At 47.0% G+C, this 121,870-nt stretch overlaps 36 protein-coding genes across 36 annotated transcripts; 23 read left to right on the forward strand and 13 right to left on the reverse strand.

Moving 5' to 3' along the window:
• Positions 1 to 1,791: 1,791 nt before the first annotated feature.
• Positions 1,792 to 3,564, reverse strand: GLAREA_04631 (PLP-dependent transferase; the record flags this gene model as incomplete). Its single annotated transcript, XM_008087008.1, has 3 exons — positions 1,792 to 2,668; positions 2,719 to 3,461; positions 3,520 to 3,564. The coding sequence occupies 3 exons, from the start codon at positions 3,562 to 3,564 to the stop codon at positions 1,792 to 1,794; spliced, it is 1,665 nt and encodes a 554-aa protein (XP_008085199.1).
• A 2,088-nt stretch (positions 3,565 to 5,652) lies between these two features.
• On the forward strand, positions 5,653 to 9,555 carry GLAREA_04632 (Acetyl-CoA synthetase-like protein; the record flags this gene model as incomplete). The annotated part of the gene is made up of 1 exon (XM_008087009.1): positions 5,653 to 9,555. One exon carries the CDS (start codon positions 5,653 to 5,655, stop codon positions 9,553 to 9,555), a length of 3,903 nt encoding a protein of 1,300 aa, XP_008085200.1.
• Positions 9,556 to 9,633: 78 nt separating this feature from the next.
• Positions 9,634 to 11,339, reverse strand: GLAREA_04633 (FAD-binding protein; the record flags this gene model as incomplete). Its single annotated transcript, XM_008087010.1, has 3 exons — positions 9,634 to 10,110; positions 10,163 to 10,694; positions 10,747 to 11,339. 3 exons carry the CDS (start codon positions 11,337 to 11,339, stop codon positions 9,634 to 9,636), a joined length of 1,602 nt encoding a protein of 533 aa, XP_008085201.1.
• A 1,015-nt stretch (positions 11,340 to 12,354) lies between these two features.
• On the forward strand, positions 12,355 to 12,854 carry GLAREA_04634 (MFS general substrate transporter; the record flags this gene model as incomplete). Its single annotated transcript, XM_008087011.1, has 2 exons — positions 12,355 to 12,702; positions 12,756 to 12,854. 2 exons carry the CDS (start codon positions 12,355 to 12,357, stop codon positions 12,852 to 12,854), a joined length of 447 nt encoding a protein of 148 aa, XP_008085202.1.
• A 53-nt stretch (positions 12,855 to 12,907) lies between these two features.
• Positions 12,908 to 13,690, forward strand: GLAREA_04635 (MFS general substrate transporter; the record flags this gene model as incomplete). The annotated part of the gene is made up of 1 exon (XM_008087012.1): positions 12,908 to 13,690. The coding sequence occupies one exon, from the start codon at positions 12,908 to 12,910 to the stop codon at positions 13,688 to 13,690; it is 783 nt and encodes a 260-aa protein (XP_008085203.1).
• A 262-nt stretch (positions 13,691 to 13,952) lies between these two features.
• On the reverse strand, positions 13,953 to 14,531 carry GLAREA_04636 (NAD(P)-binding Rossmann-fold containing protein; the record flags this gene model as incomplete). The annotated part of the gene is made up of 1 exon (XM_008087013.1): positions 13,953 to 14,531. The coding sequence occupies one exon, from the start codon at positions 14,529 to 14,531 to the stop codon at positions 13,953 to 13,955; it is 579 nt and encodes a 192-aa protein (XP_008085204.1).
• A 106-nt stretch (positions 14,532 to 14,637) lies between these two features.
• Positions 14,638 to 14,955, forward strand: GLAREA_04637 (uncharacterized protein; the record flags this gene model as incomplete). Its single annotated transcript, XM_008087014.1, has 1 exon — positions 14,638 to 14,955. One exon carries the CDS (start codon positions 14,638 to 14,640, stop codon positions 14,953 to 14,955), a length of 318 nt encoding a protein of 105 aa, XP_008085205.1.
• Positions 14,956 to 16,974: 2,019 nt separating this feature from the next.
• Positions 16,975 to 19,378, forward strand: GLAREA_04638 (uncharacterized protein; the record flags this gene model as incomplete). The annotated part of the gene is made up of 2 exons (XM_008087015.1): positions 16,975 to 17,700; positions 17,840 to 19,378. The coding sequence occupies 2 exons, from the start codon at positions 16,975 to 16,977 to the stop codon at positions 19,376 to 19,378; spliced, it is 2,265 nt and encodes a 754-aa protein (XP_008085206.1).
• A 581-nt stretch (positions 19,379 to 19,959) lies between these two features.
• On the forward strand, positions 19,960 to 22,527 carry GLAREA_04639 (C-terminal (heme d1) of cytochrome cd1-nitrite reductase; the record flags this gene model as incomplete). The annotated part of the gene is made up of 2 exons (XM_008087016.1): positions 19,960 to 19,978; positions 20,102 to 22,527. 2 exons carry the CDS (start codon positions 19,960 to 19,962, stop codon positions 22,525 to 22,527), a joined length of 2,445 nt encoding a protein of 814 aa, XP_008085207.1.
• An 877-nt stretch (positions 22,528 to 23,404) lies between these two features.
• On the forward strand, positions 23,405 to 25,003 carry GLAREA_04640 (uncharacterized protein; the record flags this gene model as incomplete). The annotated part of the gene is made up of 1 exon (XM_008087017.1): positions 23,405 to 25,003. The coding sequence occupies one exon, from the start codon at positions 23,405 to 23,407 to the stop codon at positions 25,001 to 25,003; it is 1,599 nt and encodes a 532-aa protein (XP_008085208.1).
• A 5,057-nt stretch (positions 25,004 to 30,060) lies between these two features.
• Positions 30,061 to 31,220, forward strand: GLAREA_04641 (Multidrug resistance efflux transporter EmrE; the record flags this gene model as incomplete). The annotated part of the gene is made up of 2 exons (XM_008087018.1): positions 30,061 to 30,487; positions 30,544 to 31,220. 2 exons carry the CDS (start codon positions 30,061 to 30,063, stop codon positions 31,218 to 31,220), a joined length of 1,104 nt encoding a protein of 367 aa, XP_008085209.1.
• Positions 31,221 to 32,824: 1,604 nt separating this feature from the next.
• Positions 32,825 to 37,004, forward strand: GLAREA_04642 (S-adenosyl-L-methionine-dependent methyltransferase; the record flags this gene model as incomplete). Its single annotated transcript, XM_008087019.1, has 2 exons — positions 32,825 to 32,843; positions 32,905 to 37,004. 2 exons carry the CDS (start codon positions 32,825 to 32,827, stop codon positions 37,002 to 37,004), a joined length of 4,119 nt encoding a protein of 1,372 aa, XP_008085210.1.
• Positions 37,005 to 38,447: 1,443 nt separating this feature from the next.
• On the forward strand, positions 38,448 to 39,069 carry GLAREA_04643 (uncharacterized protein; the record flags this gene model as incomplete). The annotated part of the gene is made up of 2 exons (XM_008087020.1): positions 38,448 to 38,808; positions 38,882 to 39,069. The coding sequence occupies 2 exons, from the start codon at positions 38,448 to 38,450 to the stop codon at positions 39,067 to 39,069; spliced, it is 549 nt and encodes a 182-aa protein (XP_008085211.1).
• Positions 39,070 to 39,504: 435 nt separating this feature from the next.
• Positions 39,505 to 41,154, reverse strand: GLAREA_04644 (uncharacterized protein; the record flags this gene model as incomplete). The annotated part of the gene is made up of 1 exon (XM_008087021.1): positions 39,505 to 41,154. One exon carries the CDS (start codon positions 41,152 to 41,154, stop codon positions 39,505 to 39,507), a length of 1,650 nt encoding a protein of 549 aa, XP_008085212.1.
• Positions 41,155 to 41,525: 371 nt separating this feature from the next.
• Positions 41,526 to 43,138, forward strand: GLAREA_04645 (WD40 repeat-like protein; the record flags this gene model as incomplete). The annotated part of the gene is made up of 2 exons (XM_008087022.1): positions 41,526 to 42,051; positions 42,102 to 43,138. 2 exons carry the CDS (start codon positions 41,526 to 41,528, stop codon positions 43,136 to 43,138), a joined length of 1,563 nt encoding a protein of 520 aa, XP_008085213.1.
• Positions 43,139 to 44,054: 916 nt separating this feature from the next.
• GLAREA_04646 (UDP-Glycosyltransferase/glycogen phosphorylase) lies at positions 44,055 to 48,545 on the forward strand (the record flags this gene model as incomplete). The annotated part of the gene is made up of 5 exons (XM_008087023.1): positions 44,055 to 44,742; positions 44,789 to 44,886; positions 44,934 to 45,377; positions 45,429 to 48,206; positions 48,255 to 48,545. 5 exons carry the CDS (start codon positions 44,055 to 44,057, stop codon positions 48,543 to 48,545), a joined length of 4,299 nt encoding a protein of 1,432 aa, XP_008085214.1.
• Positions 48,546 to 50,055: 1,510 nt separating this feature from the next.
• GLAREA_04647 (HAD-like protein) lies at positions 50,056 to 52,826 on the forward strand (the record flags this gene model as incomplete). The annotated part of the gene is made up of 4 exons (XM_008087024.1): positions 50,056 to 51,659; positions 51,723 to 51,791; positions 51,887 to 52,097; positions 52,149 to 52,826. 4 exons carry the CDS (start codon positions 50,056 to 50,058, stop codon positions 52,824 to 52,826), a joined length of 2,562 nt encoding a protein of 853 aa, XP_008085215.1.
• Positions 52,827 to 53,939: 1,113 nt separating this feature from the next.
• GLAREA_04648 (uncharacterized protein) lies at positions 53,940 to 54,832 on the forward strand (the record flags this gene model as incomplete). The annotated part of the gene is made up of 4 exons (XM_008087025.1): positions 53,940 to 53,990; positions 54,309 to 54,415; positions 54,479 to 54,631; positions 54,784 to 54,832. The coding sequence occupies 4 exons, from the start codon at positions 53,940 to 53,942 to the stop codon at positions 54,830 to 54,832; spliced, it is 360 nt and encodes a 119-aa protein (XP_008085216.1).
• A 385-nt stretch (positions 54,833 to 55,217) lies between these two features.
• On the reverse strand, positions 55,218 to 56,096 carry GLAREA_04649 (NAD(P)-binding Rossmann-fold containing protein; the record flags this gene model as incomplete). Its single annotated transcript, XM_008087026.1, has 4 exons — positions 55,218 to 55,553; positions 55,607 to 55,797; positions 55,849 to 55,989; positions 56,042 to 56,096. 4 exons carry the CDS (start codon positions 56,094 to 56,096, stop codon positions 55,218 to 55,220), a joined length of 723 nt encoding a protein of 240 aa, XP_008085217.1.
• A 588-nt stretch (positions 56,097 to 56,684) lies between these two features.
• Positions 56,685 to 57,808, reverse strand: GLAREA_04650 (GroES-like protein; the record flags this gene model as incomplete). The annotated part of the gene is made up of 2 exons (XM_008087027.1): positions 56,685 to 57,617; positions 57,668 to 57,808. The coding sequence occupies 2 exons, from the start codon at positions 57,806 to 57,808 to the stop codon at positions 56,685 to 56,687; spliced, it is 1,074 nt and encodes a 357-aa protein (XP_008085218.1).
• Positions 57,809 to 58,416: 608 nt separating this feature from the next.
• GLAREA_04651 (NAD(P)-binding Rossmann-fold containing protein) lies at positions 58,417 to 59,596 on the reverse strand (the record flags this gene model as incomplete). The annotated part of the gene is made up of 3 exons (XM_008087028.1): positions 58,417 to 59,258; positions 59,307 to 59,512; positions 59,577 to 59,596. The coding sequence occupies 3 exons, from the start codon at positions 59,594 to 59,596 to the stop codon at positions 58,417 to 58,419; spliced, it is 1,068 nt and encodes a 355-aa protein (XP_008085219.1).
• An 894-nt stretch (positions 59,597 to 60,490) lies between these two features.
• On the forward strand, positions 60,491 to 62,225 carry GLAREA_04652 (uncharacterized protein; the record flags this gene model as incomplete). Its single annotated transcript, XM_008087029.1, has 2 exons — positions 60,491 to 60,546; positions 60,602 to 62,225. The coding sequence occupies 2 exons, from the start codon at positions 60,491 to 60,493 to the stop codon at positions 62,223 to 62,225; spliced, it is 1,680 nt and encodes a 559-aa protein (XP_008085220.1).
• A 518-nt stretch (positions 62,226 to 62,743) lies between these two features.
• Positions 62,744 to 64,369, forward strand: GLAREA_04653 (uncharacterized protein; the record flags this gene model as incomplete). Its single annotated transcript, XM_008087030.1, has 1 exon — positions 62,744 to 64,369. One exon carries the CDS (start codon positions 62,744 to 62,746, stop codon positions 64,367 to 64,369), a length of 1,626 nt encoding a protein of 541 aa, XP_008085221.1.
• A 5,394-nt stretch (positions 64,370 to 69,763) lies between these two features.
• Positions 69,764 to 71,863, forward strand: GLAREA_04654 (Zn2/Cys6 DNA-binding protein; the record flags this gene model as incomplete). The annotated part of the gene is made up of 2 exons (XM_008087031.1): positions 69,764 to 70,427; positions 70,479 to 71,863. The coding sequence occupies 2 exons, from the start codon at positions 69,764 to 69,766 to the stop codon at positions 71,861 to 71,863; spliced, it is 2,049 nt and encodes a 682-aa protein (XP_008085222.1).
• Positions 71,864 to 81,086: 9,223 nt separating this feature from the next.
• On the forward strand, positions 81,087 to 85,172 carry GLAREA_04655 (P-loop containing nucleoside triphosphate hydrolase; the record flags this gene model as incomplete). The annotated part of the gene is made up of 1 exon (XM_008087032.1): positions 81,087 to 85,172. One exon carries the CDS (start codon positions 81,087 to 81,089, stop codon positions 85,170 to 85,172), a length of 4,086 nt encoding a protein of 1,361 aa, XP_008085223.1.
• Positions 85,173 to 85,684: 512 nt separating this feature from the next.
• Positions 85,685 to 87,409, reverse strand: GLAREA_04656 (MFS general substrate transporter; the record flags this gene model as incomplete). Its single annotated transcript, XM_008087033.1, has 1 exon — positions 85,685 to 87,409. One exon carries the CDS (start codon positions 87,407 to 87,409, stop codon positions 85,685 to 85,687), a length of 1,725 nt encoding a protein of 574 aa, XP_008085224.1.
• Positions 87,410 to 87,664: 255 nt separating this feature from the next.
• Positions 87,665 to 88,039, reverse strand: GLAREA_04657 (uncharacterized protein; the record flags this gene model as incomplete). Its single annotated transcript, XM_008087034.1, has 1 exon — positions 87,665 to 88,039. One exon carries the CDS (start codon positions 88,037 to 88,039, stop codon positions 87,665 to 87,667), a length of 375 nt encoding a protein of 124 aa, XP_008085225.1.
• A 45-nt stretch (positions 88,040 to 88,084) lies between these two features.
• On the forward strand, positions 88,085 to 89,241 carry GLAREA_04658 (t-snare protein; the record flags this gene model as incomplete). The annotated part of the gene is made up of 3 exons (XM_008087035.1): positions 88,085 to 88,204; positions 88,256 to 88,944; positions 89,001 to 89,241. 3 exons carry the CDS (start codon positions 88,085 to 88,087, stop codon positions 89,239 to 89,241), a joined length of 1,050 nt encoding a protein of 349 aa, XP_008085226.1.
• Positions 89,242 to 89,951: 710 nt separating this feature from the next.
• GLAREA_04659 (PLP-dependent transferase) lies at positions 89,952 to 91,265 on the forward strand (the record flags this gene model as incomplete). Its single annotated transcript, XM_008087036.1, has 2 exons — positions 89,952 to 90,131; positions 90,192 to 91,265. 2 exons carry the CDS (start codon positions 89,952 to 89,954, stop codon positions 91,263 to 91,265), a joined length of 1,254 nt encoding a protein of 417 aa, XP_008085227.1.
• Positions 91,266 to 92,230: 965 nt separating this feature from the next.
• Positions 92,231 to 97,688, reverse strand: GLAREA_04660 (P-loop containing nucleoside triphosphate hydrolase; the record flags this gene model as incomplete). Its single annotated transcript, XM_008087037.1, has 3 exons — positions 92,231 to 93,614; positions 93,665 to 97,324; positions 97,378 to 97,688. 3 exons carry the CDS (start codon positions 97,686 to 97,688, stop codon positions 92,231 to 92,233), a joined length of 5,355 nt encoding a protein of 1,784 aa, XP_008085228.1.
• A 2,649-nt stretch (positions 97,689 to 100,337) lies between these two features.
• GLAREA_04661 (P-loop containing nucleoside triphosphate hydrolase) lies at positions 100,338 to 106,094 on the forward strand (the record flags this gene model as incomplete). The annotated part of the gene is made up of 3 exons (XM_008087038.1): positions 100,338 to 100,636; positions 100,694 to 106,008; positions 106,063 to 106,094. 3 exons carry the CDS (start codon positions 100,338 to 100,340, stop codon positions 106,092 to 106,094), a joined length of 5,646 nt encoding a protein of 1,881 aa, XP_008085229.1.
• A 933-nt stretch (positions 106,095 to 107,027) lies between these two features.
• On the reverse strand, positions 107,028 to 111,838 carry GLAREA_04662 (thiamine diphosphate-binding fold (THDP-binding); the record flags this gene model as incomplete). The annotated part of the gene is made up of 4 exons (XM_008087039.1): positions 107,028 to 107,057; positions 107,110 to 111,507; positions 111,561 to 111,709; positions 111,799 to 111,838. 4 exons carry the CDS (start codon positions 111,836 to 111,838, stop codon positions 107,028 to 107,030), a joined length of 4,617 nt encoding a protein of 1,538 aa, XP_008085230.1.
• Positions 111,839 to 112,946: 1,108 nt separating this feature from the next.
• Positions 112,947 to 114,018, reverse strand: GLAREA_04663 (uncharacterized protein; the record flags this gene model as incomplete). Its single annotated transcript, XM_008087040.1, has 2 exons — positions 112,947 to 113,891; positions 113,965 to 114,018. The coding sequence occupies 2 exons, from the start codon at positions 114,016 to 114,018 to the stop codon at positions 112,947 to 112,949; spliced, it is 999 nt and encodes a 332-aa protein (XP_008085231.1).
• Positions 114,019 to 115,108: 1,090 nt separating this feature from the next.
• On the reverse strand, positions 115,109 to 115,999 carry GLAREA_04664 (P-loop containing nucleoside triphosphate hydrolase; the record flags this gene model as incomplete). Its single annotated transcript, XM_008087041.1, has 6 exons — positions 115,109 to 115,164; positions 115,217 to 115,502; positions 115,562 to 115,672; positions 115,720 to 115,808; positions 115,865 to 115,890; positions 115,947 to 115,999. The coding sequence occupies 6 exons, from the start codon at positions 115,997 to 115,999 to the stop codon at positions 115,109 to 115,111; spliced, it is 621 nt and encodes a 206-aa protein (XP_008085232.1).
• Positions 116,000 to 116,472: 473 nt separating this feature from the next.
• Positions 116,473 to 117,852, forward strand: GLAREA_04665 (uncharacterized protein; the record flags this gene model as incomplete). Its single annotated transcript, XM_008087042.1, has 2 exons — positions 116,473 to 116,624; positions 116,679 to 117,852. 2 exons carry the CDS (start codon positions 116,473 to 116,475, stop codon positions 117,850 to 117,852), a joined length of 1,326 nt encoding a protein of 441 aa, XP_008085233.1.
• A 2,770-nt stretch (positions 117,853 to 120,622) lies between these two features.
• GLAREA_04666 (Fucose-specific lectin) lies at positions 120,623 to 121,591 on the forward strand (the record flags this gene model as incomplete). Its single annotated transcript, XM_008087043.1, has 1 exon — positions 120,623 to 121,591. One exon carries the CDS (start codon positions 120,623 to 120,625, stop codon positions 121,589 to 121,591), a length of 969 nt encoding a protein of 322 aa, XP_008085234.1.
• Between the last annotated feature and the right edge of the window lie 279 nt (positions 121,592 to 121,870).

The raw sequence follows: 121,870 nt of genomic DNA on the forward strand, positions 1-121,870 counted from the left end.
ATAAAGGAAGTCTTTTAATAATATAATATTATTATACTAGAAAGAGAAAGTTTTTCTATAAGTTTTAATAGTTTAATATAATCTATAGTCAATAGTTATTATTTAAATATATAAATATATAAATATATTAATAAATAAAGTAATTAAATAAACTTTAACTAGTCTAGTAAGATATTAAAACTTTATAAATAATCTCTAAAAAGTCTAGTTACTAGACTATTTTAGTTTATAGAATTCTTATCTAGCTTAGACTCTTTTATTAGTAATCTAAAAGTATAAATTAAGAAGATCCATTATTTATTAAATAGTAATAAATAGATTAATTAAGTCTTTTATTAAATAGAGAGCTAAGTAGCTCTAGATAAAATAAGTAGTTTTATTAAAGATATAAGAGACTATAATCTTTTTATCTATAAAGTAGTTAATATTCTTTTCTAGCTTTATATTAAGAAGTACTATCTAGAACTTATAACTAGAGTTTAATTTATTATTAAGAATTAGTAGATTAGAGATCTTAAAAGAAATATAACTAAAATTAGTTAGAAAATTATTAGAAATATAAGATAATTAGTAGTAGTATATATAGTAACTTTCTCTTTTAAATCTATATTATAAAGATTTATTTTTATAGTTTAAGTTATTAGATTTATTTAGATCTTTAGAGTTAGTATTATTTAAATCTTTATTTTATTTTACTACTTTTTTAGCTATTTTAGTTTTTATAACTTTTCTCTATTAAGTCTATTATTAAAACTTAGTAAGAGTTAAAAAGCTTTAACTAAAGTCTAAAAGAAATAAAGTAGTTACTTTTACTAATTATAATAGTATAAAAACCTAAAGTCTATATAGCTTCTATTAAGCTTATATAAGATCTATTTTTATAGAGATTTATTTTACTTATAGCTATTATAGTTCTCTATAAATACTTTCTATTTTTCCTTTATTTATATAGACTAGCTACTTATTTTTAAGGTTTATAGAATTATAATAAATCTAGTAAAGATAGAGACTTTAACTTCTTAGACTTTAGTATTAACTATATTAATAATCTTCTTAAGAGAGTTTATATTATTAAAGAACTTTACTATTCTTTTAATAAATTTAGTAGTAGTTTATTTAAATATCTTCTATCTATCTATAGTCTATAGAGATAAACTATATCTAAAAGATTAATTCTAAAGATTTTATTATTTTAAAGAATTTAAATTATTTAATAAAAGATAGTATCTTTTAAGTTCTTACTAAAATAGAGTTATAAACTTAGAATAATATTATAATATTATAGAAAAGTAGTATATATACTAAGGTTTCTTAAAGAATATAATAAGTTTAATAAAGAAGAAAGTAGAAGTCGACTTAGACTCTAATATTTAAGTATATATAAGCGCTACTAAAAAGGTAGACTTAGAGTTAAGGCTTTAGTAAGGCTTAATAAGTATTAAACGTAAGTATAGGCGTAGCTAGTATTATATCTCTAGAGTTAACCTCTAATAAATAATATAAAATAAAATAAGTAAATAAGTTATATATTATATTTACTAAGATTCTAAGTTAAAAAGAGAAGATATAGCTACTCTAAGAAGACTAAGATAATAAAGTAAGTTATATATATAGAATAAATTAATATTCTACTATTAGACTTAGTAGCGCTAGCTCTATAATAAGTCTAATATCTTTCTCTTAATAAAGTACTTAATTTTCTATCTACTATATAGATAGTATTATAAACTAGCCTAGTATATAGTTTATTATTAGTAATACTAACTAGACGGCGGCGGCTCCTACTACTAATTAGACAAAGTAGTTCTCAGCGGCGGCAAGGGCGTTGCTGAAAATCCCAAATAGTACCTCGAGATCCTCAGCGCCGACGCTGATACGGACCAGGTGCTCCCAGACGCCAAACTGCGCTGCCCAGTCCAACTCGCCGTAATGCGCGAGCACTGTATATGGGCAAGCGAGGGTGAAATTAGTACCAAAACTCGGGCCTTTCGCTGTCTCGAGGGCGTCGTGGAAGGCGATAGCGACAGCAGGTTGAGAGAAGCGTACCGACACTAGAAAGCCGTATCCAGCACCAGGTCGCTTGAATTTGTCATATAGAGATTGTGTAGGGCCACCCCAAGGGTAGAGAACTTCTGTTACAAGCCGGTGGCGGCGTAGGAGCTCAGCGACACTCTGAGCATTACGACTTGCTGTGGCTACGCGCTCCTCAAATTTGGAGCTATTGGCGTGCATAACTAGCAAGTCGTGCGGAAAGTAGGTATCTTCATGATACGCCGTGAGTGCCGCACGCAAGACACCGTGGTGGCGCGACCAAGGGCTTACAACAGCACTCCCACCCATGACGTTGCCGGCGCCACTGTACATCTTCGTCAAGCTAGTACAGACAACATCGCACCAGGGAGCTATCAAAAGATTGATAGGGGTTCCGATAGTGTCATCGACAACGAGAACGAAGTCGTATTGAACCGATAGCGCATGTAAGCGCTCGAGATCGACAATTGTAAGTAGCGGGTTAGTGGGAAACTCGGTATAGAGAGCGTCGATGGCCCGTCCTTCTTTTAACTCATACTCGAGTGCATCCATGTCCTTAGATGAACCATAGCCGTAGTGGGTACTATTGAAACCCAGGATGTTGCTGAGCACTTTCAAGGTATCAGTGTATAAAAAGCTATAGCGTTAGCGCCGTTCTCTTTCGGCGTTTACTGGTCTTGAACTCACCCAAATATCGCAACCCGATAGCCTGTTTTCCTTTCAAATCGACTGGCGCAAAGTATACTCAAACATGTGGCCGTCTGCGTAATGGCCGCCATACCGCCCTGGAACAGGAACACATCTCCTCTGGTTGCTTTGACCTCTTGAGTCGAATAAAGAGTTGCAATGTGCTCTCGCATAGCTTCTGCCGCTTCTATCGCCTCTTCTACTGGCAATATTTTGCCTGATCTGTTGATTCTAACGTCATGGTTATGCCAAAGAAACGAGGCTTTTTTGAGCCAAAAGGCAGAAAAACGACTAGAAATGCCGTAACCTGTATGCAGCCAGAACTTCCAAGCACGGCGAGAGAGGCGACTAGGATACGTCACGGAAAAAACATGCTCTTCAGGGGGGTCATGCCATGTTGCCGCCTGAACTCCACTGATGTCCTCAAGTTCGCCATCCAAGGTAATGTGGGCAACGCGAACACGCATTTTGCCGCGATTCTCCACCTCAGAAGCTTGTAGGTATTTTTGACATGCCTTGGCCATTCTATCGCTTGGGAATAGCTTAATGGCTTCTTCTGGGACGAGAGCGAGTGTGTGACAAGGAAGTGATGTTGCCCAGCTAAGCAGCCTCTCCTCCAACCTCGAGACAGCCTTGTGAAGGCTGAAACGGGGATATCCCGATTTGAGGGCCTCCAAAACCTCAGAATCCTGGCAGCTAAAGCCTATCGAGTGATTCCATTCAGGAAGCGAAACGCAGATTGCCTTGTAAGAACTGGTTAGTGCTGGTGGTCGTGTCTATGTTCAGTGATTAGGGCTATACATGCTCATCGCCGATAGGTATCGGCTCTCCAAATGCAATGGCCATATTTAATATGAGTAATAAAGCCGATGATTTGAGTAAAGGTGTTTTTCCAGCGTTGGCAACAAAAGAGGTTATCTGAGATAATGAGGAGGGGATGGGAGTTTTCGATGGCGGGTAGAGGGCCTTTTTTTCTACGGAGGCGTGTGTGTTTATGTACTACCATCCAGCGTGCATGCATTTTGTTGTTTTTGGGGACTCGGTGAGGGAAGAGGAGGGCAAAGGTATGGAATAACTGAGCTCCATTTCTCTACAGCAGCCAGCCTCCGGGTTAAACTCGACTCATCTCATACGAAACCAACGTTGAATCCTTACGCCAACCCAGGCAATCCATGGCTACTCTGCACCATTCAGAGTCTCGCGCTAGCTGGTCTTGGGTGCAGTTAATCATAACCCAAAGAAGCACATTCGATTGGAATTATCGATGAACAAAAAAGAACCTTGGAGATGTAGTTGAAGTTTCGAAGTGCGAGGTCGTGTTCAAGCCTTCGGGTCCCAAGTGGTGCAGATCACAAGAATAGGTAGTGTCTACGCTTCTTCCCGGTTGCTCGCCCCCGAAATATCCGAGACCCTCAATTGGCCACCGGGAGGGAAGTCTTTACTTCACCACAAAAACCCAAGTGGACGGAGTTAAGCTAGCAATTGACCAATTAACGATCATGAGTTTAATAGGAACGTTTCACTCTTTCACCGTTTCCATGCCCCTAACGTAGGTCTTACATCTCGTTGTTCTCGTCTATCGGCTGTAAAACCGATTGCTACACCGACAAATCGCAAGTGCATCCCCTTACACGACATATTGCATAGTCGTACCTGACACAATGTGTACATATAGACCATGATATACCAATATCTACGCATCATTGATTAATGTATTTATTATTATTATTATTATCAACGATATCTGCGCTGGGTTCTAGCCGTTCCATTTACGGACTGACTTACGGAGGGTAGGCTTGCCAGCTAGCACGAGATTTGTAGTCTGTATGTAGGCACCAGGTAATTGCGCTATTAAAGGCCGTAAAAGGGTCGGCAATATGTAGGGTAGAAGGGTTTCTGGGGAAGTGTTTCACTATATGGCCGGCTCGGGTGGGATATAAGCAAACAGGAGAGTCTATCTACCACGAAATTTTATAACAGTTAACATATTATTACACAGTATGCAGGTAGGTAGGGAGTTGTATTTGTTATATTGTCTTCTACAGGTAAACTGCAAATATACTTCGACAGGATCCGGTTGCACGGAAGCGCATATGTTGCATGACGTGACATGTTTGGTGAAAATTGCAAATTACGTGGCTAGCTGACAAGCTAAGAGTGACCAGCTGAACATCCGAAACCATTTTTCACCGGCGTCTCACATAATTAATGCTACTGTGGCATTATGGCATATACGGTAGCATGTTACATCTTATGAGAATTTGTGTGTAGGTGCAGCGGAGGCACGTGATGGTGCACGGTTATAATACTTTGTAGATCACCCGCAGAGTTTCGTCCTAGTTCCCTTCATCACCCAGCACTCTTTATCAAGAATCACGATTTCTATTCAATTCAATTCAGGCTTCGCTTAGGTTTCAATCTATTACTCCCAGTTCTACTTCTCGTCCTACCCCTTCCCACCACCGTAAGAATGGTCGACATACGAGCCACGTCAGTGGTCAACTTTCCCCAGGCTCAAGATCAAGCTACTCGAAACCAGGCAGAGCTACATAGCATATATGTAACTACCCTGTACGACTTATTATATACAGGGTAACAAGCAACATTGAACGGCATGCCGTTTCACAACTCTGTAGCGCTATAGAGCAGAAGCAGTGACCTGAAGAGATGATTTCTTGCAAGACTTGTCCGACATAGCCTGTGTAAAAGATGCAGCACAACATGGCAGCTACTCAAGGAAAAATAGGCGTAGCTGAATACTATACTAAGAAACTTCCGATACTCTGCGTAACAACCGGAAACAAGAAAACTATATCAGCAACCAGCAACATATGTACAGAAGAAGATTGCCAGTCCAAGTATCTAAAAGACTAGGACTACCCATTACACGCCACTTCGTCGTCTGTGAAGCAGCCAGTGGTGGATGAAGCTGTCATGTATCCCCACGAGCATTCCTTCGATAAATCGGAATCAACCATCATCTATGCATCATGGGCCATGACCGTTGGTCGCATAACAAATTCCGAAAATGTCATACTTAACGTTGTCACTGCCGATAAGAGAATATCTGGAGAAGAAGGCTGCCCCGCCGCTTACATTACATCTAACCCGATGGTTATCAAGCTCTCAAACAGCCAGACGGCTTTATCATACCGCGAAACCGTTCAACAACAAATCGCAGATTTGAGATTTCCGGGGCAGGCCGGTCAAGACTCGAATGAAAAAACAATCCTTGATGGCGAAAACACGTCCCTGCCGCAGACAATGCTTCTTGTTGGAGCTAAAGATCAGATATTTACCCAACACTTGGTCGAAACGCTGCGGGAGAATATCCAATTCTCTGAGGTTGCCCAGCATGTTATTACTCTTGATCTACAAGTAGGCTTAAGCAAATTTACAACCATAGTCTGGCTCGATTTGAAAGCCATAGCAAGTTGGGCCGCCCAGGGGATGCAGGCGCGTCTCGAACATGTCCTCTGTCAACTTGCAGGTGCAGGCACTCAGACGACGTTGCTGGACATTGATATAGTCAGTCCACATGACCTGCAAAGCATATGGTCGTGGAACAAGGCTGTTCCTGCGTCAGTCCAGAGATGTGTCCACGAAATGATTGCAGAAAGGTCACAAATCCAGCCCGAGGCGCCGGCTGTGTGTGCTTGGGATGGCGACTTAACTTATTTGGAACTAGACCAACGTGCGACAAGCTTGGCAGCCCAGCTCATCAATCTCGGCATTCATGCTGATACGCTGGTTCCTCTGTGTTTCGAAAAGTCCAAATGGGTGACGGTTGCCATGCTAGGCGTCCTCAAGGCAGGTGGAGGCATTGTGTTGCTTGATCCGGGTCTTCCAGAACAACGACTTCGGCATATGGTTGAACAAGTAGACTCGGGCATCTTGCTTTCATCTGTGACCAATAAAAAGTTGAGCTCGCGGCTGTCTAAGAGGGTTGTCGAGGTTGGCCCAGGTTTACCAAAACCCGCCGAGTCTGTCCCAACAGCCTGCGCAAACCCACAACCACCCTCAACTGCGATGTTTGCTGTGTTCACGTCTGGCAGCACAGGTAACCCCAAGGGAGTCGTTTTGACACACGAGAATTTTTGCTCCAGCGTGGGCTATCAGCTGGACCTTCTCAAGTTCTTACCTGAATCCAGGGTCTTTGACTTCGCCTCGTATGCATTCGATATTGCAATCCATAATGCATTTGCCACCTTTGTTGCAGGTGGGTGCCTGTGCATTCCATCTGAGAAAGACCGACGGGATAATTTGGCCAGGGTCATGATTGACATGCGGGCTACAATTGTTGATCTAACACCGACCGTTGCTGGCCTTCTGGATCCACAGATGCTGCCCGACTTGAAGACAATAATATTTGCTGGCGAGGCAGCTACAGTTGAAAGCTGTGAACGATGGTGGGGAAAGGTCCATGTCATCAATGCTTATGGGCCTGCCGAATGCCATATATGTGTCGTTAATAACACGGCATCCTGCCCAGACGAGGCTACTCGGATAGGGAAAGGAGCTGGAGCTGTGACCTGGGTTGTTGACCCAGAGAACGATGGTCGTCTTTTAGTGCCTGGGTGCACTGGCGAACTATTGATTGAAGGACCAATTGTTGGCCGTGGCTATCTAAAAGACGAGCAGAAAACTGCAGCGTCATTCATTTGCGACCCGGTATGGCAACTTCGTGGCTCTTCAGTCCACCAAGGGCGGCGGGGGCGCCTTTACAAGACAGGTGATCTGGTACGTTATCATGAAGACGGGAGTATATCGTACGTTGGCCGGAAGGATACACAAGTCAAGATCCGCGGACAGCGTGTCGAGCTAGGGGAGGTTGAAAGTTGCCTCCAGGAGTGTATGGGCGGCATGAACCAGGTTGTGGCAGAGGTTATTCAGCTGGAGGCAGATAGGTCGCTGCCGTTATTGGCAGCATTCATCTGCAGGAATGATCGAGACACCACCATCAGCCAGTCAGAATCCATACCTGCCAAAATTGTTCCTATGGCTGCGTTCTTAGAAGACAGATTGTCAAAGCGTCTTCCAAACTACATGATGCCAGCTGTTTTGGTTTCTGTGGAGGGCCTGCCTATGACAGCTACGGGGAAGATAAACCGCAGAGTTTTGCGCGAGATTGGACGATCAGTCCTGTCAAACAGCCCAGAACTCTCGTCGAACTCGATGGCAAGAACTTCAGCGGAATCAAGTAGCGAGGAAGAGATACTACAGACTGAACAGCCAGCTTATGCCCTCGCGCAAAAGATAGCCTCCATTCTCCCCGAGTGTTACCGCAATGTGGTTGAGGTAGTCAACGGAGCATCGAGGCTCGACAAAGCTTTCCATAACGTGATTCTGGCCTCCTTTGGTCTCGATTCAATAAATATTATGTCCCTCATGTACTTCATCTCAGAAAGGTTCGGCGCCAAGATCAGCATGCAGCAACTCATGAACGAGAAGACAAGTATTCGCAGCTTGGCAAGGTCTGTAGGGAACATGCAGGAAACTGTTTCACAGAGGCCCAAGAACTCGTTGCATGCTGCTTCCGTCGACACTATAGCGGAAATAAACCGGCATGACTCTCGAATCTCTCAACACCAGGTAAAAATCAAAATAGCTGCCATGGTAGAAGGCGACCCAACAAAGGGCATAACCGGATCTACGGTATTTCTCACTGGCGCCAGTGGCTACATGGGCACGCAAATTCTTCGGCAGCTCCTCGAGCACAGGCAGGTAGATCGTGTCATTTGCCTAGTACGCGGCAAAGCACCAGCCTTAGCCAGAGCGCGTGTAATAGATGCGGCAAAGAAATCTCTCTGGTGGACAGAGCTTCATGACAAACAGCTTGACGTCTGGGTAGGTGATCTGTCGTTGCCTCGCTTGGGACTCGACTCAACCAATTGGGATCTCCTCACAGACGGCAAGTCAGTCGATGTTATTATACACAACGGCGTGGCGGTGCACTGGGCGAAGAGTTACCATGCGTTGGAGGCCACCAACGTGTGTTCGACTGTCGATCTGCTTGTCCTCGCATTGTCATCCCCTTCGATGAGGTTCGTCTATGTGTCTAACCGACGCACAGCCGACTCGGAAGACCAGACAGAAGAGGACGTAGCCCGTAGTCTCGTTCATGTCGACTCAATCGCGTATAGCCAGACCAAGTTTGTTTCTGAGGCGTTGATTAAGCGGGCAGCGGGCCGCGATGCGTGTGCATCAAGACGTCTTGCCGTTGTGAGCCCTGGATATGTTGTAGGTACTCCTACTGAAGGCATTGGAAATGCTGATGACTACGTCTGGCGGCTCGTAGCAGCGTGTATCAGAGTTGGTGCGTACAATGCGGACGAGGCGAGTACGTGGCTACCAGTAGCTGACGCGACGACTGCAGCGGCCACCATCATCAAGTCCGCGTTGCAGGTCAGCTCTGAAGCAGGATCTAAGACGGTGAGACCAATCATGGATGGTATAACATGGGGTGGGATTTGGAGTATAGTTAGCGGGATGGGACACCCGCTCCGAGCCATGAGCGCTCGTGAGTGGCTCGGTGTAGTTCGCGCTGACATTCAACAAGAAGGGGAGCGACATCCCCTATGGCCATTGGCGCACATACTCGACCGTCAGAAGGTCCAGGCAGAAGGAAAAGTCAAGGAGGTATGGTGTCGAACTAGCGATACCCCTTTAGGGTTGAAGATTGCTCTTAGGAGAACCGCCGAGTCTTTGGGCAGGGCGGGATTTCTGCATCTACCTAGTAAAGGAATGGCAGGAGAGGCAATGGGGAGTGCTAACAACACCAAAGGCAGTGCTACATTCTTCCGGCGAGCCGACTTTTCCGAGCAAGCTATTGGGTAAACGAGAGTACTATTTATTAGATATAGGGCTTGTTTAGAATACGAGAGAGTCGATGAGGCTATTCTATGTAACTACGAACTATGGTAAAGGACGAATGCTTGAAGGGTCCCAAAACACCTGGTTTGGATCCAGCTTCGTTTTAATACTCTGTAATCGAAGTAGGTTGCGTCCCCAATACAGCTTCTGGGCAGTATCTACATCTATTTGCGTGTCCACGTAGTTAGCGTACATCCCCCACTTTCCATCATCCAATGAATCTGTGACGCTCTTCCTGAACTGCTGAAGGACAGCGAAGCCATCTTCTGGATATTGGCCGTGTGTCTCAATATCAGAGAACTGATAGAGGAGAAGCTTATCGCGATGGACGTATGCTGTTGCTGATGGATCAATATCAGCAATGGCTGATGCACCACCACCGTGAAATGCGACGGTAAAATCCCACGAATGGCGTGCCGAGGTATCGTTGATATTAGCAAAGATGGCAGACATAAATGTCTTGATGTGATTTTTCGTAATAGCAGTGGCCATGAGACTAGTCCCATAGAATGTTTTATGCTGCAAACTCATTACTTCCACTTATTTGCCCTGTTGGGGGTTCATAGCATACCGAGTTATATGAATACGTTTGCTTGAGGTTTTCACCGTTAGCAAAATGCTCGTGTGCCTTAATCCATCCCATTGTGCTTGCATGTGATACTTTTGCTTTGATACGTGCGAGGAAGGGCTGAATTGCCTTATCGAGGCCATTGCGGTCTCCGAAATAAACCCCCTGAATGCTTTGACTAGCTCCGTCCATGAAAAGCCATTGATTAAGCTCTCTTGGAGCTGAAATGGCAAAGTCTTGGAGGGCTTCGAATCCCTCGACCGCTTGTGCCTCGTTCCAGAATAGATCAATTGTAAATGGAGTGACATGGTTAGGTGCTTCGAAAGTACTAAACTCGAACTCAGCAACGATACCGAAAGACGACCCGGCGCCACGAACTGCCCAGAACAGGTCTGTATTCTCGGTCGCTGAACAATGGGCGCTGGAACCGTCAGCGAGAACAACCGTTGCACCAATTAACCAATCAAGCGTAAGGCCATGAAGTCGTGAGGCAATCCCATAGCCACCACGTAAAACATGCCCTGCAAGGCCAACTCTACTTTGATTAGCTGTGCAACGTTATTGCAGTAGAAAAAGAGAACACTAACCCGGGACATGAGCCATGAGAAATCGCCCGACGCCCTTGATTGTATAGTTCCACCACAACATTCCCTAACCGAGCACCAGGTTCGATTCTTGCAGTACCGTCTCTGTGAAGGGTAATCCTATCCATCCGGTCCAGTTCAATCACCAGATGCCCATCCTCACCCCCCAAGCCATAAGAACCGAAACTGTGGCCGCCGCTCTTGGCGCTGACTCGCAAACCGCTTCTGATGCCACAAGACACTGCAGCTTTGATCTGGTCAGCGGATTGCGGTATTGCTATCGCGACGGGCGTGTAGTTCAAGCGGACATTCCAAGGAATGACTTTGTGATTCCACCCCTCAGAGCTCTCGACTACGAATGGAACATTCTTGGAGACAAAGCAAGCGGCTAGAGAGTCTCGACTGGGGAGATGTACTCTGGCGAGATAAAAAAGCAGACAAGAGGCATAAAATGAAATTAATGATAAGCCTTTGAAGAGTATTGTTCGTCGTAGTATCGGCCTTGGAATCTTCGTATCGCTGGGTAGTGGTAGTAGACAATAGCTCGCGGTATACTGAGGACACTTGTTGATCTGGCAGGGGAAAGTTATTCCCATCTCGATTATTGTTTCCTGGCCAATTAGTCATCAATAGCCGAGATTATAGTAGTTCTAATATAAGAGATAGGTCGTAAAGTCTTAGCTACAGCTTTCAAACGATAATACTTGACGAAAAATAAAACAATTAAACGAGACAGACTACTGACAGAGAACGGAGAGAACCACTCTTTAGGGGTGCCACTAAATGTTACATCTCGGAAAACATACCGTATCACCTTAGCTGTGTTTTGGATTGTCACACTATAGTTATCGTAAAGTAGCACAGCCAACGTGTAACTACTTATAGACTACTTATTTGGTGTATCCAGAAATCTCAACCACCTACCTCACTAGTGTATAGTTAGCTCGGATGAGACAAGATGGGATGTCGCAGCTTTAATGCAATTATTTTGTGGTTCTCGAGCAGAAATATGGTAGTGTGTACTCAATGCACAGACTTGTTACATCTGTGTCTCACCCGAACTGGCCATTTACTGTAGTGGATCCTGGACACTGGATGAAAAACGTAATGTAGGTATCTTTTTCCTTGCTCTCACCAGCAGAGTACCTATGTCCTATCACATCCGGAACACAAGTTGCATAACACAGGGCCACAGCCCTCGATCGGCAGCCCTTGCGATATCAAGCAGAAGGACAAACCACGAAAGCACTTCATATTTATTACTTGCTGTGTACCACTTCATTCATAGTACAATCCGGTCCTAATTAAGCCGATTTGGTGTGTACCACGCATGTAGAAGCTGGTAGAGTTTCATGAATCATGATCGACATGCATGTCCAGAAATCATGTACAAAGCGTGGAAGGGGTAAGCACGAAGCCTGCTGTGCGTAGTTGCAATAATCTGTCCATTTACATTGCTCTCATTCGCATCTTGCTTAAGTGAGAATCGACTCGGATCTTGTCAAGATGGTAGATGCTATGCCGTAGGGGTTTCGTTGGCGGTCGAAGCCATCATTTGTTGTAACGACGGTAGCGATCGGCCTCTTCACAGACCTTTTTCTTTACGGCATTATGGTACCAATATTACCATTCCTACTACAAGATCGCCTTTCTATTCCAGACAACCACATTCAAGCATATACCTCTAGTTTGCTTGTGGCGTATGCAGCGCCGTCCCTTATATTTGCCATTCCGATTGGATGGATTACGGATAAGATTGGCACTCGACAACGACCTTTTCTTGCCGGGCTATTATTACAGTTGTTCGCTACAACCGCACTGGCATTTGGACAGAGTATTTCTGTCTTGATCATTGCAAGATTAGTTCAAGGGATAGCTGCCCCAGTCGTTTGGACGACAGGCCTTGCTATGGTTCAGGATACAACCTCGCCCCGAAAGATTGGCCAGGTGCTCGGTCTAGTAGGCATCTCCCTGCCCTCGAAACATTGACAGAATTTAGCTAACATGTTCAGATTTTTGCCGTCATTTCTGTTGGCGAAGTCACTGCCCCGGTTGTAGGAGGAGTACTATACGAAAAGTTGGGATCACTGGAGTTTTCGGAGTTGCAATAGGAATTCTAGGAGTTGACGTTATTTTGCGGATTCTCGTTCTCGACAAGAAGACAATGGCGGCTTACAAGGTGGCCTGTGCTGGTGAGTCGAGGAGAGCAGTTTGTGACGAAGCAGATGCTCGTGAAGATGAAGCTCTGCTGCCTTCTATTGACAACGAGGGTTACAAGATCCATGGAGAAGTTGGCAGTCTGGCGCGAAGAGTGCCATTGCTTTACTGCTTTTGCGAACCAAGGTTTACAGTGGCATTCGTGCTGACTTTAGTTCAAGCCTCGTTTAGAGGGATCTTTGACGCTACTGTGCCAATCGAAGCACAGTCTCTGTTCCAATTCTCATCTCAAAAGGTCGGACTCCTTTTCATAGCACTCTTTGTGCCACACCTCACACTTAGCCATGCGGTGGGTAAGTCGGTAGACAAGTATGGGACAAGGACTGTGGCAACCGTCGGATTTGCCTTCTTAGTCCCGTGTCTCGCTCTCCTGGGTCTGCCTTCACGGAAATTGTTTGTTGGAGATGCTAACATCGCCTTGTTCTGCATTATTCTGGCATTAAATGGTATTGGGTTGTCAATGGTCAGTACGCCGGCTTTTGTGGAAGCAGTTCATATCACGAAAAGGTACGAGGCGTCTAATCCCGGATTATTTGGAGAACATGGACCCTACGCTCAACTATATGGATTCAATTGCCTTTTCTTCTTTGGAGGGCTAACAATTGGTCCCACTGTAGGGGCAATTCTATGGGGCACGATTGGCTATGGACTCATGGGTGTTGTGTTCTCAGTCATTTCTGGGATCACAGCCGTATTAGCTTTTTCAATCATTGGGGACTGGAAATGGTGAAGGTGGTGGATTTAAGGAAACTATTGTAATCCAGCTGCAAACTTACAATTATGACTTTGGAGTCGCACCACGCACGCCGATCATGTATCAAAAGAAAAGGGTGCCATTCATAAATGAACAAGTGCCGTTGATACTACGCATATAGAGTGCTGTTTTAAAACACCGGAGACAATTTTCCTCGAAGTGTCGCCGCCTCCTTGTTATCGACCACGGTTCAACGGAAGAAATGGTCATGGAATGATTGGTACTATCGAAACGGAAACTATGTAGCATCGGCCTTTGCCCTGTTCTTGGCTACCACGGCAGCCACCACGTCGTCAAGATTCTCGTCCTTCAGTCCAAGCAACTCCATCGCAAACCCTTCCCGTTGCGTCCAGTCTGCATCCGTGGTTCCCAGCACAAAGACAATCCCAAAACTAGCCTTGTGATAGTCTGTCGCTAGCAGCTTGCTGTTTTCCTCGAGGTACGCTTTGGAGTCAATGTGTTCCGTACGCCACTGGGTGCCTGTCGCGCGCTCCAATGCTGCGAGTATCTCGAGCTGCGTCGGGCAGAAGCTCTGCACGTAGATGGCACGGTTGCGTGTCTCGTTGGGCCGTTGTAATACCCGCACCACCGCCTCGGCCACACGAGGCAGCGTCGACGTGGACGCCCTAATGCTGCCTCCGTCGAGAAGCTGCGCTACATGCGTGTCAAGGTTGAAATGCAGAAGCCCGTCCTCGAGCCCGTAGTCGAAGAAGTGCCCGTTGACAATCGATGTCCACGTGAACGGGTTGTCTTCGCTGATGGCCTTGTCGGCGAGTTCTTCCAGCTTTCTTCGTAGTCGGATCTTTTTGCCGTACATGGGGAAAATAGTGCAGCGCCTGCGGGCTTGAGGATTCACAGCTCCCGAAGTCGGCCGGAATGTAGCGACGGACACCGGCCACGAAGGCGGCCTCGACCAGGCGCAGATGGTGAGTGACGTCGTGGATCTGGAACGCGGTGATGACGGCGTCATGGCCCTCGCAGGCCGCGACGAGCTCCTCTCGAGACATGGCCGGCGAGACCACGACGTCCCTCACGGCCGCGCCCGCCGGAGACAAAGCATCCATGGAGCGACGCAGCAGGGAGACCTCGAAGCATGCAGCGTGGAGGAGGGCTTGGAGGATGAATCTACCAAGGGTGCCGTTTGCTCCGACCAGGAGGACTTTCGTGATGGGAGCCGATTGCGTCGACGCCATAGTGAGATGGGTGTAGATATAGAGTCTAGAGGCAAGATCCAAGTATGAGCCGAGAGACAATGGAATGTATAGACCTCGGGAGTCTAAGATCCAAGTATTGAACCGAGAGACACAGAATATGGAATTGTACGGACAAGGGAATCGTTGAGCAGGCCGCAACAGATTTATACAGCCAGAGTCTGCGGGTACAAACTTTTCTCAGTCTTCCTTTGTTTTGTACGATCGTCGTTTTGGTCGCATTGGTGTATTTTCCCCTTCGTACGGCACCGCCCTTGCTAATCAGGTGTATTTATAGGGCAAATCCAAACTCACACTCGTACTTTCTGTACAGAACGTCTGGCTGCCCCGGTGTCGCTTCTCCAACCCACTCACGCTCTGCTGCGAGTGATGAGACAACACATGGCTGGCTTCGCGCATACGGTCGTGTAATAAACAGTCTGAGGTGTATGAGGTGTATGAGGACGTAATTTCGTCTTCGTACGAGGACGCAGGATGCCCCGGCAGTCGGATTTCAAGGACGGGTTGGCATTTGCTGTTGTATCTCAATACACCACATCACAATCAGTCCCGTTCCATGACCAGTCTCTGTTTTACGAACGGTCGTGTCACCTATGATTTAGTTGTGAAGTCTTAATGCTACTCGAGGTCGGGTTAGCAAGCCATCGAAAGCGTGCACCGCACCAGTAATAGTGATCTTCCGCCACGTCCCGCTTGCACAGGTTGTTCAGCAGCTATGTTCATGCCGTGATGAGCTCTGCCACCACTCATGTGGATGTCGGGTATTGGTACAGATTACGATTCTGCTCAGTATCCGCCTGAAGCACTTGGCTTAGCAGCGGACCGGTGCGTTCTCCATGCTTCTCCAAAATATCTTGCGGCTGAACGAGACTCGAGGTCTTTGGGTGTTTGTTTCTTGGTATTCTCGAAATAGGCGGCAGGCAACATGCGACGATGGTCTTATACAACTTGAAAATGGTTTCTTCAAGCACCGCAGTTTCTTTTACGGAACTTGATCTTATGGCTCACAGAACCTGTCGCATCAACCCCGTCTTCATTCCGTTCGTTCTCGAGGTCGTACGCCGCTACCAGAGTCAAGATGTATTGAACAGTTTTCTTTGTTGTTCCCGAATGGAGATTCATTTGAAGATAATCTCCTCCCTTCTCGACCTGGTAATGTTTCAAGGTAATGTTTCAACACAACTACAAGATGCCGAAACTCCGAAATGGGGAGCGGCGTTTCGAAACATGATCATACAAACTGGAAGAAGGGGTGAACACCCCTTACGAATGGTTGAAAGGAGTTACGAAGATCAAAACCAAAAGATAATTTCAAGACCTGTTGTAAAGTCACGTGACTAAGCACTGGTTGCTTTGAGAAGCGTGCCTACTGCAAGCCCACCTCTACATCCAACTAATCATCCTGCGTCTAGGTAGGTAGGTAACCATCCATTGGTCATTGATGGCATCAAAGTCACCATCCCTGCGATCAAAGCCCGCTCTCCGCATGTATAACTGCAACGAGTAAACTAACGGAGGACTTTATCTATCTTGATAACTACCTGTACCTAGGTAAGCTCAAGATGCCCCGCCCGAGAAGTCTCGAGGTCGTCAAAGATCTTATTTATCCTGTGTGGGTCGACATTCTAGAAACGTGACCTATCGATACACCAATCCGTTTGAGCATGTGCTATTACAGATTTAGGTAATAGGGCTGTGTTTCTTTTGTTTTAGGTAAGTAGAAACAACAGCAGCCGCGGCAGAACGAGATCAACAAGGAAATATCTGACAGATACCAAGTCACGTGGCAATCCCACCCTCGTCGGCTGGAACTGGCGATCAGCTCAACCAGGCATCATTCTGGCACAGCCCACGCGGCCCCAGAGCGTAATGACTGCATCGCGCCAGTGCTGACAGGAGCACTCACATTGCGGAGCACCTGTATCTTTCTTTCAACTCTTCGAGGCTTCTCGCTCCTTCGTGGTCATCGCTTTTTGGAGGCAAGCATCTTCGCTTTCCCGCTGTGCAACGCGTGGGCACCCTTTTTAGGCTGCGACTCGGAGTTGCAAGATGCCCGTTTCCGACAATCTGTATTCGGCCGACGATTCAGATGGAGAATCTTTTAGTGAAGAATTGACTCCCACGAATGGATATTTCCATCGCGGGGAGATGGCCCCCCGTGCGATGCTTCACGACCCGCAGCTTCAAGACGACAAAACACCAGAACCGAAGGTGCTAGTTCCTATACCAAACGCTCGAGGGACCCCAAGACCGTCAACAGCGGCGAATCATCCCGCTCTTTCGCAGTTCCCTCCCTTAGGGCCACATGCGATGTCAGTGGAAGATACCATGTCAAATGCTACTCCTCTCCCAAGACACACGGAGACTGGGCCTTCCCTCGAGCCCTCTAGAGAACCTAATGAGCAAGCAGCAATGGGTGGCCCTCCCCCGGCCTATACGCGCAACCCTACTCCAAACCCCGTATTTCAACCCACTTCCTCTAGATACACTCCAAGTGATGCTTCGTCGCGGCCTCTTCAGGAGCCCCAATCACCTAGGAGATATAGTACGTTCTCAGAACAACCTCAACTAGAACGCGGATTTCTGCTTCCCTTACGGACGCCAGAAAGCATGGGCGGAGAAGCTGGGGGGAATCTCGACGAGAGGACACCCCTCAGGGGAGATGAGAGTGTGAAGCCGTCCAGGAGTACTGCCCTTAAGCGTGTATTCGTTCTTGCGGTCGTATTTATTGCGTTAGTTGGAACGATTGTTACGCTGTTTCATGTCAAAACCAACGTGAGTTTGCCGACCCCTATGCATACGTACTCTGTTGTTCCTTCTGGTTGTTTCGGCCTTCATGGCCGATGTTCATCTGACCAACTCATGTGCGAATGAGTGCGCATTGGCTTTTTAGATGCTAATGTCAATTCTTCAGAATTCACCACGTTTAGGTAGACCGACCAAAGAGAGGCTACTTGATGATACCGGTCCGTATTGTTCATCGGCCACAATTCGGAGGGACCCCGTCGTGTACGAATTTCCAGTCGGTGGCGACTTGAAAGTCCTGCAAATCACTCACGATAATGACCGGTCTCGACGATTAGCAAGAGTGCAAACCACAGGAGAAATCAGAATGCGGGCGCTCAATCAATCGTTTGAGCACGGCGATCGGCCACATTTCACAGTTAACGTTCACGTCAGTGACTCTGCTTTACAGGTCGTGCGAACTTGGGATGAATCTTCACGGATCCTCAAGATCAGTACTCCCAAATACGCGGATCTCGACCCCTCAATATCACATTGTATATCACTTGAGATCACTGCTTGGGTCCCAGAAGGTGCTGTATTTGAAGACATTAGCTTAGGAAGTATTTCACTTGATACCAGGATTATCGACGACATTGATATCAATGTGTCTGGTGAAACCAAGATCGCTTCAATAAGTGGTGATATTTGGTTCCCCCTGTTGGAAGACATGGCGTTGCTACCTGTTGAAAAAATAGCCCGCTCGCATTTGCCTGTAGTAATGGATGGCTCGGAGACCTACACCCAAGATCTGCTCTTGAGCTTATCCACCCCCGACCCAATACATCCATTTGCATCCCGTCGAATCTTGGTAGAGACTGTTACTGGCGAAATAAATGGCGTGTACCCACTCTTGGATTTCCTAGGACTTTCTTCGCAATCTGGATCTATCAGCGTTGGGGTACTTCCGCAAAAGGTGCTTCCAGATGCCCCAGCTCCAGCTGATTTAGAGGTACAAACCGCGTCCGGATCGATTCAGATAAGTGTACCTGTCGCAAGCGAGGTCAATCCCGATTATATCATCCCGCCTCGCAATTATATTACGAATGTGCACTCGAATTCGGGAGCCATCAGAGGGTTTTTCTATCTTGGATCATTGGGAAGCTTCAAAAGCACCACGGGAAGCTTGAAACTACGCACTTTACCCATCATACCCTCAGAAGACTCAGGAAGCGTCATATATCCTTGCCGCTTCGAGACACATACCGTGAGCGGTAGTACTGATGTCGAAGTTCTTGATCCCATTTTCATCGCTCGCATTTCATCGGCAGAACAAACTGTCGGTAAAGCAACTCCAGCACCAGACTTCTACAATCCAATCGGCGATCATGAGCCATACCTGACCATCCCGCCCACCCGAGCCCTCTATCGACACTCAGCTATACTTTCAGTTAAGAAACTTCGTACTCTTCAGTCAAAGCACACTTCCAACTCCGCAAGCGTAGCCGTCGTCTACCCCAGCGGCTGGGAGGGTTCTGTACATGCGAAGACTGTGTCGGGAGACATCACTGTTAGTGGAAGTGGCGTCCGAACTATCAGAGAGAGAAAGGGCTGGGCCTATAAAGAGATTCTTGCTAGAAAAGGGGTAGATCATGCTGAGCAGGGAAGCATGGCGGAGATGAGCGATATTGCTGGGGATTTACGATTCAAAATTGGGAATACATATTGAAAACATACGGGAATTATATTGCTGGTACTCTGCTGGGCTCAGTGGAAATTTTGGAACAGGCGTTTAGGGGGTATACACTTCCCAAAGAATGGGAATACCATGACATATGATAGGAGTTGTGGGAGGAGTTTTAGGCTTATTTTGGCAACATTGCAATAATTGAGAGGTATTAATAGTTGATGAACGACAAGATTTGAAGCAATCACGAGATGGTGGAAGCAACTCACATGCCTAATCTAGTTGGTTCCGATCTAACTTGCTTTTTGCTTTCTTACTTCACCACCCGTGGTCTTGCTTTATCTGGTACCTACCTATTGGTGACTTGATTCGCCCCAAGACAAGCCACATCACTGACAGGGTGCATGAAACACGTGACGCTGGCTCCCGCCACATTGTGGAGTCGCGACGTGGGTTGCCTACTTGTGCAGTTCCCCTCCAATATTCAAAAGCAAGATATTCCTGTCGTTTGGCATCATATCACCACCTGCACCCTACGTGCCCCAAAGCAGCAAATCCTCCCACAGACTCTTGAAGCTTTTCTACTTGTTTCCCTCCGCCGGAGAACATTGACTGCATCAAGAATGTTCGTTCTCCGAAATGGTTAGTTTAGCCTTGTTTATGGTTTCATTTTCCCCGCCATTGATCGCGTCGAAAGCAAACCACAAACTATTTCCCGTCGAAGTGCGCCTCTGGCTGCCGCTACTCTGCTAACATTCAACACAGTGGGGAAACTCATTTTTGGGGACGGGTCCAAGGAATCCATGATCGAAATTGCTCAGGGACAACTTTATCTTGTTCGCCCGCGGTCTATGAAAGGTTATTCAGAGCTTATATTCAAAGACGGTGCCGCACGAATTCGGAAGACGAACCAGGAATTCCAATACCAACTTGTTATACAGAGAGCATACGAGGAAGGCGAAGAGGAACTTTTGGACGAGGAAGACGCTGAATCAGCTACGTTGGCTGGGGAACGAGACGAGAAAACGTTTCTGCTCGACGAGGAGCTTCATTTCCGATCAGAGATCCGCGAAGGGGGAGAAAAGGTTCTAGCCTGGCGGGATCTAAGTGGCGACGCAGGAGATCTTTACGAATTCGTTTGCGACACATCGGTGGAAGAAGCTCAAGTGCAAGCCTTTGAACTTACCGCTGTACGCTGCCAGTACGAGCGGAAGCATCGTAAGAACCACACAACCGCCACCACGCAAGATCTTGCGCAATTTACCTTCGTCGACGAACCTCCGATACCCAGTGCGAGCCCTGTACAGAGCCCATCTTATAGTCCGGAAACACTCTCGCCTGTTCACACGATGCCTCTCAACGCTAGAAGTACAGCAGACTCTGCTTTGAAGCGAGATGTCTCTCCTCTGAGATCGAGGAAGCAGCGGTCACCTTCTCCAATCGACGAAGGGCCTACGGCAGCACCGCCAGTGGCTGCCCACCCCGAGCCACGATCTATTCTTGGGGAGGAGTCTGGAGAGCTTCATCTATTCGACTTCCAATCTGGCTCCTTCATTATTCAGGATGCTGCTGTATCCGCCACGGTGTCGGAGGTTGGTAACTGGCATTATTGGCTGCAAATTGCTAGCAAAGACCGGGATTGGCTTGGACAAAGCATCATTGCAGACATTAACCCAGTCTTCAGCTTCGAATATTTGTCTTGCATTTTCAACGCCTATTCCGAAAATGGCGATGCATACTCTTGGCTATTGCGGTTCAAAGATGAGGCGACATTGACGCGGTTCCAAGAAGCTCTAATGCAGGCCTTGTGGGAGCAGTTGAATGAGATAAAATGGAACAAAACGAAGGACGACGATCGCGACTATGTTCTCGAAGCTTTCCAGGATTTAGCAATGGACGATGCGGAAGACCCAGCCGAGGAAGAAGAATATGAAGAAGAGGAGCTAGAAGACGATGCTCAGCGAAAAGAGGAGTACGATACCGATGAGGAGGACGATGACATCGGAGGAGTTCCGGACGACGGAAATGTGAACTCACAGCTGGCAGTTGGATACAAACACGACCGGTCTTTTGTCGTTCGAGGATCAAAAATAGGAGTATTCAAGCATACACCAAACAACAATCTGGAATTCTCAACAAACATCTCAAAGGTTGAAACACCAGGTGGCAAACTCTTCAACCCTAAGAAGGTTATGTTGCACGCAGAAGACACCAATATGATTTTACAAAATGAAGGCGATCCAAATTCCCTCTACCGAATGGATCTGGAGTACGGAAAGATTGTGGACGAGTGGAAGGTGCACGACGATATACCCGTCAACACATTTGCACCCGAGAGCAAGTTTGCTCAGATGACTGGGGAGCAAACGTTCCTGGGCTTATCTCGAAATGCCTTGTACCGCATTGATCCCCGTCTAGCTGGCAACAAGCTTGTCGACTCTGAACTCAAGCAATATGTTTCCAAAAACGACTTCTCCGCTGCAGCAACAACCGATAAGGGATACATTGCAGTTGCTAGCAACAAAGGTGACATTCGTATGTTCGATCGCCTCGGCATCAACGCCAAAACTCACATTCCGGCTCTTGGTGAACCAATTATTGGTCTCGATGTCAGTGCTGACGGGAGATGGGTTCTAGCAACATGCAGAACATATCTACTCCTCATCGACGCTCTGCAGAAAACCGGGAAGAATGAGGGCAAGTTGGGTTTCGAGAAGTCGTTTGGCAAAGACTCTAAACCCCAGCCTCGCCGACTTGGTCTGACCCCATCTCACGTCGCCCAGTTTCAACACGAAACTGGTGCACCGCTGTCATTCACAACTGCTCGCTTTAACACTGGTGAAGGCATCTCAGAGACCTCTATCATCACTGCAACGGGACCTTTCATTGTCACCTGGAACATGAAGAAGGTTCTCCGCGGCAGTAAAGATCCATACAGTATTAAGCGTTACGCTGAGGAAGTGAAAGCTGATAATTTCAAATACGGCAGCGACAAAAATGTCATCGTTGCTTTGCCGAATGAAGTTAATATGGTGGCTAAGCAATCCTTCAAGAAGCCCACAAGGGAGAGCATTATGAATCCTGCTCAAATTCGCCTCGGCGGCCGGAGAAGCGATGCTGGCCGATTAGGCACGAGAGAGAGTTCAAACTATAAGCTGGGCAAGGACGATATCGTTGAATCCCCTTATTAGTATCATTGAAGATGTCTTGGGATGGATGGTAATTTATGATTTCATGATGATTTGGGAGGAGTTCTTACTTTTATGCTTGGTTGCGGGATGGTGGGCGACTATGGAGACGTTTTCCTAAATTGTCTGTAAGCACATTCGATGAAATCTGAGTCCGATGGGCCGACTGGAGGCGGTATGCAGGAAGACCTTGATGAATTTAGTAAGAAATCACAATACCCCCTTTGTTTCCCTTTGATTTCGGCTCCTTGCGCTCTTGGCATCACGTGCCGCAAAGAGCTTTAGAGCAGACTACGGAGCTTTCTCACAAATGGACCGCACGCACTTAGCTGCAGACAAAGAATGCAAAGTTCTACCTTAGTAGTTATTTTCCAAGTGAAACTCATTTTCTACCTTCTTGCCACGCTTCTCGCACCTCAGAACCGGAACTTGAGTCGGACAACTAGCCCTCCCATACCGCATCTAACACAGGAGCCGACGGCTTTCGACATACCTTTTCGATTATGCGAAGACAGATATTTGGCTTGGTAATCAAACGAGTGCATCGATCCTATGGTTCAATTGTTATCATCCTAGAAGAAGTACATCCCGTCAGAAGCAGTAGGTTGTGTCTCCAAAAGGGGCGCTTGAGGGGGGCTCGGCTGTGGTGGACCCACCTTTCGCCACTGGTTTCGCGGGGGAGTTCCGTCAATGATGAGTCTACGAACAACGTCTGTTCTACTTACAACAAATAATCCCGCGTCCTTCCAACCCTCTTCTATCACCACACATCACAAACATGAATCGAAGCTCTTATTCTCCAAGCACGACATTAAAGTGAGTACCTCCTTCATCATCTTCTCAATGCAGGTCGCTAATTCAGACTCCAGTCCACAAGCTCATGGCTGAAGAAGCCGCCACTGCAATCAATAATGACTGGAACCTCGATGCTGCACGCAGACTGCTTCGAGCGTTCACAGTGTCACCTACCTCATTCGACAGACCCAACGCCGCGACGGATGCTGCCGCCGATAACTTCGATGTCGCCGCGTATGACCCTTCCGAATCCGAACCGACTTCGCTAGGTGATTTCGATCGATTGTGGCGATTTCGTGGTGTGCCCACTGGCAGCCACCCGCACCGTTCTCGACATGGCTCAACTGAGTCTTCCTCTTCTTCCATCTCATCAGCCGGCTCTACCGCACCATCTTCTGCCCCCGAAATCGCCTCGGACGGCGCTGATGGTGTCGGCAAGGGTCTCGATACCGACGAAGCAACCGAGGGTGAGGACTTCAGCGACTTCGTCAACAGAAACAAAGCTGTTCGATGGAAAGATGAGGTCAGTGGGTTGGAACTCTCGACTACGCGGAGAAGAAGTGCTGCTCCCTCGGCTACAGATGTTGATGTGGAAAAGCTGAGCAAGCTTATTCGAATGGAGGACAGAGCCTTTGGCAATTTACTATTCAACAGTGTTATGGGGCAGAGCCGGGGGGAGCATTCTGCTGGAGGAAGCACCACACCGACGTTTCACATGACTCTTCGGTCGGCAAAGAAGCATGGCCTTATACCCGCCATACTCCCAGCTGCTCCACCAAGCCTCTCTTTAACGCCACCTAGCTATCTCGATACCCGTTTGATACAACCACGACTCGCTCTGACAGCCACTGAAAAGAAGGCCCTGCTTGTAAGAAAGCTGCGAGAGAAGAAATTGCTAGCGCAAGATTTCGATGCAAGCTTGGCCGTGGCTAGGTGGGGCGAGAACGTTCGGTCAGACGGCTTACACGTGTTCGTTGATCTTTCCAATATCAACATTGGCTTCTTCAATGAGTTGAAAAAACTTCGAGGGATTGGAAAAGGGAACAGCCCGAAAATGCCTCCAATTGCATTTCATTCTTTAGCTTTTATACTAGAAAGAAACCGCCCAGTCTTTCGACGCGTTTTGGCTGGGTCTCATGGAGGTCTAATGCACGGCCACCGTGCAAGGCGACCTGATCATATGTACGACGCTGAAAAATGCGGGTACGAATTGAACATCCTGGAACCTGTGTTCAAGGTGAAGTCTTTAGCGCCGGTTCGAAAAAACAGAAACGGAACTGGAAACGGGTATGCCACAACCTCAGGCCATTCAAGTGGCTCTGATGGGCCTACCCCTGGAACCCAGGTTCGTCAAGAGCAGTGCGTTGATGAAATATTACAAATGAAGATGTTAGAAAGTCTGGTAGATGTTGAGGAACCCTCGACACTTGTCCTGGCTAGTGGCGACGGCGCAGAAGCAGAATACTCTGGCGGGTTCTTAAAAATGGTTGAGCGTTTCCTGCGAAAGGGATGGAATGTTGAATTGTTTGCATGGTCGGATGGGTTGAGCATGGAGTATCGGTCGAAATCTTTTACGAGCAGATGGAATGGTCGTTTTCGTGTCATTGAACTCGACGATTTTTCCGAGGTATTATTGGCGATGTATGCTGACGATTTTCCGGAGCGTATGAAAGCGGCATTGTGATAGCGGAATATCGAAGCGGCGTGAGGGTTATTCAGATAATTCTTCAGAACAGCATGGGTGAGGGACAAATTAAGGAGGATGCTCTTGTAGCTGGAGGAGCTCGGTTCGTCCAGGCGGCCAGGAAGACTTTCAAATGCACCTTTCCTGTGGTGATCCGGTGGGAAGACAGGCGATGAAGAAATCAAAAGCCATATTCGCAGTCATATCCTCTGTGAGTCTTGTGTCACAGCATAATTCGCGGGCAAATAATCACCCATCAATTACCCACCTCAAGGGCCCTTCTAGAAGTGACAGTCTATTATCAAATACTAAACATAGGTGAGGAACTACGATCTATCTGGCCACAATCATGTGACCTATTGGGGAGGGGAGGAGGATTTTCCTACCCCGTTATTATTTTTGAAATGGACACAACTTGTTCCGTGTAACACCGACTTAGTTGGACACCGCTCGCCATATTCATTCCATCCTCTTTCATTCGAGAGCTCTGGGAGAGCATTGAAGGCTCAAACTAATGCAGGGCAGGTATACTATTTGGGTTTTTGCAAGTCACTGAACCGCCGAGAGTTGGAAGGCTTTCATATATTACGAGACCCACCGCGACACGATGAAAAACATGAAAAACCCCACACACACTTAGAAGAAAGTCCCACGATAACGTAAGCCTAGACCTTTCGATTATTATGAGCATTGAAGTGCGTGAAACACATGGCTCGTCTATTCGGTTTCGACCAAGGAGTTTATATTAACAAGCTTTCTACTGTTATCGTCCGAATATGGGGTATGTACCTCAGCTTTAACCTATTCACTGTTGCAGGTACCCGAACCTGCTCAACGAGTCGCTAACCACGGGAGATATGGGAACATTCAGTTGAAACAGAAATGTACATACCTTCGGATCAGTGCACACAAGATATCCAAACAATTTAACCCTAATTGCCTTCTGCCAGGTGGTATGTAGCCGCCTCTGCATCGGAAACAGGTGCATATGCTGGTGATTTGAAGATGAGGCAACAAACACCAAATATATCCTGTTGAAGAACGTCTAGCCAAACCAATATGATACTATGGAGAACATCAGCTCCGGCACCATGATTTAGTCGATTTCAGGACTTGTATTACCCGCCAGCTTCGTAATATAATTTGATTCGCAAACCCATTTCTCGAGTTTTAGATTATCAGGATATCCTGTCCCGATGCGTGCTACGGAAAGTGGGCAATCGCCGCAGTTACCGACTTTATAAAAATTGAATGGTGCTGGCGTCTGAACCGTTGTAAGGGTTAAAACTACTCGTTAACGAAGATGAGTAGCAACTAGCTGCGATGTTGCCTCGAGGAATTCTGGAATTTCTGTGTAAAGTTTCGTTTAAACTACTATTAGAGATGTAGATTTCAAAGCGATGGGGGTTCGATGTAGACTATGAATTTTGAGTTGGTCCCTGCGCTAATTATATGAAATTCGAGTGACTAGTGATTGTGAGATTATCTCCCAGCCTTTTGGGATGATCGTTTTCTTTTTCTTTGACCTAACAAGGGACCCATCAAGCAAACGGATTGACTTAAAGTTGCATATTCTCAGAACTTCTATGACGTGCTCAGGATGCTCTCAAGATTTAGCGGGAAATGTTACACCTCGGTATTGTACCTCGTGATCTCGAGTCTATTTAGCCTCTAGTGGTATGGCTGTTGGTTACAGCTGTTATACGTTTAAGTCTAAATGATAACCTATTCGCGTATATCGGCAAAACATAGTTTGAAGAAAGTTTGAGGCGGGTGGGTGTTTGGCAGCTACGAGAAGAATTTAATCTTGAGTAAATTAGACATTTATCTACTCTGATGAAGGTTTAAATGTTCTTACTTATCTTAATCATAATTCAAGTCGGCAAAATAGTCAAGAGGTTCTGCCACTTTTTGTCCTTAGCGTAGCATACTATCCCCCCCCTGATTAAAGGTAATACGGTGGGTAATGTGGATTTTTTTGGACGAGTAGAACTTTCCGGTTCAAAGGCGGTTTAGGTGGCAAAGATAAAAATTTGTCCTAAATTTCACATATCGAGGCCAACCGACCAGTCAATGGCTGCGCCTGCACAATCCCACTGAATAGCCTCTATTCAGGGGGTGGGATATGTAGAAAGGGGGTTGAATCTTCTTAACCGATCCAATTGGAACGTAGCGAATTGCGGGCCGGAAGGTGGGTCTCTGAGCACAACGACATAAAGGTGGGGTAATAGGGCTGTGGTGACACGTGGGTGGCTGTCTTTACGAGAAGGCTGCTTGGCTCGAGATAATGATGCCGTATAAAGATATAGTGATGTTTTTTTTGAGGAGTTCATGCCTGTGGTTCGTGTTGGAGATGTCTTAAGAACGGTTCCGAATATCTTCCTTTACTCTTAAGACAGCAAATGATCATCATAATGTAAACCTAGCTGCTATGCCTACGTAGCCATGACCTTCGTTGCTGAGAATCAAAAGTACAGGATGGATTTGATCCTCTCCTTAATTGTGTCGTTCCTCCAAAGATCGTGTTTCTGGTAGATATATCTTCAATCCCAGAGAGCAAGCTGCATTAGAAGTCGAAGCACGAAGTTCATCTGTTTACTACAAATTATCATGTAATATAAGACCAAGAAGTAGCACTCGTATACCTCAGATTTGAGTGCTAGGAAACACAAACGAGTGAAACAAAGCCGCCCGACTTTATTCAGAGTCTTACTAATTATTTGTTACTACCCAATACCTCACTCGATAAATTAAACCTGTACTCGCTTTTACTCTCTGCCGCTTTCGACAGATAGCCGCAGCCGATGGACACCTACTTCCTGATTGACGATGTGTGCGACTTCGCCAGCTATTCGCTTGCTTCTCGTCACTATAACTACGTCCATCTGGTGTAAAGTGCTGCCGCAGAATCAGATTCCGAAGCGCCTGTTCATGTCATCCAACCGCCCACAAGCAGGGACGGACCATGGGCTGTACCAAAATTCGAGTTCGACAGTCTTCTCAATAACCAGCCCAATGCGATCGGGATATTTCCTGTCGCTGGTCCGAATATCTCAGCGCCGTTTTCGACCTCCAGCAACATCGACGGCTGGTTTTGGTCTATCTCTGTGGCAGCTGACATACCTATCCAGAATTCGACCAGAGCGAAGTCAATTTACACGGGAGGAAAGTTTACATTCATCGGACCCTCGTCTCTACTCTCGTCCTCGTCCCCTACTCGAAATCTCTCCGTCAATGCAGATTGGAAGATTTGTCTATACAGCTGGGACTTGTGGTTCGGGAAGGTCCCATACCCTTCTAATCTACGTAATGACGACGGAACATGCCCGAGCGTCTTAAGTAGTCAGTGCATCACAGACATAAAGAACGCTGTCCAGTCGAACTTTGGCAAGTGTTTATGTTCGGTCGCAAGGGACATCCCCTTGTGTATCACACTCGGCAACAGTGGTACACTGTGGAGAAACATTACCTATTATGCTAGCCCTTAGACGCCGCAGATATCCGAAAGTGGAAGGGAGATAAAGTAGAGAGGTGGGTATATGATGATGACAGGGCATATAACTACATTGGAAGTTTGGCTTGGCCGGTGATGGCGAGCTTTCATAGTGGCAGCCAGACTGTGGCTACAACAGTGACATGTGCGCGGGCGAAAGATGCGGTAAATGGAAGCACAGCGCCCACAGGAGAGGGCCTTCAGAACGAAGTTCATAATGATGCGGGCGGCGATGTAGGGAGCTCGGATGCTTGTCGTCCAAGCAGCATCTGGGTCTTTGTTTTGTCATGGCTCCTTATGATTGTAGGCTTGTTGCTTTTTCAGTTTGCCAGCCTTCTCTAAAAGAACCAGCTATCTACAGAAGATCTCGAACTTTAGGCCAGTCCATTCTGAGATATAAACTTATCCTCAGGTGAGATGCATTCACAAACCCCATGTGCTTGACGGCTTGACGCCCTACTTCCATTAACCGAGCATTCCGGTTGAGAGACTAATCGTCAACCGCACAAGATAGAGAACAAAAATCATATATGTAGGATGGCCAAGTCAACATAAGCTAGCAAAATTGAATGTCGTGTGATTGCGCTATGATCAAGTGATTGAAAAACAGACCACAAGCCACAACTACTCGGCAGATCACTGTGCACCTAAATGAAAGATGGTATGAAAGAGCAAAAGTACGACAAATGTGACTGTAGAAAATCTGATATTGTGCCTGTAAAAGGAACAGCGATGAACATGGCACGGCACATGGTACGGCCGAGTTTTCTTTGACATGGCTGTCTCGGTAAAAACTCTTTACTCCACCGCAACACACCTGAAGACACTGCTCTGCTTCACAGATGACGTTACGTTAGCTTTCCGGGGGCCGCGGAGTCCATCTATACTCTCATTGAACGAGGCTTTGGAGATGGACTTCGCATCAAATTTCGTTTCGTTCCTTGACTCGTTTAGCGCCAATGACATACGAAAGGGAGGCTACTTGACTCACACTATCTCAGTACGCTCGAGAGTTACGTTCTCTCGAGGTGTTGTTGGCCATTTGACAGCATTCCAGCGGGTTTTCACCCGTCGGTGTTGTTGAGAAAGATGACGGCCTGGACGCGAAGCACGAAATGGTCGTGATATGGTCCGTGCACTTTCCAGTATCTGAAGAATATTGTAAATGGGCCAGTGGACTATGCTTACCTAGGGATATAACCTGTGATCTCTCAGATTTCTGGAATTCTCAGAGCACAATGTTGTCAACCACGCAGAGCAAGCGTAATGGTAAACTGGCCCGAGGACTTTAGAGAAATGAATTGAGTGTAACGTCGTGTTCAGCTGCGCCTCCCCCTTATCCAAAAACCCGAATCTACAACTTCGAGCAGTCGACTCCATCCAACGCACCTTATGCTGATTTGTCCAAACCACAATTCGAAGCCATTGTTCCCAACTCATAGTCCTACCATATACTCCACGCGGTCCAAACAACACTCAACCCATACCACTGGCAATACTTAATTGAAGGGGCGAGCATTCGGAGCAGGTTGTTGGACGTCTTGGCCAGATCTCAAGGAGGAGAATGATACAAGATCAGTACATCGGCGTTATTCTTGCAGTCTGTTCATCCGTGGCGATTGGTTCGAGCTATGTCATTACGAAGATCGGACTAAGAGACGCCGAGAAGCGTCACGGCTTCAAAGGAGATGGGTTCGAATATTTTAGGAATCCAACATGGTGGACCGGCATGAGTCTTCTAGTTGTGGGAGAGCTGTTCAATTTTGCGGCCTACGCGTTTGCACCCGCCGTCTTGGTTACACCTCTTGGTGCTCTGAGTGTACTCACAGGAACGGTATTGGGTGCTTATTTCCTCAAAGAGCGCCTGGGGGTTTTAGGCAAGCTTGGATGTGCCCTTTCATTGCTTGGGTCGGTCCTCATTGTAGCCAATGCCCCTCCGGATAAGGAAATTGATACTGTCGATGAAATCCTGAACTACGCTACGCAACCTGGTGAGCTTGGGTTTTGAATATCCGGTGTAGTCGCACACTAGCTGATGATCTGCTAGGTTTCCTGTTCTTTTGCGCCGTGACTGCTGTGTACTCCGTGTGGATGATTTATTATGTCTGCCCGACACGGGGAAAGGAAAACCCAATTTACTATCTTTCCATATGTGCTGGAACAGGAGCCGTATCAGTCATGGCACTAAAAGCATTTGGCATTGCTGTGAAGTTGACCTTTGCTGGTGCAAATCAATTTACTCACCTGTCGACATGGATTTTCGCCATCGTTGCTGGCGCCTGTATTGCAGTTCAGATGAACTATTTCAACAAGGCGTTAAGCACGTTTCCTCAGTCTCTGTGGGCTACTCCCTTTGGCCATAGCTTGTCACACGATGCTAATACAATACCCAGTGTCAGCCCTATATACTATGTCACATTTACTACTGCGGTCCTAACGGCATCTTTCGTTCTTTTCCAAGGATTTAACATCACGGACACGACAAAGACACTGTCCTTATTGTGCGGTTTTGTCACTATTTTCTCTGGAGTTTATCTTCTCAACTTTCCCGACAGTAACTCAAGTGGTCATACTAGACTAGGTGATAGGGACGAGTCAGGATCGACGCGGTCTAGCGAGGAAACGCAGTACGATCGAGCAATCTATACCGCAGGGCCCGATGGACACGAGCTTCATAGGTACGATTCTGGAAATGATGGCGAGGCACAAGTTCTGGGCCGCTGAGCTCTTTGAAGCCCTTGTCCGGCAAGCACGAACAGATCGGGGGCCGGCATATGGAAAAATTCTCCGGACTCGTACCAAGCCACAAGGTCGATGGCGGAGGATTACGGTATCTTACCACCGATACTAAGACTCCATACGAGCCCCAGAGAGGACGCCATGAGACGATGTGTATCTAAAATGCATACAAAATTCCAACGAGACCAGCTAGATCTACGCAATTGGAGGGTTATGAAACCTCGAGAAGTCCAACACACTTTCGTAGAAACCATCTTAGTACTGTGCCAGTGAAACACAAGCAAGTTTCCTGATTAGTGTAGCGAATCAGACAAGCGAGAGCTCCATGTACATCTATATATTGTGGGCGGAAAAAATTGCACTCGAAAACACACGGCTTGCATTAACGCTATCCGCGTCTATGGTTTTGCTTAGAGGAAATTTCCTGAATGGAAGGTCCATCACTACATCAACAGCCGGACTTGGCAGTGAAGACATGTTCGAGATTAATTGACTATACGAATATGTGCTAAGTCCTAAGCCTATAGAGGTCTTGCTATCTTGAGCGTATTCAGAGAGACTCGCCGGTCCTGTGTTCAATCCCTACTAATTGAAGGCCTCTTCAAGATGAATGATTTAATGGAATGTAAAATCAGCGAAAATTCTAGATACACCAGCGCCTGCAGCCGTTAGCTACTGATCACCCCCACGTCACAATATTGCCCAGAGCCGAGCAGGATCATTCAGAAGGCAGAATATCAATGATACAACAGTAGAAACTCGTCTGGATATTATGGATAGGGCGGCCACATCGCGTCGAATTCATTATTAAAGACTAAATTACTTGGAGTACTTATGCCGTGAAGGTGAATGCCATTAACAGCCGAATTAATAAATCCATGTTATTGTAGGGCTTATCAGTCCTCTCGATTGTCCGGATTTATTGGAATGAGGAATGTACGATTTACCTCGGAGGGACAAGGTACTCGCCCTAGTTTACCTGATATCTAAAAGCTTGGGAGGTTTAACCTTACGCCGGCATGCGTTGCTGCTCGTTCAAATTGCGAGCCGGTACCTTGTTTTTTTGGATCGAAATAATAAATACCCCAATAGTCCTATCCTTCTGGTGCCGGTGGTTGGAAAGATGCAGTTCTACCAGCAAGCGAAATGCCCAGGTGCCCGGTGGGTTTTGGCAGGGGGAGGCTAATATGATTGGCTAGAAGGCACCTTCAAAGTGGGTCTCAGAATCCCATGCCAGGACATCTCCATCTCCCAGCCACCTGCACCTGCATCGTCCCGCTTCCTATTTCGTCCTCTTTCAACAACTCGACAACTCAACTCCGATAATCTTTTTGTTTGTTCATTGGATTTCTATTGCGAGCTATTCATGCCGTTCTTCACATGAAGAAGCTTCACTTTCAATCCTTCCAGCATCATCTTTTCCCTTGTAACATTATATCCATCTCATCTTTCTAATTCCGTTTCACGTTGGATCCTGCACCGTTTTCCTACGCATCCGATCTGTTGCAAGGTTGAATAAGACGATAGTTGGCGCAAATACTCGACGTTGATCTGATGGCACCTACGACATAGACCGATCCCCGAGGACAATGAATTCCATGTTTTCAGGTGTGTTGATTTTTATCTTGCTTTCCATTCCCATTCATGGTTACTTGCTAACAACAGGAAGCTGGCAAAGAATTCTCGACATCCGCCAACACCTTAATTCCAGAATCTAAAATTATTTCGCTGAACACTGAAGAGCAACAACAAAACCTCTTGAAGAAGCCTGGAATTCGCAATGGCTCTGGAACTCTTGATACCGATAATCTCGATCCCAATTTCGATGGTCACGTGTCAGAAGACGACTCAGACAGCCGGAATGACAAAGGTTCGACAGAAGAGAGTCGCATCGACTCTCAGCATAGTTCTGTAACATCGATAGAGACACATTACCACTATTCAAAGATGAAACCGGCGAGCTCAGCGAATAGTCAAAGTGAATATTCACTCAACATAGCACCAGGACTATCAAGTTTCATTCATCCGAAATCGAGTTATACTGGATTTGAGCCTCCTTTTCCAATATCTTCTGAGCAAGATGCTGTGAAAGACTTGAAGGCTGAATTTAAACGGCAAGAACTGAACTCCAAGAAAGAAACTGATTTTCCACCCCACGGAAAGCATACCGAAGATATCGAATTTGACTTGTCAAGTTTCTCGATCTACGTGTCTAATAATGTTAACAAATACCAACCGTTGAAGCTTGAGGGGTTGCAACACCACTACGCGAGAAGGGGGAAGGCAAACTTCTTGTTTGACGGTATCTTGAGTGTAGGCAATGTACGTAGGTATGTTCAAGGCGTACCCTTCATGGAGGTGCCGGTGGGAAACTACGGAAAAGAAGAGCACTCTGTCATCAGTATATGGATCAGGTCTACACACAACAGAAATTCTCCATGCTACTATCGACTTAAGGAACCGGCGCCAGAGTACGAGCGCTACCACCTCGGGTTTACCTGGATAGCAAACCTGGCTAAACATTTTGTTGATTTCTGCCATTCTTGTGGGCCAATGGCAGTCACTACATCTAAGTTTCGGCAAGAGTTTGCTCAATGGATATGGGGCCAACACAAGGTTTCCAGCGAGTTTCAGGAGTGGTTCAACGGATATGGTAGTCGCAACTTTTTGCCGGCAGTCGCTGCCAACATCGTCTTCTTGAATAAAGAATGTTACGGTATGGATGATGAGCTCCGGTCTCAGCCTATCTTCTCAGAGCTTCTGACTATGGATGCAGTACCCAAGCAGAAAATCGAAGAAGTCAAGACCATCGTTACGCCATACATTTACAATCTTTTCAGTCATCTCAGGTTTGGGTCTTTTCTCAAGCCTGTTGAGCCGATAACTGTCTCTGAAATTCCTTTTCCTACTGTGTCTAGGGTTTCGAATACCGCCCGCTCCGATACCGCCCAATCATTGTTCCGTGGCGAACATGCGAGAGGCATTCGTGTCGGCGATGTAATATCTCTCCTCACGGATGATGCTGCGGTGGGTTCTGTCTGGAAAGCGGAACCTAGTCGACATCGTGACATCGAACATTGCTGGTATGCTTACATTTTAGCAGTGTATACGGAAGAAAGTGAGGAACCTGAGTTCGAAGTGTTATGGTTGTACCAATCATCAGACACCTCGTGTGTTAAGATGAAGTATCCATATCCTAACGAGCTGTTTATGTCGAATCACTGTAATTGTGGAAAGAAGCGTGAACGAATTCGACATAGTGAAGTTCTTAGTATCGAGGATGTTCTTTGGCACTCCGCGCCTCCTAAAGATGACAAGCAGCTATTCGTTCGCCAGACCTGGATGGATCAAGAGCGATTCGTGACGCTTCAGGAACACCACAAGGGATGCTTACATCATCCTCACTCACTATCTCCCAGAAGTTGTTCAATATTGAAGGACTTCCCTATCGGGCAGACTGTCTTAGTCGTTGCACCAAAAACGACAATGCTTGACCCTTTCGAGGTCGTGAAATACACGAATTCGGAAGATGGTCGAAGTAAAGTTGTTTTGCGACGGCTACTACGCCGTCAACAGTTTGATTTGTCAGGACGCCCAAATGAGCTTATCTACACAGAAAAAACGGAGACTGTCCCAACTTCTAGACTACAGCTTAAATGTTTAGTTCGATACTACTCTGAGGACGATGTTGTATTGAAGCGTATCCCGGCGCCCTATTGTCGAGACGGAAGCGGCAACGCTTTTTACATATGTACAAGACTAGTAGAAGTTGAGGGACAGAACACCTTGGTACCGATCCTAGAGCATCTCCCTCCTTCGCTACTTCAAGGATTTAATCCTCTAGGCGAATCAAATTCCAAGCAACTCCGGGGGTTAGATATTTATTGCGGAGGTGGAAATTTTGGAAGAGGGCTAGAAGAAGGTGGCGCGGTGTGTAATGAATGGGCCGTTGACATATACGACGCTGCTATACACACATATCGTGCGAATCGCAAGAGATCCGACTCTAACGGCACTAAAATGTTTTACGGTTCCGTGAATGACCTATTGGTTCAGGCAATGGCAGGTAACCCGAAAGGATGTGATTTGATACCTACACCAAGCGAAGTAGATTTCATTTCTGCTGGTAGCCCTTGCCAAGGATTCAGCAACTTAAACTCTAACAAAGATAATGCGAAGGGGCTTGCGAATCAGTCACTGCTCGCATCGGTTGCGGCATATGTAGACTTTTATCGTCCCAAATATGGCATTCTAGAAAACGTGCTTAATATGTCGCAAAAGGGTAAAGGCCGAGATGATGATCCGCTATCGCAATTGATCTGCGCTATTGTCGGCATGGGCTATCAACTCCAGGTTTTTGTCTTAGATGCGTGGAGCTGCGGAAGTCCACAGTCGCGAAGTCGTATCTTTGTGTCATTTGCCGCTCCTGGGCTTGAACCCATACGACATCCAGAATTATCACACTCTCATCCACCAGGGCAAAAAAACTTTGCGCTCGGTTTGCTTTCAAATGGGAAAGCTTTTGGCGAGCGTAGGATGGGCCTCACGCCGTTCCGATATGTAAATATTGGAGATGCAACATCACATCTTCCTGCTATTGATGACGCTTCGACACTACAGTGTACCAAATATCCATATCACGTCGTTGCCGGTAGCGTCACTTCGATAAGCAAACAGCAAATATCCTCTATTCCAACATATCCTCGGGGGATGAATTTCGCTCAAACATGGCGTGATGGCAAGGGGGTAATGACTAGGCAAGAAAGACTGCTATTTCCTTCCGAAAATGGTGAAAAGAGACAAAATGTTTTGCCCAAATCCAGGGCATGGGGTCGTATCAATCCGAAAGACTTGATGCCGACTGTCATAGTTTCCACTAGAGCTGAAGATTCGCGGATGGGCCGCTGTCTACATTGGAATCAGCACAGGACCATGACTGTTGCTGAAGCTCAGATTGCCCAAGGATTCCCAGAAGACGAAGTGCTTGTCGGAACTCCAACGGACTGGTGGAAGCTGTTAGGAAATAGTGTCTGCCGTACGGTGTCACTAGCTCTCGGTCTTTCACTTCGCGAAGCTTGGCTAACAAATCTATCCCATGAGTTTGATGACCATTCAGAAAATTTACTGCCATTGCGTGTACAAAACTGCGTTCGAAAGTCGATCAAAACCGGCGATGCATTGAACGAAAGTGCTGCCCAAGCCGTAGGCCGCTCTCCAGATAGCCTCAAGCTTACTCAAACGCTGGCCCCACCGATACTTCCAGGAAGACCTCCGCAAAAGACTAAGTTCCCGAGAATGAGTTTCCGGCATCAACTTGGGACCGATCCACAAACAAGGGATCATCCAACCAAGGCAATAGTCGAAGATGCCAGGGCATATGCACTTATTCCTGGTAGCGACGACGAGTATGGATTGACTAGCTTGCATCCATTGTCTACGTTACGCTCACCTTCGCAAAATCTTGTAGACCGATCGGTTCTGAGTCGTACCAATGGGATGTCTGGGAAACCTATTCAGGTAGCTAAGTCGGAATTGAACCCAGTCAAAAAGCGTAAGACAACCGTAGAAGTTGTCGTTGATCTCTCCTCTTCAGATGATGGGGGTAAACCAAAAAAGAAACGTGGCCTAGGGGAACAAAGACTGCAAACAAAAGAGCCGACCTTCACGAGCACATATATCCCCGTGAATAACAGTAGTTTCTCGGTATATGAGAACACAAGTCGGTTTTTGAATGGTGTAAGAGCGACGCAGGGGTACCGAGAGAGATAGGAATTCCAGTGCGATGGCATTCATGTTCATCTTAAATAGCATGTGGCTTTAGCGGGTTTTACTGTTAGGAGCATTACTAGAAATTTTGTGAGCGAAGAGGCGTAAGGACGATTTAGAGATAGGCGTTGAGGGGCTGGAAGCGCCCTTCAGATTCATACGAATTAGATCAAGCTGGATTCGGTGGGGACGAGATACCACTGTACTCCGTCACAAATTTATAACAAGATCCACGGATTCAGATTCAGAGCAATGGGAAGTCTCTTAGCAGAGACCGTAAGACGAAACTAAGTTCTAATTTGCAGTCTATGTCCCATTCGATTCAAATTCCTACATCCAGCGAATTTCTTCTTGAGATTCGAGACCTATAAGGTACATACCCGCGTGTACAAGTTTCTTGACGCCGGTACTTACGACTTTAGTATCACTGACTCTCGGTACGAGGAGATTTGTTGCATCTCGTTTCCTATTACTGCCGCGGACTGACATCTTTTCTGTCTGCCTTGTACGATCAGGAGTCTTTGGCTGCTGGCACCCGAGTGACAACACGGGATGTCGTACGATTTGGTACGCAGGTCCTTTTGTTTTTGGAAGCGGGAGATTTGGGTCTTGAGGTTGAATGTCATGAATCCGGCACTTTGGAGAGGCGGTTGTTTAGTCTTTGATTGATGCTACAACTATCTCTATATAATTTGACCCTAAACATTAGTCATATGAGTACCCTCCAATTATACTTACTCTACACATATATTCCCCCCTTCACCCCGCAATATCCCAATCTCCCAGCCTTTCCTCCAAATGTTACTCTCATAGGCTCATCTCCAACACAGCACCGACACACCCAAATGCCCGATCGTCAACCCCACAAAGCTTGACCTGCAATAACGACGTGCGGTCGATCCTTGGCAGGGGTCTAGTTTTGTCACCCTCCTCCCGTCAATTGGATGCCCACTAAGATTGCGTTGGCTTATCTTCAGTGAAAGAGACATACTCGAAAGAGCAGAATGTGACTTGTTTGGAAACTTGCATTTCATGCACGCGATCGGATGGTGGGTGCTGAGCGATGTGTGGTGGATAGGCGCAGTGTGTGGTGAGCTGACGGGATGGTGTAACTCGTTTCTGGGGATACAGGACGGAGTTTTGTGGAAGGCTCTGTACGAAGCAGGAAAGATCAGGGGAGGGGAGAACAATTGCTCTCCTTACCGAATATATAGGTCAAATATAAATTGGCAGCGTATTGAATAACCCTTGCTTGAGATGCTCACCCCATTGTCCTTATTCCATCACATACATCACCCCTCATCTAAAGAGCTGCATGAAGCATATCGCCAGCTGCTATCTCTCACCACTTGCACCTCTAGAATCTTGACTAAAGGCCTGTTGTTGAGTTAGTAACCAATACAAGCTTCTACAGCTATCATCAGCCCAGACAAACAGCTTACAATCATGGTGTCCTTTGCGTTCACCCTGTCTATAACACGGCGTTCGCATCCAAATACCTCACATCCTCCGCCATATTTCGAAACCACGCAACAGACAGAACGATATTTCAAGCTGAAGAAAACATATACTACACCACCACAGACCAACCCTGCTACACCAAAACATAAACCACAAAGACGAGGTTCAGGTTGCCCTCCTTTACCGACGTCCACTTCATCATCAAGCAGCCAGACTGCTTTGATTCCCTCATTCAAACACCAGCTATCCGTAAGACCACGACTCAAGATGAGTGACGCTAGTCAAAATGACATGGGAACCGTCGAGAGGAGAATGAGTTACGGAAGAGGTGGAGCTGGGAATATTCGTTCGTGCCTCATCTTTCCTACTGGCACACCACTCTCTCACAGCCTACAGCTGCAGCTAACTCACGCTTACAGGACGACAATCTGAAATCCCATTCGGTCAGAGGGTCAAGGCGGATGGCACACCAAGACGTCGATCGAGTGTATTTTCTAGCATGAGCTCGAGCCATGATGGTAAGAGAAGATTCTCATGGTTTGGGTTGAGGAAAGGCGGAGTGGAAGAGGCGAGGTTTGTGGAGGTCGATTTGATTGAGAGGGAATGAGGGCAGAATGACACGATGATGACTGAAGGTAAACATGTATGATTGTAATTTGGAACGGACGTAATTTGGAGGAAGGCTAAAAGTAGAGTTGAGGATTTAGGTACCAAATATCTAGTGGATATCTCATGGTTATGCTACCATACCAGGTGCAATGACATTACTTCTTGCTCATGATCGGGGTATGTTATTGGATGTACACATCATCATTGGAACCCAACAAATATGTATCATCTGGTTCTTTATACGAGCCAAGAGAAATTTGAAGCAATCTGGAAGCGTGAAAGCATGCTATTCAGGCAGATACTGGCAAAAATATCTATCCAAGCCGAGTCTACAGAGCGTATTGAGCTTTCTCTCCACAAATACATGTAAAGGTACATGTAGATAAAGGAGCGGCGTTTGCCATCAAGCACCGCGAAGTCGTTCTTAGTTCCCTTACTCCCCGGCGGCGATTGCACTCGCATGTTTCTTCCTCCAAGCATTTAAGTACTTTGTCGTAAATCTTGGCATCTGAGACCAGATCCTCTGAATGACAGGCCCCCTTTCACCTTCTTGAACCTGCCGAGCGAGTCTCAAAACCTCCTCAACAATAGCGAGCGTCTCTTCATTTACTGGGACGGCGGAATCATTCATATCGTATAGCGTAGCCGTCATTGCTCGAAAATCCTCGTGGCGAAGTAGGTAGATTCGGAGGATTTCGTTGTACAGAGATGGACTTGCTCCGAGGACATGGGAGATGGCGCCGAGAGACTTGATTTTGGGTAGGACCGAAAGCGCGAGTGGAGATGGCTTGACAAAGTCGCGATCCAAGAGTCTGATTCCAAGGAGAAGGTATGATGGGTATAAAGGTCCATAAAACGTCAAAGCTGGTATTTCATAGCCGGTGGTAGAGTCTAGGACGTTATCCAGGTTGGAGCTTACTAGCCCCTTTGCTACCTCGTCAGCATCTGTTGTTGGCAACATAGATGACACAGATGACTCTTGCCTTTTCTCTTGATTATCAGACCCTAGTTTCTCGCCTGTGGTGGATGGTACCTTGGAATTCTGCATCTGCTGCTTCTCCTTTTTTGACACCCGCTTGCCCTTTGGTTTGGAATCGTGCGTCGAGGACTTTTCTGCTAAACCAAGTCTCGGAATCATGGAAAAAACTTCCTTGTTCATGACCTCCCATAGCTCGACGTCCGTCACAGCTTCTCTCATGAGTTTCTCTACTCGTTGACGCTCCGGGTCTCGCAGAGACTCGAGCTCATCAATCTGAAGTTCAGGCTGCGGCGGTTCAGACTCGATGGACTCCCCTTCGTCAGACTCGCCATCGTCAGTCAAGCCTATAGCTTTAGCGACTGCAGGTCTCAAAGCTTCAGGCCAACGACTGACCATGCTTTCCTTTTCTTCCTTATTCCGATCACTGACTGCAAGAGCGTCATTCAACATGTCGCCCAGGTTGACTTTGGCATGACCTCTTAGTGATAACACGTTGGGATCGGGACTCGTCGAGGCTTTCTGGTTCCAGCACATTTCGTTAAAAATATTCTGAAAAGCTCTGTGCTCGCTATCGGTTATAGTCGATTCCCGCGGTCCTCGCAAGTTCATTGAGCCTGCGCCCACCATTTGATCATCCGTAACCATCCCCTCTGCATCATCTATGAAACTGGAATCCGGAAATGGCTCGTCCTCTGGCTCACCAAAGTCATCAAGCTTCGAACTGGACGTAGGTCGCATAGACCATCGTTTTTGCCTTGATCCACGACCGGTACTCTCATCCGTCTCAAATGGAATTTCATCTTCACTTCGCGCACTTCCATTTGGCGATCTTCTGCTTTTGTATGCGCGAACCGCAGTAGATGGGAATTGCGATCGACCGTCTCGCGCTTGATAGGTGGATCGAATTGGTAGAGGTGCTGACTGCTTCGCCGAAGTGCTGAAGACCTTTGCGACTGGAGCAACATATGCTGCTTGACTTTTCAAGGAAACGGCGATTGATGGAAGGCTAATCAGACTTCGTGTCTGGTAAAGAAAAGGCATCAAGGTTGTCGAGACAGTGGAAAGAACTGGTCGCGCCTTCACAGCAGCCGTCGAAGCGGCCATTGAGATGGTGAAAATGCTTGCCAGACGAGACTACTGCTACCAAAGACAGAATTGGCGTTACATGCAGATTGAAGAGCATGGAATTCTAGAATGCGGGAATTCTGTTGTTCTGGTGGAAGAATAGAAAGTTTTGAAGCGCACGGCGAGAAAGCGGCAAACGAAACAGTACCGCACCCCCAGCAGGACTGGCACAGACCTCGGAAGCCATGGCTAAGGTTAGTGGTTAGTTAATTAAGCAAGCAAGGGTCGCGTTCTTCAGAATCCCGTTACTTCGCGTGAGGTTCGCGTAAATGACCTCAAGACTGCTTCTACACAACATCTCAAGAAGTATATGCCCAACTTGCGCGCTGTAAAGTCAAGAATACTCAATCATGGCGCGTATTAAAAATGAAGCGACTGAGATGAGCGCCTTCGAGCGGAAGCGGCTCGAGAATATCGCAGCAAATCAAGCCATGATCAAAGATCTGAGTACTACTGCGGAAAAGATGGCACCCAAGCCAGTAGCGAAAACGAAAAAGACCGCGACACCGAGGAAACGTGCTACGCCAATCAAGAGGGAAACACCTATACCTACAAGGACAAGTTCTCGATTAGCTGGAGTTGAGGCGGATAGCGAGACTGCAAAACGAAAAGCCGAAGTGGAACATGAGTTTGCGAAGGAACAGGCCAAGGCGAAGAAGCAGCGCGTCACTGGAGACTTGACGTTTAGTGATATGACAGTGGAAGGAAAGAAGTTTAATAAGGACGAGAATTTCTTGTCCGGGGTCATGAGAGGCGCACAGCCGTATGTGAGGACATTCGACGAGGACGACGTTAAAGAAACGACCGATGAGGACTTGAAAGCCTTAAGAGAAAAGATGAGTGGCCTCGAGTTATATGAGGGCTACGAGCCAAATCGTGAGTGCTGTTCGATGTTCCGGCCAACGCAAGCTAATAGTAGACCGAAGAAATCAAGATTACGCCTGAACGAATATACTCTATGGGCTTCCACCCGTCGCCTGACAAGCCATTGATATTTGCTGGAGATAAGATGGGAAACATGGGCATATTTGATGCTTCACAGACACCGCCAGAAGTAACCGCTGGAGATAATGATGATGAAGAAGAAGACCCGGAGACCCCAGAGCCAGCGATTACTGCGCTGAAGTTGCACACGAGGACTATCACCTCTTTTGTCTTCCCAGACGACGGCAATGCGCTATACTCTTCTTCTTACGACTCGTCGGTGCGCAAGTTTGATCTCCAGAAAGGGGTAGCAGTAGAAGCGTTTGCGCCAGATTCTATGGATGAAGATCTGCCAATATCAAGCATTGCTATTCCCTCGTCCGATCCAAACATTCTATTATTCTCAAGCTTAGACGGCTCATTTGGCCGCCATGATATGAGAACGAAATCGGAAACTGAAATATGGACACTGTCAGATAAGAAAATTGGTGGCTTTTCGATACATCCGCTGAATCCACATCTGGTGGCTACCGCATCCTTGGATCGAACTGTAAAAATTTGGGATTTGAGAAGCATTAAAGGAGAAGGGGAGTCTAAAGCACCCAGCTTGGTAGGGGAGCACGAATCACGTCTGTCTATCTCTCACGCTTCATGGTCCGCAGCAGGGCATGTGGCAACATCTTCATACGACGACACGATAAAGGTCCATTCTTTCCTAGATGCCGGATCCTGGAAAATAGGCCATGAAATAGACGAGAAGGACATGAAGCCAACAGCTACCATCAAACACAACAACCAGACTGGACGCTGGGTGACGATCCTGAAGCCGCAGTGGCAAGCCAGACCCGAAGATGGAATCCAGAAATTCGTTATTGGAAACATGAACCGATTCGTGGATGTGTACAGCGCAGACGGAGAGCAGCTTGCGCAACTTGGTGGCGATGGCATCACTGCAGTGCCGGCCGTTGCTCACTTTCATCCAAATAAAGATTGGGTGGCCGGCGGAACGGCCAGCGGCAAATTGTGCCTTTGGATGTAAAGATCGTGTTTAAGCATGTTTGAGAAGGAGTACTGGTCGATGGGAGGTTTGGTGTTGGTGTTGGACAAGGGGTGTGTTGATACCTGGAAATGGTCTTTTTGATTTTGTGTACAATTATGGCTGGGTAGAGGAATCTGCGCTCGCAACTTATGTCTAGGCAGACAAGCGCATTATGAAGTAAAAGGGCATAAGCATGTTGTCAAGCATGTCTCATGTGCGAAGTCTATCAGATAGGTTGAGCTTGTTAGACACGACAGGGAAATAATAATGTATAAGCTTATTCTCTTACTTTACTCGTTAACCGCCTCAATGTGGTTAGCGATATCTCAGTGACCAACCGCAGCCTACGGTCTTTTTGTATGACTATTGGGGAGCTTAATGATCGATAAGATAATGACAATGACTCCGAACCATAACCAGCTTGCTAGGTACCTAAGGTAGGTAGATTTGATGAGTGATACAGTCACTGATAGTCGGAGCATTTCAGGTTCCTCGCCTCTACAGTAGGCGGTAGGCTGAACAGTGGGGTTAGGAGGGAGCCTTCATGCGGGAACCCTTAGACAACCCGGGGATAGCGACCCCAGCTCCACGGCGGAGCACTTCCTGACCGTCCAGAGCAAGAACAACATCAACACCTGATTGTCCTTCGCTTCATATAAAAACATGTGCTTCCTGTCCTTGCCTTGAGTCCTGACTCGACGAAAAGTATCCGCCCTAAACAGACCAAAAATAGAGCATGTGACGCTCACCACTCGGTCTCCTTTTGTTCTTCGGAAAAATACCTCTTATCGAATCGATAACGATCCGCCGCGAATGTGACGAGTGACGAGTGACCCAGCAGCGAGACCGAAACCTTCCCAGCCAGCACGGCACACCACCGCACGAGCTTTCTGCGTCAGAGCTACTGCGTCCCACGATGGCGTCGGAAGGAGATAATAAGAAAAGGGTGACGCGGAAGTTGACCAAGAAGAGGAAGGAAGGCCATCAAGTCACTATGGAGATCCCAGAACGGTTTCGAGACGGCGACGATGCGGAGGAGGACCATACCACGCTCGCCGGCGGTAATGCCTACATGAACCAGTCAGTCTTTGGCATGATAGCTGCTGCTGGCTCCCAGGTCGATTTCAATGCCAGATTTGATACGCAGTCGAGTGATGAGGAGGAAGACTCGACCGAACAGCCTTCACAGGAATCCACTGGTTCCAATCTCCATGTGGAAAAGACCCGGCAGGACAAGACCGCGAAGCCAGACAAACATAGGAGAAAGTTCTCGGAGAACAGGCTTCTACGGTCGCTTCCACGGCTTGGGACAAAGTCAAAGTCGAAGATCAAGTCATCCTCTCCGCATAGTCCGAGTTCTCCGGCTCACGAGTCTCCTTCCGACCTTGTCACGCCTAGTATACAGCTGCCTCGAACGGCATCGAGAGATGCACCAGTGATGAGTCGAATGTTGAATGCAAAGGCAGAACTTTCTATGCGGCCGAGCTTCGATATGCCAAGATCTGATACCGAGGGGGAAGACAACGGTCAGGTTCGATCTAGTAGTCTTGCCAAAAGATTAATGGAAATATTCAATTTTGACAAGCCTGAAGATGTTATAGAAGGTATTTAGGATTTGCCCAAGATACTCTCAGTGCTAATCATCTGCAGAATACCCCTGTTGGCTTCTGAAGAGCGTCCTACTTCAAGGTTATATGTACATTACAACAAAGCATATATGCTTTTACGCATATTTGCCTAAAAAATCCGTCAGTATCATGTCCAATCATTGCGAGCCTAGCTGACATGCTAGTAGAACGAAGTTGTGAAATCCGGATATCTTTCGAAATCCGGAAAACGAAATCCTAAATACAATAGGTATTGGTTCCGGCTAAAAGGCGATGTTCTTTCATATTACTCGGATCCTTCAGAGCTATATTTCCCAGCTGGCAACATAGACTTACGATACGGCATTACCGCAAATGTGGCAGACAAGTCAAGTGGGAAGGACGCAGCACACTTCACCGTGGTCACCCATCAAAGGGTCTTCAATTTCAAGGCTGACAGCATTCCAAGTGCTAAAGAATGGGTGAAGTCGTTACAGAAGATTATATTCCGTTCTCATAACGATGGAGACAGTGTTAAAATATCGCTTCCGATCGAGAACATCATGGATATTGAAGACAGCCAAATCGTCGACTTTGCTGATACTTGCAAAATCAGAGTGATCGATAATGACGAGACATTCGCGATTGATGAAGTGAGCATATTCTTAACTTGAAGATGGGGATGCTCGCTAACATTTCCGAAGTACTTCTTCTCCTTTTTCAGTTTCGGTAAAGAGGCTTTAAATGTGCTACGTATATTAGTTGAAGACACAACTGCAAAACAGATACCAGAAGACCTATTGAGTCCGGCCTTGCCAAAAGATGAAAGAGCAAGCCCGAGAGGCAGTACGTCTCGAAGATCCTCGGCGAATCTACTGAGAGAGGGCCGCCCTTCCATGACCCTTGCGATACCACCAGAGACACCTGTCTTAGAGGAGAGTGTTCGGGCAACACTATCGCCAATAGGTGTAGTGCAAAGCCCTAGAGCAAGTGTAGATATTAGTAGAGCGAGCTCAGATGCATATCGACGAAGCATGGATCTAACCAAATTTGGTCGCAGGAGTGTTGATTTGAGCAGGATGACTATGGACTCTGGGGGAAGGCGTAGTATGAGTGCAAGTAGACGGAGTTTCAGTCGAAATCGCTTACCTTCTGAAAAGCAAGGATCGTCTGATTCTTATGTTCATTCGCTAGAGGAACATGGGTCCTCAGCAGCAATACCTTCAGCGAGCGACGACACACAGGCATCCGCTAGTCAGATACTTAGAGGAAGCGACGTCTTTCTGTCACCAACCATTCAGCGTTCTTCATCGGCTTCACAGCGCCGCGATGTTGATTCACAACGGAAGGTGCCATTAACGCATTCACCAACTCGCAGCAATACGATGAATAGAAGGCCGCGTCCAGAACACGCCCTAACGACGGGTTCATTAATTGGCCCGTCCAGCCAACAGTCTGACCAGAACGCGTCAGGACCATCACTACAAAACTTGGTCAAGGCTGGTGCATATCCGCTCCAACGTGCAGCTGGCTTCGCCGGTTACCTCAACAGACATTCAAAGCGGATGAGCACACTTCTCGCAACGGAATCCATGGGCTACGTCGAGAAGGTTTCTGGGATGTGGAAAGGAGGAAAGAAACATTACGACGAACCAGAGGGTCTTATAGCGGATGGGGAGCCGCACGTGGAAGGGAACGATGAGCAGGCTGCAATATCTGGCGATAGATTTCGTGACCATTTCGCCCTACCCGAGACCGAAAAACTACAGGCAGCATATTTCGGATACCTCCATCGCGTTTTACCTTTGTACGGTAAGATATACATCAGCGATCGATCCTTCTGTTTCCGAAGTCTCCTACCTGGTACCCGGACCAAATTGATCCTGCCGTTGAAGGACATTGAGAACGTAGATAAGGAGAAGGGATTTCGTTTTGGATATTCGGGACTAGTTGTGGTCATCAGAGGTCACGAGGAAATCTTTTTCGAGTTCAGTCAGCCGGATATTCGGGATGACTGCGCAATCACATTACTTCAGAATCTGGAAGGCATGAAGTTTTTGCAGGAATCTGGACTATTATCGATGGAAGAGAAGGAGAGTGCGCAAAACGCCAGCGCCGAACACAAAGCCTTACAAAAGGCGCGACTTGAGGAGAACCCTAGTCACGAGTTGAAGCTGCCGCAGTCTGCTGAAGAATCCAAAAGCGAGGCGCCACCGATAATGTTTGATGATCCGCGAGCATCGATTCTTAACTTCAAACCAACCGAGTCGCTTCGCATTACCTGTCTAACAATCGGATCCCGCGGTGATGTACAGCCTTACATTGCTCTTTGTAAGGGTCTGATGGCTGAGGGTCACAAGCCGAAAATCGCGACTCATATCGAGTTCAAAGACTGGGTGGAAAGTCACGGGATCGCATTTGAGCCTGTTGCTGGCGATCCTGCGGAGTTAATGAGAATTTGTGTCGAATACGGAATGTTCACATACTCCTTTCTGCGGGAGGCTTCCAGTAAATTCCGAGGCTGGATTGACGGCTTACTGTCAACTTCATGGAAGGCTTGCCAAGGGTCGGATGTTTTGATTGAAAGCCCTAGTGCCATGGCCGGAATTCACATAGCAGAAGCGCTTGAAATTCCGTACTTCCGCGCGTTCACAATGCCCTGGACCAGGACTCGAGCATACCCTCATGCGTTCGCTGTGCCGGAATATAAATTGGGCGGAAGTTACAACTACATGACTTATGTTATGTTTGACAATGTCTTCTGGAAGTCCATCGCTGGGCAGGTCAACAGATGGAGAAAGAACGAACTCGGGTTGCAGTCCACCAGCTTGGAAAAAATGCAACCGAACAAAGTACCTTTCTTGTATAACTTTAGTCCTTCAGTGGTACCTCCACCACTCGACTTTAGTGACTGGATTCGAGTGACAGGTTATTGGTTTCTCGACGAGGGTGGTCAAGATTTCCAGCCAGACAAGGACTTGATGGATTTCATTGCTAAAGCCCGCAGTGACGGGAAGAAGCTGGTCTACATTGGTTTTGGATCCATTGTAGTTCAGGATTCTGCAGCTCTAACCAGAACTGTGGTTGATTCTGTTGTCAAAGCAGATGTTCGATGTATCCTTTCCAAGGGCTGGTCTGATCGGTTGGAGAAGAAAGACGCTAATAAAATCGAAGTCAAATTGCCCGTAGAGATCTACCCGATCAAGCAAGTGCCTCACGATTGGCTCTTCTCACAAATTGATGCTGCCGTACATCATGGAGGGGCAGGCACCACAGGTGCTAGTTTGAGGGCTGGCATTCCAACAATTATTCGACCTTTCTTCGGAGACCAATATTTCTTCGGCTCACGCGTCGAAGATATGGGTGTTGGTATTGCGGTCAAGAAGATTAACGTCAGTGTATTCGCTCGTGCTCTCTGGGAGGCAACAAATAGCGAACGAATGATCATCAAAGCCCGAGTACTGGGTGAGACAATTAGATCGGTATGATCATGAACCCATGACGTAAATGATCTATACTAACAGGCTCAGGAAAACGGAGTGAACACCGCTATTCAATCTATTTATCGGGACATGGAATACGCAAAGTCGTTGATCAAGAGCCGCAAAGGCAAACCGTCCGACGACAACATTGAAGATTCAGAGGAGAGCTGGACATTTATTGGCGACGAGAATGATCCTGAGCTGGTAAAGCGAATACACAACTGGGATAGTGTGGCCCAACTGGGAACATTGAACCGCAAGAACGAGGGCCTTGCCGGGTCCGATGAGTCTGGGAGTAAAACAGATACAGAAATTATGATGGAGAGTACATCGACTTGAACATTTGTATTAGACACAGCGATGGTGTTAAGGGCTTCTGCAACTTTGTGGATCATTTTTCAAGATAATTTGTATATGAGGAGATTTGGGATGCAATTCATGGATGGGACGATATAATGATACCTGGTAATTTGTGTTCATGAAGACGGACTGGCGACATTTCTGGTAAGCGAGACGGTCGAGGTTGATAATTAATGAGAGGTAGACAGGTTATTTTATATCAAGAATAGAACTATAGACTTGTACGTATTAGACTCAATCGAAAGCCGTTTCAATCAGAAGGCGTCGTTGCAAGCAGACACCGGCTAATTATGATGCATTTTGACTGCCGTGATCAGCGCCACCACCGGTTTCTGTCCTACTCTGGGGTTGTTACACCTTCTTTGTACCACTCCGCTTGCGCGGTTTGGAGAGTGGAAGCCATGTGCAGCAGCCGGTCGTCGTCAGCTTCCATCAATATATAGAAACAGAGAATATATTATGTTTGCTTCCCACGTCAGCGTATCACGAAATCACGACTCACTGACTGGCTCAGGGGCTGGACGATGATGACCTTAAGACAATCTTCATGAAACTCGCCTTGCACGTGTTCGACTACCGGAGTATAAGAGGCCATAGATAGCATGGAGTAGTGCTGTAGCATACAATACTATCTAGATATTGTTGTGTCAATAGTCCGCTTGTCCACATTCCCCAAATGTTTCAAGCTGAAAACGGAAGTCGATCACGTGAGCCCGCCATGGATCCCTACCCGCATGCATGCGTGGCCGCTTGAAGCGCCAATGGGATGGCGCAAGCAATGAACTGGGGTTGTCGTACTTAAAGAGGCCTCTTCCTTCGCCTGGTCGCAAAGGAAAAGCCCGCCAGAAGCTCCCGTCTAAACAGAGCCGCCAAAAACGTCACCCAGTCACCCAGCCAGACGCTTGCTGCCTCGTTTTCTAGGCTGCACATCACCACTCCACATCTACCTCGAGACAATACTTGTACCTGTTCGGAATATTATTTGCTTCACACCATTCTCCGATCCCCTGGCTTGCATCACGAAAAGAAGCAAACATCGCCTCAACGCGCCGTGACCTCGCACCAGCAGAATTTACACATTCATTTGCTAACTCGCATCCTCGCGACCCCCATATCAAAGGTGATTACTTCGCGCAAGCAGGGATACTCGGGAAGGAGAGCGAGGTTCAGATGCACTGGTTCTACAACGCTGTACCCCACGCGACGTCTATGCCGGCTTTTCTGAAGCTCGAGTTGAGATTGTACGTCTTCCAGCTGCTTGTAATTGCCGTACTGTGTAATGTTGAAGCTTGCGCCGTGTCTGCCCGCCGCAGCTGGAGGCAACCTAGTCACAGTGTTGCAAAGAAGATGCGCGCAGCACCCTCACGTCCTTCCCAAGGTCCTGGTTGAGTTTTAGATGGATATCTGGCTGACGCGACCCCTTGTAGATCTCGAAATAGCAAAACCCGCATGAGCACAATAGCGCGATAGCTCGAAGGAGGTTACAACGATGGGAAAGCTTTTAAGCCTGGGAACTCACCTGAGGTACCCAATAACAATAACGAAACTGCTGAAGAAGAATGGCGAGGCGGTTCGGAAGGAAACGAGCATTCTGCAGTACAGCTACACATGGCAGAAGGAGGTGGGCGATCCATTCGGCGAGACATGGAAGGAGGATGTCACAACAATCACGGACTGGGATAGTCCTGTGGACGGAAAAATCTCCCGATGGAAGATCAAGGAGGGCATGACCATTCATTCGAGTATCCCGTTCGTTGACGTCGAGGAGGACTGTCCACATTCTGTACAGTTCCATGGCCTTTGTGGCATGTGCGGTAAAGATATGACGGAAACGTCCTGGTCCAGCTCAACCAAAGACACCGATCGCGCGAAAATCAATATGATCCACGATCAAACTGCGCTGAAAGTCAGCCAGGACGAAGCTTCGAAAGCCGAGGAGGAACTACAACGACGACTATTAAAGCACCGCAAACTATCCTTAGTGGTAGATTTAGATCAGACCATCATACATGCCTGCATTGAGCCGACGGTAGGGGAATGGCAGGCCGACAAAAACTCGCCGAATTATGAGGCAGTCAAAGATGTAAGGTCCTTTCAGTTACAAGACGATGGGTCCCGGGGTGTAGCATCTGGCTGCAACTATTATATTAAAATGCGCCCGGGATTGAGGGGATTTTTGGATAAAATCGCCGAGATGTACGAACTGCACGTCTATACAATGGGGACTCGGGCGTACGCGTTAAACATCGCCAAGATTGTCGACCCAGAGAAACGACTATTTGGCGATCGGATCATTAGTCGAGATGAGAACGGCAACATTACACAAAAAAGTCTCCAAAGACTATTTCCTGTTGACCAGAGAATGGTGGTGATAATTGATGATCGATCGGATGTCTGGCCAAAGAACCGATCAAACTTGATCAAAGTGCACCCCTACGATTTCTTTCTTGGGATTGGAGATATCAACTCTAGTTTTCTGCCGAAAAGGGAGGAGCTGCCTAAACTTACTGAAACGCCAAAAAAGAAGCTTGCGAAAGCCATAGATCTAGAGCTGTCAACAGAGACAACGACGGATGAAACATTGGCAGGATCCCCAGAGGCGGTCAAGAAAGACTCGGAAGGCAATAGCGAAGTAGCTACCCCTGTATTGGGTGCTCGTGTAGGCGCATTGGAGCAGCTCGTACGCATGAGCGGCGACCAAGCGTTACTGGAAGAGCAAACCGCCGAGCAGAAGATATTCTTGGAAAAACAGCTGACAGATCGCCCACTACTACACATGCAGGAGCAACTGGAGAAAGAAGAGGCAGCTGAGGAACAAGGTGCAAAAGAGGAGGTTGATGGTGTACCTACAGAACATCCCCATCCGAAGCACAACCTGCTGAAGGACGACGATGTTGAGCTTACGTACTTGGAAAAGCATCTTGCACTAGTACACAAGAGCTTTTATGACGAGTACGATAGCGCGTTAATCAATGCTCAAGGTGGTCGAGTCGCGCAACTCAAACCTGGACATGCGAAAAAAGTTACAATGAAGGACCATGCTGCAGATCTAGCAATTGTTCCTGATGTTGCAAAAGTGATGCCACGAATAAAGTAAGTTCGCGTGCCGGCCCGCTCTGGTCTCCGTTTTTGGTTCCCGCTTACTAAATTTGATAGGTCCCGTACTTTGGAGGGCTGCGTGATTGTCATGTCTGGTCTGGTGCCATTGGGAGTTGATTTGATGAGGTATGTTCTGCCATGCTTTCTATTCCTTGACGTCTATGCGATGCCAGTCTATGGGAGGACACTATTGAAACTTTTACTTACATCTTTGGTGGCAGGTCTGAAATCGCATTGCAAGCCATAAGCTTCGGGGCTATACTCCACACGAAGGTTTCCAGTAAAGTTACACATTTGGTCGCCTCAACAAGCCGTACTCGTACGACAAAAGTAAAGCAAGCTGCGAGGCGCGAAAAGATCAAGATCGTCAATCAGCAATGGCTCTTGAATTCCATGAGCAAATGGCAAAAAGAGGACGAGGAGCCCTACCTTGTGAGTGCGGTGATGTGGTGACTGTGATGACCGTTTCCTAATTTCTGATAGGTACATGTTTCTGATGCCGATCGTAATCGGGGACCAAATGAACCTGGATCAAGTCCACCATCGGAGCCTCATGACACTGATGACAGTGAAATGGATGAAGAGAGTGGAAGTGACGAAGAGACTGCCAGTATACCTGCTAGCCAAGAGGAGATGACAGATCTAGAGAACGTCATGCCCGAAGAATACGAGGAAGGAAAATCTCCTGTAGACAACCTACAAACTTTCGATTGGGGAGGAGTTGATGATGAGCTCGCTGAATTTATGGACGGCGAGTCGGATTCTGACAACGTCAGTGAAACGGGTAGCGAGACTAGCAATAGCAGTCAACGAAGTGCCAAAACAGGAGATAAACGCAAATATTCCTCAAATCAAGACGGTGAGGAAGAAGATAGCGATGAGGAAAGCACGTTGGCTAAGAAGCAACGTATAGCTAACAATCGTACCACTGGGCTCAAGACGGTCAAGACACCAAACAGCGAAGCAAGTAGTCTCCCTACACCAGGCGACACGGTCGACGGAGAGCTTAACAAGAGCTCAAATCAGGAAAACGGAGATGACGGCGATGATGAAGATTTCGACGATGATCTTGAAAGGGAATTAATGGAAGAGTTAGAACGAGGGGAAGCTGAAGAAGAGGCAGAGGAAAGGGCTAATGGAGAAGCCGGTGGTGGTGGCTGACCTCCTTCTGACTCTAACCTATTCATAAGAGTCCTTCCTCTGCTCTTCTCCTATTCTTTAGCGATGCGATTTCGGTGGTTTGGAGGCCAAGATGGGTGGAAAGATTAGATGCATTTATTCTTGCTTGCATATTCCCCTTGCTATATCCACTCCGGCATGGGAAAGGCGCGACGGGGTTTTTGGAATTCATTTGACAGGTTTCCAGATTTGAAATGTGTTTTCTACATGATGTCGTTTGGAAGGTGACATGGGAGGGGTTTGGTTTGGTATTGGAGCGGCTTTGCATAGCTTTGGCGTTGGGAATCTGGTGGTGGAGAATATAAAGAAGAGCATTTTGATACTTTACGGTGTGCCCTCCTGATCGTGTATTTAATGCTTCTAATAATTCATCGATGTGATATACAAGTCTATCTGCAATTCTCGAGACCTTGGAGAAAGCAAATACCGTAAAACTTTAGGCCAACCTCGTAGTGGACAAGATAGATGGCAGAACCACCTCACTGTTCTATAAACGTAAAGTATATATACTAGCTTAAATAACAACTTTATCTTAAATAGAATTAAAGAATATTACATTTACATAAAATAATTAAAAATAATTCTCAATTGTACTAACTACTCTAAGTAAATCGTACTTCGACTACTACTTATCTTATCTAACGAGAGATATGTGTCCCCTACCTACTAAAGCTAGACTATAAATACTAAAGAAGTAGGACTACCCTAGACGCGCCTAACACTAAGTATTCTTGACCCATATCGCGGAGGACGGAATAGATGTCAGTCACCTGTCCACTAATCTTAGACTGGATGTGTCGACTTCGAGTAAGCTTAAAAAATCTTATTTACTCAAAATAATTGACTAAATATGTAATATTGGCCTAGGTCAATCCACTAAATAACGATATTTCGTCAACATAATCGAATCAATATCGTGTTTCGACTGCCGTTATTTTGTCCTCTGCGAGCCAACCTGCATTGGCAAAATGACCGTACCAAGTTAGACTCTGACATCTGTACTCACCGCCTTCAACCCCAAGCTCGTGCAACTACGTTTAGAACACGGAGGGACAAACATAACCACCAATTGACCACCCTACACGATTTGAAAAGATGGCGCAAGATTTACCTCCTTCTGGCGGCTATGGGCCCGTTCAGTATAAGGTACGTGAGAGTTTCCTCTACTAGAATCGCGCGGCTGGAGTGGAAACACAATGAGGGGATGCGACCGGAGGCTATTGAAGAGGAGGCTGAGAGAGACTGGGAGGGACAAGAAGCGGACGGAGACTGTAAACTTTGGGGCAAGAGTTTTGAGGACGCGAAAAAGGGCGATGTGTGGTCAATTGGAATTCGGAGCCTTAAGATAATCCATGCGACGACGACACCATCTCGATCCCAATTACCCACGGCACACGACGCAGCTTTATTCTAGATTTAAGGCAGGGTCGAGAGAATGCAAAGCTAACAAGCCTCCGCAAACAGAGAAATCTTCCCGCCCGCGGGTTTAGACCAGCATATCTCCTCTTTGGCGTCGCCGGTATCATGACATTCGGATTCTGGAAACTTGGAAAGGGAATTAGAGAGCACAAGTACGATTCCACGTCCTCGCAGGACTTCTGCTGGTTGTGTCTGACTAACTAACCTGGAAATAGCGAGCTCGCGCGCGAAAAGATGTGGTCGAGAATCTACCTGATTCCAATGTTGACCGCGGAAGAAGACCGTGATTTGGCGAGGAGACATTATGCGGATTTGGAGAGGGAGCAGAAGTTGTTGGGGAGCAAGACTAGTGCTTATAATTCTGATCGGTGTGTACTCTTCACTGTCCTGCTGGGGCATTCGTGGATGGTGGATGGTGTATATTGGATGTTGGCGGATTGGGTCAGAAAGGCCTATGATTGAGATTAGAGGGTTTATTGGTACTATATTTGACGTCCTGATGCTAATTTGTATTGTATAGATATGTACGACCAACGTTCGCTGTTACACCACAAAATGTCACGAAATAGATACGTGGGCAGGGAGATGGTGATGTAGTCGCAAGCTGGGCTTTGGGTGAAATACTGGACTGCGGGGGAAGGAAAGGGCTGTACATATATTGCCAATCGAAGTATTGGTGAGGTCACTCATCCAGAATCAATCAATTGTTTTTCTTTCTTGTGTTAAATTCCTACCCTTCAAATCTCAAGGTCTCTCTGAGGTGATCAACGGAACAGCATGCACTTCTTCATCTGGTCTTCTCACAGCCCCGGCGAGTCTTCTACATATCGAGGTACCAGACATCACGACGGTCACTCACGACTAAACTTCCGGATGCCCTGTCACAGTTTAGTTTTCCATATTATTATTCTATCCTCATACCAAACATATCAGACACAAACTCGTCTCCAAACATCACCAAGCACAATGACCCCCATCAACTCTCAAATCCGCGCCCGTCATAAATCTACTTGCCTCTCCCAATAAGAAGAGCACAGGACCACGATACTCCTCTGCCCATGAGAATCTCCCAAGCATGCTACCGGACAACCAAACCTCGCGGGTTTCCGGATGGTTCATGGATTCTTCGCTGAGAGCTGTGTGGATGTACCCTGGGGAGAGCGAATTGACACGGATAGGTGGCGCGGGAGAGGTTGTGCTTGGTGAAGGATTCCCCCATTCAGCGGCCAGAGAACGAGCTAGTTGTAGAATTGCTGATTTAGAGGTGTTATAGGCTGCGGTTTTGACGCCCTGAAACTCAGTTAACATGTTATACCTCACCTCACGAAGAATTGGGATCTCACCTTATTAGCCACACTCCCACTCATACTAGCAATCATAACTACACTTCCCCCTAATTTATTCTCTAACATGTATCTCCCTACCGCCTGTACGACATTAAATGTCCCTAGCACGTTTATGTCTAGGATTTGCTTGAATTTGTCGAGGGGATATGTTTCTGCGGGTGCGCCGCCGGATATACCTGCTGTTGTTACTGTGGGGTGTTAGGCTTTCGAAAATTGAAGAGGGTGAGAGAGGGATGTACCGACGCCACGAAGAGGGTGAGAGGGACGGAGGTTAGATATTTCATCGTCGATTGTTTTTTGGACGGCGATGCTGTCGGTGACGTCTAGACTGTGGTAACTCCATTTTTGGCCTGTGGTTTTTGAGATTTCGACAAATATATCTATACCTGAATATCAGATCACGTTTATCTTTGAAGATCGTGGGCGAAGTACCAGTGTTCGGTTCAGTAGGGAGATCGATACATATTACGTCTCCTCCCGATTCCATTATCGCTTGTGTGATTGATGTCCCGATGGCTCCAAGTCCGCCTGTTACTACAAATTATTAGGTTTGACGTTTACTACTTGAGAGAGAGCTCAAATAATTATACTTAAAATTGTTCTGTTTTGGAGAGAGAATAGTTGGGCTGTAGCGAGGGGAGGCGGCCTTGGGTTTTCCATTTCGATATGTTTTGGTATGTTCACTTTCTCGTTTAATGTCTTAAATCTATTGGGATATTGGGTGGGAGCTAAGTGGCATTATATAACGTCGATGTCAACGGGTTACCCAGAGGGAAAGGCTTCTGAAGTTGTGGTTGTGAAGAGGGGTACGACAAAGGGTTGCATTGCATCAAGCGGGCCATGTATCGGGCGGGATTCGCGGGTATGTTGTGCGTTAGTGCTGTCGATCTCTAGATGATTTGATGGCTCATGATTGCAGTTGATGGAAATGAAACGGAGGTGGAAACTTTGACTTCTAAACTCCCTTGTAACGCAATGTATAAAACTCGTACTTTATATTGGAATCGACTTGTCCAGAGCCGAAATCGAATTCCATACTAATAATTTGACTACAAGGTCCTGCAAGTAATGATACCTATACACCTCCAACTCTGATAAGAGTCTTTATTCCCTCTCCTCGAGCAGTGGTTTCCCACGCCTCAGTGACATCCTCGAATACTTTCACCGAAGTGATCAAATCCTTTACCCTGACTTTTCCTCCCCCAAGCAAATGCAAAGCCAGATCGTAGTCACCAGCATTGTACCTAAAACATCCTTTCATATTAATCTCTTTCTCACTCAAACTAACAATCGGAAACTGGATCCTTTGTTTACCAAGACCGACTTGGACGTAAGTCCCACCTCGCTTAAGAACTTGAATACCAGCACCGATGCAAGATTCAACACCAGTAGCTTCCAAAACCAGATCTGCACCCTTTGTGAAATAAGCAGTGTTTAGCTGAGTAGCAATAGTTCCGGCCGTATCCCCGCTTCCAGGTAGGAAGGTGTCCGTAGAAGCGAAACCCCGAGCAAACTCTAGACGGGATTCATTAACATCCACACTCACAACCTTTCTTGCACCCATCGCCTTTGCAACAGCTGCACAGAGTAATCCTACTGTCCCGGCTCCAAAGATGACGACATCTATGCCGACTTTCACTTCCGCAAGTCTGCAAGCATGAACCGCTACAGCAGTTGGTTCCACCAACACCCCTTCGTCTAATCCCATATCCGGGGGAAGAACATAACAGAAATCCTCTGGAATCTCATAAAACTTCCTTAACGTGCCGTGTGAATCTGGTGGATCGGCTGCAAACTTCATAGAAGGACAGAGGTTATAACGTCCCGCTTTACATGGTTTGCAACGACGACAAGGACGACCGGGCTCGATGGCAACTCGATCTCCTACTTTCAGAGTTGTTACTGCTGATCCAATGGAATGAACGACGCCGGAAGCCTCGTGACCCATAATCAAAGGATTGGCCTCAGAAACTTTGTTTATGATACCGCCATGTTTCCAGAAGTGGACCTGGAATGGTTAGCTGATTGATTCATTGACGAGAAGGGATTGAGGTATACATCGCTTCCGCAAACGCCTACATAGGCAATTTTGAGAATTACAGAGTGAGAATCTGTAATATTTGGAAGCGGAGATTCCTTGATGCTGGCTTGACCCGGCCCTGAGAGGTAGACCGCTGGATTTTCAAATGAAGAATCCATGTTGAGCTTCATGGCGAGGTTGACTTCAGCTGGTGTGATGAATGTTGTTTGGGCTTTGGAGGAATGTTTGTTGTGTTGGAAACTCAACTTGGTTGAGGAAATGTTTGCACCACTTATATACTTTGTACTTCATAAGAGCAGTTGACTTAAAGTCTGTCCCACTCACGTCGGAGAATTGAAACCTCATGAACGATTCACCTACCTACTTCAAGACTTTGAAGGGCGTCGCTACATGGCTGCAAAGGTAGATTGCAAATTATCGAAGGCTTTTCAGCAGCTTCGTCCCAACAAGAAGCCTTGAATAAATGGATTCAGGATTCCCAATCTTCGTTAAGTGATGTGGTGGTAGATCGAGATGTCAAAGTGGAGGCGGGGCATGCTGATCCCCAATCAGGAGAGCTGACACGGCGCCTTTCACGCCCTGTGATTGCATGTTAGGGTCACAACTTGGCCATGTATTTACCGAGAGATGGTCCATTTCACTGCATCAATAAATGAGAGATATTCATGCAAGAGCTTGGAGGCCTGTTCGAGGAACAAATACATCTATTTGTCCATCGCTTTCTGCCTCAACCAGCAGCTTTAAAACTTAACACTTAACACGACCATCATGCCTTGCCAGACGCAATTTCAGCATGTCCTTTTTTAATACCAAGTCTCTTAGCTTCGCCCTCAACAATGTTAGGAATCTCCTCCTCGAGACTTGTTCCCTTTGGACTCCAACCCAAGTATTTCCTAGCTCTCTTAGCAAAACCCTTTGAGTTCAAACCCCAGGAGAGCGCCTCAAAGCCGGCAACTTTCTTGGCTTCTTCGACGTCCATTGCCTTAGCTTCCTTCTCCTTGATATAACCTTTTTCGAATGCCGTCTTTCCGACCAATTTGGAAATCTCACCCCAGACATGATGTCCGTTCTCGGCAAGGTAATATCCTTCTTTACCCCATAGCTTGTCATCCACATCAGACTTGTTTTTTACTGCAGCTTCAGTTGCAAGGACAAATAGATCTGATAGGTCGTGGACATTAACGTTGTCCCACTCAGTAAGACCTCTTCCAAGCTGTGGAGCTTGTCCGTTCTTAAGAGTACTCTCGACAAGAACATAAACCTGTCTGCTTCGCTTGTTTCCTGGTCCTCTTCCTTCTCCATAAATCGTTGGAGGGCAGATAATAGCAGTCTTGACAACATCTGATGCTGCTTCTAAGACAACCTTGTCCACATCGCGGTGGAATGCATCATCAGGAAGATTGGTGAGATCAGACACTCTTTCCAGATCATCGTAAGGTTTTGTGTATGGAGGCTCTCCGTATGTCTCCGTTCTTGAATCATCCCAAGTCAGGATTCCTGTGCCTGAAATGTGCAGCCAGAAACCAGGGTTCTCTTTCGAGTGGCCTTTCGCAATTCCTCTTGCGATTGCTTCTGCAGCACCTTTATGGTCAGATGCATCCGCAGTATCTACAAATTGAGTCAGCAATTACATAGTACATGATGAGAATATCTTACGAATTACAATATCAGCTCTGGCAGCTTCGTCCTCGATCAGCTGAGAATCGTCAAGACCCCCATATACAAGTCGTGTCTTTGGGAAAGCCGCTGCTACTGGAGCTCCCTTTTCTGAGTTCCTCACCAGTGCTGAAATTTCATAGTCGGGATGCGCCTTATTCAAAGCGAAGAGAATATCTCCCCCAAGGTAACCGGTTGCGCCTGTTCTACAACGCGTCACGAGTCAGTTACGTATACCACATACGAATTAGAAGTGGAAGTTGTACGTACAGAAAGATTTTTGGTGCCATTATTGCTAATGTAAAATAAATGTATATTGATTTTGATTGATGCCTTTTGGTTATGATTCTCTCGGAGGGAAATTTATCTGGACTTGGGAAGAATTGCGCCAGGGAATGGTGGGGTAGGTATGCAGATGACGAAATGGTGGAACACACCTAGGCTACCTACATTGACTAAGTATTATTAAGGTACCCTTAAGGATTTGTCAAAACTCTAGCTTTTGAGCGGACTTTACGAAGTGGTAATAGTTTATGCGACGTTCCATATTTAAGGCTGATTACAATAAGTGGCGAAGTAACTATAGGCAGGCCGGATTAGACGGCAGGCAACTCCTCCTACACACTTTTCGACTACTTCTCGTGAGTCGTCTAAATATATGCCATTATCAAGAAACAAAATTCTGGCTGGGCTTAGAAGAGGTTAAATGAATTGCAGTCTGCTTTCGCCAAATCAACGTTTCTACCTTGATTCTAAAGCTATTGCATGTCTTTTCCTCAACATCTAGAAGTCCTTGGAGACTGGCTCTCCCCTCTTGAACACAATATTTTCATCCTAATGGCTCATGATCTAGCTTGAACTCTAGCAGAACGTGCCTAGGAGTTGGTAGAGTCGTAGACCAAAATATGATAGCGGCAGAGTTATTACCCGTTTTCAGGCCAAGGACATGACACGAGAAGGGATTTGTAACGCAGGTTTCTCTTGCTGGACCATTTAGTTTTGACTAGCGAGACTTCAAATTAGAACTTTCCAAAATGGTTTGGTTTGGTGGTGGATGAGGGGTTGATGGGATGTCATGTGATTGCGTGTATCCACATTTGAAATCGGTTATCGCCTCGACGCGTCGCTCAACATTTTACAATTCTTCGTAGAGACGAACGAACCACAACATCGATGAAGCAATTATGACTAGTATCATAGGCCACTCGCCTGAGATAGCCGCGGCCAGGAAAAGGCGCAGGTATATGCCATTCACATCTCACATGTATGCTCCACACTGCTGACAATCATGACAGAGCTCTTGTGTCAAGAACATACTCAAAACGCGTCAACAGCACTGAACAGCGACCTCCCGCAAAGAGAAGCCGCATCAGCAGCGCTTCACAAACCCGTACTGTCGCAAATACATCCCACTCGCTCGACGATGCAGAAACACATATTCCAGAAATACGGGATACGCATCGATCACCAAACCAAAGTGGACGCGACGAGAATACAGGCACGTGGTTGAGGGAACCCCCCGCGCAATCGTTACCTGAACCATCATTTGAACTTCCACCACTAGTAAGACAATCTAGAAGCCGTGGAAGACAATGCACGTTAAAAGATGGAATTGAGGAAACAAGTATCGATTCTCAAATTGCAGCGGGGTCCTCGCCGGAGCTCACATCGCAAGGCGTATTGACTTCTTGTTTGGACACTTCCAAATGTAATCAACTACCTCCAACACCAAAGCCTCGCCCATCGTCGCAGAAAAGGCAAGCAACTGCTTTGACGTCCCACAGTCAAATAAACATAAAAAATTACTTCAAACCACTTTCGCGATCCCTGAGTTCATCATCCAAGATATTGACAGAGTCGTGTAAGACGACCGAGTCAGAAAACTACACTCCACCGTCATCGCCCCCGGTTGATAAACAAGAACTAGAAAACGAACAATTATCGGAGTCATCCCAGTGTCGTCCTCGAAGAAGACTTATTACTAAGACTGGCCTACATACCTACTTAAATGCGCATTCTTCGGAAGTCAGTGGAGGACTTGCGGCGCCGACTAGTCAGACTACCGGATATGTAGCTTCTTCCGACTTGAGCGCTGAAAGGCAGGCAATTTTAGACGTCAAGCGGATATCCTCAGTGTCCAACGAAGGCAGGAGTGGGCCGTCGATTGTCCAGTGCGCAGCCAGTTCGCCCGTAGACGCTATAGCGAGTCAACAAGCAGTCAACCCTAGGCGCAAGAATGCGAAAAAGCTACAGCAAACCCACCTCGACTTGGGCCAGACTTCCGAGATTGTTTGCAAAAACTGTCAGATGGTCTACAATTCCGCTGTCGAAGCGGATCGCCGAGACCATGAGATCTTTTGCGCTTCACATGGATGTCCGCTCCTGAGCAAGGAGGAGGCAAGGAGGAAGAATGAGTTCGTGTGGGAGAGGATGGTTCAAGCGGCGCATCATAGGATACGAATGATTACCTGCTCATCATCTCAAGCTTCAAAAGAAACGGCCGTTAGCATAATGGAACACGTCTACAATGAACTGCCGGGGCTTTGCTACTCTCCCGAGGAACTCTGGGGCGGTGGCGTCAGAAAATCACAGAATCGACCAATTTCGGTGCTGGTTGGTCCCTTCAAGGTCTTCATATATTATGTCGGGGTAGAAGTTGCAGGAGTCATTTTAGCTGAAAGCTATAAGGAAGGCATGTTGGTCCAAACGGAGGGTTTACCGACGGGGCAGAAAAAGGTCGTTCTTGATCGGATTTGGGTCCGTGAGAAGCATCGCCGAAATGGGATTGCAAGTATTTTAGCTGATCTGGTTCGGCAAAAGTTTATATGCGGCATTGAAATCGACAAAAGCGGTGTTTCAACCTCTAACTTGACCAGGAGCTTTGGAGTCCCATGGGCCAAAAGGTATTTTGGAGAGTGAGGGGACTTGTTATATTGATGCTGTAACTATGTTTCAAATTAATTTTGATGACTCCTGTGGTTTTCGGCTGTTGAGCCATAGAAACTTATTTTAAACATGATCCGGAATAGTATAACTCTACTCTCATTGAGACAAGGGGCGTTTCTAATATGTAAATGCCAGTGAGTAGCAGGTGGTTCACTTAATCTATACTCTTTGGAAGATTCCCAGGAGCTTAATTTCGGGATTCCAATTTGCCTAATACGAATTAAATACACCTATCCATAGGCAGTTCCTTGAAAAATACATGTACAGTAATCCCAAGATTTCGAAGCCATGACCGAAACAATGAGACCCTCGAATTGTTCGTTGTCAAAGCGCACAGACCATCTCGATAAGCTTAACCACATACCTCGTCCTCGTACCGTACTCTCCGGATGACAACTCCAGAAAATTGTACAATGAATGAAAGAACCACGAGCTCTCTCTAGCGGGTACTACGGAGCATTGTTACAGTTCCAAATGTCCTAGTTGCTACAATGTCTGCAGACTTAGCATCGTCAAATCCGTTCAGAAGAAAAACCCCCGCCATTCCCTCCCCTCTTCCTCCAACGAACACGCCTGATCCAGATTCCCTTCAGATTTCCTACGAAAACGTCCCCATACGATCCTCCTCAATTGCCGACCCATCAGGCTCGTCAAAAAGAGCTGGCAAAAAAGTTCGAGTCCAATCTCCTCCACCTCCATCACCTCATTCCTCGCCCATCAAAGAAGAAAGACCAGCAGGGTATTCCACTTTGGCCACAGAAACAATACGTGGCGGAGATGATCCATTTGACAGCAATCTCTCGCATAGCTCTGAAGAAGATGTCGCAGATACATGGAGGCAGGTTCCGGCCAATCCATTCGCGAAGACATTAGCAACCATAGAACCGTCCGAGAGCGAAGGCCCAGGAATATCAGTCATTGGGAGCCCTGGAAGGGCACCGATGGATGTGGAGGCTTTCAAGAGGTTATTGATGACAGGAAATGCAGGATTAGGGACACCTGCCTCTCCCCCGCCAGTTCCGGCCCACACAGCTCATCATGTTCTGGGTGATGCTGCGAGTAGCACGGATACATCTTCAATATCAAGACAGTCAATCTTTGAGGGACCACATGAGGTTCATACTGAATCACCTCGTACATCACATGAAATATCGGACCGAGAAGAGGATGTCCGGGGTTCAACCGTTGATAGTCATCTCTCGAGGTCTAGTAGTAGAAAGAAGCCTCCTCCACCGAGCTCACGACATGGCAGATTGATCAGGGTTGAATTAAGAGACGACCATCCTTCAAATAAATCTGGTATCGAATCTCCGTCGATTAAGGGTCCCGGGTTACATCAGATTGGCTCAAGTTCAGTGCCATCAACACCATCACAGACTGACCTCAACAAGCCACTTCCTCCGGCACCAAGTCGGCGCAGTCATGACAGTGACCGTGAGTCAGTATTTGACAAAGAATCTGCTGGGAAAACACCAGAGCCTCCCTCTCCATCAGAACCGGTGAGAAGAGAAAAAATGCCTCTACCACCGCCAGTGACGCGGAGGCATAGTCATCTCATCTCAGATTCCAAGCTAAGTCGGAGCAATTCAGGCAGGCTCTCCCCAAATGTTGAAGAGGACGAAAGGGCAAATTCTGAAGAGCAGGAAGATGGCAGGCCTCGCTCTAATAGCGGTAGAGCCCCACCGCCGCCCCCATCCAGACGGCCTGCATCTATACGTCGTGCTTCATCACACCTTTCACCCTCGCCTTCTGCGTCCACGACGTCCCTTCCTGCTCCTCCACCAGCTCGACGTCTGTCGAGGAAGTCGTCTACAGGTAGACCATCTTCTATCCGTAGCTTAGAAATAGCTACCAACAGTAAGCGCCTCTCCGTCATTCCCCCACCACCTCCACCTCGTGCACGCAATAGCCTAGATGAACAAACCCCCGAAAAGTCCTATCAACATTGCGGTGAACAAGTTCAACCAAGTCCAAAAGCTACCCTACGCGATTCGCGTGCCTCCTCCGTATCGACGGTGAATCCGGTGGGAGAAGAACCAGTAGGGCATGATATATTAGCAGATCTGACCGCTCTGCAAAGAGAGATAGATGCTCTTCGAGTCCAATCCAATCAATGAGTGGATCACATGATTGTCACCGTATGCGGCGAAGATCTATATCTCAACGGTTAGGTTGAGTCATGAAAGCCCTTGTACACCATCTATTTGTGGATGGCAACCTCTTTATTTCTTGTTGATTAGTTTCGGGACTTACTACACCGGTTGCACTATGAACCAGTCAAATGATTACCTTGTCATCAATGGTGGTCAGCAATATCCAAGGAACAAGAACCAAGAGACCAGCCGGTCATGAGATACAGCCCGACAAACATCTGTAGTTCTTGAAACTGTCACGCTCCTGTCATTTTGCGGCTGATGAAGTTATAATGGACATCGCAAGAGGTTGTCGGAATAGGATTTTAGGAATGGTGTCTGGAGGGGTCCGGCGATTTCCCGTAGATACAGGAAACTGTTCGCACTAAACAACCCACTGAAGTATCTTACATGCGCAAGCTTCTCGTCCAACTGTTCCAACAGTCCAATGTTAGAGGCGCTTCCCGTCACATCGAGCCCATACATGATTCGTGTTTGATGAAGCAACCCGCCAGCCAAGGAAGTGATATCGTAAGACATTCGTGCAGCCATCTTCAATCACCGAAAATACATTTACCAACAATTTGTCGGCTGGATCCGAGAACCAGTCTTTCGCACAACCAAACCAGCCGCCTTTGCTGCGCTTGAGCGCAATGGAATCGATACGGACAAGGGCGAGCGGAGCTTGGCATACTCCAGTTCGGGCTTCCATACAGTAGTATACGTAGCGGTGTTCTGGCTTTCGATGGTTTAACGTTTGAGGGTGGACCGCTCTCCATAATCATATAACAATGTCCATCTAGAAGGACAAAAGAGGGACCCAAGAAGTTCCCTCTTACCCCACTGCGCGTGTGTGGAATCGAGGGATCGACCCGGCGATCTCTCGACCCCAGGCCTGTGCTGATCTGCTGCTCGCCATTATTTTGGGCAGTGCGGGGCAGGTGGGCAGGTCTAGAACTAAGATACATCTGGAAACAGCTACATGACGCTACACAGAATCTTTGCTAATCAAGCATAGTCCTGTAAGAGGGACCAGGTCATGACTATTGCTTCCAATAATCTCTCGTCAACACCATCTATCTCACATCTGCAGGCGCGCGAACATGGAACGCCATGCATGAGTCGTTGGGCACAGCTCCAGCAGTGCCGAGTATGGACGAGCAGGGCGTGCTGCCTCGAAAAAGTACCCTGGTTGCAAGATGCAGATGCCAGGTCGAACAACCTCAGAACTCGAATCAGATCTGGAGAACCACCACTGGGGTGTGAAGGGACATAGGTATCGTGGGTATCTCGGACGTTTCTGAAAGCATGGCACTTGGGTTTGCTGATAGCGTGGCACACCAGTTTCATGCTCCGAAAATGGGTGTCCATGGTATGAATGTTTGTAAACATACTCACGATTTGTGAATGCCAGCTGCCGTCACATGGTCAATATAAGGAGATTGTTGGTTCGTTATAAATCACCCATCCCTCGTGTTCAGCACCACTCGACGGCGGGCCGCAATTTTCTGAGGGTGTGGCCGACAGTTACACAAATCTCAACAGTACGTACTTCTGTCAGACGGCTCGGTCCAATGCCAACCGGCTTGGACGGCCATAGATATATCAGAATAGAAGCCTGGGAGCTGCTTACAATCAAGACGACTTCCCAAAGTGCTTTCATCCGGACTTTGAGGAATCCATCAACAAAGTCCGGACAGGCTGATGTCAATGACCATCCTCTAAGCCGGCAAAATATTGACTTGGGGATACACTACGTCTTCCTTCGTTCAATCAGTCTTCTGCGTAACACTCACGGTGGGCTCGGGATACCCAATCCGTTTTGTTGTCGGTGAAAGATTCCGAACGAGGCGTATGTGGATGCCTCGTCACTGGAGGAATTGCTTCTCGCCCTAGGGTGGTAAATCCCAACGGCAGAGATGGCTTGACTGGGATGCAGGCTCGCCATGCCAAAAGCGTGTGGGAGTGAAGCCTCAATGCAGAATATTGAAGTGATGTTTTTCCATCAGTGTTGTACGAGTATCATGAGAGATATCTACTTGAATTGTATCACATTATTCTTGCTAGCCATCACTCTCCACTATGGCTCGGGCCTCACGGTTTTAGCCAGTGGCGCGGGCTCTTCCTGTAAGAGACGAAAGAGCACGTTCAATGTTGGAGTTGCGGGAATACGCGAGCCCTGAATCTGTCGATCGTCACTGCTTGGGGGAGGAAAGTGGATACAACTGCTCAGCATGTTTCGCTCGAAGAGTCGTTGTGCTTGACAACTTGTCGTACAGGAACCTAAGTACTATCGTTTGACAGCTGGTGTAACGGTAACACGCAGATGGACTTATCTTGTCCAAAGATTATGAAAGTGCAGCTTTGTTTCGAAGGATTCGCAAGCAAGCATGAAGTTGAAGCTCGCGGGTTTGTGACTAAATAGACAGATTCCGATGTACAAATAGTCACCAAGCAGCAACTTCATGCATAACAGCAGGCCATGTACCAACGTTGCATCTTACGATATTGTATTTCAAACGGTAATGGTCGTTAGTTCGAGGCAAAGACGACATTTGTGCAGGGCATCTTCAACTGCGTAACAACATTTGGCATGGGGACCAATGAGACACTCAATTTAATCCCAGACCACCGGGCTGATGTTGGCAATTGTTTTTTGGGCGTCAAATCATCATGCTTTGCTGACTACCGGTTCCGTCCATGATTGCTACTCTACTTTACCGTCATTTTTCACCCTTGAGATTTGTGATAGCTGGTAAACCAACCAGACAGTTCTCATAATTATGAGCACTTCGATGTTTCAAGGCATCTACAATTTCTCTACGATTCCAACTTCTGAGGCTCAACCACGATCAAGACCCTCTATAATTTTGCTTTTTCCGGCCATGCTTGCGAGACACTGGGTGCTTGTCGATGGGAAAAGAACGCTACGGGGAATTTCACACAGGGCTCAGGATAGCCCTGCGAACTGACAAGTCTATACTAAACTCAATCACGAATTTCTTTAGCAAGCATTATTTATGTGAGCGAATCTTCTGTCAGTCTCGTACGGCAGGGGGTGTTTATTTATCCAATCCCAATGATTTCCATCGGAAGCCAGTCGTCCTGGGCTCGAGATGCTCTGCGGCACAAGCTTACACAACCTAAAATACACTGAAACTCATGAGGCGCATTCTCTTCGCGGGGCATCGAGGCATGAGCACAAATATGAAGCTTGGGCTTCAGGGATATGAGCATCGAAGAACCCAAAGGCTAGGAAACGAAACGCCATTGTACTCTTGAGATACGTGAGATGTCGCCTCTACCTAGCTAACCTCTCATCACAGCAGTAGCCACAATTTCCCAGGAGGAGGAGTCTATAGGACAGGATAAACAAGAGGGTTATAGAACACCACGCGTCTTCAATGCCCCTCGTACTAGCACGTCTTTCCTCACCACCCTACTCGGCATTCCAAGGTGTCTGGTGCGGTGAGTAATGCGGTTGCTATAATGGTATAATTAGGGGAGGAAATGGAGGAATATCGCAAGATACACGTTCATTTGTCGAAAAGCTTTATTAACTTTTATTATTATGTCGGAAACCTTCTTCTTTAGATGGCGGTTACCCACAATTCGGATGATCGTCGCTTTACCGACAACTGATTAAGCTACTGTAAGCAGGGACTTTGCGGTCTGAATTGCTTTCGTTATCGTCCTCCACACTAGGAACTGAATCCACAGTCTACTCTACTTCATCTAATTCGGCTATCAAACTCCGAATACTTCAATACACACTAGCTGAGTGGGTTATGGGCCCGCTAAGCACTGGAAACCAAGCTGGGTCAACGAAAGTGACGTCTTTCTGGTGCTGAGCGTGGGGTTCATTGATGCGTTGAACTTTGAAGCACCCAAGATATACAGAGTACGCAACATGGTCCTCGATGTTTGATGCTGTTTAGCCGTTCTGTCGCTCTTCAATCACTAGGTTGCTCCGGAGCAGTCAATCTATGGGCACTGCTGCAGGAAGCGAGAATCGCCCATTTGCGCTACAATTAAATGCTGCTGTAATGCGCGACTGTTTGGTGGCACAAGAATGCCTAACTGCCATCACGCGGTGCGACATCAAGCCTAGTCGCTACTTCATTGCCATAAGCTCAAGTGTTGAAGAGGTCAGGAGTCAAGAGGAGGTGCAATTCGTTCCGTTGCCGTGCTTTTCCAACGCATGTCCAGCATCTCGATTCTCCAGCCTCATGGGTTGGTCTGGAGCAAACCGCATGTCAAAATCCCACGCCTTCAATTCGTGGATATCCTGGTGATACAAGGTTCAGTCTCTCACTCAGCGAGAGCCACGAAATACTGGAGATGCACTCAGCATGAATCGTATCCTCCATGAAACTGGCAGCGGAACTCTCCGTTGATTTCACTTGTTGCTAGTCAACAGTGCTGTGATTGCAAGTTGCACATGTTGGGTAGGTATGATCATTCAGGTTCGTGAAGGAATGCGTCTCCCAGGGCCGATGGTCCCTTCATGCTTTTGCGAATCTCATTTGACGCGGTTGTCAGCAACGTCGTGAAGCCACCAGCGATGATTCCCACTCCGACTCTGCCATCCGCGCTGAACCAATTAACGCCCCAGGCGTAGACAGCGGGAGCATGTCAAGTAGACGGACACCACGGGCCCGATCTTGGTGTGATGTGCCCGCAAGAGCCCGCAAGATCCAAACCCTGACCCCGTTCAAAGCTGCTATAGTTTTTTGACAAGTATTACAGTCTCTGCTCTGCTGTACTGCATACTGCGTACTGCGTATGTAACGGTATGTTTCGTGGCCAGCCCAGCTTCACTCGACTCTCAAGCAGGCCGACATCCTAGTTCGCCCAACTGCTCCTGCATCCAGAAGCACAGCGACTTTCGTCACCTCCAAACCCAAGCAGGCCGCGACTCAGGGACTGAAGCCGATGAGTGGTGCTCGCCCGGCAATATAATCCAGCCATCTGCAGCGCCGTCCAAGACTCTAATGCAGCTAAATTCGAAAAGAGCTTCAACCCCCTGGGCTCCTGGAGACTGAGAGCTGCTGCAAGTCGGAGGAAAGCTAATGCGCGCCCCTGTCTCTCTCGACTGAAGCAAAAGATACTTCCTAAACAGGTTTAATCTATTGAGTACGAGCCAGCCAAGAGCAGCGTGCACGGCTTCCCATAAACCCTGCGAACACCCCCGAACCGACTTCGTTGACTGGACCGATATACATCGTGAACTCCGGCAGCCTTTCTGGCTTTCATCTTTCACCTTTCCTCTTCTCTCTCTACGACCCCCCTCCTCTCCCGGTTCAGAACGGTTCAGGAAGCGTATGCGGATGTTGGCCATTTCGTCGTGTTAGCAGTCTTGTGTTTGGGAGGATTACAATGGATCAACAGTGCTTGATAGGCGATCCCGGAACTTCCTGGTCCCCCACTACAACACCTGGCTCAGACATCATTGAGGAGGAGGTTGAGGTGGTGCAGCAAACTCCAGTGCGACCACGAATTTCCACCGCCTGCATTCCCCGTCAGTTTCGCGAACCACTGCGACGAAGGGCTGGCGCGGAGGAGCGACGAGATTCGTTTGGGAAAAGGATGTACGACTCGTTTGAGATTTCTGTGATAGACTCCAGAGGTAGCATAGACGGCTCCGAGTCGGCAACATCAGCCTTCACCATGATCACTTCTGCAGCCTCCTCATGTACGGACCCGTGGAGCTCGTCGGGCGGCGGTGGTTATGTGGAAGAGGAAGACGACGATGGAGATGTGAGCTGGGTGCAAGAAGACGATGTCGCCGTGGTTCCCAAGCTAGAGCCAATGGAGGACGAGGATATAAACATGGCAGACTTGGAAATGAAGGAGAGCGTGCCGCCGGAAACTCCATCAGCTACTTCGACGCCAGCGCAAGCAAAACGACCTCGAGGTCGTCCACGGAAGCATCCCAAACCAACCCCCGAATCACAAGCGAAGATCACCAAGGGCAGATCGAAAACAGGCTGTATCACATGCAGGAAGCGTAAGAAGAAGTGCGACGAGGCTAAGCCTGGATGTGAGAGTTTCTAGCTCTACTGTTTCCCCTAAATGCTGACGTTCGCGACAGGTATGAATTGTGAAAAGAACTCGGTGCAGTGCGAAGGATACCCAGAGAAGACGATATGGAAGAGTGGTAAGGAGAAGGCAGAAGAAGGTATGGTCATGATGACATGCCAGAACAGTGCAGATGAACTGACCGTATCGACAGCCCGATTACGCAGGGCCGGAAGCTATTCAACGCCAACTATAATGAGTTTGCCTCCCGTGATCAATGGAGTAGAATCAGAGGGTGATAGAATGTTTTTCCAGCACTACATCACTCGACTGAGCTTGATCTTCACTGTAGAGGGTGACCAAAACAGCGCATTCAAGAAGATGTTACTGCCCATAGCACTACATCATACTGGACTGATGCATTCCATTCTTGCTCTCTCAGGCAAACACATCGATTATGCCTCTTCATATGGTCGTCAGTTCTTGCAAGAACATCCGAACGTGGACGTAGAAAGCCTTGAAGAAAGATCACAATACCATCATGACGAGGCAGTAAAGGAGTTGGTCCGAGTAGACAAGGAAGGCGACTCTAACGTTGTGACGAACGCAACCTATGGCCAAATTTTATGCCTCGTACTACAAACACTTTCTGATCCAAAACCTACCGGACAACACCGATTCCATCTTCAACATTACCAAAGGCTCGTTGAAGAAAGCCCACCTGAGAACGGAGATTTTCTGAAGTTCATACATGAGTTCTTTCAGTATCATATCTGCGCGGATGAGTTGATCGCCCTTCCAACCGACGATACTCGCATTCTTGGCCCAGACGATTGGAACCTTCCCTCCACGGTCCTCCAGCCGGCAGCGGTCCGTCTATTGGGTGTTTCGGATGGTCTGTTCGTTTACATGTCTAAGATCACCAACATACGCAACACAATCCGGGAGAACATGGAGGCTGGCGCCGACATTGTGGTCGACTTCACTTCGCTATATCGAGCAGCCGAAATAGATGCCGGTATTCGGGATTGGCAACCTGCCTGGCCCGAAGGGGACTCTCGTGATCTTGCAGGATTGCTCTACAAGCAAATGATGTGGGTGTATCTTTGGCGTACTATCTATCCACCAAAGGCTACCAAATGGGAGCCAAATTCCAGTATTACTCAAGCTGTAGATGACGGGCTCAAACTTCTCGAAACCTTCTCTCCTCGCGATCCTTCACAAACACTCATCTTAGCACCAGCTTTCGTTATTGGCTGTGCCGCGTTCGAACCACGCCAGCGAGAGCCTATTCGCAAAGCAATAACGATAGTCAGACGATATACTGAATACAAGAATTCTGATACCGCTTTGTTGGTCTTGGAAGAAGTTTGGCGCCTTATGGATAAGAAAGACGAGAGGAGTTGGGATTGGCAAAGCATTGCACATAATATGGGCATGGATTTCCTGGCCACGTAAAGGAACGCAATCGTGTTGCTCTACGTTCACGGTTCAACTACGAAGTCGGTTATTATTTACGACTAAATGGCGTTTGAAACGTCCCGTTATACCCACCGCTCGACCTCTTCTTCACCATCTTTCCGCCCATTCTTAATCAACATAATTCGATCTCAGAATTTTCGATTTGTTATAACTTTTCCTTACCTTGCCTAAGCACATTCATCATATGCATTTCATGGGGATTCTGGCGGGCGGCATTTTGATTCTGTATTTTCTTTCATTGATACCATACGCGCGGCATCTTCACTTCTTGTCATTTACTTTGGGGTCACAATTTTTTCTTGTCATTCATCTACCGTTTGGTGCTGAAGAGAGAATACTTATTCTGGTTGTTGGAAGGATAATTTCTTTTTCCAAAAATTTCAAGGTTGATAGCTGAGATTAGGAAAGAGAGGAGGATTTGCGCGAGCAAGTTTGAGGAATCTAGTTGGGATATGCACTTTTCTTTTGTTGGAACGACTGAATTATCTTTCTGGGTGGGGAGGACTCTGTATCTATTGAGGAACGGTGTTTACAACGGGTCAATGAGAGGCTTATTGTGGTGTTTATGGAGGTTGAATTGGAGTATGTATCTATCTCTCTGTATGTATGCTTGCCTGACTACTCACTGGGTCTATTCGGAGTTGAGATGGGTTAGGCTGGGTGGGCAGATGGGACGGCAGGAGACGGTGTTTGGATTTTGAGAGAGAGAAAGGAAATGGATATGAATTATTCTCGAAATTTTCAATTATCCTTGTCGTATGCGAAACGAATCTTGTCCTCTGTAGTAGCTGCGTAAAATTCCGTAGGCATCTGCTTCCGCCACCTGCCAACACACCAACATCTTTTCGGGGCATGTCTATGATTCGATACCTATTCCTCGTGCGCGTTCCCGTTCACGTTCACGAGAGATCCAACGCGAGACCAGGTGGCAGAGCACACACCCTCTCCCAAAAGTACCGGGTTGTGTAACCAGGGTGATAGGGATCGGAACCAAATCTAAACAATCGGCAAAACAATGTGAGATGAAAACGCAGGGTTCAATTCCAGATCTCAAAAGTCTATTTTGTGGTGAAACTCTATATTGTGGTGACGTGGGACTTTTAGAGCGCGCAGCAGCGTCTTCCAGATCTATTCCTCCGAGATATCTTGCTGGAACACAGATCCGATCTCTTGGGCTCCATACTACGAACATCCTGGCGGGAAAACTTAACTTTACACATTTTTGGTTTGGCTCGGTGGGGATATGTCGTTCTTAAATAGCGTTGTTCCTGTGGCTGTCTTGCTGACAGCACGATCGATCCGAGATGTTAGTTAGTGTATTTCCAAGGAGAATAGGGTGTCCCGCGGAGGACAAAATAAGTGTCAGTCACATGCCCCCTAATCTTGGACTAAATAAGTCGACTTCGAATAGAGCGTAAGAAGTCTTATTTACTTAAAATAATACACGAAATATCTTACATTGTTCTACATTAATCCACTAAATAACAATATTTCGTCAACTTAATCGAAGAAATACCGTGTTTCGACTGCCACTTATTTTGTCCACCGCGAGGGTGTGATGAGATAGAGTTTCGGTTCGGATCACATCTCGAAATACGGAAAGGGTTCGGCGGGCGAACGCTTCACATGGGAATTGATGGGCTTCTTAGTTATGATGGGAATCTTGGATGGGATTGATCGCGGTTGGTTTCGGAGCGAAGCTCCGCTGGTGTTTAGCGAGAGGGGGAGCTTTGGTGATGACCCTGTATGCATTGAATGAGCTAGGGCTAAAGGGGGTTATTCGGTTGGAAAGAAGATGGCAGATGTCCTCTTTTGGGGCATCGGTGCGTGGTTGTGTCTTAAGCGCTTTATTCTACCAATCGAAACACGAGGCAAGTTGGGCAAAGGGTGATGCTCTTGGCCACTTTATGTTGTGTTCGGTGGAGAAGTGGGCTTTCGGGGAGTTCTTCAAACGGGGCGATTCAACCATCGACTTCGGAAGCCTTGTGGACAAGGACTAATGCTCAGGTGCCAAGGTGGCATGTTGGCGTGGATTTATATTGTTAAATCAGCTTATTACCTATTTGGGTCATTACTCTTTATGGCATTTATCGCGAGAAGGAAAAGGAGGTTCTGGTGACGAGTGACAATCATAAGGGTATTCTGATACGCACCAGTCAACATGCATCTTAGTTCAAAGGGGTATTTGACAAATGGAAGTGATGTCTAACGTAAGACGATACTTGATTTTTATGCTTGTTCAGAATCTTCGCTTAGCACAAGGGACCAAGGTGAGAATTCTCATCCTATTCAATAAAGGCACACAGGCCTCTAATAGAAGAGTACATAATCTCTAGATATTATAAAAGATACCGAGCCAACCACGATAGAAATGCAAACATTGAACTCCGAAAATCTTCGCGTCACTTTTCGTGAATTGACACAATGTGTTAAGCGAGGTTTCTAAAGAGAGTTGAATCCAAAATCAACCCTTGACAGTAACACTGCGCTTCTTTTCCGTGGTGGCTTATGGTCGATGAACTGAAAGGAGCACAAAAGCCAGTAAACTTGCTTTTTGATTTAAGCCTCCTGTGTGGTAGTATTCGGCTACGATTGTATTGCGGGGTACGTCATGTAGGTGTTTTCGTTGCATGCTTTCCAACGATACACGGAAAGGATTATTGCTTCAAGCAGTACATAGACGCATTCAATTGGATGATAATATGTGATTCAATAATTGAAGGTACGCCGACTTACTTCCGTCAGGCAGAACCCATTTCTATGTCAATTTGCTTATCATTTCTCAAAAGCTTACTCATATTGCTAAACCTAGAGCAAGATGCCGGATAACATCAGCGAGGTAAGGTATGTTTTATTAAGGTGTATCGGTAACATTAGATACAATGAAAGTTAATTCAGTTGCGCTTGCCTTTCCATGAGAGAACCGAAGTGTTGGTGAACAAGTCGTGGGAAGGAAGGAACGATAATAAAGGCCGCTAAATACACGGTACCTAGATGGAAGCACTTTTCAATATCTCAGTCCTACGCTTATCAATGAAGCTTCGCTTAGAGTCTCTCATTTAGGTCTTTTACTCCTAGGATCAACACGAAATATGCCGCTCTGTTGGATGTAGTGGTGCTTGGATAAGAGATAACAGTCACCTCATTCCAACATCCTTGAATCGTTGTGATAAAAATTGCAAGTACGCTCTGGTCAATTTCAATCAATAGTTCGTGCGGAGGGCGAACATTGGAAGGGCGATGAATCCTACTGCGGGACGCTTTTGAAAGTAACATCAATATCATGACGACCTACTCAGCCTGCTAGGTACACCTTACTGGTAGAACCGCATGGTGGTGACGGCCAGTAAGGGAACGATCTGGGTAGTGCAAAAAACCACACAAGGGCTTGTTGGTGTGGTACGGAATATCGAGGAAGCAAAAATGCAGAGGTCGGCTAGAAGTATCTGCCGGACAGTCATTTCAGATTGGCATACTGTGATTAGTGTCTGGCATATACGACTTCTTACCGAGTAACAGTACCTGTTGCTCTATGCAGGTAATACCTGATTTCATGTTAGAAAAGCACGCCTCAAGGAAAAGAGGTTGGTTCTCAGGCTACGTCAATGTATAATGAGGTCGTTTCAAAGCATCCTGGTTAGCCATGGCATACGGCAGTTGCAAGTCCAGTGAGACTAATGCCATGCTGTTACTCTTGTGTACCGCGCTTGTGGACGTCACTGAGTTAAGTTCACACTTAGCGAAGACCGTAGTCCTAGAGCACTTACCGATGACTCTCTTTTTAATACCTCTCATTTTTAGTATGTGGTGAAATCTAACTTTAACCAACTCAAGTGACGAAGATGTGATGTCAAGTGCTCAAACTACAGGCAAGCATATCATAAGCCAATACAGCCTTTAGTAGATCAAGAGGCAGTACGGTTCCATGTATCAGCCTCAGTGACTAGTACAACAGGTTTAGTCGTTTATGCAAGAAGTCAACTTCAACTCATCACCATGGCTAACCTTGCATTTATATCACACCTATCAACTCCTTGCTCATAATACTTGTGACCAGGCGTTCAATGGGATGAAGCACCTCTGGGCCCTAGACGCCGGGAAACTCGGAAAGTCCTCCAATTTGTGTACGTACAGTACAGTACCTGATTTCAAAAGTCTTCGGTACGGCCCGCACGTCTCCAGGTACCGATGCCTGTTTTTTCTGCAACCGTAACTGGCTGTTCACGTACGTGACGAAACTGATCATCGCCTGTTGCACACTATAACTCGTATAGTTGAGGGAGTAAAGTCAATCGTTGAGATTGAACAGTTGTTACTGAGAAAGCCTAACAAGTAGCGGTGTAGATAGTCAATTCGCCGGGGAATTGAGGATGTAACATTGAGGCGGCCGACTCATACTGTCGTGGTACGTACCAGTTCTGGTACGAGATATGCGGTAAGTATTGATGGCAGGACATTTATCGAAATGCATAATGTACTACTTGAGAACACCTCGTCGGTGACCAGGCTTGAAAGCAGGAATTTTGAACTGATCTTGGCAGCGCTGAATCGTGGCTACCAACAAACAGACTCTGTTTGTCAAGTGAATCGCCCGGGAGTTGTCAAAAGAAGACACCGCATTGAAGTTAAAGGCCTTATAGCAAGAAAAGGATGATCATTGATCAACAGAGTGGCACCACGACGTCAGGCTCGAACTACCGACTTCCCATCCCAGACGAATAAAGCTGGTTACTCTGCAGTAACTGATAAGGTTGTGGTACTCGAAATCCGCCCTTTAATGATGCAAACCGGCAGACAAGGATAGACGGTTCGACCCGCCAATGATCCCTCAATTCCCATCGGTTAGCGGTGCTTGAGGATCAGCCATACATACAACTCACAGTAGTGAGCTTTCCTCCCTCCTGTCACCGAAGACGGAGGTCAAAATCTGAAAAGTTCATCAAGACTACATTGCAGGCTGAGACTTTTCCTGCGGGCACTTCTTCGTCCAATCGGGGGATTGGAGCAGAGGGAAGGTACATGATGCAAAGTCCTTACATATCAGGAATTCTAATCTTAGAAACCAGAGACAAAAAGCAAACAACAAGGCTCAGGAAAGTCCCCTTTGGATGAGACAAACATTTTCAGGAATAAAGTCCGGCTAGGAAGTTTTTCCAGCCACGTTTTCCATTTTCCTGGTACCCCTCATTTCGCAGATTGATAAAATGCCGCGTGGGGGTGGGGTTCAGACTCTGCTCTGCTCGAATGGTAACGTTCAACGGATCCTTTGAAACATAAGCTGTGGATAAGTACGCAATTTAAGACATAACCCACTATAGACTTATATCAGGAAGTGTTAAGAGGAGCGGAGAAGTTTCAGGCTTCGGATCGGCGCCGAATGTTGGGGTTGACAGCGTTACATTGCGGGCTGGGCCGAGCCAGCAAACTCTCTATTGGACTTGGACTGGACTCGCTTGTGTTTGGGATGTCTCAGCTTCTTTGCGAAAAATAAAGGCAGCGAGATGAGAGCAATGAACGCGTCAGTCGAGGACACGCTGATGGTTGAAAGTGCATCGTACCCTGACCTGCACTTTCAATGCAAAGCATTCAGCCTGTATACTTTGCCCGCAATATCTCGCCCTCCTTGGCCGCTTTCTGCAGTGTGGGGGCTTTGGAAGTGAATGGACGAGAAAGGATTGTAGTCTGGCAATTTGATGTGCATGCGAACGTGATTATATCTTCAGAAACCGGATTACTACTTATGGCTAGGCTACGAAAAATACCATCGAGCTTGATTCTCTGTGGTGCAGAAAGCAGAAGCAGAAGGAGGGAGAGGCATTGTGGATTGCAGGAAGTACGTTGGCGAAACGGGGTATCGTAAATTGATGCATCGATGATTGGTATAAGTATCAATACCGACAACACATCCCTAAGCGAGACATAACTGGTGTTTCTTGTGAGGCTTTCTTGGTCTGCCTTTGACAGTGCCTGAACAAGTTTCCAATTCTTTACTCATATTGTATAGGAAATCAGTAATGGTTAGTCACGAATAGGAGGCATCTAGTAGCCTCAAGCCTAGGTGATGAATTGTAACAAGACAGCACGGCAAGAAATCCCCTATAAGTCCAGCCGAAGGAGAGATGAACACAAAATACAGATCTGGTTGGACTAAGAGTCTTTTTCTATAGCCTTGTGATGACACAAAGTGTATGTATAAAACTAACTAAATCAACAGTCACTCAAGATACATCTGTCTACTACCTTCAGACACGCAGTGTTTCTGGTGATTTTCGATTATTCAACATGAATATCTCCGGTTGGAAGAGCTTAAGCAAAATCCTTCTTGCAATTCTCCAATAGATCATTACTGGTGAATTTGACATTTACAACAAAAAGGTCAGTCTTTTCTTGATGGTTATTCCATTGGTGTATGGAAGCATGTACTCTTTGCTTATTTTCTGTCTCTCTAAACGGTAATTGATTCTTCCCAAGCCGATATTGTGACCTGGTTATATCTAGAAGGTGTTCATGTCACCTACCAAGCTCCATCACGACAGAGTTTGCATTTTTGATCTGCTTTTGAGCCTTCGAGATTTACCTTCATGTTTCGCATTGAAATGCTTTTAAAATCACCAGAACCTACCTCCCATCTTTGGCAATGGCTGAAACACAATGTCTTCTCCTATACTACTTCGAATTTTTAGGGATCCATCATAGAAACCTTCAGTTCCTGATAGTTTGATAGGTATTGTTACATTTAGTTGTATGAAATGCAGAAGCGTTCTATTTGTACCAGGTTAAACTATGTGCTGACATGTCTGAAAGATTATCTTGCAGTCATCTTCACATTGGTTCTAGGTTTCTATAACTCGATCTGGTGTTGTTTTCTGGTAAGCCAGAGTTTTCCCCGAGCGAATAATCCATCCTAGATAATGATCGCGCAGAATAGCCCACGCATTGATAATAATTGTTTGGCAATGAAGGGCTTTCTTTGCTTCAGGTTCTTCGCATAAGAATGAAATGATGAACACTACTTACTATATGAAATTGGTTCAATAAGAGGACACTACCAATGAAAAGAGGTACCAGTAAAAGTGCCAACATCAACGGATACCAGTTCAAGATTCTTCTTATCGATTGGGCCCTGCGTAAGCCGGACATTGGAAGAATCGATGTCTTACACATGGCTTCCAGGATCTGGTAAGCGGCTCTCCAGGGACGGAAAAAACCCGGGATTTTGCGCCCGCCACAACACCTAAGTTCTCGCCAAAAGTATACTCTATCTACTGTCTAAATAAGCAAATCTGGGATAATAAATCGTAAGAAATTATAATCTACTTAAGAATAGTCTTATATTGTATAATATAAAACTAGAAAGTAAATATAATTGGGTGTTGTGGTAGAATAGTAGTACTTCGACCCCCCTTGAATAAACCGCAGTGGAGAAAATACAGACTTTACTTGTTACAGCAATGATAAGTATATCCTCAACTACTTATTGGCCAAACAACCCGTTTACCGTAACTTCTAGAAGACCCACTGCGGTTTATTCAGGGGGGGGGGTCGAAGTAGATAGGCTAGGTGTGCAAAATCTCGGGTTTTTTTCGTCCCCGAAGAGAGCGGGTGGCTTGATGGTTCGCATGGATTTGTACACATATTGGACGACTTTCATTACCTGTGTTTCAAAACTCTTGTGAAAGCAAGAAGACGTGTTCGAGAGAGGCTACTAAAGCCAACTCTCCAAGGAGGACCAACTAGTACCACGTAATCAGCCCGAAGACAGATTCAGAATCCTCGGATGCAATCGAAGTGACGAGGTAGAGGTCTGCTTGCTCGTGACTGTCGGAGGCACAAGCACAGGTGCTCACTGCTCGCCAACCGCTCATGATACAACAGCAATACTGTTTAGGCTATAATTGACGACATTATACCTACATGAACAGGCATCCAAACATTCCACTTGGATTTCAGGAGCCGATTTCGCACTGGCTATCTGACAGGTCTGATTGTATTCTTGGACGAAGCAGCTGCCTTGTGACTTTCCTTTCCCGAAACTTGATGATTCGGAGCTGATCGAGGCGTTTCTACGATGCTTTCTCCATTCCTGAGCGGTGGTTTCACATCGCCGTTTTGGTGTTCGCATGTGGAATATAGTCCCATGGGCTTGGGACGCTTCGTGTCACCACTGTCCCAACATCTGTACGACAGAGATCTCGGTTAAATTTCAGGAGGTGGTGATGATGTTAGTATGTGGCCCGTGAATACGAATTGCTTCATGTTCGACGTCGGTTACGAAGCGAGGACGAGCCATTCTCGATCTCTGGCCGTACGATCATTCCGAAGGCTGTGCCGCAGTCGAAGTAGCTGTATTGATGGAGCTGCTAAGCACCTAGGTATACAACCACAGTAGCTACAATATTTTCATTAAGTTTTGTCTACACAAAACTTCGTGTATGCATTCGAGGGTTCTTACATACCAAGCAAACAAAGCGTCTTCACGTTTGTTCGGCCATACTCCGCATGTCATTTCCTATCCCGGGGCTGTTGGAAAGCGTAGAGAGTGTTGAAATTCTCCGCAAGTGTGTGAGTGGTGGTGAAATTGTATTTTTATCCTAATGCCAGCTTGAGTTGTATCTGTTCTAAGCGAGCTATAAAGCGGCAGCAACATACCCCAAGCTTGCTGGCGAAATAAGACTAAATCGTGCCGCTTTCCCCCTTTTACGCATCGCTTGGAGAGACCGAGGCCCAGCTGGATTCCCTGTCGCAAACATCCGTTGATGAGCATCCAAGACCCAAGGACTTTCAGTTTGCGCCGCTGTACGGATTCAAAATGCTCTTTTGCCGGGCAACTTCTTTCTCATCATCTTTCCTACAATTTTCTCTGTATTTGGATGATGGTACGTCTTGCCATAAGCCATTCTTTCCCTGCCGGTAATCGATAGCGACTTGGCTCTTTCTTTTGTAGCATACACCCCCAACAGTATTGTTTGCTAGAGCTAGCCTCCAATTGTGATGTGCTTCGATTCTAGGACAATCTGGATCGCGGGAAACTTCTCGGTTGATCGATATATCGCCTTCAACACTATTCACCCGTGGAATACAGGCGTCTTCACTCTTTCGCTGAAGATTATAGACTTTGCAAGCGGGATATCTAAGAAACGCCACCCGGCATTGCAGCATAATCGATAAGGAACCGTCACACAAGATAACGAGAGACACGATGGAGGATGGAAGGGGAGATGAAGTCAAGGAGACGGAGGATATTCATACAGGCCAACGTCCCTCCTCGAGGAATTCGCGGGCGACCTCGAAACATGAGGGGCACCTCGTCCTACAGCAACACCAGTCTGCTGCTGAAAGCCATTACTTGTCGCTCTCGGAGGTCGAGCCGGTCAACATAGATGTGAGGAAGCTGGGAGTGGTAGTGGATGTTTCCCCATTTGCTTCACCCCTTGCGAGGTTCGGGATCGGTCAGCGGAAAAGAGCAGAAGATGGGGAGCAGCCTTCGGAAAAGAAACAAATCTTGCATTCGGTTTCCGCCTCTATGAAAGCTGGTACTCTTACTGCAATAATTGGTGGAAGCGGGAGTGGTAAGACGACGATGTTGAACACGATGGCCGAACGGATGACTAGTGGACGAGTGTCGTTCGAAGGTTCCACCACCTTCAATGGGCTACAAGGTGTTCGGAGTGTGCGTTCTGCATATGTCATGCAACAGGATGTTCTACTGCCGACACTTACAGTTCGCGAGACTCTTCAGTACTCTGCGGATCTGAGACTCCCGCCGCCGACGACCGAAGAGGAACGCAAGAAAGTTGTAGATGAAGTTATCCTGGAACTCGGGCTGAAAGAATGCGCGAATACGAGGATAGGAAATCATCAACATAAAGGATGTTCAGGTGGAGAGAAGAGACGTACGAGTATCGGAGTACAGCTCCTTAGCAATCCTAGTGTTTTGTTTCTGGATGAACCAACAACCGGCTTAGATGCAACAAGTGCTTTCCAACTCATCAGGACCCTCAAGACCTTGGCCCAGAGAGGGAGGACCATCGTAACGACCATCCATCAGCCTAGGTCAGAAATTTGGGGTATGTTCGATGGTCTGGTAATCCTCACCAGAGGGAGCCCAGTCTTCTCTGGATCCGCAGAAAGTTGTCTACCTTGGTTCAACAAAGTTGAGATGGAGATGCCTGATTTTGTCAACCCGGCGGAGTTCTTAATTGACGTCGCGGCCGTTGACAATCGATCACCCGAACTCGAAGCAGCTTCGTTGCAGCGAGTTGACCGCTTGAAGACAGCTTGGGCTCTAGAAAGCGACAGGCTTTACACATCAAATGAGAAAGCGACCAGTGAGACCAGCAACAAAGCCCAAACATTAACTGCGCCGGTTCGATCGCCATTCTGGCGGCAAACAAAAGTCCTCACATCCCGGGCGCTTGTAACAACTTGGAGAGATTCGCTTGGAATGACGGGGTCACTCACAGAAGCTGTGGGAATGGGCGTGATTACAGGTTGGATATTCTACGGATTGTCTCGCGATCAATCCGGAATTCGCAGTCGTCAGGGCGCTATCTATAACGCAGCCGCGCTTCAAGGTTATCTGATACTTATGTTTGAGACATATCGCTTGACTGTTGATATTCCGCTTTTCGATCGCGAGCATAATGAAGGGGTTGTAGATGTCACACCTTTTCTTTTGAGTAGGAGGTTGGCAAGATTTTTCACTGAGGATCTACCAGTACCCATCATATACACGGCGATATATTACTGGATGGCAGGTTTAAGACCGGAAGTTGATGCGTTCTTTACGTTCCTTGCCATCATGTTAATATCTCATTTCATCGCTGTTACGTACGCAATGGCTTGTGTAGCTGCTTCTCGAAACTTTGCGGGTGCCTCCCTCATCGCTAATCTGGGCTATACGGTGCAGAGTATGGCATGCGGTTTCTTTGTTCAGGCAAATGAAATTCCTGTCTACGTGAGATGGACCAAGTGGACAGCATACGTCTTCTATTCCTTCGGAGCACTCGCCTCGAACGAGTTCGTTGGATCGTTTTATGATTGTCCCTTACCTGGTGGGGAATCCAATCCAGCTTGTGCACAGTATACTGGCGCATTCATCATGGATTCGTTAGGATTTCCAGGTAATTGGTTAGTCCGGCCAATCATCATCTTGCTCGCTTTTGTGATAATGTTCTACACATGTGCCTGGATTGGTCTTAGATTCTTGAAGGTTGATATGAATATTGCCAAAGCTCGGCATTCTGAAGAGGACTTGTCCTTTGGAAAGGAAAGAATGACAGCTCGATCTGTTGGAGAGGTGCGGACAATTGATATTGGCCTCGACGACTTCGCTCTTGATCTCGACAAAAGGAATATCTTAGGTCAGAAGCAGCCCAAAAAGACTATCCTATACCCGGTTACCGCTCAGTTCAAAGCTGGGTCTCTGAACGTGATCATGGGCCCTAGTGGTTCTGGCAAAACGTCGCTGCTCAATTCTATGGCACTTCGTCTGAACAACAGCTTCAGCACTCGATATAGGCATTATGGCAACATGACATTCAACGGCGCTATCCCAACCGAATCTGTTATCAGATCTGTCTGTTCTTACGTCTGCCAGGATGATGATGCATTGCTGCCGTCTCTTACTGTCCGTGAGACACTCCGATTCGCAGCAGGACTTCGCCTACCATCTCACATGACGAAGCAGCAGAAGCATCAGCGCGCAGAAGAAGTGCTATTAAAACTTGGTCTCAAGGACTGCGCCAATAACTTGATTGGATCTGATATGATCAAAGGCATATCCGGAGGAGAGAAACGTCGTGTTTCAATTGCTGTCCAAATCCTGACTGATCCACAAATTCTCTTCCTAGACGAGCCAACATCAGGACTTGACGCGTTTACTGCCTCCTCTATACTGGAAGTTCTCGAGGGATTGGCCAGTGAAGGTAGAACTCTTGTATTGACCATCCATCAAGCTCGCTCGGACTTGTTCGCTCACTTTGGCAACGTCCTTCTGCTTGCTCGTGGTGGATCCGCTGTATATGCAGGGGATAGTCAAGGCATGCTACCCTATTTCGACAAACTCGGATTCCCTTGCTCAAGAAACACCAATCCTGCCGATTTCGCTCTCGACCTCATCACTGTGGACCTTCAACACTCTTCTCGTGAAGAAGCTAGTCGTTCGAAAGTTCAAAACCTCATTGCCAATTGGAGAACTGGAGCATTCAATGGCAGTCTCCATCCAACTTCGATCTCGACTCCGGCTGAGCTGGGAGCCATGATCCGCAAACCTTCCGGCTTCTTCTCAGCATACCCGATTCTCGTCCATCGAGCATTCATAAACTTCAGACGTCAACCACCACTCATCATGGCACGTATCATGCAAGTCGTCGGTTTGGCTGTTATTCTTACGCTGTTCTTCGCACCATTAAAGCACAGTTATTTCTCAGTACAGACCCGTCTTGGATTTGTGCAAGAATTCTGCGCCTTTTATTTTGTCGGTATGCTGCAGAATGTAGCAGTATATCCAATCGAGAAAGACGTTTTCTACCGCGAAGACGACGATGGAACCTACGGAGTCGAAGCTTTCTTTGCTCAGTATCTTACCCTCGAAGTACCTTTCGAAATAATTTCCTCCTTCATCTTCGCCATATTCGTAGATTTGGCAGCAGGACTTCCACGCACAGTAACCATGTTCTTTGTCTGCGTGTTCAACTGTTTCTGCATCGTCAGCTGTGGCGAGAGTGCTGGCATCATGTTCAACACTCTTTTCGCACACACCGGGTTCGCGATCAACATCACATCTCTCTTCCTAGGTCTCGCCCAGGTCATGTCGGGCGTCATGTCCATCAACATGCCCGCCTTCCTGAAAGACATGAACTACCTCTCCCCTCTTGGCTTCGCGATGCGCAATCTCGCACCGTACAGCGTGCGAGACATCATGTTTACATGCGAAGACTACCAGAGACTGCCTAATGGAGCGTGTCCTATCACCACCGGCAAAGAGGTCTTGGATCTGTATAAGTTAGATACGAACCCCAGACTCAATCTCCTGTATTTGGGCATCTGCACTATCGTCTATAGATTACTCGCATACGCATTATTGAAGGCAGCAAGGATGAAATGGGGCGTGGGCAGGAAAATCGAGGCTCGGCATGAGGTTGAGAGGAGCGAGGTTGAGACCTCTGTTACTTCCTCTTCGGAGGGCTGGAAGGAATTCGCCCCTGTTGCTGAGGAGGACGTCGCGGTTTCTAGAGTAGAGGTGGATGAGCCTAAGAGCAGGACGGTCAAAGAAGAAGTTTAGAGGTAGATGTTCATTGCGTGCATTGCTTTTGTACATACCATATTGTCGAGCACATACGAGGTGTTTTATTTTCGGGAGTTTTAGATACCAGCCTTTGGGCGCATTCGTTTTTTTATCTGTAATTAGCGGCATGGGATGCATGAGATTGAGTACATAGTTCATGAATAAAGGTTCTTTTCCCTTCCACGATGTGTCATTTTATGTTTTCTGGGTTTGATTATGGTTCGTGGTCTGAATGATGTTACTTTTCATCGAATGCTACTTGGATCTTGGGGTAATGGACATAAGATCGCGAGACAAGACAAGCATGCGTCAGAATGAATGTGAAGCTTCTTCAAGTAGACCCTGCACGCACTGCGTCAAGCTTTAATATGAATATCTCACAGGACAAGGCCTATTGTAAATATAATGAGTTTGTCTCAAGTATCTTTTACCACCAGTTATTCAACGCCTCAAATGCAAAATTCCGAAATGCCAATGCTAAATAAACTCCAACCATATAATGCAATCCATCAAGCTTTTTCCTCCCTCCCACTACTCTCCATCCTCTCCACCACCCTCTCTTTCTCCTCTTCAATCTTCGCCAATCTAACCCTCCGCTCCTCCCTCCACCCAGGCCCCCACTTCAATTCCACCCACAACATCGGCATCGTGACTATACAAACCAGCGAAATAAACGTGAAACACCATCCACGCCCCATTTTTTGGATCATGATGGTGATAACGGCCGTCCCTCCGGCTCCAAAGAAACAGCGAACGAGGTTATTGGCTGCCGTTGCGGTGGAAGGGCTTTGAGGATATAAATCCACGACTAGAGTGCTAAGGATGTTGAAAGCGCCGTTGACGCAAAGACCGATGAAGAATTGGAGAATGAGGGGAGCGGCTAGGTGGGCGTTCTTTTCTAAGACCCAGCCGTAGCAAAGGACGCAGATAAGACCCAGAGTCAGGATTGGCCAGATGATTTCGAGACGTGCGCGTTCGATTGGGAAATTGGCTAGATCGTCGCCACGCTTCCTGTCGATTGTGAATCCTATCTGTCGTGCTACTCGCTTGTAATTTCGATCCAACATCCTGCCGTTTAGGAAACTGGCGATGGCACATCCGCAGCCAAACGGAATATAGCAGAGACCTATTTGGAGGTCGTTAAAGTGGTATATTTCCTGGAAGAGCTCGGGGATAGATGCCATAATGTCGTAGAACGCGGTGTAGATTAGTGCGTTGTATATCAACACTACTGCCATATCCTTTTCCATAATGATGTGAATAGTCTTCAAAGGATTGGGCCATCTCAATTGACGCTTCCGTGCAAGTTCCGCTTGTTGGAGTCGACGGCCTTCTGAACTCACTGTCCTTGACAGGGCGTCTGTGGACTTTGCCTCCTTTCGAAGTTTCCACCATTCCAATAGAGTCATATTCCAGCCTTGAGGAGGGACAGAGCCATTCCCTACAACGTTACGACCAGTCTCGGGGACCGTTAAGGCGAATGGTACGAGGAAGCAGGCGGAGACAATGACAAGAAACCAGAATATAGCTCGCCACCCCAAGAATTGTGCCAGCACTCCTCCAATCACAGGTCCAATAGCTGGCCCTAACATTGTTCCCGCGCTTACAATTCCCATATAACTTCCACGCTCCGCGCTTGTCGATAAGTCGGCTACCACACCGTAGCCCATTGCAATAGCTCCACTACTGCCGGTACTTTGCACACAACGGAGAATGAACAAAGCCGCATAGCTATTTTGAAGAGCGAGACCAATGTTGGCACCTAGATAAATGACGAATGAGATAATATAAGCTGGTCTCCTCCCCGCCATATCGGCTAGATCTCCAAAAATGGTTGGAGAAAGACCTTGAAAGATCATGTATGAGGTGAGGGTTAAATTGATGAGCTTTGGTGATACATTGAGATCTTCCTGAAGGGGGTTCAAAGCCGGGAAATAGATGTTCGCAGAGGTTGGTGAAAGAAAAGCTGCCCAAGTGACCATTATAACAATATATCGTTTCTTCCACGTTCCAAAAGCCGAGTACATGGGTGCTGTGATGACAGGAGCAAGCTCCAGGTCTCTTCCGCCATCTTCATGTTCATCTAGGGAGGTTCCAGTCCCAGTAAGAGAGTGTGAGGATTCCTGAGAGTGCGCCGGAATTGGATCTGCAGACGGTGGAAGTACTGCTCCTTGGACAGTAGCACCTATTTCTTCTGCCTTTTCTGCAGCGCCCAAGGAATTGTCTCGCGTCATGATGTCTGTAATGAGATTTTCATAATATGAAGGTGAATAGGACAGAGAGACTCGAAAGAGAGAAATTTGAAATAGGAAAAGAAGCACAACCTACGCCAACATGTATACACGGATATTTACCATTCGCCTTCGTAGCGTGGAAATGCTGGGTCCCACCCTTATTCCCACAAATGGACCAGGCCAAGGCACGTCACTGGTCACAGTCGCAACGGCACAGGTATCCGACTCTGCGATAACGGGATCGTCTCGAGGCAATCAATGAAATTTTAACGGAGCGCCGATGAGAGCCGTCGATTCGCCGTGGATGGAGTTGAAGGAAGAGGCCATGCTGCCTGCGGTGCAAATGATTGAATCTGCATCCGTGAGAACATGGAGGTCTGACGGCATAATGAAGGTGGCGATATACAAGTAAGACAGACACAATATGTTCGGGAAGATGCTTTTGTTGAGGAGGTTTCGAGAAGAGAACTTTGGAGAGCATGGAAACCATAAGGTTAAGTTATGGTGATCACGTGCCTTGACCTGAGCTTGCCCAGGTGAGCCGCAGTCAAGCCACATGTATCCAGAAGCAGGTTTATGAAGGACAACAGACTGAACTGCATAGCTGCGTCGACCCATGACTTCTGCCATTGTGGCTCGAACTGATAATATTACATCGACGAATCATTCCTCGAAATGACTGATCTTACTCCCCTCCTCAACGAACTCTTAAAGAGCCATGATGCTCCCCCAACCGCGAAACCTTCTCTCACTCTACAGAATATTGACGAGTTCCTAAAGGAGGCCTATAGAATTGTATGAACACGAATATGATGTTTATACTCTCGTACTAAGTGGCGCTGGTAGAATTCACACATAGCATCCCTAAATGTTTACCTTCGCAAAATCCGACAATCATACCTGTCCACGGCTGTCCCCCCACGACGGGCGAACTTGTCTGCGAAGGACAGCAAATGGAAATACCTGACAGACCGGCAAAGAGAAGAGATAGACGCTGAGACGAAACAGTTACTTCGGGAATTGAACGCCAGCATACGGAATCTGGCAGATGCGGAACAGTTGCGACAGAATACAGAAACTACAGTAACACGGAGGAAATATGCGAAATTGAGCTTAGGAGCTCTAGGAAAATGGGCAGCTGGGGGAGCTGGGCAGTCCAAATCCTCAGAACAAGAGCTGGAAGAATCCAGAGCGAATGCGATCAGTAACCACCGAGAGAGCGTCATATGGTACTTGCGACAGAAGTTGCAAGAATGCGGGAGCTTCCAGGCTACAATGATGGAGAAGAGGATATTGCGAGAGATGGAGAAGAGACGGAGCGTGCTGGCCAATTCTGATATGGATCTAATGCCCGACATACTTGAACCGTCACCCATAAGTCCTTCGACTTACCAGACTTATCAAGGTGTGCCTGCACATATGGACACGCAGCCGCAATACCAGCAGGAGGAACTATCGGCTGAACAGATTCAAATATTTGAAAAGGAGAACCAAGATATGCTAAAACACTATGAGAGCACATTAGATCAAGTTAGGTATGTCGACTTCATCATTTCCTGGTACTGGCCAGTGCTAATTCGCAACTTGATAGAACGGCGGAGAGGTCCTTGGTGGAAATCTCGGAACTCCAAACGCAACTCGTATCCAACCTTGCTGCGCAATCAGAGAATATCGAATTATTAGAACAGGATTCCATCAATACCACGGAAAACGTCGGCGGTGGAAACAAGCAATTAAAGAAAGCCGCGGAGCGAAAAAGCACGGCGAAATACGTGTTTTATGCCTCGTGCGGGTTGAGCCTTTTCCTGATCGTGTGGGATCTGGTGATTTAGCTACAGTAGCCCTGTTCCTCGGAACTCAGCTCCTTTATTGTTTGAATAATACACATATCAATGTTGACTCGGTGCTCTTAGCACTTTGATGCAAAATGAACCTACGCCGTACCAGTCAGAGCCAGGACCAATGATAGTATAGGGTGTTAGGTTTGGATGCAGGCACCGTTGTGGGCAGCGGGTGACGCTCATCACCGGATGCAGGAGGTGGTCGTGCTCATGGTAATAAATCAACTTGAGCACATGCTAAGACATGTATAAGCCAAGAGGAGAAGCAGATCATCCATCACCTCCCTCAATAGAATCATGTTCATCGTAGATTATACCTCGGCGCGCTACTTCCATATGAACGACATGATCCATCCAGAGCTCGGCAATTAGCAGATCGTAAGCATATATATACCCCCGGACCAGTGCCCAAGCTCGAAACTCTCACCCCAGATTTCGCGTGTTCGTCTCCCCTCGCCCTCCACGCCCACCAGGACGCCCACCCTCCCAGGCTCCCACTCTGCGACAGCGGACGTCCCGTCAAAATTCCGAGCGGCATGTCTCCTGCATCAAGTACCACCAGCGCCAGGCGAGCATTGACATCGAACAATAACAATAATTCCTCACCTCCGTCCTCCTCCTTTTCCGCATCTCCTTCTTCTTCTTCCTCAAATAACTCATCTTCATCCCCGAATTCCAGACTGCAAACTATATCCGCACATATGTCGCAATCAACATCTACAAGCTTCTCGGCCGATGCGGTGCCCAAAGCTCCAGAAGATCCTCTTTTTGGGCTGATGGCAGCATATCGAAAAGATACCGATGAGAGAAAGGTCGATCTAGGAATTGGTGCATATAGAGATGACAATGCAAAGCCATGGGTGTTACCTGTCGTGAAAAAGGTACTTGGGAATTGCAATCCAATCCATCACGTCAGTATTCCGTACTGACTCACTATCCAGGCGGACGATATCCTACGAAACGACCCCGCGCTCAACCACGAATACCTTCCCATCGCCGGTCTATCAGAATTCACATCCGCAGCTGCGAGACTAATTCTTGGAGCCGATTCCCCAGCAATCGCAGAAAACCGAACATGTAGTCTCCAAACCGTTTCGGGAACTGGAGCGGTCCATCTGGGAGCTCTCTTCCTCGCACGATTCTATCCCGGTAAACCAACCGTCTACTTCAGCAACCCGACATGGGCAAACCACAACCAGATCTTCTCCAATGTCCATCTCCCTATCGCAACCTACCCATACTTCTCCAAATCCACCAAAGGTCTTGACTGGGAAGGCATGAAGCAAGCCGTCACAGATGCCCCAGAACACAGCATCATTCTCCTCCACGCCTGCGCCCACAACCCCACCGGCGTCGACCTCACCAAAGCACAATGGAAAGAACTCGCCTCGGTCATGAAACAGAACTCCCACTTCCCATTCTTCGACTGCGCGTACCAAGGTTTCGCCTCGGGCGATCTAGCCAAGGACGCGTGGGCGCTCAGATACTTCGTGGAACAAGGCTTTGAACTCTGCGTCGCCCAGTCATTCGCCAAGAACTTCGGGTTGTACGGCGAGAGAGCTGGCTGTTTCCATTTCGTGACGGGTCCAGGGACGGATTCGCAGAACACAATTACAAGAATTGCAAGTCAGCTTGCCATTCTACAACGTTCCGAGATCTCGAATCCTCCAGCTTACGGCGCGAGGATTGCAAGCTTAGTGCTCAACGACCAAGCGCTCTTCGCTGAATGGGAAGAGAATCTACGTACCATGTCTGGTCGAATCATCAGCATGCGTACCGCTCTACGTGGGAAACTAGAAGAGTTGAAGACACCAGGGACTTGGAATCACATCACCGATCAGATCGGCATGTTCTCCTTTACCGGTCTAAGCGAGAAGCAGGTGTTGCAGCTGAGAGAGACGGCACATATATACATGACCAAGAATGGACGGATTAGCATGGCGGGATTAAATACACGAAATGTGGAGTATGTTGCTAAGGCGATAGACAAGGTCGTTAAGGAGACGAGTTCTTGATATTGAGGTTTGACTTGTAGGATAGTCGGTTAGATCTTTTCTTCAAATTTGGAATGAGTGATGAAGGTATGAAATTGATTTGATAAATGAGCTGTGTCGTGATGGGGATTGGATAAAATGGAATGGATGGAGATTCTTCTCTTCCCCTCGAATTGATAGTGGCCTCTCACTTACCACGTTTTCTTTCCGCATGTTATGAGAGTGATAAACATTTCCCCGAAAAATAGGTTGAGAGTATGTGGGTGTGAAATTCACATTACATCATAGCAGGTACAGAACAGTGATCCTAGGCAATTTTTATAATATTAGTGATTTGAGGGATAACTTTGTAATCAGATAATACTAATATTATCAAAGGGGATGAACAGATTTATGGCAGATACGGATAGAGCCTTCTTTTTCGAATAGTCTGCTGTTCTTCTTGGCTCCATTAGAAGAGTACCGAAGGGAAGCTAGTTGCTGTATTCCATCCATTCGTGCTACTCTCACAATCGCATTATATTTGAGCGCGACTCGACTTGAGTAAAAGGGGAACAATCAATCCTCTCCATTTGAATTACCAAACATCACATCCCATACAGCACAGAAAAAATGTTTCGCAACACGCTCGCTATATTTATAATTTCTAATTATCCGCTTCCTACCCTACCCTACCCCTATCCAAACACGCTGATCTCCCACACCACAAAAGGAACGGAAAAATGCTAGATACAAAAACAACCCATCCCAATTTCGAGCACAAATAAACGCCCGTATTCCCCACACTTCTTCCGGCCATTTCAATCATTAAGAAGGCTGACCCCGACCCAAAATGCTAAAAGTTCTCGATATTGACAAAACAAATGCACCCATTCTTTTCATCTTGATTCTTTTTGATACATCCCTTTCCCGATCCAATATTCTCCGAGCCCAGCCAAAGAGATAGGACAGAGGTTGGATATACATAGCGACAGAGGAAAGCCATTCTACATATTAGCTAATTCCTGATCGATCATTCTGTCCAGGAAGACTCTTCTGTCACCGACTAATTCGGTTTGAAGTCGCTGTTCGACCAAGGCTCTAACTTGTTTCTTGGTAACATTGTCCAGGTCTACCTCGGAAAGACATAATCGGATAGCATCGACAATCATAAAATCGTCTGGACCAGCATTGCCTCTTTGGAAATCGAACTGGCTGACTGGTCTCATGCTCTCATGGCCGAGGGGTGTACGAGAACCGCCTCGGAAGCCGAGAGCACTACCAGTTGGGTTCATTCCTTGTGGAGATGCAACCAAGTCGTTTGGTGATTGCATCATGATCGTACTTTGGCGATGGGAGTTTGCTTGTGGGTAGTCTTGGTATGGTGATGCTGAACGATCTTGTAGGCCACCTCCAAGGGACATCATTGACTGGTTGCGCGTGACTGGAGTATCGGTAAAAGGTGCTTGCGAGTAGACGGACTGGCGAACGCCTGGAGATACCGGAGGAACATAGTGACCACGACCAGGGAATCCGGTCAAAATAGTAGACGCAGGTTTGACGGACGAATACATGGATTTCATGTCGTCCATCTCGTACTGATCTTCGTATGCATCATACGACTTCTCGACTGCAACTCCACGGCGACCAGGTAGATTGTTGGTCAGGGCGTAGTCATCCCATCTTTGAAGAGGAATGCTGCGAGGATCGAATCCGTCGTCATTCTCTTGGATGATCTGTTTCCCTCCCTTTTCGCCCACGACGATACGTGTGTTACCCCATGAGAAGTTGTCTTGGTTCCAGAACGAGTACACTGGAAGGATGAATGAGTAGATTGGGAATGCAAGAATGTAGATTATCATCCATCCTATATGCTGCCATTGCCGCTTTAGGATGAAGATGAGTGCCTGGAGACCGTAAACGGCCGCAATCATAACGATTGAGATAAGTGGAAATTGTCCCTTATGAGATGCAACGAGGTAGATGAGATACCCAAGATACACACAAGTTGCTGGAAGAATGATGGTACCGAAAAGATCAATGAAAACGATGAATCTCATGCTGAAACAGCAGAAGCCGCACATTTCTTTGAGCCAGACCAACTCTCCCAAATTGTGGATGGTGGAGTTGATCCACCGTCTTCTTTGGGAGAGGAGCACACTCCAGGTTTCAGGGGCAGCGGTGCTTGCATATGCATCTGGAAGGAACTTATAAGACATGTATGGGAAATGCTTGGTCATGAGTGTCGTCAGGTATCGATCTTCTCCAAGAGATAGAAGGTTCTTCTTGTGAAGGGTATCAACGGCGCAATCAGAATACTCGTGGACGATTGCATCAGATATGATCAACGGCTTTCCCTTGTCGGCTGTTCGGAGACGGTACATGGTGAAACTAGATATCAATTAGTTATTTTCACAACGAGCATTCGGGGGGATGCATACCATCCAGGCAAACAAGTAACACTGCCAAAGAGGGATTCGAAAGCTTTGGCGAGATGATGAGAGATAAAGTACTCATAAACTTGAATCATGGTCCACCAAGACCGCTCTTCATTTTCGAGACTAGTCTCGCCACAGATACCGGCAATTTTTGCGTTGTTGGCACAAGCAGCGACGAGGCGATTGAGGGAGTCTTCTCGGACACTAGTATCGGCATCAATCATTAGGAGGTACTCGTACAATTCGGGGTCCACGCCGATAATGTTGTTGATCTGATGGAACATCTCGAGTTCCAGTGGGTTCATTGGGGATCGATGGTGTACGCGATTAAGGAAACTCATAAGAAGGATCTGCGAATCACGCTTTCCACGATTTCCAGGCTTGGACTTTGACTGCTCAGATTCCTTGCCAACTTTAACCACAACAATGTAGGGAACAACGTTGCCTTCATATTCGTACAGACCAGAGTAGACTTTGCCGTAGTTCAACTGTTCGCTGCTTTCTCCGACAGATTTGAATGGGAGAGCCGGGGGATCAAGCTTCGGATCGACACCTAAAATATCGAGAACAATCTTCGGCGTAGGTCTATCGTTGCCACCTCCGACAATCATTCCATCACATATGACACAGATCAGCTTTCTCTTATTGTCATATTGCAGAGCTGTCAAGGAATCGAGAGCTTTCCGTAAAGAATCCTCTCCTTCGGTGTACGCTGGCACTTGGCATATAACAAACTTATCCTGTGGTTGAGGACGACGTTTGGATCCAAACTGGAGAGCAGCCAAGAACTTGGTTAAAATAACAGCACAAAGGATGATGGTAAATGCAAGCAGAATGTAGTTGTTGACTTGACATTTCGCTGTTTCGCGGAAGTCGGGATAACCGACGTAGAAAGTGTTCTTAATGCAATTGAGGTTATTGCTAATAACATTCTTCTGGGTATCGTTGGCATTTTCGTACATCGTATTCCACTTGGTGGTCAGGTCTTGTCCTGGGTTTTGCTTGATCATATCCTCAATCGTCTCATCCAAAAATCTGAAGCGAGCGAGGTTGCCTTGAAGTTTGAGTGTATAGTAGTAATTCGTAAGATCGTAGATTTTCTGGTCAAGAAGGAACCACATATGATTATCATTTCGGCCTTCACTTTTTACTGTGGACGTATCGAACACGATATCTCCGTGGTAGTACTCTTTGATCTTTGGAAGGAATACGCCGCCATACCAATCGATGCTGCGCAATTTGCTATCTGGATATGGTTGTAGAGACCCGGATACGTGTACAGCACTGGTGTCGATGACAGAGTTATTTGTTGTCAGGACGATGGTCTCGTCTGAAACCAGACCTGGGCAGCTGACCGGAAGAGGGGGAACGAAGTAGTCATCGAGGACAAGTCCCGCAAATGGCTGCATGTTGGTAGAGCTTGTAGAGATGACTGTGTCACTGTGGTCGATAGTCCAGAATTTCGAGATGTCGTAAACTTTTCCATGTATACCGACCCAAAAGTCGTTATCTCCCTGATGTGTTGCAAGTTCGTTGACGTCCCAGACCTTGTCCTTGTTTGGGCATAGAAGGTTTCCGAACGCAATGATCCAAAATACGATGACAGCGTTCATGAAAAGAATAGCCCATACGAGAACGAGCTTTTCGCGCCACGCCATTCTAACATCAGGTCTCTTCATACGCCCAACGTATCGGAGGACAAATGATGGAATCCAGAAAGTCAATGACCAGACAATCACAACCCAGATGCGACGGCTGAAAGTTTGCTCTGTGGTCGTTATGTTTTTGGTTTCTGCCAGTTCCGCATCTGCCTGAGTAACAAGCTCGCCATGCTCATTTGTGTAGTATACCTGCCCCTTCATGTCATCTCCCTTGAAGCCAAGTCCGTAATCACCGCCGCTGATATTTCGCGATGGAGCGACTGAACGAGCACCAAATTGACTGCGAGCTAACGTTGCAGAGCTTTGTCGGCCAAGCAGACCCTCTCTGCTGCCGTGAGGTGTGAGTTCATTCATGGGAGGAAAGAATCCGCTTCCATTGGGTCCAGCAGAGTACCCAGTTTCGAGTGGCTGGCTGGCCATCATCATGCTGTTGGTGCCCATGAAACCTTCGTTTGTAGGCTTTAGATCAAGCATACCCTCCGCTTCCCACCAAGCACTTTCTCGCATCCATATACGTTCTGTGCCCACCACAACTTCGCCATTGCTCCAACCACGTTCCATGATCCAGCTCTCAATTCCATCCTTGCCATCCTTGCAACCTAAAAGAGCATATCGCTGGCAAAATTCTTCCAGATCGAAATCGGCTGTAAAATCGAGGTTCTTGTTTCGACGATTGGCCCATTCCGGAAGCCTCCATGCGCGGAGTTGCCGCGAGACTGTTCCAGCCGACCAAGCTGATGTTGTAGATGGCAAAGCTGCCAAACTTGCAGGTGACTCGTCGGTGGGGTGCAGGGCTAGATGATACCAGACGCGACTACTGCCGAGAACAGCAGCAAGATCAAGTCTGCCTGCACGCCCAAGATTGACCCCTTGACCTTCGATGGGGAAAAGAATCTTCTTCAAAAAGCCATCCTCTTCCCCCTCTCTTCCCACTTTCTCTAGAACTACCTCACGTCTTTCAAGTTCATGCTCCCGTTCGCGTCCAGCTGGACCGGTCATGATGCCGAGATCGGGTCCAACTTCGGATAGTGCATTTTGCATTTCTCGCAGAACAGACGATCCAGCAGCCACAACATCGACACCATCTTCCTTCATTTCCAAATTAATTCCCTGAGTATCGTCAAACACACCACGCATGGCGGCAGCTTTGCCGAGAGTAGCGTTAGGGATTTCTAAAACGGTGATAGAGACGGTGTCCCCGTTATCTTCCTCGGTATTTGGAGTCCTAGCACCGGGTCCTCCATCGCTCGAAGAGTCTCCGTCTTTGATTCTTTGCATGTCGGTAGCAATGGCCTCGTTCGCCTTTAGGATCACCCAATCAACGAGTGCCTCGTATAGACCACCGATCAAAGTCTCCCGTTCCACCATAGTGCATTGCTTAAACAAGACCTCTGGCTCGAGACCCAGAAGTCCGCCAACATCCTCGCAGACCTCCTCCAGCGCCTCCTCATCGAGATTGTAGGTTAAAGTATCACCCAATTTTAATAATCCTGCTAAAATAGAGATCAAATTACGATGTGCTGCTCCCTTAATACCAATCCCTTTCAACGCTACCCGAAAGTCATCCGCAGAAGCTGCATCATCTGCCGTTGGGAGATATGATGGGGGGTCGTATGTTGCGGATTTAGCCAGCAAAGCGTAATTAGAGGCATGCTTCAATCCTAAAAATTCACGCTCCGCCGGAGTCGATGCAGATGTTAATAGATAGTAGAAGACGTCAAAAGCTCTATATCCACTCTCGCTAGGAATGTTGAGCAACCCTTGCGATGTGTCGATCCCCCCTTCCGATAGTGCAATTGATGCGGAGGAGAGATTCCCAGCTAATGTGAGAGTTAATGTGACCCCTAAAGCTGACTGTCGAGGTGCCGAAGGGTTCTGAGGCGAAACTGTGTGGATGAATGGGCGAAGGGCATTAAGTGCAGTAAATAAAGCGGAGGGAATGGATAGAGGAAGGGTGCCTAGGAAAGGTACAAGGACCGAGGGAGTTGATGGATGAAGAGAACTGTATGAGACATTAGTAAGGTGTGTCGAATGATAAAAGGGACAGTTAATTACCCTAAAACGATGCATCCGTCCTCAGCACGACGTCTGGCATGCTCCCACGCACGAGCAGAAAGTGCAGCATCAACTGTACCACCTGATCTTCCTTCGCTGTCGGCTTGTGATGCTGTCAACCAAGTATTTACAACCAGAGAAGTGCTGGCGTCCAGGCGGTAGGGCTGGCCCGATGTGTAAATTGTGTGAACCGCATTTAGCAGAGTGGTAGTTGAGACTTGAGTGGATTGTTGGGCAGTTGAGGCAGGTTGTCGAGATCCAGGGGCTGACGATGTAGTCGAGTACATCGACATCCGGTTCATGTTTGCCATGATGGTGTTCGAGGAGTTGCCGCCCTCCGGCTCCAAAACGAATCACTGACACTCAAATATATCGACTTCGTCCTGATCCAATGTCTATGTGATGATTTATGTATCCAATAGAATTCGGAAAGGTTTATTCGTAGGGCGGGTAGACGATGTGGAAAATATGGCAGTGTAAATTCGAAGTGATGTTTCGTGAGGAGAACGAGGCGTTTGGTCGCTGAGCAACAGGCTTGCAGCAACGTAGAAGACGCGGAAAACGAGAGGACAGTATTAAAATGATTAAGAAAGCAGAATGGACCACCAAAACGAGTGAGGTGGATTGAGGATAGAATGTGCGTCGAATACAGAAAAACTGGCAGATGAGGAGAAGATCAGAAACGAAGCATGCTGGGGACGTGAGTGGAATGTCTGGGTATGGTCGGCCGTGGATTGTTGATCGAGCGTGAAGGAGTTTGAGCAAGGTCACCGTAGTTTGAGACGCCTTTGTCCATTTAGACACCAACTGTGCAGAATACCCCTGATTCATTCAAGATTTTTCTCTCCCATCAATGCCGCGATCCAGACGCCACTAAGCCTCATCCAGTGCGGACAACCAGCAAAGCCCCCTAAATACGAGTTGGTCGGAAGTAGATCTGGCTGCTTTACACTATATAGGTGGTCCGATTGCCACAAGCCCGGGGCTTCTCGAATGATGAGATTGGATTCTCAAACTGCAGCTAGCTTAGCACTCAAAGCGGCAGCAGAAATACTCCGTAGTTATTTTTGGATTCATGCATCTGTCAACCGGGGACTGGGCTCCAACGATTCTTCTACGGATTTGTGAAAAATCAACGGTTTCGCTAGAATATTGGAAATAGCATCCAAACCACATTAATCACGCTTACTTTGAAGTACTCTTCATTGTTGTTCAGTCCTAAGTCCAAGTGTCGTTCTACCTCCACTGTGCAATCCCCCTTTCTCCTTACCCGAGTACGTACGCTGTTTGTTGGTCCAGGGGAACTCAATCAGACATGACCGAGAAGGAGATGAAGGTCAAACTATGGAAATGTTACCAACGTGTTTCTCATATTACGAATTTTCCATATATGGTGCGCAACTAAGAAGAAGATGGAAAATAGGCGATTGACTCTCAGTTTGGGCGATCTAGGACAATTCAACTACTGTTAACCAGTGATATTCAAAAAGCAACCAAAATCGAACCAATGCACCATTGCCGACTAGGTCTTTGCCTGTTTCGTTGTCTCGCGTTGGGAAATAACACTACTGTACTATAAAACGGAATAGATAATTATAGACAGTAATATACCGCTTGTCATTTGCGAGTATCACCTCACAACCGCAAGTTCAACCACGATATCTTGACATGTTCCGGCCCCAGTAGAGCATCTACTTAGTCCCACAAGAACAGCCAAGTGGCAACTAAAAGACCCTTCTGACTAGGCACTGTACGAAAGACTATGGCGGCTGTACCACACACTACCATGGGGACCCCCGCAAGTGCTAAGCTGCCGCGAACGCCGACGATGATGCAGACATCTTTCTGTGATTATTCTCGTGTTAGCATCTCGCTGGTGGACCATTGAGAGCGATATATGACTAGCGGACAGCAAGAAGACGCTGTGTTACAGTAAGTAATTAGTCTTCGGGTTCAAACATTCAACTTCACCGAGACCGTGGCTACGAGGTGAGAACTGTCATTCCATTCAGTGAGGGGTAGCCAAATATTAGACAGTAGCACGAAGCGTCAAGTTGAATCATTGGTCTGGGTACAAGGAAACGAGTGTGTTTCCGTTGTCGATTGGTTGACAAGCCGATCCAACTTGTACATAAAATAGGACAAATGCTGGGAGATTAAAAGCAATAGAACCTTGATAACATACTCTGCAACCGAATCCTACGACTATTTTGCACGTATCTCTCAAGTATTGGGGTCAATAATCTGTGAATCACCAACCTTGGAGGTTAGATTTCCGTTCGCCTCGAGCTCGCCTACCAACTTGATACAAAAACATGGCCGAACAAGGTTAGGAAGAATCAAGTTAGGGAATGAGCCTCTGTCAGTGAATACTGCATTTCTTACATTTGAATGTTAACTTGACCATCTCATCCCAAATAAATGGGTTCCATACGTGCATCTGATCATTGCCACTTCCTTTGCTATTGATACGAAGTACGAGAATTCACACTTGGTCACCCTGAAACTCGGACAGTTGTGCCACTACGGTAACCTCTTACGCGGTTCCCAACCTATGTCCAACCCACCCAACACGAACAACCCCTGCCACAACACCAGGCATGAATTCGCCTGACAGAACCTGGACTTTGAAGGCACAACGAGATCTGAACGCTTTTCTTCGACATCGCCTATTTCGCATCTTCAACCTTTTCTGTGTGAATTTGGATGCTTCATCTGGTCCGAATTTCATGACACTCGCTCTTCATTTTCTGTAATAATCTTACATTCGTTATTTTCTTCCTCACGGCCATTAGCTTTGCTTCTTGACGACTCCTCTCCGTTTCCCAGGGGATTAAACCCTCAAAGTCTATTCCGAACTCAAATCGACCGCGACCTTCTAATCACCATATCCAGCAAACTTCCACGATACATCGAGTGCCCTCAATTCCGATTCAAGGGTTTCGACCCAGACATACACCATGGCGGCGAATACTCAAGGAGGTGGAGGTGCTCACTCGCAACCATCCCTTCCTGCTCTCCCAGCTCATCTCCAGTCCGACACGCATCTTACCGCACATCTCGCTAGTCGATTCCACGTTTCTCTGCCTACTGCTCAGCTTTCCTCCCACGCCTTGATATCACTTAATACATATGCCTCCTCAACCAAAGGTCCAAATGGAGCGAAGGAGGGATCGGCTATGGGGGGAGCCGAGGAACTTGCTGACCGGGCGTTTACAAGACTTGGAGCACGATCAGAGAACCAGGCAGTACTTTTCCTGTGAGTTGCATAGACCAGCAATCTAATATCATCAATGGTTTGCTGACATTATTTTAGTGGAGAATCCGGATCAGGAAAAACCACTGTTCGCTCGCATCTTCTTTCGGCACTCTTGAGCAAATCTTCCACTCCTCTATCAACGAAACTTTCACTCGCTGCATACGTTTTTGATACATTGACCACGACAAAGACAGCAACTACTCCCACAGCGTCGAAAGCGGGTCTCTTTTTCGAGCTTCAATACGAAACCGCTTCGAGTACGAATCCAACCCTCATTGGTGGTAAGGTATTGGATCACAGATTAGAAAGAAGCCGAGTGGCATCGGTACCCACTGGAGAGCGAAATTTCCACGTGTTATACTATTTACTAGCTGGTACCAGTGCTGCTGAAAAGTCCCATCTTGGGTTGGATACTCTCGGAGCCCTCGCGCACGCCACGCCCGGGACCAATGTTAGGAATTCTGTTGGTTCTCAGCAGAAGAGATGGAGATATCTTGGGCACCCAACTCAACTCAAGGTCGGTATCAACGATGCCGAGGGATTTCAGCTCTTCAAGACTGCCTTGAGGAAGTTGGAGTTTCCGCGCAGTGAGATTGCCGAGATTTGCCAGGTTATGGCAAGTATCCTGCACATCGGTCAACTTGAGTTCGAAACAAGTTCGGACACCACTGCTACAGGCGATGATAGTGGTGGATTCTCCCATGAAGGGGCTCAGACGTATACGGCAGTTAAAAACAAGGACGTTCTTGGTATGATTGCTGCGTTCTTGGGGGTTGGGGCAGCCGATCTTCAGACGACTCTAGGATACAAGACCAAGATCTTGCAGCGAGAGCGCGTGACAGTCATGTTGGATCCCAAGGGTGCCAGAGACAATGCCGACGAGCTAGCACGGACACTCTATTCTCTTCTCGTGGCCTATGTCATTGAAAGCATCAACCAGAGACTTTGTGCTGTAGAAGATACCGTTGGAAACACAATCTCTATTATCGATTTCCCAGGATTTGCCCAACAACGATCGACCGATTCTACACTGGACCAGCTTCTGAATAATGCAGCTACGGAGTCTCTGTACAACTTCACCCTACAAAGTTTCTTTGAAGGGAAAGCAGAAATGCTGGAAAGTGAAGAGGTTAGCGTGCCAGCGACAAGCTATTTCGACAACTCCGACGCTGTCAAGGGCCTTCTCAAGCACGGAAATGGATTGCTTAGCATTTTGGATGACCAGACGAAGCGTAACCGGACAGATATGCAGTTGCTCGAAAGTCTCCGTAAACGATTCGAGGGTAAAAATCCTTCCATTGCAGTCGGAAGTGCAACAGCAAAGCTTCCTGGAAGCAATTTTGCTACTCACAACGCATCTGCATCTTTTGCTGTCAGGCATTTCGCTGGCGAGGTGGACTATCTTGTTGGCGGATTGGTTGAAGAGAATGGAGAGGTTATTTCTGGCGATCTAATGAATCTGATTTCCTCCACCAAGAGCAATTTCGTTGGGCAATTGTTCGGACAGGAGGCACTTCAAACCACCGTTCATCCTCAAGAAAAAACAACAATTATGCAAGCTCAGGTCAGCTCGAAGCCGCTAAGAAAGCCAAGTGTTATTCGACGGAAAGGCGAACGACCAAATAGATTTGGTGGACGAGACAAGCAGCCGTTTGGAGACTCTAGTGAAGATCTCCCTGATGCAGTGGAGGCAGACAACGGACGAAGGGCAAAGAATCTCGACCAAGGCGCAGCCGGACAGTTTCTCTCGTCACTCGACAACGTCACTAAGTCTCTCGCGGCTTCAAACGCCAATCCATATTTTGTGTTCTGCCTCAAGCCAAATGATCGACGCATTGCAAATCAGTTCGATAGCAAATGTGTACGTACTCAAATTCAGACTTTTGGCATCGCAGAAATCAGCCAGCGCTTGCGAAATGCTGATTTCAGCCTTTTCCTTCCTTTCGGAGAATTTTTGGGCCTAGCGGACGCCGACACAGTGCTCATTGGCAGCGAGAGGGAGAAAGCCGAAATGATTGTAGATGAAAAGAGGTGGCCAGGAAACGAAGCCAGGATTGGTGCTACAGGCGTCTTTCTAAGTGAGAGATGCTGGTCGGAGATCGCAAGATTGGGTGAAAGAGGCTACACTGCTGGACGATACCCCACGTCTTCAGAGGTTGGAGATGATGGTCTTCTTACTCCAGCTGATGGCACGTACAGCTCTGGCAAGGAGCGTCTTCTCGCACCCGGAACACCCTCACCGGGCGCCTACATATATGGCGGCGACAAGAAATCAGGTTACTTCGGTAGTGCAGACGTCGACTCCAGATCAGAAGCCGGAGCGTCTGCTCTTGGCCAAGGCGATATGTTCCGGAATCTCGATACTAGGGAACAAATGGCCGAGAAAGGCAACGAAAAAGTCATGACTGAGGTCGAAGAAGTTAAAGTCAGCGCTTCTCGTAAGCGATGGGTCGCACTGACTTGGATGATGACTTGGTTAATACCAGACTTCCTCATCCGTATTCTCGGAAAGATGCCTAGAAAAGATGTTCGAATGGCCTGGAGAGAAAAGTTGGCCATCAACATCATGATCTGGTTCTCTTGTCTCTTCGCTGCCTTTTTCATCGTGGTATTCCCCATGTTGATTTGCCCCAAGCAAGATGTCTTCAGCGCCGCGGAGTTGTCTTCTTTTGACGGAAAAGATGGGAGCCGAGCCTACGTTGCTATTCGTGGTCAAGTCTTCGATCTGTCCGCCTTCCAACCAGTTCATTATCCAAAAATAATCCCTGCCAAATCTATCCTCGCCTACGCTGGACTCGACGCAACATCCCTCTTCCCAGTTCAAGTCTCCGCACTCTGTGGTGGCGTGGACGGAACTGTTAATGATCTAGTAACCCTTGACTATGCCAGCACAAACACTTCTGGATCCGCCAATGTTATCAGTACAACGGACACCAATTGGAGGTACCATGATTTCAGAGCCTTCCACAAGGACAGCCGAAAGGATTGGTGGTACGAGCAGCTTGTCATGCTAAAATCGAATTATAAGAAAGGCAATATCGGCTACACACCGAAGTATGTCAAGACACTTGCCTCAAAGCAACAGTCAATTGCCATCCTTAATGGCAAAGTCTATGATTTTACCAAGTACGTTGCTGGCGGTCGCAGAGTACAACCGATGGATGGAACTACTGAAGTCCCCACTGATATCGATCCTAACTTCATGGATCCTCAAGTAGTCAACCTGTTCCAAATCAGGGCCGGCCAGGATGTGACCAAGTACTGGCTTGCCCTAGATATTGATCAAGGCCTGAGGAACCGTATGGATCAATGCTTAGAGAACCTTTTCTACGTCGGAAACGTCGACACTAGAAATTCAGTCCGGTGTCAATTTTCCGAGTATTTGATCTTGGCCATATCTATCATACTTTGCAGTGTCATCGGGTTCAAGTTTTTTGCAGCACTCCAGTTTGGTGGAAAGAACGTTCCCGAGAATCTCGATAAATTCGTCATCTGTCAGATTCCTGTTTATACGGAAGACGAGGACTCTGTGCGCCGAGCTTTAGATTCAGCGGCACGAATGAAGTATGACGACAAACGTAAACTCATTGTTGTTATTTGCGACGGTATGATTATTGGCCAAGGCAACGACCGCCCAACTCCCCGTATTGTATTGGACATTCTCGGCGTTTCTGACACTGTGGATCCGGAACCATTGAGCTTCGAGTCCCTTGGCGAAGGTATGAAGCAACACAATATGGGAAAGGTATATTCTGGTCTCTACGAGGTTCAAGGCCACATTGTGCCATTTATGGTTGTCGTCAAGGTCGGAAAGCCATCTGAGGTTTCCCGTCCGGGTAACCGAGGAAAGCGTGATTCTCAAATGGTCATGATGAGGTTCCTAAACCGAGTCCACTATAACGCTGCCATGAGTCCTCTGGAGCTGGAGATGTATCACCAAATCCGGAACATCATTGGTGTCAACCCGACTTTCTATGAATTTATGCTGCAAATCGACGCCGACACTGTTGTGGCTCCTGATTCAGCTGCTCGTATGGTGTCAGCTTTCATCGACGATACTAGACTGATAGCTTGCTGCGGAGAAACAGCTTTATCTAACGCCAAATCATCCTATGTCACTATGATTCAAGTCTACGAATACTACATCTCCCACAACCTCGCTAAAGCATTCGAAAGTCTGTTTGGCAGTGTCACTTGTTTACCAGGTTGTTTCACCATGTATCGGGTTCGCGCGGCAGAATCTGGGAAGCCACTCTTCGTGAGCAACGAAGTTGTCAATGCCTACGCATGCATTCGTGTAGACACGCTTCACATGAAGAATCTGCTCCATCTGGGTGAAGATCGTTATCTGACAACTTTACTTCTCAAGAATCACTCCAAGTATAAGACGAAATACCTCTTCGGCGCTCACGCATGGACTATCGCGCCCGACACCTGGTCTATTTTCTTGTCGCAACGTCGTCGCTGGATTAACTCCACTGTCCACAACTTGATGGAACTCATTCCCATGTCGCAGCTTTGCGGTTTCTGTTGTTTCAGTATGAGGTTCATCGTCTTCATCGATTTACTTTCTACACTCGTCCAGCCGGTTACACTCGCTTACATCATCTACCTGATTGTGCGTGTGGTGCAAAATCCTAGTGTTGTTCCAGTTACTGCGTTCATCTTGCTGGGAGCAATTTACGGTCTCCAAGCCATTATTTTCATCCTTCGCCGGAAATGGGAGATGATCGGTTGGATGATATTGTATATTCTGGCCATCCCCGTCTTCTCTTTCGCTCTCCCACTCTACAGTTTCTGGAATATGGATGATTTCTCCTGGGGTAATACTCGTGTTGTCACCGGAGAGAAGGGCAAGAAGGTTCTTGTTACGGATGAAGGCAAGTTCGACCCAGCCTCTATTCCCCACAAGAAGTGGGAAGAGTATCAGGCCGAGCTTTGGGAAGCGCAGACTCAACGAGACGATCGCTCCGAGGTTTCGGGCTACTCGTATGGTACGAAACACGCTGCCGCCGTATCTGAATACGGCTTCCCACCTTCTGCTCCAATGTCGCAGATGGGAGGATACTATCCATACGATGTCAAGAACCCTTACATGTACAACTCGCAATCACGCATGTCAATGGCACCATCGGAGCATCTTACGCCTGGCGATCACCGAAGTCAGTATGGTGGTAGCCAATATGGTGGTAACCAAGAAGTTGAGCTTGCGAACCTCGTAGGCTTACCTAGCGACGATGCTCTCCTTGCTGAGATCAGAGAGATCCTTAAGACAGCCGATCTGATGACGGTCACTAAGAAGAGTATCAAGTTAGAGTTGGAGAAGAGATTTGCTGTTCCTCTTGATTCTAAGAGAGCGTACATTAACTCTGGTAAGTTCTATTTGTAACACGATACTGTGTATAAATTTACTAACACTTTTCTAGCCACTGAAGCGCTCCTTTCAGGCCAGCTGTAGGCTTCTCTCCTAGCGGAATTCAAAAAATTGGGAACAGGGTATTGCATGAATCGGAGTATTGAAATCGAGGTCTCTCTCTACTAGTTGGACAAAGAGAGATGTGTAGCAATACAAGTGTTTGGCTTGACTTTTTATGGGTATATGGAGGGGTTCCTAACTTTTCTCTCATTGGGATTGGCGTATAGATGTAACTTTGGGTTTTATTCCTGGCCTTTTTTATTGTGGCTGTTGGGGGGAAGAGAGATGGATCGAGTAGTCGTCAGATGATAGCCGTTGAGTTGGATATCATACGTAATAATATCAGTGGATTTTTGAATTTGTTTGTGTTGATATATAAATAAGTTTGTGCTACTGTGTCGACATGTGAAATGACCAAAACTGAAAGGTCTAACTGATACCACTGTTGGCATCGATAACCACGTTTCTTGGTAGCCGTCGACTCGTCGTGCATGACAACTGTATATGAAATCTCTGAATTTCTCAATCTCACAACCTTGTCCCCAATCCAAAGCCTCTCACTTATTCATTGGTCTGTCTCACCTGCCGTCCCACTCCATTACTTTTAATCCAATGCACGACGTCGCAAGCCGAGAAAGGCGGCCCTGTGGAGAGAAGTTGAAACTTGGAAGACACCTACTTTTAAAAGTGAGATGGACTCGGCAGGTGAGAGATTTTACAAAAAGCAAACTCGAAATTACGACAGCCAAAGCGATGTTTGAATCGATTACATTGTATTTGACCCATCAAACTATATACAAACACCTTCCTTCCACCCATGAGCCCAGAAATACAAATTACAAAGCGAAAGACCGTAATGCCCAACATTTTCTGAACCCTTCACAGCCCACTAAATACAAGATATAAATGTGCGCTAACCCATAAAACGCCGTGCATGCATAACAGAGACGCTTATATTCTTCATATTCAATGCAACTACTCTTCGTCGGATTCTTCCTCGGCAACCTGTAGCTGAATTAGTCACTGACAATTATTAGAGTTATTCAACAAAACTTACATCATCGTGGAAGGTTTTGCCCTCGGTAGTCTCCTTGATCATTCCGATTCGGATACAGAAGTCTCCGAAACGCTCACCCTCAGTTCGCTCCTGGGAGTATCTCTTGAGTAGAGGCTTCATGATATCAAGAATCTCGTCTTCCTTGATACTGCTTCTATACAGCTTGTTCAAACGTTGACCGTGGTAACCGCCACCAAGATACATGTTGTAAGCCCCATAAGCCTTACCGACGAAAGCGACCTCAGCTAACCATGGTCTGGCACATCCGTTAGGGCAACCCGTCATTCTCATGACTATCGAGTCTTGTCTCATGCCGTTCTCTTCGAGAACGCCCTCAAGCTTTGAGATCAATTCTGGTAGGTAACGCTCACTTTCAGCCATGGCAAGCCCGCAAGTTGGGAAGGCTACGCAAGCTGACGATGACAAACGCATCCCGGAGAACTGTACATTGTCGAGCTTGTACTTGGCCATCATCTCTTTCATAAGTGGGAGGTCTGCATCATCAACGTTGCTGAGAATCAGATGTTGGTTACCTGTCAATCTAAACTCTCCTTTATGAACCTTCGCGATCTCACGAAGACCTGTCTTCATTGGGAACTCCGCTGTATCTTCAATACGTCCGTTCTCGATGAAGAAGGTAAAGTGGTTCAGTCCAGTCTCATCCTTTTGCCACCCGAAGGTATCGATGTTGCTCTGAAACTTGAAAGGCTGTTCCTTTTGAAACTTCTTGCCCCAGAGTTCCTCGACCTTGCCTCGGAAGACGTCCACACCCATATCGTCAATGGTGTACTTTAGACGAGCGTGCTTGCGGTTCTTACGGTCGCCATGGTCTCGCTGGACAAGCATGACTTTCTCGCATGCAATGTGTACGTCCTCTTTCGAGACATATCCAAGACAGCTACCTGTTCTTGGGTAAGTCTTCTTGTTATTGTGTGTAACACCCATACCACCACCAGCGAGAAGATTGAATCCTGCCAAGTTACCATCTTTGCCTTTAATGGCAATAAGACCAACATCATGCGCGTAGACATCAGTGTCATTGTGAGGCGGGATAGCGATCGTAATCTTGAACTTTCTTGGAAGATAAGTAGGGCCGTAGAGAGGCTCGTAGTCTTGGACAGCGTCACCTGCGACCTGAGTCTTCTTGTCGTTTTCATCCTTGAGCCAGATTTCATGGTATGCAGTTGTTGCTGGCAATAAGTGTGTTGAAATCTTAGCTGAACAAGCAAAAACCTGACGGTGATATTTCGATGCAGTAGGCAAACTACTGCACATAACATTTCGATTGACATCACCACAGGCGGCAATGGTTGTCATCAACGACTGGTTGATACCTTGCATAGCCGACTTTAATTTTGTCTTGATCACGCCATGAAACTGGAAGGTTTGTCGTGTAGTCAACTTCATAGTTTCGTTTCCGAAGTTGTTGCTGACATCGTCCATCTGTATCCATTGCTTTGGCGTTGCGACTCCACCCGGCAACCTACATCTAATCATGAAAGAGTATGCTGGTTCAAGACCTGCAGCTTTGCGCTCATCCCTAAGATCACGATCGTCTTGCATGTAGGTTCCATGGAACTTTGTGAGCTGCTGGTCGGGAGCTGAGATGGCCATAGTGGACGTGTCTTTGAGACCCTCCTCGATGGTACCGCGCAAGAAGTTGGAAGCTAACTTAATGTCCTCATTGGTGATTGGTGGTGCTTCTTCTGGAATGCCTTCGACCTTGTCTACGCCGAGAGCAGTCCAAATTTGGGGCTCCCAGTTTGCGTAACCAGTTTGATATCCGTCAGGATCTTGGTCATCACCAAGCCCAATTTCTGCGAGACGCTTTCCGCCAAGATTCGCCATGACTCGGTCAAGGTCTTTTCCAGGCTTGTTATAGTAGTGCTTGTCCTGCTTTCTGGGCCAGTAGTGGCTGTCTCCAAGAGCGAATATTGAGAAGTTGACAGTTGCGAGATCCAGCTCGGTGTTGTCCTTGATTCCCTCCCAGAATGCGCGACCATTTTGTGGAAACTCACCCTGACCAGCAGTACTGGATAGGATCACAATGTTTTCCTCGCTTGGAAGATCCTCCAAGGGATAGTCTTCCATAGCCATAACCATGGTCTTCAAGCCTCGTGCCTTACCTCTGTTTCCCAATCTCTTTGCAAGCGACTCAGCGTTGCCGTTATCGGAAGCAAATAGAACAGTCAAAGGTGCGCCGAATAGACCGTCCAGAAGCTGAGCATAAGAATCCTTGGCTTTTCGCTTTTGAAGCGCTCGTACTTCTGAACCGTAGTCTTGCGATAAGCTAGATGAAAACTCTGGGTGCTTTTTCATCAATTGCGTGAGGTGGTTGTCTCGAGCAAGGAAGTCCTTGAGTTCCTTCTTGATACGTTCCGAATCAAGCGAGAAATTTGGTTCTCCCTTCGACTCGTTCTGCGGATTCCATCTGTACAACGGCCAGTAACCAAGATCCACTGCTTTCTTGGTCTCCTGTAGAACAGTCAACGGGGAATCATCCTCCTTGAAATATGGAAGATATGCTACGACGACAGATGGTCCATCAAACTGATCTGCTTCAATCATCGCTTGTAGAACCTGGGTATATGAACTGTAGACCGCTACCGAAGCAACATATGCGTTGCCATAATTCATGGCGTACAATCCGATATCTTTCTTTCGTCTTGCTGCGTCCGCAGCCGCCCGCTCGGAGTATGGAGTTGAATCAATGATGAGCATGTTGACATTCTCGCCGGATGCAACGACATGGTGCACTCCAGAGTTCCCAAGATCATATGCCCAAGCATCAGATCCGACGAGCCACGAAGACTCTTTACGGAAGAGCTCCTTCTTGGAGAGTAGATCTTTCGACTTGGCACCCCCATCGGACTCGAGCAACTTTGTAAGCCCATCCGCTAATTCATTGACCTTCTTGTCGTCTCCAGCAGCCGCCGCCCACTTTGCAAGTGCAGCATTCGCCTCCTTGCTAAATGACTTGGAGCTTGCTGAGCTTCGGATCTCGTCGACAAAGCTCTCACGGCGCTGTTTTCGAGCGATTAACGAGCCAAAGCCAAATTCAGGAGTTGCTGCGACTGCAGCAGAAATACCCACGTTCTCTGAGCCGAGAGCATTTGCGAGGTACAGACGCTGGCCGAAAATTTGGTTCAAGATTTTCATATATGCAGACTCGACTTTTGGTTGTGAGGGGTCGTAAGATTCGTCGGACTCTGCTGGTCCTTCGGAGTTCCCAACCTCGAGGTTCTGAATTGGCTTCTCGGATTTCAGGTTTTGGAATACCCCACGCAGAGCTTGAGGCACGGTCTCAGGTGCGATGTAGCCCAGTTGATGGCCAACAATGGTCTCAACACCGCCACCTGGTCCGGATTTTAGGGTGGTAAGAAGATCTAGAAGCAATGGGCCCCACTTTGTTGTCTTCCGTCGGATCTGCTCCAGAACTGCTAATTTTTTGATCGATTTCGGTATCGTGGCAATGAGCTTTGCGCCTAGCCATGGACGGTATAATCTAGCTGTAATCACACCAGCTTTTGCATATGCATCGCCCGACTTTGCGGCATCAATTACCTCACCGAAAGCTCCAACATCTGAACCAAAGATGAACAAAGCATTCTCAGCGTTTGAAGGTCCAGAGTAGTGAAAAGGAGAATATTCCCTGTCCACGCGTTGTTTGAGCGTTGCCCATATTGAAGACACAAAATTGTAGATATCATCCGAGGTAACTGCTCGAACAGTCGTTTGTTCCACGGTTGTTGCTGAAGACACGGAGTCTCTGCTCTCAAGACTGCTCTCGCGATCCGACTTTGACGATCCTACGGAAGACGCCTTTGATGGGATTTCGGAGGCAATTCGTTGCGCTGATGAATTGGTCGCCTCTACTCCCTCCATAGCACCATTTGAAAATCCATTTTCAGTCGCCTGCACTTCGGAAATAGTAGCGACTCGTCCATCGTCTGCATACACCGTTGACCCTCCAATGATGTTGTGTTGAAATGATCGAACCAAATCGATATCCAAGATCTCCTTCACGACGTTCTCGTCCTCGGCGGGGATGGTATTATCCTGGGCCGAAGTTGTAGAGCTGAAGAAGTGTATAACACCCTTACCGGATTTGATGGCGAGGGCATGGGCTGTCAATGCAATATCCTGAGCTTCCTGCAATGTTTCTGACTGAAGGAATGTAAATCCGGAGTTTCGAATCGAGGTGATTGACGAGTAATCTGGATATTGCGAAGGCTGTAGCGAGACATGAATTACAACTGGAAAGTTTGCCAGCCTATACAGATGTGGTACAGACGAAACCAAGATAGAAGAGCTTGTAGTGACGGCAACAAGCTTGCCACTTCTTATAGGCGCAAATGCGGATAATAGAGGGTCGGCATTATGTCTAATTGTTTCAATCTGCGAAGTGAGTTAGCTTTTGAGAGAAGGTTTATTTGCCTATAATCGCCCACCTCTGGCACGCCACTTTCGGTAGCAGCAACAATGCCTCTGTCTTTCCGGCCAGCGTATCTTCGTAGATGTGAAGAGAACTCCGACTCAATTGACTGCGCCGCTTGAACAGAAATAATAACATCGCTGGACAAATAAGCAATTCTGGCCACTAAACTCTGAGGTCAGTTCCTGTGACATAGTAGGCGGGGTTTGTGTTTGTGCTTCAGAGGGACCTCGGAACGCAGGAATGTAACATACCAGCCTCTCCAGGCGTACGGATCTCTACCGTCGATGCCATATTGAATAATGTGATTGTCCCTCTCTGTGAATATTTGAGGGAGGGAGGGAGGATGACAGGAGTGAAGAGAAGGGTTCTGCTTAGAAAAGGCAGAGGCGACAGATGGAGGTGGACATAAATTTTCTAGAACGACTTGCACTTGCTGGTGCATCTATCAACAGGGATCTCCGACGCCGGCGAAGCGATTGAACCAGAGCCAGAGCAACCAACGACAAGCCGTTTAATTACCCAGCAATAATGGATACAGAGCCAGTCCCAGTCCCAATGGCCGTGAAAATTGTCTGAGAAGCGTCATCGACTATAACTTGAAGGGGGTGTAGATAGTAAAGTGGTGGGGGAGGTGGGGAAGCGATCTCCAAATGACCAATTGCGCCATCCATATTGATGATTATGTAACAGAGAAAATCTATGCTGAGCACGCAATTCTTTGAAGACACTGCCAAGTTCAATATGCACCACCAGAGTAAGGGTCTTTTCGTGATCGTGTCCCAGCCGACTACTCAATGTCCCAACTGAAGAGACTCAATGTTAGAGGCAAAACAGATCGTCACCTGATAGCGGACTTCCCTCGGCTTTCTGGGGAAATAGGTATTCTGCTTCGTAGCTGGTTGTATCCGCATTGATACTCGGGATATTGTACTTCTGGTCATCCTTTCGGATCGCCTTCCGCAGACTCCTCGAGGTATTCGGGGTTTGAATACCTTTCGAAGATGATCCACAAGTACTCGGTTCTATTCCCAGTTGAACTTGTGTAGATATGCCTTACTTTTAGCAAATGAAATTTACTAGGGACCGCGACAGCAGTGGGATTTGTAGGAAGTGTTAGCTAGTTATCATTATACACCCCACAGTGGATAAAACGGTCTCCTCCGAGTCTTGTGTTGTTCGAGCAACTATCTCTCCATTACCTCTAGTATAATTATATGTACATGCCAGCACCAGCCTGCAAACTCCGGAATCAACCAAACTACCTGGAGCTTACACCAAGATATGCCTTCCCCCGTACCCAAAACGCCGATGCCTATTAACAGCCCGTGTAAGACAACACGTCTCAAACTCGCTCATGCTATACAACCCATAAGATGACTATCGATCCGTTGTTGAAAATCTAAGCCTGCACCTTCAGATTCAGATTCTTGGGAACCGGCGGTCCTGTTCCAGACCTCGCCCTCCTCTCTCGCTCGATAGTTCCTGGAGGCCCGCTGACAGTCTTCGCGCTCTTGAAACGCCCATCCACACCCTTGACCCAGGAGTCATCATCTGCTGGGCCACCGAGCCAGTAGCTCTTGCCAACATAGATCATAGCCCTCCCTAGCCTGCCCCTCCATCCTTCACCCTGCGCTGAACCAACTGCAAAAGGGTTCTCTGCGGTAGGTTCGCCAGAACTGTCGGTGTTTATGTGCAGTTTGCTGGATGAATTGGAGTATGCGTGCTGCCTGAGCACCTGCCTTGCGTATGCCATCACGACCAAGATGAAGTAGATGCGGATCAAGCTGAAGACGAACACTAATATGAGACTTGGGAGAGTTTCTTCAACGCCTACGCCATGCGATATGCTAGTTTGTGTAGCGGTTACTGCTGCGCCCGATGCAGCAAAGGCAACCGCATCCTGCCCAGCACCGCCATTTGGAGTCGCAACCACCTCCACACTTGAAACGTTGTACTTTGGACTCGTAAATCCAGCCGTGTCGTCAATTGTCCCGCTGCCTGGAGCACTACTGGGAATTCCCGATCCAGACTTGTTGGCGCTCACCGCAAGCGTCCACGTAATTGCAAAGGCAGTCGTGTAGGCAGTGTTGATAACCGTATCGATTATGTAAAGCCACGCCAGCGCCAGACATTGGAATGGACTTTGTTTCCGAATATGTGGTGTTAGAATCGCGAGAACGACAAGTGCCGCGACAGAGTAGAGGTACATCGAGAATTGAAGGGGTGATAACCGGAATCCAGTGAGAATTGCGAGGAGCCCGAAGAACCCGGTAACTTTGTTGAACAACATAGAGAGCGAAATCATTTCCACCCCGGTGCGTAGACTCATGAAATAGATGAACGTCTGGAAGGTATCAGTGTCTTGTCATTGTGCCAGGCGTACTTCAGAGCAGATTCTGGCGCAAGCTCAGGGGTACACGATGTTGGTAATGCGACTTACTCTCGGACGTGGTACTTGTGGCCGAAGCCATCTTGGAAACAGAGGCATCTCAAAGATGTAGATTGGAGTGTAGAGTCGGCAGAGAAGTTGTCTTGTTATGAGTGTTGGGCAGCGGGAGGAAGAGAGGCTTAGAGTAGTCGTCCTTTAGTGAAGAAAGTGAAAGTCGGCCGGGTTGTTCGGGGCTTTGCCGCCGTCATTAGGAGTTGCATGTAAGGTCTTGGCAGAAGCGTGACAACTGTACTAAAGCTACCAATTCATCAGCGCATTCCATCTTTTTGGGTGGTAATATCACGTATCCCGCTCTTCTATGAAGTTTAAACTGTAAATGTAGACTGTTGTTTGTCGGCTTAATAGAATTTAATTGGCTATTCTGCAGCGATCCATTCTGTAGCAAGAGCAAGAGCAAGATTTGACATTTCGTGTAATTTCAATTTCCACAGCCCCCGCCCACACATGATTTATGTCAAGCTTAATGAATAACGTTTAGCGACTATTTCGCTGGAAAGGTTTTGGTTGACTTTCCGATCCTCAAGATTCCCAAAAAAGAGTTCGTAAGACAATTCCACCGTAAATACGCTTTATTAAGAGCTTGATGGCTAGTTACAAAACAACAAATTTAGATATGTTGAAGTCTAGGACATAGGCCCCAGGAAAGCCTTACTAGATCAGTCCTTCTCTTTACAGTTGTAAGTATTTATACGCAGCCTCGAACCATACGACTGATACTAGTAACGAGAGTCGGTATCGTTTCGAACTCAAAATGGTGCTATATCGCTTTCTCATATGTAAAAGAACACGATATTAAACAGATTAATATCTAGACTCAACCCGGAGCTATAGTTCGTTTAGCCTTGCCTTTATCGAGTGTTCCGTTGTTTAGAAGAGCCCTCGTGTATAAGTAGACAGAGTCCCGGGAATGGTTGAGGGTCGCCACATATTATAACTGAAGCCACGATGAATCAAACATTACTGTATTATTTCGTATACTGCCTTGCCGTTGCGCCTTAAAATTTAAAAGATACCGGTATCATACAATGCTGCCGATCCATTGAACGCTATGCTCCACGAATATTTCCTTATAACACAAGATAATGAATTGAGATTAGGCTCGATACTCAAATCTAACAAGCACATCCCTCCTGGCTTTGTGGTGTTGGGTTTATGTTGACATCAATCACTATTCAAATTAGCAGGTTGCGTTAACCGCTCGTTGAATGAGCTGAGCTTACTCTGGTTGCTGGCAGTGGTGCTGCCTTCTGCCCCCTCCATTCCTGGTAACGCCTGTGCTATCCGTCGAAACAGATTCTTCACATTGTGGCCCACCTTCGCACTCGTCTCGATAAACATTAAGTTATTCTTCTTAGCTTCCTCCTCCCCTTGCTGTGTTGTGACTTCACGTTTGTCGCCTAAATCGGTCTTGTTTCCCACGAGTACAATTATCACGTCGTTCCCTCGCTCACCACGGACATCGTCAACCCATTTCCGCGTATTATTGAATGATTTCATATCTGTCGCCTGTTAGATCATAACCATATGTCCATTGGGGAGCTCTTGCTTGATATATCGTAAACCACCACTGCCACACTTGAGTCTCGGATGTACGAGGGAATCAAACTCCTAAAACGTTCTTGGCCGGCCGTATCCCAGAGTTGTAACCGCACCGTTCGATCTTCCAGATACATGGTCTGCCATTATGTCAGTCACTTTCTTCCCCCTCGTATGGAAAACCCACTTTTGAAAGGAAATCAATGCCGATGGTCGCCTGATACATGTTGTCGAAAGAGTCGTACATGAACCGTGTGATTAAAGACGTTTTCCCGACTGGCAGGGCATTAGCACTCATTCTCCCGATTCAATCAAGTCAATGGGATACTCACCACTCTGCTCGCCGAGAAATACTAACCTAGACACGATGTCAGTCAAGTCCCCAGCACATCCGCCGAACTGCAGAATGCATACTTGAATTTCTTCAACGGGTTGTTGTAAGAACCAGTGGCAGGTGTTTGCGCCATCTTGTCTGTCTTTGCCGAGGGAGATCGTCTGTATTTTGTAGATATTTAAAAAGGTAGGGAGAATATGGTGTAGCGCATTCAGCAGACACTTATGTACAGGACTTCGTAGGCTCGTGAGTAATCGTAGAATGTTTGCGCGAAAGGGTTGGGGATGAATGTTCTTGTCACGAATTCGAGAAAGGAGACCTGGTAAGCCGTCTGGATCCTCTCATTGTCGACATCGACGTCTTGGCAGACGGACCTTTCGTAAAAGGAGGTGGTTCAAGCCGATTGGGCACGTTATTCAGTCTGGACTTTCAGGGTCACGGTCACGTGGTAGTCTCGGGTTTTTACCGGGGCTTTGTTGCCCCCGCATTGCCGATACTGAGAATAATTTCTGGAAAATATCTCTCAGCTGGGAGGAGCAGGAACACATCCCTTGTTCTCTCAACAACCTTTGAATATTTCAACCAGCTGTGCGAGCAATTTACACAATGCCGATTATTGGACCTGCCGCGATCGCACCTGCGGCTCCTCAGCAACACAAGCAGCCATCGAGAAAGGGAAAGAAAGCATGGAGGAAGAACGTCGATGTGACAGAGATCCAGCTGGGATTGGAGGAGGTCCGAGACGAAATTACTAAAGGGTAAGAAATGGCTCTCTTAGGTTGATAGAAAAGCTATTAATTCTACATTTACAGTGGTATTATTGCCGAGAAAGACTCGGCGGATCTCTTCACTCTCGACACTGCTGGTGATGTAGCCATACCCAAAAAATATCTCAAGGGTGCCATCACCCTGAAGGCCGATGAGATAATTGCACAGAGGTCAGCTGTTCCGGCTGTATCCATGCGCAAAAGGCCAGGGGAAGGCACTACGGACGGCATCATTGGTCCCAAGCGTCAAAGAACTAGCTATGTCTCGCACAAGGAGCTTTTGCGATTACAAAAAATTGCTGATGGTCGTCAAGACCAAGCGTTGGTCGAGGTAACAGAGGCTTCATATGACCCATGGGACGTTGCAAGAGATGAAGCAGAAGCGAAGCAAGACCCACGATTTTCCTTCTTGGAAAAGTCGAAGAAAAAGGTAGCGCCGAAGACATTAAAGCACAAACCCATCTCGCTCGCCGCGAGTGGAAAGGATATTCCTGCTGTAAAGAAACCCGAGGGTGGCTACAGTTATAACCCTGTGTACACTGATTATGAGGAGCGACTCATCGCTGAAGGCGAAAAAGAACTCGCCGCAGAAGAGAAACGGCAGAGAATAGCAGCGGCCGAGCAATTGAAGCTTGACGCGGCGACCAAGTCTGCTGCAGAAGCTGAAGCCGCAGAAGCAAGGGCAGACCTATCTGAATGGGAAGAAGACTCGGCATGGGAAGGATTTGAGAGTGGAAACGAAGACGTGCGGCTGAATGCGAAACGGCCTGAGCGAAAGACTCAAGTTCAGAGAAATAAAATAAAGCGCAGAAAGGAGGCAGAACGTCAAGCCAAGATGGCAGCGGACATCAAGAAGAAGAATGAGCAAACTGCTCAGCTTAAGAAGATCAGAAAAGCCTTAGATGAGAAAGACCAGGCACGCGCTGCTGCACTCATTGTAGCTGAAGACTCTGACCCCAGCGATGGCGATGATCTGGAACTCCGGAGGCGGAAGTTGGGAAAGATTGCACTTCCAGAGAGGGACTTAGAACTTGTCCTTCCTGATGAGTTGCAAGAGTCATTGAGACTGCTCAAGCCAGAAGGAAATCTTTTGAAAGACAGATACCGTAATCTACTAGTTAGGGGTAAGGTCGAAAGTCGACGGCCAATCAGTTTTGCTAAGAAGCGGAAGGTCAAGGCTACGGAGAAGTGGACACACAAGGATTTTATGTTACATTAAGCTTTTTGCGAGGGAATCATGGCGTAACGGTCAAAACAAAGAATCTTTTGATAGAATATTGATGAACAGCTATGTCGAGTTTTAGGTCTGCTCGCTTCGATATCCAAGTAGCACATAGAATCCATTCCAACCACAGACATTCGTTTATCAAAGGGACTTGGTGTATGCGCGGTAATTTAAGTTAGCGAACCTGATTCCATAGACACCAATGCCTAAGTAATTAAGATAGCAAGACGATTTAGCACGCGGTCATCCTATATTCTGTGACCACTGACGAGGAAAGCTACCTAGACCTTCCCTCCACCGGAACATGTCAGGTGTTGTTTAAGACTCTTAAGAAGAACCACTTATTCGAAGACCAAAAGGTTCATTTTGATGTTGTTGCTTTGAAATCAGTAATTACAGCAGGAAATGGAAATGTGGCGTGAATAAATTTTGATACATCCTAGCGGTCGGTTGGTTATTGCTGTACTCCTCCTACACACCTCACCTGTCTTTCTTGCAGCACGTAATACGGTACATCAAGTCTTGCACCCAGAATAAATGGCGCTACATCATGTCAGCTCCAGCATCGTAATTTGACGTACACAAGATTCTTCCAAGCCACTTGCTCAAATGTAAAGCCATTCTCTGCACTCAAAGACATGTTTAATGAATATGTCGATAACACTCCCAGAGTAAGGAGCCCCAAGCCTTTATATCCCCCAGATTTACTGGAATTTCGAGACTTAGTGCAACAATAAGCAGATGGAACTTTTGTATGTGGACTCGTATATTGGAGTGTTTCGACGAATCGACTGGTCAATTGCATTTCAGATACCGACCTCTAAGCCCACTTGTTCCGAAGGCTTACATCAGTGTCTTCCTGGGGGTGATGTCTTGGATGAATTCACACTCGACTCTCAAATTCAAGGGTTTTGCTGATGGATTGTTACAACTGCTTCAGGGAGTGTGTCCAAAGTGGACCTATCCCCTTTTAACATACCTGTGCTCCTTATCGGCTCAAATTATTAGATAATATTCTCGCAAATACAACTTGAAACTCAAGTTCCGGTCGAAGACTATGGAAGTGTCTGAGAGCACCTTTCACCAGCTTCTTGAAGGTATTCTTTCGATTGGCGGATCGCGGGCAAAAATCGCAAATACCCGTTCAATGATGCTTAACCTTTGGAGGGAGCTTAGAGAAGTTCCCCCTATCGACTTACTTGGCCACTCTGAATAAAGAACCAATATCAGGGATCCTGGCGCTGTAGGTACCTACTAGATGTGTTTACACATTAGCGAGGAGCCAAACAAGCGAAAGAAAAGGGGAGCAGTTTCAAGCACTCATCACGAATTACTGATTAAAGTCTAGTCAAGTGCACGAAACCGTTCTCAATTTAATTACCCTACAGTGTTACACCGTAATATTAGTGCCAAGTTGGCCTATTGTAATTCCTCCCCTTGGTTTTGAAAAAGCAAAAAAGAGAATTGGGTGCTAGATTTGCCGTTTCCGACAGACAGTGTTGGTATATTTTCTAAGACTAGCGGGTCTATTTCTTGTCAAAGTGTAAGCTGTATCAGCTGTTGTTACCAGGGCACTATTTTAATGACTCCAGGTAGCTTACTTAAATCCAACCATTACCGTGGCAGGCTTTCTTGGTAGCAATGCAAGTCATACGATAAGTCAGCAACTTCAATTAAGTGAATGTTGAGCCTAGCGACACAAAGAAGAGGATGGGTATCTAAAGTAGATGATGCAACAGGAACAGCAAAGATTTACCTCTAGCTCAAATTTCAGGAAAGTCTTTTCTGGAAACGAGACAATTAAAGGGAAGTCCTTATGAAACAATTCCTAAAGCGGTCAATACCAGATTTCTAAGGCTAAGCGGAGCAAGCTTGCACTCTTTCTATTTTAAATCTCAAGCGAACGTCTCCTTGAAATCAACCCACATCAACGACTCTCTCTGCAACCTCGTCTCCAAATCCTCCTTACCTCGTACAGACAGCGTGAAATTTATTACCATCCACCACGAATTCGCAGCTCAATATCATTTCTTATACTCTCCTCTCCAAGGTGGTGACTCGCCTTCCGATCTGATAGGAAAGGATAAATGCAAACAATCTGCCGAGAATACGGCAACACGTTTTCCGATGCTGTACGCACATGTTATATCAAAATCCCAGCACGTAGGGTGGCATTATCTCTGCTTTCATATTAAAATCACTCGTTTTGCACGTGTGATTTCTTCCAGCGATGTTATCGACTAGCGCCAAGTGTGCTGCTACTGGATGGGACTGATATTGTCTGATTCGCCAAGGTTTGTATGTTTACTTGTGCTGAGAATGCTTCTCTGCGAGTATTCGGGATCCGAATTGTTACATGATTTTCTTATATTCTTAAGGTGTTGATGGTTTGGATAGGTTGGTTGGCGATGGAATTGGAAATGCTAAGACTTGCGAGTGATTGATTGGGTGTCTGGAGGCACCATTATCGTGTGAACTAATTGTGATGGTGTGCAGTCGAAGAATTGATAGGAAATCAGCTGTTAACTCTGTGGTTTTAATTGCTCCAGCTTGCCCAGCTTCATTTCCAGCGTGGTCAACAGTTCGACAACATTCGATTGTGAATGCTGTTGAAGTCTCTCGCTTGAGACTTTTCGTCATCCGTGACCTAGTTTTTACGCTTCACATAATTTACTCTGAGCCAAGAAGTAAATCAAAGGTAAGTGGAAATCTGATTGGGCCACATGTGGTCCCGGCCGTGTGGTAACAACATTAAACAGAAACCATGGGTTCCCTTCTGAAAGGAGCCGTGATCGCCGCCGTAGCATTAGGCACAAACCGCATGGATGTGTACCAACTCACGAGCACGAACTCCCTTGCATACAGGTCTTACAGCGGATCGTCATGGTCACCCGGGTGGTCGCCCCTTGGTGGAACATTCAATTATGTTCCAGCCGTCACTTCCTATGGATCCAACCGCATCGACATTATAGGCACTGGATCGAATACCGGAGCTTACCATAGGTACTGGAATGGAAACTCTTGGTCTGGCTGGAATAACTACGGCGGGACTTTCAAAAGTAGTATCTCGCTCATCTCTTATGGCTCGAACTACCTCGACTACTATGGCGTAGGAACAGACAATGCTGTCTGGCACAAGTCATGGGACGGAAACAGTTGGAGTCTATATGAAACGCTCGGAGGAACTTTTTCTAGCGCCCTCTCAGTCGTAGTTACCACAACGGTAACAGTCCGCATTGACTTCTTTGGCGTCGGAAACGACAAAGGTTGTTGGCATAAATACAAGAGCGGCAACTCGTGGAGCGGCTGGGACAGTCGTGGTGGATCGTTCATCAGCGAAGTCGTTTCCATTACGATCTCTATCAACATTTTCATCTTTGGCATCCGAGAGGATCGTGCTATGTGGTATAGCAAATGGGATGGATCCAAGTGGTCGGCCTGGGAAAGTCTCGGCGGCTCCTTCAATAGTAAACCAACTGTCATATCGTGGGGACCTGACCGCTTTGACTGCTACGGAACCGGTACAGATAACACGATGTGGCACAAATCATGGTCTTCTGGTGATGGCTGGCAATCAGGTTGGGAATCTCTAGGTGGGAACTTTGATGGTGCTCCTACTGTCGTATCTTGGGGTCCAAATCGTATGGACTGCTTCTGCTATGGTTATGATAAGAAGATATATCATAAATCCTGGGGAGGTTCGTGGTCTGATGGGTGGTCGACGATTTCCTAACCGTCCTGTCCTTTTCGTATGTGGATTTGAACGTTGGTCAGCCTATGCCGTGACTGGATCTCTTTTTACGAATTGTTTGGGGCTCTGGATTTGGTCTTCCTTGTCAGTTGCTAGCAGTCTTTCGCTATGTCGGCAAAATGCTTTTCCTGGACTTATTTTAGCAAATGTTATGAATGAAAACTGATGGCCATTTATTGATCTTTTCCCGGTCACTAGTGAGCGATCTCAGAAGACTTCTTCAGCTGCTACCCTCGCGGTGGAAAAAGTTGTAGTGGAAGC

Source organism: Glarea lozoyensis (assembly GCF_000409485.1).
Source record: "Glarea lozoyensis ATCC 20868 chromosome Unknown GLAREA5, whole genome shotgun sequence".
Taxonomy (NCBI): domain Eukaryota; kingdom Fungi; phylum Ascomycota; class Leotiomycetes; order Helotiales; family Helotiaceae; genus Glarea; species Glarea lozoyensis.